At 48.8% G+C, this 118,686-nt stretch overlaps 4 protein-coding genes across 6 annotated transcripts; 3 read left to right on the plus strand and 1 right to left on the minus strand.

Annotated features, from left to right (window-relative positions):
- The first annotated feature begins 361 nt into the window (after positions 1–361).
- On the plus strand, positions 362–12,807 carry FBXO42 (F-box protein 42). Of its 2 annotated transcripts, XM_077260381.1 has the most exons (11): positions 387–523; positions 3,524–3,772; positions 6,302–6,418; positions 6,701–6,835; positions 7,119–7,301; positions 8,785–8,938; positions 9,034–9,144; positions 10,164–10,260; positions 10,334–10,390; positions 10,465–10,581; positions 10,660–12,807. In XM_077260381.1, the coding sequence occupies exons 2-11, from the start codon at positions 3,532–3,534 to the stop codon at positions 11,701–11,703; spliced, it is 2,256 nt and encodes a 751-aa protein (XP_077116496.1). In that variant the 5' UTR covers positions 387–523; positions 3,524–3,531; the 3' UTR covers positions 11,704–12,807. The 2 variants fall into 2 exon arrangements, with proteins under 2 accessions (XP_077116497.1, XP_077116496.1); XM_077260382.1 differs by lacking the exon at positions 7,119–7,301 and having other exon boundaries at positions 362–523.
- Positions 12,808–14,956: 2,149 nt separating this feature from the next.
- CPLANE2 (ciliogenesis and planar polarity effector complex subunit 2) lies at positions 14,957–17,175 on the plus strand. Its single transcript, XM_077260383.1, has 5 exons — positions 14,957–15,324; positions 16,060–16,212; positions 16,453–16,577; positions 16,655–16,791; positions 16,882–17,175. The coding sequence occupies exons 1-5, from the start codon at positions 15,042–15,044 to the stop codon at positions 17,147–17,149; spliced, it is 966 nt and encodes a 321-aa protein (XP_077116498.1). The 5' UTR covers positions 14,957–15,041; the 3' UTR covers positions 17,150–17,175.
- Positions 17,176–27,141: 9,966 nt separating this feature from the next.
- On the minus strand, positions 27,142–30,033 carry LOC143770603 (claudin-8-like). The gene has a single exon (XM_077260384.1). It carries the CDS (start codon positions 28,581–28,583, stop codon positions 27,867–27,869), a length of 717 nt encoding a protein of 238 aa, XP_077116499.1. The 5' UTR covers positions 28,584–30,033; the 3' UTR covers positions 27,142–27,866.
- Positions 30,034–40,749: 10,716 nt separating this feature from the next.
- On the plus strand, positions 40,750–99,323 carry ANO7 (anoctamin 7). 2 transcript variants are annotated; one of them, XM_077260386.1, is made up of 24 exons: positions 40,750–40,927; positions 43,257–43,405; positions 43,494–43,602; positions 52,643–52,818; positions 52,927–53,034; positions 53,278–53,414; positions 60,902–60,959; positions 61,050–61,160; positions 63,136–63,301; positions 63,556–63,646; positions 63,732–63,828; positions 63,904–64,047; positions 64,202–64,339; positions 64,527–64,625; positions 64,809–64,911; positions 80,783–80,894; positions 81,143–81,197; positions 81,417–81,514; positions 93,286–93,422; positions 93,603–93,808; positions 93,882–94,024; positions 94,754–94,844; positions 95,705–95,864; positions 98,397–99,323. In XM_077260386.1, the coding sequence occupies exons 2-24, from the start codon at positions 43,280–43,282 to the stop codon at positions 98,435–98,437; spliced, it is 2,706 nt and encodes a 901-aa protein (XP_077116501.1). In that variant the 5' UTR covers positions 40,750–40,927; positions 43,257–43,279; the 3' UTR covers positions 98,438–99,323. The 2 variants fall into 2 exon arrangements, with proteins under 2 accessions (XP_077116501.1, XP_077116502.1); XM_077260387.1 differs by having other exon boundaries at positions 95,705–95,839.
- The last annotated feature ends 19,363 nt before the right edge of the window (positions 99,324–118,686 follow it).

The raw sequence follows: 118,686 nt of genomic DNA on the forward strand, positions 1-118,686 counted from the left end.
GGGGCACTAGGGCTGTTATTATGGGGGCACTGTGGATATGTTGGGGGCACTGAGGCTGTTATTATGGGGGCACTGTGGATATGTTGGGGGCACTGAGGCTGTTATGGGGGCACTGTGGACATGTTGAGGGCACTGAGGCTGTTATTATGGGGACACTGTGGATATGTTGGGGCACTGAGGCTGTTATTATGGGGGCACTGAGGCTGTTATTATGGGGGCACTGTGGATATGTCGGGGCATGATGTGATCAGTTGTGTTTCTCTTCTTCCTGTTTTTGTTTCTTCCCTTCCCTATATGGCGTCTCGGGTCACGACGGTTGCACTGCGCCTGCGCTTTAACAGAATGACCTTCTCATCATGGCGTCTGGCTTGTGTTGTGCGTGTAGTACGTGCGTGTGATCATCGTCGTATACGTGCGCGCCCCTGACGGCTCGGGCTCTTCCTCTTCTGTCGCTGCTTGTGAAGATGGCGGCTCCGTGACCGGGGAGATCCGGCCGCGCTGTTGGAGAGAGCGGTCTCGCCGGGTGAGAGCTGAGTGTTGTTATGGACGTGTCATCCTCTGCGCCGCCTCACTGCTGTCTCATCCATGCTGACGGTCTTCTCATCACTGTGGCCATTGGTGATGTCCCGTGCTACAGGCCGGGGGTTGTCAGCTCTGCAGTGCAGTTGTCAGATGTCTTTGCTGCGCTCGCTGGTTGTCTCTGGTTTCAGCCTTTAGTTGATTGTTATTGTTACATTACTTATTGTTGCCATAACGGTGCCCCTCAGTGTGTGGTAAGGGGGAGTGGGCCCGGTGCCCCTCAGTGTGTGGTAAGGGGGAGTGGGCCCGGTGCCCCTCAGTGTGTGGTAAGGGGGAGTGGGCCCGGTGCCCCTCAGTGTGTGGTAAGGGGGGAGCGGGCCCGGTGCCCCTCAGTGTGTGGTAAGGGGGGAGCGGGCCCGGTGCCCCTCAGTGTGTGGTAAGGGGGGAGCGGGCCCGGTGCCCCTCAGTGTGTGGTAAGGGGGGAGCGGGCCCGGTGCCCCTCAGTGTGTGGTAAGGGGGGAGCGGGCCGGGTCACCATGGGGGGCCATGCATCATTTCACTGCAATGGGGGGGTACAGGGACTGTGCATCACGTTGCTGCAGCTTGAGGATGGTGAATGAGTGGCCCCAGGATCTCGTCGCGGTATCTGAGCATCCACAATGGCGTCAGTAGAAGGCGCCTGTGATGTGGACGGAGGATCTCAGCAGAGAAGGAAATCTCACAGCTCAGATCTACACAAATGTGAACAATGATGGAGAGAAAACGTCGACGGGCGGTCACCGCCTACCGGCTAAGGGGTCGACGGGCGGTCACCGCCTACCGGCTAAGGGGTCGACGGGCGGTCACCGCCTACCGGCTAAGGGGTCGACGGGCGGTCACCGCCTACCGGCTAAGGGGTCGACGGGCGGTCACCGCCTACCGGCTAAGGGGTCGACGGGCGGTCACCGCCTACCGGCTAAGGGGTCGACGGGCGGTCACCGCCTACCGGCTAAGGGGTCGACGGGCGGTCACCGCCTACCGGCTAAGGGGTCGACGGGCGGTCACCGCCTACCGGCTAAGGGGTTGACGGGCGGTCACCGCCTACCGGCTAAGGGGTCGACGGGCGGTCACCGCCTACCGGCTAAGGGGTCGACGGGCGGTCACCGCCTACCGGCTAAGGGGTCGACGGGCGGTCACCGCCTACCGGCTAAGGGGTCGACGGGCGGTCACCGCCTACCGGCTAAGGGGTCGACGGGCGGTCACCGCCTACCGGCTAAGGGGTCGACGGGCGGTCACCGCCTACCGGCTAAGGGGTCGACGGGCGGTCACCGCCTACCGGCTAAGGGGTCGACGGGCGGTCACCGCCTACCGGCTAAGGGGTCGACGGGCGGTCACCGCCTACCGGCTAAGGGGTCGACGGGCGGTCACCGCCTACCGGCTAAGGGGTCGACGGGCGGTCACCGCCTACCGGCTAAGGGGTCGACGGGCGGTCACCGCCTACCGGCTAAGGGGTCGACGGGCGGTCACCGCCTACCGGCTAAGGGGTCGACGGGCGGTCACCGCCTACCGGCTAAGGGGTCGACGGGCGGTCACCGCCTACCGGCTAAGGGGTCGACGGGCGGTCACCGCCTACCGGCTAAGGGGTCGACGGGCGGTCACCGCCTACCGGCTAAGGGGTCGACGGGCGGTCACCGCCTACCGGCTAAGGGGTCGACGGGCGGTCACCGCCTACCGGCTAAGGGGTCGACGGGCGGTCACCGCCTACCGGCTAAGGGGTCGACGGGCGGTCACCGCCTACCGGCTAAGGGGTCGACGGGCGGTCACCGCCTACCGGCTAAGGGGTCGACGGGCGGTCACCGCCTACCGGCTAAGGGGTCGACGGGCGGTCACCGCCTACCGGCTAAGGGGTCGACGGGCGGTCACCGCCTACCGGCTAAGGGGTCGACGGGCGGTCACCGCCTACCGGCTAAGGGGTCGACGGGCGGTCACCGCCTACCGGCTAAGGGGTCGACGGGCGGTCACCGCCTACCGGCTAAGGGGTCGACGGGCGGTCACCGGCTGTTGATGGAATTTACATTTTTCTTTTCTTCGTTCACCTTGTGTTTTGGGATTGATGAGTGTTACCTTGTTTGAGAATCTTCTTCTTCTCCTCGTTTTGCCGCAGGTTTTTCTTGTCCAGTGAGGTGTATGGGGCGCGGACCCCCGTCTGAGGGGCTTCTCATTGTATTAGATCCCCTGATTCAGTGTTGCAGGGATATTGAGGTGTCAGGACTCCCTGGGGCTTCCTTTGTGCCCCTCTTTCGAGCTTCTGTTTGCTGTGAATGTTGCGACTCTCATTAGCATCAGGGTTAATTATCGTCCTGACCAGCGTCTCGGCCTCCTTTCACACGCCGCTGATTGTCTGCAGCTGTGCAGTGGCTTCACCAAACCAGGGTGATCTTCCACAGCACAACAGGCCTGTGGCTGTTCTGGAAGTGTTCTGTGGTACTGAGCCTCTTTACGTCACACGCGGCCGCTGTCCTGTGACCCTCTCTGCGGCCTGTAGAGATGACCTGCAGAGCATCATGGGATATTGGCTCTGGTGTGCGGCTGTTAGCCATGGCTTCCATTAAAGGGGTTGTCCCACAAACGTGTATCACAGCTTTGGCATAGATGAGCCGAGTGACTTGCTGGGACCTCAGTGTGTGACCATCTGGGCCCCCATGTCCCCTGTGTGACCTCTCTCCATACACTGTAGGTGTGGTGGTCTCCACCGCTCCATACACAGGGGGCTTCCATTCTTGTCCCCCCACTGGTCTGTTTCTCCTCTGTCCTGTGGTGATCGGACGTCCCCTCACAGGAGGCTTTGTGTGGGGCTGCTCTGTGTATGACATGGAGCCTGCAGGATCCCCCGACCTGCGGTCGGCCCCTGGTCTGCTCAGGGGGTTGTGTCCGGAGACCCCTGCACTAGTCTGAGCTGTAGCTTCACCATTTTCTTGCCCCCTGTCACTCTTTCATTAACCCTCTGACGTTTTCTCTGTTGCAGGACGTGCCATGGCCGGCTCCTCTGAGAGTGAAGATGACGCGTTCATGGCCATAGATGGAGAGGACGCAGTAGACGGGACCATGGAGCAAGACGAAGAGGCGCAGGCCACGTCTGGGGGGACCAAGCACAAGCGGTCCATGTGTGAGCTGCCGGAGGAGGTCCTGGAATACATCCTGTCCTTCCTGTCTCCGTACCAGGAGCACAAGACGGCCGCCCTGGTGTGTAAGCAGTGGTACCGGCTCATCAAGGGTAAGGTGCAGCCCTCCACCCTGCAGCCGCCATGTCCTCTGTGCTAGTGATAATGGGGGTCCGGTCTGTGCTTGCCGTGTGTGGACGGACCGCTGGGAGGGGTCCATGCTGGGCTTGTGTGGCCTGTCATTATGGAGACGCAGCTCTGCACGGGCGCTGTAGGCGCTGGACAGGGGCAGCTTTACTTGATCCAGACAGGATATGATGCAAAAGTTTACACACCCCAAACTTCCTGAAATGTGTCTGTTCTGGCGGCGTCTCCCTGATTGCTCCTCGCAGATGGCTGGTTTCCAGGTCCGGCATCTGCCCGCTCATTACCATTAATAGAAATTGAGAAGAACTTTTCTGCTCGTCATCCAGACTCAACGTCTGATACCTGTGATCAGGATTGTGCTCAGTGACTACAGGCAGTGTCAGGTCGGTGCCGTTATACTGATTACACTGATACCTGTGATCAGGATTGTGCTCAGTGACTACAGACAGTGTCACAGGTATCAGTGTAATGGCGCCAACCTGACACTGTAGTCACTGAGCACAATCCTGATCACAGGTATCAGTGTAATCTGTATAACGGCGCCTACCTGCCACTGTCTGTAGTCACTGAGCACAATCCTGATCACAGGTATCAGTGTAATAAGTATAATGGCGCCAACCTGACATTGTCTGTAGTCACTGAGCACAATCCTGCGGACAGGTTCCCTTTAATTTGCATTTTATTGCATAAAACAAGTATTTGATACAATAGAAAAACAGAACTTAATATTTGGTCCAGAAACCTTTGATTGCAATTACAGAGGTGAGATGTTTCTGGTAGTTCCTGACCAGGTTTGCACACACTGCAGCAGGGATCTTGGCCCCCTCCTCCATACAGATCTTCTCCAGATCTTTCAGGTTTCAGGGTTGTCACTGGGCAACATTGAGTTTCAGCTTCCTCCAAAGATTTTTCTATAGGGTTCAGGTCTGGAGACTGGGAGGCCGGTTCAGGTCTGGAGACTGGGAGGCCACTCCAGGACCTTCAAATGCTTTTTTTTCCGGAGCCACTCCTTAGTTGCCCTGGCTGTGTATTTTGGGTGATTGTCATGCTGAGACACCCAGCCCCGACCCATCTTCAATGCTCTTACTGAGAGAAGCAAGTTGTTAGCCAAAATCTTATGATACATGACCACATCCATCCTTCCATCAATATGATGCAGTCATCCTGTCTCCTTTTCAGAAAACAAAGTATGATGTTCCCCCACCATGCTTCACGGTTGGGTCGGTGTTCTTGGGGTTGTACTCATCCTTCTTCCTTAAAGCATGGCAAGTGGAGTTGATACGAAAACGTTCTGTTTTGGTCTCATCTGACCACATGACCTTCTCCCATGCCTCCTCTTGATCATCCAGATGGACAGACATCTGACTGGGATGATTTAGTGAATCCTGCTTTGAGCAGGGGTTGGACCAGATGACCCAGGAGATCCCTTCCAACTCTACCATTCTATGATTCCATGTGCCGGTGTGAGCAGGGGGACCTTGCGTGCCCTGCAGAATTTTAATCCATAATGTCATAGTGTGTTACTAACAGTAATGTTTGAGACTGTGATCCCAGCTCTCTTCAGGTCATTGACCAGGTCCTCCTGTGTAATTCTGGGCTGATTCCTGAACTTTCTCAGAATCATCCTTACACCACGAGGCAAGATTTGGCATGGAGCCCCAGACGGAGGAAGATTGACAGTTATCTTGTTTCTTCCATTCTCTAATAATTGTGCCAACAGTTATTACCTTCTCACCAAGCTGAGTGCCTATTGTTCGTTAGCCCATCCCAGCCTTGTTCAGGTCTATAATTTTATCCCTGGTGTCCTTATCTCTTTGGTCTTGGCCATGGTGGAGAGGTTGGAGTGTGATTGAGTCTGAGGACAGGTGTCTTTTATACAGGTACTGAGGTCAAACAGGGGCAACTAATCCAGGTAATGAGTGTGGAGTAGGAGGCTTCTTACAGAAAACTAACAGGGCTGCAGATTCTGTCTTTCGGTGAAGTGTACTTACGATAAAAATTACCGAGCTTCCATTCTTCGTAGGTGCGAAAACTTGCAGAATCGGCAGCATATCACATACTTATTCTCCCCACTTAAAATGTCACTAGTAGTAAAATGAGTGAGCCTAAATCTTAGTCGGCCCTGTGCGCACTACAGCTTTGTCTTGCAGATTCCCCCTGATGATACGCAGCAGAAGTTCCCCATAAAATGTCCCACTGCAGAGCAGTGTTCACACCGTCCGTCCGACGTCGCGCTCATCCTCCTGGCGGCTTCTGTACGTCACAGCACAGAGGGAAAGATGTCAGCGGCGCCACAAGAATGACGGCAAAGCCCCCTCAGGAGCGAGTGCCGCTGCAATGTACCTAATCTGCCTGTAATGGAGGGGCCGCGGGGATCCATCTCTGTGCACGGGGGGCCGTCTCCATCGCTCCTGAGGGATACACTGGTGCCTGTCGCCGTATATACTGTGTGTGTGCGTGTGTATATACATATATATCCCTTCCTCTTCCTCCAGGAGTCGCTCACCAGTGTTACCATGGATTCATTAAAGCCGTTCATGATGGAAATATCCAGTGGGAAAGCCGCACCTACCCGTACCCCGGGACCCCGATAACTCAGCGCTTCTCTCACAGTGAGTACAGCAGGAACACTACAGGGCTGCGGGGGGGAACTAAAGGGACCCTTCTGTACCACTGTAGTCTGACGAGTGATCAGCCCATATAGCAGTGCCAGCAGTGAGGGTCTCCGGACCCCTGGTCACTGTGTACCATCCACTGCTGTCATCGCTGGTTGTTACGGATGAGACTATTAGTTGGGGTCCTCTGCTCGGCCTCCGTGCTGGATGATGGGAGTATTCCTGCTCTTGCTGTGGATGAATGTCCGGGTGTCACACTTATGAGGCTTTGTCCCCCAGGTTCTTGTTACTACGACCCCAACCAGTCCATGTACGTGTTCGGCGGCTGCACGCAGAGTAGCTGTAACGCCGCCTTCAATGACTTGTGGCGACTGGACCTGAACAGCAAAGAGTGGATCCGTCCTCTGGCGTCAGGTGGGTGCAGCCTGCTTCTGGGGGTCCGTCTATGGAATCTGTAAGATGATGGGAGCTGGGGGATGTAGACGCTGGAGACAACCATCACGTTGTGTCCGTCTACTGATGCAGCAGGGTAGGAGGTGATCCTCCGAGGTCTGACACCCGCGCGCTCCTCTGTTATGGGGGCGTAATCTGTGGGTGACCGGATGGCCCGAATTGTAGGAACAGAGGAACAGACATGGCCTCGTGCACATCCCTGGGATCAGGATGGCAGATTTCAGTATTAACCCTTCCCCTACAGCAGGGAGCTGCAGTCTGGACCGGATTCCCACTGCTCCCTGGGAGTACGCTGCGGAGCAGTATCCCACGGGAGGAGCCACAGTCCCACCCTGCTCCGCGGGCAGCACCCGGCCGGCAGGTTCGCAGGCATCAGCTCATTGTCTCTGGAAAGCTGCCCAGGCGCCGTGTCGCAACTTGTGCCTAGGTGAGGTGCCGTGGGTGGGCTCCGGATTTCCCTTGGACACGATGTGTAGATTTCATTGCCTTCGCTCAGCTGCTCGCGGTGCTGTGATTCTGGCGTCGTTAACCCTTTCCTAACAGAAGATTTTTGTTTTTCTCCACTTATGTTTGTGTTTTCCCATCGATGTGGCCGTATCGGGGCGTGTTTGTTGTCAGACGGATGTCACCATTCATTTCATCAAATATTGTACTGAAAACGGGGGAAAATTCAAGTCCAGTGAAATGGCGAAAAAGAAACCCTCATTCCCTGAGAGTCCGGCCTCTTCTCCGCCGGCTGTGGGCGCGCGGTGCAGGCCGGGCTGCGGATGTTACTGCCGGATCACACACACCCTGAGCGCTGGCGTCACTCGCCGTGTAGGGACCCGACAGGACGATCGCCCAGGATGTGACGGGACCAGGCTTTCTCTGTGACCGGTGGAGCAGCATTGATTGCAGCGCAGCCGTGTGAAGTGTCGGACCTGTAGCCCTGCGATTTCCCAGTGGTTTCTTGTGGTGGCTCCCAGTCACTGGTGAAATCTGCCCGGAGCGACCACGCCGTGAACACTGCGCCTGTCATCGCTCGGTCTGCTGAATGCGTGGTCCCCTCAGATCCCGCACGCCTGGCTGTGCTGTGACCCTGTGATCTCCCCAGTCTTCTGGGTGTCTGTAGATGTGACCCTTCCCCTCGCCCCTTCTCTGCCTAGGATTCCCTCGGGAATTTGGCAGGAATTTTTCCCACCAGTCTCTGGCATCAGAACTGGATTCCTGTCTGGGCGATGGTCACACGGTGCTGGGGAGGGGCGCCTATATTTATACAATATGGGAGCGTATACCGCACCTCCATGCAGAAATCATCCCGCCGATGTCTCAGGGTCTCCATTAACCCATTACTGACAGGACGTACGATGTCTGGTGCAGGTGTGTAGCGGGGGCCGACTGTGACCAGTATGGGCTCCATTCACTGCTGGTAACCCCTTAAATGCCACTAGCAATCATGGAAAGCGGCACTTAAGTGCTGCAGACACAATGGAGGGTTCATTAAGGTGCCCAGCACCCCTCTTTTCCATGACTCGATCGTGCAGTGGTTGCCATCGCTGCTGGGGTCTCTGAATCCCCCCGCTATCCTGGTGCTCCGATGCGGCAGATGGACATTTCTTCCACTTACTGAAGTATTGCGATAGGATGAGTGATCAGATGATCGCAGGTTCAGGTTTCCCCCATGGACGAAGGTTTGTTCCCCTTATTTCAAATCCCCAAAAATGATCACTGAGCAAAAGTCCGGTCCTCCGAGAGAACGTCTGACGCCCGAACGAAATAGAAACCCCAGAATTGTCATAAATTCAAACCCAGGGTTCCCACGACTTCAGGGAGGAAAAAAAAAAAAAACCGTGACACGACGGGGTAAATCCCAGCCACGTTCACCCTCGCGTCGCTGGCCGCACTGAATCTGACTCCTCTCTGGTTCCCAGGTTCCTATCCGTCCCCCAAGGCCGGGGCCACACTGGTCGTGTACAAGGAGCTGCTGGTTCTGTTCGGGGGGTGGACGCGGCCGAGCCCGTACCCCTTACATCAGCCCGAACGCTTCTTTGATGAGATCCATACGTACTCCCCATCTAAGAACTGGTAAGATGTGATTTCCCCCCCCCCCCCCCCCCCCCCCCGTCATGGCCCCCATCTCATCCCGGCTTTTCTGCAGTAACCGCATGTCGTCCTTCCAGGTGGAACTGCATTGTGACCACCCACGGCCCCCCACCGATGGCCGGCCATTCATCCTGTGTGATTGGTGACAAGATGATCGTCTTCGGGGGATCTCTAGGTTCTCGCCAAATGTAAGATGACTTTGTGTTCACCTACGATACCAATGTCGGGGCGCGGCCAACAGCATAGGAAATGGGGCGACACATAAACAAGTCAGGCGCATACAGAAATCCCTCCCCCGGTGGGGTCCGCACACTAAGGATGGACTTGTAGGTGGATAGGGTTTAATGGATAAAACACACACAGTTTGTACCAGATGGCGTCTTCACAGTATAGACCACGGGCACACGAACAATCGCATTTAGAGCCGCCGTGACCGGCCCGGGGCCACGCACCTGCCCAGCGCCACCACGTGACTGACCCAGAGCCGCAGTGACTGCCAAAGCATCACACACCTGCCCAGAGCTGCCACGTCACCGGGCCTCGGATGTGGCGATGCCCATGAGGCCTCCTCCATGGTGTCCTCTACATGTGTTTTTAGGATCTTTTCGCTGCCAGCTTTCAGCTTTGTCTTAATACTGTTGGATTTACATAACCCAATTTGTTGGCCCCTTTGCCCCCTAGACCTCATGGGCCCTGGCTGCATGGGTGGTCTTCGTACCATCAAACATTGATTCGCCCCATTCTCCACCCAGTTGCGCTCTGTTATGTGACCGGAGGCCATAATGTGACGGCTTCTTTGTGGTTTTTATCTTTAAGTTCTTTCCCCTGCGATCCGTCCGCTGCTCTCCAGGGGAGAGGACTCACCGGGGAAGAGCTGCTCTTCGCAGAGGACGGATCGGAGGTGAAAGAGGCGACAGGAAGGCCATGTTCACATTGCAGCAGAGTGCTGGGAATCTCGTCACGGGGCCTTTCACTTAATTCCTGGAGCCTGTGTCCAATACACGTCACCCCCTGCCAGGTCCTATGATGGAGACGTGCGCACTCCTTTCCATCAGTCCTTCTTTACTGGACACAATAGAGAAGTCTGAAGGACACAGATGGAAAGTGGTCGGACGTTCGTCCATTAGACCTTACTGGAGCTCTTCACTAGTGTGAACGTGGCCCAAGATGTCACCCGTAGATGCATAAGAATGATCTTGTCTTCCAGGAGTAGTGATGTCTGGGTGCTCGACATGGAGCAGTGGTCGTGGTCCAAGCCCAACATCTCGGGTCCCTGCCCGCACCCCCGCGGAGGACAGTCCCAGGTACGCTCGGCATCATGTCCTCCCCTCACATTGGGTCACACGGGAAGATAACGTGATTCTGTCCTTCGTACAGATCGTGATTGACAGCGAGACGATCCTGATCCTGGGCGGCTGCGGAGGACCAAATGCGGTGAGTGGCCGTGTCCTGGCCCATGTAACACCCCGTGTCCGTGTCACTGACTGCAGGAACGTTTCCGGTTTCAGCTCTTTAAGGACGCCTGGCTCCTGCACATGAACACGAGCCCCTGGACCTGGCAGCAGCTGAAGGTGGAAAATGAGGAGCACGGAGCCCCGGAGCTGTGGTGCCACCCGGCTTGTAGGGTAAGTGCCCCTGAGGCCTGCAGGACGTCTCGCTCGCTGAGCCCAGAATGGTGACCATGTTTCCTCCGTCCCTCACAGGTCGGACAGTGTGTGGTGGTGTTCAGCCAGGCGCCCAGCGGCCGAGCTCCTCTCAGTCCAAGCTTGAATTCCCGTCCGTCCCCGATCAGTGCGACTCCACCTGCCCTGGCACCGGAGACCAGAGAATACAGATCACACTCCCCGGTGCGAGCGCCTGATGAAGCCCCTTGTGTGAATGGCCGCTGGGGAACTCTCAGGCCCCGGCCACCACGGCAGACTGGAGGTAGTTCCCGCGAGGGCAGCCTCTCCCCCGCCCGGAGCGATGGTCTGTCTCCTGTCCTTAATGGGGGCAGTATATCACCGGCGGCAGCCATGGACAGCCCCTTGCCAGTGACTTCTCCCTCTGCTGCTGACAGCTGTGATCACAAGGCAGCCCCCATTCCTCCTCCTCGCCGGGGGTCTCTGCCGGAGCAGAAGGATTTATGTCTCGGTGCAGAGGATTGCACATGGAAACGGGGGGACTTAGATCTTGACCCTGCAAGTAGAAACCCCCCTGAACTGACCAATGGCGTGCACACGCCCCCGCACATTATGTCCACGCTGTCCGGAGCGGTGTCGCCTGGGGCCCTTCGGCGGGGTCTGGAAGCTGTTCGTGCCCTGGTCACGTCCTCATCCCAGGGGGCCGCTAACCCCGTCAGCCCTCCCACCCTCACTTCCCCAGGATCTCCCAGCAGTGGCTCGGAAGCCGCATCGCCACGGCCTGCCCCGGCCCAGAGTGACGGCCATTCCCTGCCCACCATCGCCCGTCGTCTAGGACATCACCCGCCCCAGTCGCTGAATGTGGGGAAGCCCTTATATCAGAGCATGAACTGCAAACCCATGCAGATGTACGCCTTGGACATTCAGGGGCCTCGCGAACGGGGCCGAGTAAAATGGAAGGTGTTCAGCAATAGCTCTGTGGTGGGGCCCCCCGAGACCAGTCTGCACACGGTCGTGCAAGGCCGAGGGGAACTCATTATTTTCGGGGGTCTCATGGACAAAAAACAGAACATGAAATATTACCCCAAAACCAACGCCTTGTATTTCGTAAGAGCCAAGAGATAATCTGGCCGCCACTTTCCCCGGAGATGTTCCCCCCCCCCCCCCTCTTTACACCATGTGCCCCATAATAACATGAGCGCGACCCCCCGCTCCATCCTGATGTGACCCCCTCTCTGCAATGGTCTGCAACACGCGCAAAGCCCCAATCTATGATGGACCCCACTCTATGGGCCCGGGGTATTCTGGGAGCCATCGGGGCATCGTGCTAAATCCTCCAGTCACCCTCCTAATCGTGGTGCAGACCCCCTAATTCAGCAACTCGTGACCGATTCTAAAACTACGGAGCCCATTGTCCCTAGAGAGGATGGAGGGGCCGGTGCAGGAGCTGGGGCCGAGCAGAGGGGGCACAGCTCGGCCATCATCTCTGTACGGCAGGGCCTGGGTGTTGTAGGGTTAAACCCGGACCACCCTGCCGTGCATTATACAAGCGATTGGGGAAACGAAGGAGGAAGAATTTTGTTTTTAATTTTTTTTTTCATATCTAATCTGAGCCGTGTTTCTCATTGCGTAAAATTGAGGAAAAACAATTTGTTGTATTTCGGTAGCGGTGAAAGCTTCTCGGTGAGGGGGGCCGGAGGTGGCGAGGGGGGTCGGTGGTCCGTGGTCACCTCCTGGATGCCCCTCTGGGGTGTTCTAGGCCCAGGACACGTGGATCGATCAGATGAGACTCCGGCGGGTGATCAGTAAAACATGGAAAAAAGTTGACTCTGGAAGAGCGAAACGTAGGAAAATACCCAGTCCCCCCGCACTCCGGACCCTCTGACCACACCGCAAACCTAAACTATAACACCCCCTCCCAGCGCCGTGCAGCGGGGCGCTTGCGGTGTAGCAGCCTCTAACTGCAGAGAGGAGGTGGTCGGGAGTAGCGGTGGCCGGCGACTCTTGCTGCCGGATCATTGGGGGGAGACGCTTTCCAGCTGCTGATTAAATTATTGCTACGTTCTTTTCTACAATCCGCATGGTCCGCCCCTCACCCACTATCAGGTCTCCGCTCCCCCCAGCGGTCCCTGGCGCAGCTGCCGGCCCTGGATTCGGGGGCGTCTTTATCACACTTGGTATCTGCTCCTGAATTAGGGGATGGATCGCAATAAAGTTCCCTGATTGTCACCTGCGGCCGTCGGTCACTGCTTCATGAGTCTAAGTTACAGCACAAACGCCGACCCTGAATACCATCAGCGGAGGGGAACGGCCGCCCCTAACAGACTAAAGACACCACATCCCATAGTTCTTAGGGGAAGATGAACCAGAGGAGCGGGGGGGGGGGGGACGGTGTGTGGGGCAAGGGGGAGAGTGTAAGGGGGGACGGTGTGGGGTGAGGGGGACGGGGTGTGTGTGTGGCGAGGGGGGCAGGGTGTGTAAAGGGGGAGTGTGCCGGGCAAGGTATGTACAATGAGGGGAGGAGGGATGGTGTGTGTGGGGGGGGGGGGGGGTGCGGGCCGAGGGGTGTGAGTGAGGGAGCGTGTGCAGGGCGAGGGGGGGGGGGGACAGTGTATGCAAGGGGGGAGTGTGTGGGGCGAAGGGGACGGTGGGGGGAGTGTGGGGTGAGGAGGGGACGGGGTGGTACGGTGAGGGGTTAGTGTGTGTGTGAGAGAAGGGAGTGTGTAGGGCGAGGGGGGGGGGGACGGTGTGTGTGTGAGGCGAGGGTGGTGCGGGCCGAGGCGGGGTGAGTGCGGGGTGAGGGGACGGTGTGTGAGAGGGGTGTGTAGGGCAAGGGGGAATGTGTGTGGCGAGGGGGGGGGACTGTGAGCGGGGAGTGTGGGGCGAGGGGGGGAATGTGTGTGTGGCGAGGGGAGACTGCGTGTGAGGGGGGAGTGTGTGTGTGGCGAAGGGAGATTGTGTGGGGTGAGGGGGGACGGTCTGAAAGGAGTGTGTGGAGGGGGTGTTCGGCGTGAGGGGGTGGACGGTGCATGCAAGGGGGGAGTGGGACGGTGGGCGTGAGGGGGGACAGTGGAGGTGGACGGTGTGTGTGGGACGAGGAGGGGACAGTGGGTGTGGGCGAGGGGGGAACGGTGTGGGTGGCGATGGGACGGTGTGGGTGAGGGGAATGTGTGTGTGGGGCGCGAGCAAGGGCCGGTGTATGTGAGGGGGGGGGACGGTGTGGGTGAGGGGAATGTGTGTGTGTGTGTGGGGCGAGCAAGGGCCGGTGTATGCGAGGGGGGGACAGTGTGTGTGCGGGGCGAGGGGGGACGGTGTATGCAGGGAGGAGTGTGGTGAGGGGGTGTGGCTATGGGACGGTGTGGGTGAGGGGAATATGGTTGAGGGGACGGTATGTGTGTAAGGGGAGTGTGAGGGGACTATGGCGAGGGGGGGGGAAGTGCGGGGCAAGGGGGTACGGTGTGTGTGGTTGGAGGGGGCAGTGGCAGCGTATGTGGGGGGCGGGGGCAAAAGAGTGGGGGGTTATGTGCAGGGGTGTGTGTGTGTCATAAGCCTGTGGGGTGACCGGGCAGTAGAATAGGGGGTGGGGCGAGGGGGGGGACGGTGTATGCAAGGGGGGGGGCGCGAGGGGGGGATGGTGTATGCAAGGAGTGGTGTGTGTGGCAAGGAGGGGACTGTGTGAGGGGGGGACGGTGTGGGTCGAGGGGGCGTATGTGTGGCGATGGGGCGGTGAGGGGGGGGGGGGGGAGTGTGTGCAGGCGAGGGGAGTGTGGGGGGCAAGGGGAGACGGTGTGTGTGAGGGGGGAGTGGGGCGAGGAGACGGCATGCGAGGGGGGACTGTGAGGGGCGAAGAAGGGGGTGTGTGAGAGGCAAGGGTGGGACGGTGTGTGGGGGGGACGGTGTGTGTGCGGGGCGAGGAGGGGACGGTGTATGTGAGGGGGGGGACTTTGCATGTGAGGGGAATGTGTGTGTGTGTGGGGCGAGGGGGGACGGTGTGTGGGGGGGTGCGTAGAGATGGGACGGTGTGGGTGAGGGGGGAGTGTGTGTGGCGAGGGGGGACGGTGTGTGTGTCAAAGGGGGGAGGAGTGAGGGGGGAGTGTGTGTGTGTGGGGCGAGGGGGGACGGTGTATGCAAGGGGGTGTGTGGCGAGGGGGGACTGTGTGTGGGGGTGTGTGGCGATGGGACGGTGTGAGTGAGGGGACGGTTTGTGTGTAAGGGGGGACTGTTTGTGTGTGGTGAGGGGGGACGGTGTGTGGTTGGAGGGGGCAAGGTATGTGTGGGGGGCGGGGGCAAAAAAAGTGGGGGGTTATGTGCAGGGGTGTGTGTGTCAGAAGCCTGTGGGGTGACCGGGCAGTAGACTATGGGGGAGGGGCCAGTGGCGTGTGGTCTCCGCCATTATTTCTGCATTATTACTATCGGCTCCCAGTGCGGAGACATTAGGGGACAGCGAGAGCAGAAACGTGCACATGACGCTTGACGTAACGCTCGTTAACGTTAATGGGCGTGGCCGTAATGGTCATCGGCATAATCACGTGACTGGTGCAGCTTATTCACGTGAGTCTTACTGCCAACGTCAATTCCCTGCGACAGCTCTCATTATACAGCAGCGTCCCGGATGTGCGAACAATAAAATGTCCAGGATTCCTGTACGCAAACCCGAGAGTCTGATCACAACGGACTGGCTGCAGTCACCCGAAGGCCGCGACTATCTGACCTGTGTCCTGCGGAAGAGACAGCGAAGAACGTACGGTAACTAAGACACCGCCCTCTGCTGCTCTTTGTGTGATATTACATCTCCTGTATTATCCCCGCACCGCCCTCTGCTGGTCCCTGTGTAACATTACATCTGTATTATCCCCGCACTGCCCTCTGCTGGTCTCTGTGTGACATTACATCTGTATTATCTCCGCACCGCCCTCTGCTGGTCCCTGTCTAACATTACATCTGTATTATCCCCGCACTGCCCTCTGCTGGTCTCTGTGTGACATTACATCTCCTGTATTATCTCCGCACCGCCCTCTGCTGGTCCCTGTGTGACATTACATCTGTATTATCCCTGCACTGCCCTCTGCTGGTCTGTGTGTGACATTACATCCCCTGTATTATCCTCGCACTGCCCTCTGCTGGTCCTGTGTGACATTACATCTCCTGTATTATCTCCGCACCGCCCTCTGCTGGTCCCTGTGTGACATTACATCTGTATTATCCCTGCACTGCCCTCTGCTGGTCTGTGTGTGACATTACATCTCCTGTATTATCCCCGCACTGCCCTCTGCTGGTCCTGTGTGACATTACATCTCCTGTATTATCCCCGCACTGCCCTCTGCTGGTCCCTGTGTGACATTACATCTCCTGTATTATCCCCGCACTGCCCTCTGCTGGTCCCTGTGTAACATTACATCTCCTGTATTATCCCCGCACTGCCCTCTGCTGGTTTGTGTGGTTTCTTTAGGTGACACCGTTGTGATCCTTGTATTTGCACAGGGCTGATAGAGCGGCCGGTTCTTCCCCCGCAGTTTCCTGCTGATGTCGCCAGCTACAAAATCTTCGTCTGTGGTAAAAGTGGTGTTGGGAAGACGTCCCTGGTTGCTAAACTCTGCGGATTGGAGGTGACCCCCATGCACCATGAGACCACAGGTGAGGTCTGGATTGTACAGAAGGTGATGGATCAGGGACGCTGACTATCATTGCTGTCAGAGGGGTCTTGCACTCCCCTGCCCCCATTGATAAAACATGTGAGCTCAGTTGTCTCGAGTGTGCATTTTTGGGCTATTCACCTTCTGCTTTCTCAGAGGTGCTGGTCTGTTCCTCCTCCGTGCTTTACACTGCAGCTTAGCTTGTTCAGATTGATCCTAATCTATTAATGTTTCCTCTCAGGGATCCAGACGTCCTGTGTGTACTGGCCGGTGCGTCCCGCAGACAGCAATCGTCCCATCGTTTTCGCCTTCCACTTCTGGGATTGTGGGGAGTCTGCGCTGAAGAAGTTTGACCACATTCTGCCTGTAGGTGGCGCTGCTGAGCGGATGATGAGGGTTGTGCTCCGCTGTCTCCGACTGATGTTCCAGTTCTGTCTCCTCAGGCCTGTAAGGAGAATGCCGACGCCGTCCTCTTCCTCTTCTCCTTCACCGACCGCTCCTCGTTTGAGGATGTGCCGGCCCTGATCTCCCGGACGCTGAGCCCCGAAGAGAAGGCGGCGCGCGTGGTGATCGGCACCAAGTATCCTTCCACACAGCCGCGAGGAGCAGGCCGTGCACAATTTATCACACCCGGGGGCACAGGTTTATTCCTTAACCCTCCACCCGCCAGACTGGACCAGTTCATGCACACGGACGTGACCGAGCAGGACATCCGTGACTTCCAGCAGACGTGGCAGCTGCCGGTCATGCGGGTGAGAAGCATCCGTGGTGCTCGGGCCGGTGATGGGTGGGCAGAGCTGGCAGACGCTGCCCCGGTGCTGGACGGGTTGGCTGAGGTCCTTTGGCGCAGAGACCAGGTGACGGCGGGACTGGTCGACATTGGGGATTGCAGGATGGCGGCCGGCGGTAGTGATGGCGACCGTGGAGGATGTGACTGATGCTGTAATAGATCCTTCACCTGCGAGATTGTCTGGTGTCCATCATTCTGGGAATGTCCTCTGCTCTGCGCCTCCATGTTTGCGTCATCAGCCGCTCGTGTCGTTCTCCCGTCATAAATCCTGATTGTTACATGACATTGGAGCCCTCCACCAGCTCAGATGGACCCCAGTGCTCTGCTCCCACCCCGAGCCTCCACCAGCTCAGAGGGACCCCCAGTACTCTGCACCCACCCCGAGCCCTCCACGAGCTCGGAGGGACCCCCAGAACTCTGCACCCACCCCGAGCCCTCTACAAGCTCAGATGGACCCCCAGAACTCTGCACCCACCCCTAGCCCTCCACCAGCTCAGAGGGACCCCCAGAACTCTGCACCCACCCCTAGCCCTCCACCAGCTCAGAGGGACCTCCAGAATTCTGCACCCACCCCGAGCCCTCCACCAGCTCAGAGGGATACCCCGTATTCTGCACCCACCCCGAGCCCTCCACCAGCTCAGAGGGGCCCTCCACCAGCTCAGAGGGATACCCCGTATTCTGCACCCACCCCGAGCCCTCCACCAGCTCAGAGGGACCTCCAGAAATCTGCACCCACCCCAAGCCCTCCACCAGCTCAGAGGGATACCCCGTATTCTGCACCCACCCCGAGCCCTCCACCAGCTCAGAGGGACCCCCCGTATTCTGCACCCACCCCGAGCCCTCCACCAGCTCAGAGGGACCTCCAGAATTCTGCACCCACCCCGAGCCCTCCACCAGCTCAGAGGGATCCCCCGTATTCTGCACCCACCCCGAGCCCTCCACCAGCTCAGAGGGACCCCCCGTATTCTGCATCCACCCCGAGCCCTCCACCAGCTCAGAGGGACCCCCCGTATTCTGCACCCACCCTGAGCCCTCCACCGACTCAGAGGGACCCCCAGAATTCTGCTTTCCTTTGAGTGTCTGCCGCCGCCTCCTTCTCAGCTGCTTTGTGTCAGTCTTCACTTTAGTTTTAGCATTTTATTCAGAATTACAGCCACCGATCTGAGGCTTCGGGATCCCGTGACTGAGGCGTCGTTAACCCCCGCTGTGACTCAGGAGTAGTTAACCCCTGCAGTGACTAAGGCGTCATTAACCCCTGCTGTGACCTCCATTCTGTGTATGAAGCTATGCAGCATCCTGGAGGTGAGGACACCGCCTCAATCATCTGCAGATGTGATCACCGCTGCGTTGGCTCCGTGTCTCCTGTAATCCTCTGTGCTGCTGTGATTGTTTTCACGTAAACAGATCATTATCTGCTGGGAACAATGGAGGATATCACGTCTGTGTACACAGGAGCCGCCGTGGGCCCTCAGGTGACTCGGTCATTACAGGCGTGACTCAGAGCCAGAATCTTCTGTATCAGGAGGAACAACATCTAATTATTAGTGGAAAGACGACATTTCTATCAGCTGAGACGTCCGACCGGAATGTGATCCACATAGCGATCTCACTGACCTACATATGTACAGTCAGGAGCGATAGTGTTGGCACCTACATATGTACAGTCAGGAGCGATAGTGTTGGCACCTACATGTGTGCAGTCAGGGAGGACAGTGGTAGCACCTCCATGTGTGCACAGTCAGGGAGGACAGTGGTGGCACCTCCATGTGTGCAGCCGGGGAGGACAGTGTTGGCACCTCCATGTGTGCAGTCAGGGAGGACAGTGGTGGCACCTACATGTGTGTAGTCAGGGGCGACACTGTTGTCACCTACATGTGTGTAGTCAGGGACGACAGTGTTGGCACTAACATGTATGTAGTCAGGGAGGATAGTGTTGGCACCTACATGTGTGTAGTCAGGGGCGACAGCGTTGGCACCTACATGTGTGCAGTCAGGGACGACAGTGTTGGCACCTACATGTGTGTAGTCAAGGGCGACAGTGTTGGCACTAACATGTATGTAGTCAGGGAGGATAGTGTTGGCACCTACATGTGTGCAGTCAGGGAGGATAGTGTTGGCACCTACATGTGTGTAGTCAGGGGCGACAGCGTTGGCACCTACATGTGTGCAGTCAGGGACGACAGTGTTGGCACCTACATGTGTGTAGTCAGGGGCGACACTGTTGGCACCTACATGTGTGTAGTCAGAGGCGGCAGTGTTGGCACCTACATGTGTGCAATCAGGGACGACAGTGTTGGCACCTCCATGTGTGCAGTCAGGGACCATAGTGGTGGCACCTACATGTGTGCAATCAGGGACGACAGTGTTGGCACCTCCATGTGTGCAGTCAGGGACCATAGTGGTGGCACCTACATGTGTGCAGTCAGGGCCGATAGTGTTGGCACCCTTGAAATTCTTCAGGAAAATGACGTGTTTCCTCCAGAACATTCAACCAGTTCCGCACACTTACAATACACAGAAAGGAAAAAAACCTGAGAATAAGTAACAGCACAAACAAAACTGAGAGAAAAGGCAAAATGTAATTTCCCCCCCCCCCAAAAAAAAAAAAAAAAAAATGGTCCAGACAAAATTGTGGCACCCTCAGCGTAATATTTGGCTGCACCCTTTGGAATGAATCCCTGCAATCCACAGGCTTCTTGCGCCTCTCACCTGGAGTTTTGGACTTGTCCGTTTTTTTGTAAGCTGCCCCCGGTCTCTCGTATATGAAGGCGCCTTCTCCCAACAGTAATTGTAAGATCTCTCCACAGGGGATCAATAGGATTTAGATCATTGCTGTCACTTAAGAACTCTCCAGCATTTTGTTTCCATCCATTTCTGGGGGCTTCTTGAAGTATGTTTGGGGTCATTGTCCTGCTGGAACACCCATGACCTAGAACACAAACCCAGCTTTCTGACACTGGACACTACATGGCTACACAAAATTCTTTGGTAATCTTCAGAGTTCATGATGCCTTTCACACAATCAAGACACCAAGTGCCAGAAGCAGCAGAGCCCCAACACATCTCTGACCCTCCACTATGTCTGACTGTAGGTACCGTGTTCTTTTCTTTGTAGGCCTCACTCCGTTTTTGATAAACAGGAGAATGATGTGCTTTACCAAAAAGCTTTATCTTGGTCTCATCTCTCCACAAGATGCTTTCCCAGAAGGACTTTGACTTGCGTACATTTTGGCAAATTTTAGTCTAGCTTTATGTCTCTGTGTCAGCAGTGAGGTCCTCGTGGGTCTCCTCCCATAACTTTTCTTTTATTCACTTGTGGATGGATAGTTTGTGCTGACTCTGATGCACCCTGAGCCTGCAGGAAAGCTGGAATTTCTTGACTGTGGCTGTTTATTCACCATCCGGACGATCCTGTGTTGCAACCTTTCATCAATTATTCTCTGCCGTCACGTCTAGGGAGATTAGCTGAGGCGTCATGGGTTGTAAACATCTGGATTATGTTGTGCACTGGGGACAAAGGAACATCAAGGTCTCTGGAGATTGCTGATATTGTTCAAGACTTTTGGTCCTCGCAGAGTCCTCTTCTCCTGTTTCTGTTCTCCGCGCTTAGCGTGACACACACAATGCAAAGATTGAGGCAACTTCTCCCTTTTTTATCTGGTTTCAGGTGTGATTTTCATATTGCCCACACCTGTTCCTTGCCACAGGAGAGGGTGAACGAGCATCACATGCCTGAAACAAAGTTGAGTACCCACAATTTTGGAAAGGTGCCAACAATTTTGTCTGGCCCTTTTTGGGGATTTTAGGTGAAACTATGTCCAATTTATAATTTTTTTTTTTCTTTTTTTGTGTGTTGTTCCAATACACACAAAGGAAATAAACCTGTGTATAACAAAATATGTAATTCTAAAAATTTTCTTGGGAAAATTTCAAGGGTGCCAATACTTTTGACCATGCCTATATACACTGCACAGTACCACTCCTCCTGTATATACAGTTGTGGCCAAAAGTATTGACAGCCCTGCAATTCTGTCAGATAATACTCCGTTTCTTCCTGAAAATGATTGCAAACGCAAATTCTTTGGTATTATCTTCATTTAATTTGTCTTAAATGAAAAAACACAAAAGAGAAAGAAGCAAAAGGCAAAACATTGATCATTTCACACAAAACTCCAAAAATGGGCCAGACAAAAGTATTGGCACCCTCAGCCTAATACTTGGTTGCACAACCTTTAGCCAAAATAACTGCGACCAACCGCTTCCGGTAACTATCAATGAGTTTCTTACAATGCTCTGCTGGAATTTTAGACCATTCTTCTTTGGCAAACTGCTCCAGGTCCCTGATATTTGAAGGGTGCCTTCTCTAAACTGCCATTTTTAGATCTCTCCACAGGTGTTCTATGGGACTCAGGTCTGGACTCATTGCTGGCCACCTTAGTCCCCAGTGCTTTCTCTCAAACCATTTTCTAGTGCTTTTTGAAGTGTGTTTTGGGTCATTGTCCTGCTGGAAGACCCATGACCTCTGAGGGAAACCCAGCTTTCTCACACTGGGCCCTACATTATGCTGTAAAATTTGTTGGTAGTCTTCTGACTTCATAATGCCATGCACACGGTCAAGCAGTCCAGTGCAAGAGGGAGAAAAACAACCCCAAAACATCAGGGAACTTCCGCCATGTTTGACTGTAGGGACAGTGTTCTTTTCTTTGAATGCCTCTTTTTTTCTCCTGTAAACTCTGTTGATGCCTTTGCCCAAAAAGCTCTACTTTTGTCTCATCTGACCAGAGAACATTCTTCCAAAACGTTTTAGGCTTTTTCAGGTAAGTTTTGGCAAACTCCAGCCTGGCTTTTTTATGTCTCGGGGTAAGAAGTTGGGTCTTCCTGGGTCTCCTCCCATACAGTCCCTTTTCATTCAGACACCGACGGATAGTACGGGTTGACACTGTTGTACCCTCGGAGTGCAGGGCAGCTTGAACTTGTTTGGATGTTAGGCTACTTTCACACTAGCGTTAACTGCAATACGTCGCAAATGCGTCGTTTTTGCGAAACGCCGCATCCAGCAAAAGTTTTTGCTGGATACGTTGTTTCGTCATAGAGTAACATTAGCGACGCATTTGCGACGCATTTGCGACGCATTTCCAAACGGTGAATGCGTTTGGCGGCGTTTGGGCGTATGGTAGCGGTCCGTCGGGAGAAAAAAACGTTACATGTAACGTTTTTTGCTCCCGACGGTCCGCTTTTTCCGACCGCGCATGCGCAGTCGGAACTCCGCCCCCACCTCCCCGCACTTCCCCGCACATCACAATGGGGCAGCGGATGCGTGGGAAATATGCATCCGCTGCCCCCGTTGTGCGGCGGAGACCACACTAGCGTCGGGAACGTCGGCCCGACGCGCAGCGACGGGTTGTTCCCGACGCTAGTGTGAAAGTAGCCTAAGTCGAGGTTCTTTATCCAACATCCGCACAATCTTGCGTTGAAATCTCTTGTCAATTTTTCTTTTCCGTCCACATCTAGGGAGGTTAGCCACAGTGCGATGGGCTTTAAACTTCTTGATGACACTGCGCACGGTAGACACAGGAACATTCAGGTCTTTGGAGATGGACTTGTAGCCTTGAGATTACTCATGCTTCCTCACAATTTGGTTTCTCAAGTCCTCAGACAGTTCTTTGGTCTTCTTTCTTTTCTCCATGCTCAATGTGGTACACACAAGGACACAGGACAGAGGTTGAGTCAACTTTAATCCATGTAAACTGGCTGCAAGTGTGATTTAGTTATTGCCAACTCCTGTTAGGTGCCACAGGTAAGTTACAGGTGCTGTTAATTACACAAATTGGAGAAGCATCACATGATTTTTCCAACAGTGCCAATACTTTTGTCCACCCCCTTTTTTATGTTTGGTGTGGAATTATATCCAATTTGGCTTTAGGACAATTCTTTTAGTGTGTTTTCATTTAACCCTTTAATGACCGCCAATACGTCTTAACTGACTTGAGGTATAAGAGAATAGCATCCCCATACAGGTAATAATCCAGGAGCTGTCGACTGTACACTATAGCTGACAACTTGCTCTATCAGCCACCATCAGTGTTTGCACCATCCAAATCTGTTTAACCCCTTAGATGCTGCTGTCAATAATGACTACATCATATAAATGGTTAACAGAGTGTGGGGGCTTCCTCTTTATCCCAATTGGTGTCCTCAGGTCATGATTGTGTGGTCCTGATGTTTGCTGTGGCAATTCATGACCAAATAGTGGCCTCAGAGTCTGACGGCTGTAGCGGCCTGTTCAGAAGTTAGCGGCATTTAGGTGGTAAAAATACACATTTTCATTTGTGTTATGCCACTTTGCATTAATTCCTGAAAATTACCTGAAGGGATAGTAAACTACCTGACTGCAGTTTTCATTGTCAGGGGGTTCTGTTTTTAAAATGGTATAACTTTTGGGGGTGTCCCAATATATAGGACCCCAAAAGGCACTTCAAACATGGATAGGTCCCTAAAACAATAAATTTTGTAAATTTCCTTGAAAAAATGAAAAATTACTGCTACATTTTGAAACCTAAATTACTAATAAAATAACATTTTACAAATGGTGCTGATGTAAAGCAGACATGTGGGATATGTTATTTATTGATATTTTGCTGTGGTATGACTATCTGGATTAAAGGGATAATCATTCAAAGTTTGAAAATTGCTAATTTTTTGACATTTTTCTCAAAGTTCTGATATTTTTTATAAATAAACGCTAAACATATTGACCTAAATTTACCATTATCATAAAGTATAATGTGTCACGAAAAAACAATGTCAAAATCACTAGGATATGTTGAAGCGTTCCAGATTTAATACCACATAAAGTGACACTGGTCAGATTTTAAAAATTTGGCTCCATCACTAAGGGGTTAAGACAAATTAAATGAAGATAATAATAACAAATAATTTGTGATTGCAATAATATTCAGGAAGAAACTGAGTATTATCTGACAGAATTGCAGGGGTGTCAATACTTTTGGCCACAACTGTATACACTGCACAGTATCACTCCTGTATATATACACTGCACAGTACCGCTCCTCCTGTCCTGTATATACACTGCACAGTACCACTCCTCCTGTATATATATATATACACTCACCGGCCACTTTATTAGGTACACCATGCTAGTAACGGGTTGGACCCCTTTTGCCTTCAGAACTGCCTCAATTCTTCGTGGCATAGATTCAACAAGGTGCTGGAAGCATTCCTCAGAGATTTTGGTCCATATTGACATGATGGCATCACACAGTTGCCGCAGATTTGTCGGCTGCACATCCCAAAGATGCTCCATACAAGGCAGGATGGATCCATGCTTTCATGTTGTTTACGCCAAATTCTGACCCTACCATCCGAATGTCGCAGCAGAAATCGAGACTCATCAGACCAAGCAACGTTTTTCCAATCTTCTACTGTCCAATTTCGATGAGCTTGTACAAATTGTAGCCTCAGTTTCCTGTTCTTAGCTGAAAGGAGTGGTACCCGGTGTGGTCTTCTGCTGCTGTAGCCCATCTGCCTCAAAGTTCGACGCACTGTGCGTTCAGAGATGCTCTTAGGCCTACCTTGGTTGTAACGGGTGGCGATTTGAGTCACTGTTGCCTTTCTATCAGCTCCAACCAGTCTGCCCATTCTCCTCTGACCTCTGGCATCAACAAGGCATTTCCGCCCACAGAACTGCCGCTCACTGGATTTTTTTTCTTTTTCGGACCATTCTCTGTAAACCCTAGAGATGGTTGTGCGTGAAAATCCCAGTAGATCAGCAGTTTCTGAAATACTCAGACCAGCCCTTCTGGCACCAACAACCATGCCACGTTCAAAGGCACTCAAATCACCTTTCTTCCCCATACTGATGCTCGGTTTGAACTGCAGGAGATTGTCTTGACCATGTCTACATGCCTAAATGCACTGAGTTGCCGCCATGTGATTGGCTGATTAGAAATTAAGTGTTAACAAGAAGTTGGACAGGTGTACCTAATAAAGTGGCCAGTGAGTGTATATATATATACACTGTACAGTACCGCTCCTCCTGTCCTGTATATATACACTGCACAGTACCGCTCCTCCTTCCTGTCCTGTATATATACACTGCACAGTACCACTCCTCCTGTCCTGTATATATACACTGCACAGTACCACTCCTCCTGTATATATACACTGCACAGTACCACTCCTCCTGTATATATACACTGCACAGTACCACTCCTCCTGTCCTGTATATATACACTGCACAGCAGCACCACGCCTCCTATCCTGTATATATACACTGCAGTACCGCTCCTCCTGTCCTGTATATATACACTGCACAGTACCGCTCCTCCTGTCCTGTATATATACACTGCACAGTACCGCTCCTCCTGTCCTGTATATATACACTGCACAGTACCGCTCCTCCTGTCCTGTATATATACACTGCACAGTACCGCTCCTCCTGTCCTGTATATATACACTGCACAGTACCACTCCTCCTGTCCTGTGTATATACACTGCACAGTACCGCTCCTCCTGTCCTGTGTATATACACTGCACAGTACCACTCCTCCTGTCCTGTATATATACACTGCACAGTACCGCTCCTCCTGTCCTGTGTATATACACTGCACAGTACCGCTCCTCCTGTCCTGTGTATATACACTGCACAGTACCGCTCCTCCTGTCCTGTGTATATACACTGCACAGTACCGCTCCTCCTGTCCTGTGTATATACTGCACAGTACCGCTCCTCCTGTCCTGTATATATACACTGCACAGTACCCCTCCTCCTGTCCTGTATATATACACTGCACAGTACCGCTCCTCCTGTCCTGTGTATATACACTGCACAGTACCGCTCCTCCTGTCCTGTGTATATACACTGCACAGTACCGCTCCTCCTGTCCTGTGTATATACTGCACAGTACCGCTCCTCCTGTCCTGTGTATATACACTGCACAGTACCCCTCCTCCTGTCCTGTATATATACACTGCACAGTACCGCTCCTCCTGTATATATACACTGCACAGTACCGCTCCTCCTGTCCTGTGTGTGTGTGTGTGTGTGTGTGTGTGTGTGTGTGTGTGTGTGTGTGTGTATATATATATATATATATATATATATATATATATATATACACACACACACACTGGACAGTACCGCTCCTCCTGTCCTGTATATACACACACTGCACAGTACCGCTCCTCCTGTCCTGTATATACACACACTGCACAGTACCGCTCCTCCTGTCCTGTATATACACACACTGCACAGTACCACTCCTTTCTTTGCTGCAGTCTTTGGGGTCTGTCTCTTGCACATCTAGAGGTGACATTTTTGTCCCTTTGCTCCGTGACATTGGATGGAGACGTCTGTGATCAGGAATTTTCACGTCTTGTCTCAGATTCTCTGGGATTTGGGTCTGGACGGTGACTGCGCTGATCACACACAGGAATATGCTCTTATCTACACCCTCCATTGTAGCTCGCCAGGATGTTGAGGGTTGTTGTCCTGCTGGAAAGTGAACCTATACACTAGTATCATGTCTTCTGCAGTCTCTATCAGGTTTTTCTCCAGGATTGTCCTATATTTATCTCCATCCATCCTCCCGTCACCTCTGACCAGCTTCCCTGCCCCTGCTGAAGAAAAGCCTTCCCACAGCAAGATGTTGCACCCATCATGTGTGATGGTGGGGATGGTGTTTTCAGGTTTTTGTGCAGGGTTAGTTTTCCACCATCCATAGCATTTTGGTCTCATCTGACCAGGGCCCCTTCCTCTACATCCTCACTGTGCCCCCCACGTGTGACTTCTTATGGCTTTCTTTCGTCTTGCCGCTCTTCCATGAAGGTCAGATTTGCAGAGTATATGACTAAGGCCACGTTCAGTATTTTACATAATTATTTGTAGCTGAAGCCAGGAATGTGAGATACTACAGGAGTGGTGATGGGTTTCTATTCTACCGGTCCGGATTGTTCTTCTCCTGGTTACAAATACTGATGTAAAAGACTGAACGTGGCCTAAAACGGAGAGTGACTCCCAGTATACGGCGGTGATCAGGGAATATTTTCTGATGTCTTTCTTTAATCATGTAGCTTGTTGGGACATAAGAACAACTCCACCGGACACAGGACTACTTCTCTCATCAACTTTAATGCTATTACATTCCAGTACATAATAACCACAGAAATAAATAAATTGTTACATGATGGGGGGGGGGGCAAGTAATAATGATTAGAAATAACGTCTATTGCTTCCTGTTATCGGCCACTTCCACCGGGCAGTAGTAGACTGGTGGCCGTCAGCTGCTGGCCTTACCATGTGGCTGTACTGAGATGTCGCAGGTATCAGCCAGTCACCTACTTGTTGATGGTTTCCAGGAAGCAGCAGATGTTTTACAGAATAGAGACATGTAGTGATGCGTCGACGCCGCGGCTCCTGGCGGCTGACCCTGGTCACAGTGGGGGTGACGGCCATGAGCGATGCCCCCCTACAGTCCACCATAAGACATAAAATGACGGGTCAGTCCATATAATCACATGATGGTAATACACATTGCGGATCCTGGGCCCCGAGGGGCCACATCTATAGTCCACAGTATTATGGGTGGACAGATGGTAATCGCCGCACAGTTACAGGCACGGTACTGAATACATGACATGTCACAATGGCGGCTGGTCCACAACTGTCTCAGCCGCAGTATGAGGGGATATTCGGAGCTCAGAAGACCCTTGGGCCCAACCACCCGCTGCAGTCCAAATTTGAGTCCAACCCGTGCATTGACTTAGCAGAGCTGCAATCCATTCTGCTCCACCTGTACAGCTGACAGATGACTTCGGTGGGTCCAAGGCTGCGTTTTCTGCTGTCCTTATAGGTACTCCATGCGGGGGCTGCAGCTGACTCGCTCCTCTTTGGCTGCGTACGGCTTGCATGCAGCGGTCCGTTGTTTGTAGGGTTCCCTGGTGCAGCAGGTGCTCATTGCGCAGAAGCAGCAGAGGCAGCTCAGCATTATCCCCCCGCCCAGGAGGAAGATGATATTGGGCCACGCCAGCAGCAGAGCTTGTCCGATCTCGATCCGCACTGCTCCCCGGGTAAATGAAGCATCATAGGCGCGGCGCGAGATGTTAACCGTAGTCCAGATGACGGGGATGAGGACGAGGACAGTGCTGAGGAAGTACAGGAGTCCGGCGGTCAGGGTGAAGCAATTGCGCTCACTGTCTTTGTCGTCGCATCGGCAGCACTGGGTGAGAATGAAGCCGATGATGGAGAATATGAAGGCGAGGACAGACATGGCAACGGCGAAGCTCATGAAGATGCGGGCAGCTTTCAGGTCAGCGGTGAGGGACACCATGGAGCCATAGTTGTCGCATTCCATACTTATCCTGAACTGCTTCAGACACGTGAGCCACAGCCCATCCCAGCGGCTGATCCACTCACCGTCAATCCGGCCGCCATCAATGACCAGGTCGTTGTTCTCGGCCAGGACAACCAGCCTCCAGTAAGGCATGATGGTCACGATCCAGGTGAGGATCATACCGATGGCTCCGCAGAGGAGGCCGATAATGTGGAGCAGGCAGCAGATCATGGCTGTCAGGTAGGAGACTTTCCTTCAGATACGGAGCACGAGCTTCCAGAAGCGACTGAACTGCCCCGTCCAGTGCCACAAACTTATACATCAGGTCACGTGCTGGAGACAATGGGAGGAATGTCGGGATGATGACTACTCTACAGAATGAGGACACCAATTATCTCACACAATAGAGGCCACGGGAGACAGGGTCCATGAGAAGGAGAAGGGGCCAGGACCTAAGCAACTCCCTAAGTTCCCCATCACACGTGCAGAGGCCACAGGGTCTTCACTATTGTTAATCTCTTTGTTTTCAGCTCTAGGAGAATTGATAATTGTCAGGAATTTTCTTCAGGCAATGCAGGGCGGGAACCTCATGAATAATCCCCAGGATCAGCGGGAGGGAAGCAAAATATTAGTAGCTGAAGATTGTAAAGAAGCAGCTCCAAAATCAGCACCACAGCCACAAGTGGTCTCCTAGATCAATGACGCTCAGATCTGGTCTACAGTTCCAGTCCTCAGCTTGAGTATAGTCCTCAGGTCCATGCCACAATTCCAGCCCTCAGATCTCGTCCAGGGGTCCAGTCCTCAGCTTCACTCTAGTCCTCAGGTCCATGCCACAATTCTAGCCCTCAGATCTCGTCCAAGGGTCCAGTCCTCAGCTCCAGTATAATCCACAATTCCAGCCCTCAGATCTCGTCCAGGGATCCAGTCCTCAGCTTCAGTCTACTCCTCGGGTCCATGCCGAAATTCCAGCCCTCAGATCTCGTCCAGGGGTCCAGTCCTCAGCTTCAGTCTAATCCTCAGGTCCATGTCACAATTCCAGCCTCCAGAAATCGTCTAGGGGTCCAGTCCTCAGCTCCAGTCTAGTCCTCAGGTCCATGTCAAAATTCCAGCCCCCAGAAATCGTCTTGGGGTCCAGTCCTCAGCTTCAGTCTAGTCCTCAGGTCCATGCCACAATTCCAGCCCTCAGATCTCATCTAGGGGTCCAGTCCTCAGCTGCAGTCTAGTCTTCTGGTCTATGCCACAATTCCAGCTCTCGGATCTCGGCTATGGGTCCAGTCCTCAGCTCCAGTCTAGTGCTCTGGTCCATGCCAAAATTCCAGCCCTCAGCTCTCGTCTAGGGTTCCAGTCTCATCTCCAGTCTAGTCCTCAGGTCCATGCCGCAATTCCAGTCCTCAGATCTCGTCCAGGGGTCCAGTCCTCAGCTCCAGTATAATCCACAATTCCAGCCCTCAGATCTCGTCCAGGGATCCAGTCCTCAGCTTTAGTCTACTCCTCGGGTCCATGCCGAAATTCCAGCCCTCAGATCTCGTCCAGGGGTCCAGTCCTCAGCTTCAGTCTAATCCTCAGGTCCATGTCACAATTCCAGCCTCCAGAAATCGTCTAGGGGTCCAGTCCTCAGCTCCAGTCTAGTCCTCAGGTCCATGTCACAATTCCAGCCCCCAGAAATCGTCTTGGGGTCCAGTCCTCAGCTTCAGTCTAGTCCTCAGGTCCATGCCACAATTCCAGCCCTCAGATCTCATCTAGGGGTCCAGTCCTCAGCTGCAGTCTAGTCTTCTGGTCTATGCCACAATTCCAGCTCTCGGATCTCGGCTATGGGTCCAGTCCTCAGCTCCAGTCTAGTGCTCTGGTCCATGCCAAAATTCCAGCCCTCAGCTCTCGTCTAGGGTTCCAGTCTCATCTCCAGTCTAGTCCTCAGGTCCATGCCGCAATTCCAGTCCTCAGATCTCGTCTAGGGGTCCAGTCCTCAGCTCCAGCCTAGTCCTCTGGTCCATGCCACAATTCCAGCCCCCAGATCTTGTCTAGGGGTCCAGTCTTCAGTTCCAGTCTACTCCTTGGGTCCATGTCACAATTCCATCTCTTATATCTAGTCTACGGGTCCATTCCTCATCTCCAGTCTAGTTATCGGGTCCATGTCACAATTCCAATCCTCAGATCTCATCTAGGGATCCAGTCCTCGGGTCCATGCTACTATTCCAGCCCTCAGCTCTGCGTCGTCTTCCCACTCCTTGGGTCAGATCCCCAGGTCACAAGTCCTCAGTCTCAGTTCTCCGCTCTGGTACTAGGGTTCAATTTTCAACTATAGGGTTTGAATCCCATTGGGTTTAGTCCAGTTCTCACATCAATTCCTCAGGTCCCTCTCTTAGATCCAGGCAGTGCATTTAGTCCTTGGGTATATTCTTTGGTCCAGTCTTCAGGTCCTAACCCCATCTGCAGTTCTGAGTCCAGTTCTCGGGCTTTGCATAAAATCGTCAGGACAGATTCTGTGGCTCCAGTCATTAGATCCAATCTACAGATCCTAATCTCAGTTTCAGTCCTTGGGCCCAGTCTTCAGGCTACTGCCTAAAGCTTTAGACTTGATCCGAGCACTCGAGTAAAGGACTGAGACCGGTATGCAGAAAATGAATAGTGATAAAGGAATATTACACCAGGAATAGAGAAACGCTTTTTGAATGTTTTTTATTTTTTCCCCCTCATCTCCAAAACCATTATTACCCCACAAGGGGAAGTATAAGGGTAGGTGCACACGGTCAGTAAGCGCTGCGGGTCAGACGCTCTGTACTTGTGCAGCGTCCAACTCGCAGCATCCAGATGTTACAGCACAGTGCATGAGATTTCAAAAAATGTATTGGTGAATCCGCACGAGTCAATGAATACATGCGGAATCACCTGCGTTCAATAGCCGGCAGCAGACATGTGCTGCTAGTTCCGGATCATGGGCACACACCCTACGAACATTTCGGGCCATAACCCTTCATCAGGCTCAGAGTGGGAGATGTGGGGAACGTCCTTCCTGTGTAAGGAGGGATCCAGGGAGCGTGGAAATGACCAGGATGTATGGGAGCGGGGACCAGCGGTGCAGGCAGCAGTGGATGGCGGTCACCCCGTCCTCCGCCGGCCGCCATCTGGGCCGTCTCCCATACACAAGGAAAAGTCAAATCACTGCACTCATCCAATTAAGTTTTGCTGAAGTGGATAGTTTATTAAAGATGAAGACGAAACAACAGGGCAATAATATTAACGTTTCGGCCACACGGTGGCCTTGATCACAATAAAGTGCTGTAACAAAAATAGAGAAAAAGAATTGTATGAACACACAATATATACAGTGCTCAAATATACAATATATACAAAGTTCGCTACAAGAGCTATATACATAATCATGAAAACTATACAGAAAACATGTCATATCTATGAGCAATAGACGAGCAGGTAGAGATTATCACAATCCTGCGACCTATGTTAGATAGTGGGACATAAAACAAGGCATGGTTTACCGAGAGTTGAGTACAAATCTAAGGAGAGACTATAAATCGTATGGTACAGGAGGTAAAGACAGATTCACGTACCCTTTGTGGTTGTTCGTATTCCGTCATGTGATATTAAAGTATTCTACTATATTCATAAGTGGAGAAGGCCCCGTTTTTCGCTGTTCAAAGGTGATAGGAGAACATGAGAAGAAGTATATATGTCGTTATGTTACAGTATACACTCACTGGCCACTTTATTAGGTACACCTGTCCAACTTCTTGTTAACACTTAATTTCTAATCAGCCAATCACATGGCGGCAACTCAGTGCATTTAGGCATGTAGACATGGTCAAGACAATCTCCTGCAGTTCAAACCGAGCATCAGTATGGGGAAGAAAGGTGATTCGAGTGCCTTTGAACGTGGCATGGTTGTTGGTGCCAGAAGGGCTGGTCTGAGTATTTCAGAAACTGCTGATCTACTGGGATTTTCACGCACAACCATCTCTAGGGTTTACAGAGAATGGTCCGAAAAAGAAAAAAAATCCAGTGAGCGGCAGTTCTGTGGGCGGAAATGCCTTGTTGATGCCAGAGGTCAGAGGAGAATGGGCAGACTGGTTCGAGCTGATAGAAAGGCAACAGTGACTCAAATCGCCACCCGTTACAACCAAGGTAGGCCTAAGAGCATCTCTGAACGCACAGTGCGTCGAACTTTGAGGCAGATGGGCTACAGCAGCAGAAGATCACACCGGGTACCACTCCTTTCAGCTAAGAACAGGAAACTGAGGCTACAATTTGTACAAGCTCATCGAAATTGGACAGTAGAAGATTGGAAAAACGTTGCTTGGTCTGATGAGTCTCGATTTCTGCTGCGACATTCGGATGGTAGGGTCAGAATTTGGCGTAAACAACATGAAAGCATGGATCCATCCTGCCTTGTATGGAGCATCTTTGGGATGTGCAGCCGACAAATCTGCGGCAACTGTGTGATGCCATCATGTCAATATGGACCAAAATCTCTGAGGAATGCTTCCAGCACCTTGTTGAATCTATGCCACGAAGAATTGAGGCAGTTCTGAAGGCAAAAGGGGGTCCAACCCGTTACTAGCATGGTGTACCTAATAAAGTGGCCGGTTAGTGTATGTTAATACATTTAATGACCCAAGTACTCTCACCATCTTTCTTTAATGTACGGTACATAGTCTCAAAAAGTCTGTGGGAGTAACGCATTCAGTGGTACATAGGGGTTAGAAATATATATAAAAGAGTATTTACCCAAGCTGTGAAAGCAAGGCCTTTAGTCCAATATACGGTTATCCGGGACGGTGTACATATGGTTCTAAGACATCTGCCATACACTAGGTTGGCTGTAACACAAATACACGTATTGGGTATACATAGCCCCTGGGTACTTGGTAGAATATCAGGGTTTACATGCAGAGAGTAGTTCTACCTTAGTTTGTCCGTACATCGTTTTGACCGTAGGAGCCGGGACAAATGAAGGGGGAGGTTTGGTTTTGGGAGCAAAAAACTCCGCGTTGTGTAAATCCACTAGTATGGAGTGGATGTGTCTGCTTAGATCTGTAAACGAGTACATAGTATATATAACAACTATATGTCTGCATGTTGGACTTATCTGTCATCTATCCGTTGTCTCACATCCAGCGTAGGGGGGAGCGCGATCCGTGAACCTGGAGCCCGCGTTGGTGGTAAGGTGGGAGGCGCCGACACAGACTGATAATCTCTACCTGCTCGTCTATTGCTCATAGATATCTGACATGTTTTCTGTATAGTTTTCATGATTATGTATATAGCTCTTGTAGCGAACTTTGTATATATTGTATATTTGAGCACTGTATATATTGTGTGTTCATACAATTCTTTTTCTCTATTTTTGTTACAGCACTTTATTGTGATCAAGGCCACCGAGTGGCCGAAACGTTAATATTATTGCCCTTTTGTTTCGTCTTCATCTTTAATAAACTATCTACTTCAGCAAAACTTAATAGGATGAGTGCAGTGATTTGACTTTTCCTCAAGTACTAAGGGGTCCTCTGACTCCGTTCACTTGCACCATCGAACTTTACCTATAGTCGAGTGCTAGCTCTTCGTCTCCCATACACAGTCGGCCGAGCTCCTGGGTTCTCTATGAGGAGACTCCGAGACATCGTTGCCGGCAGTTTATCTCCGGGAGAACAAAGCAGCCGGTTATCTGAGTGACCTCTCCCCGCGATCAGTTGGCCGGTGCCCCAGAACCATCCATGATCTGCAGCTTGTCGCCTGATCACATTTTATGAGATTTATTTAGATGTTAGCAGCAATTAGTGGAGGACGACATTCCTGCCGGCAGATTCCTGCATACAACAGCGGGAGGGCAAGAATCCAGCGACGGGCGTAGTCACCCAGAAACGGGAACAATGGAGGTGCCGAGCCACGGGGCGGAGAGGAGGCAACGGGTGTCACTGCAATACCAGTGCCGGAAATCCGACAGCGTCTGCTCCATAACGTCCGATAATCCGGCAACCACTGCTCCATAATGTCCGATAATCCGACAGCCTCTGCTCCATAACGTCCGATAATCCGGCAACCACTGCTCCATAATGTCCGATAATCCGACAGCCTCTGCTCCATAACGTCCGATAATCCGGCAACCACTGCTCCATAACGTCCGATAATCCGACAGCCTCTGCTTCATAACGTCCGATAATCCGACAGCCTCTGCTCCATAACGTCCGATAATCCGGCAACCACTGCTCCATAACATCCGATAATCCAGCAACCACTGCTCCATAACATCCGATAATCCGACAGCCTCTGCTCCATAACGTCCGATAATCCAGCAACCACTGCTCCATAACATCCGATAATCCGACAGCCTCTGCTCCATAATGTCCGATAATCCAGCAACCACTGCTCCATAACGTCCGATAATCTGACAGCCTCTGCTCCATAACGTCCAAAAATCTGACAGCCTCTGCTCCATAACGTCCAATAATCCGGCAACCACTGCTCCATAACATCCGATAATCCGGCAACCACTGCTCCATAACATCCGATAATCCGACAGCCTCTGCTCCATAACGTCCGATAATCCAGCAACCACTGCTCCATAACGTCCGATAATCCGGCAACCACTGCTCCATAATGTCCGATAATCCGACAGCCTCTGCTCCATAACGTCTGATAATCTGGCAACCACTGCTCCATAACGTCCGATAATCCGGCAACCACTGCTCCATAATGTCCGATAATCCGACAGCCTCTGCTCCATAACGTCCGATAATCTGATAGCCTCTGCTCCATAACGTCCGATAATCCGGCAACCACTGCTCCATAACATCCGATAATCCAGCAACCACTGCTCCATAACGTCCGATAATCCGGCATCCACTGCTCCATAACATCCGATAATCCGGCAACCACTGCTCCATAACGTCCGATAATCCGACAGCCTCTGCTTCATAATGTCCGATAATCCGGCATCCACTCCACCATAACGTCCGATAATCCGGCAACCACTGCTCCATAACATCCGATAACACTGGGGAACAATTTGAAAAAAAATTTCTGTTGAGTTAGGCCGCCGTCACACATGCGAGTTTTATGGACGTAAGAGCGCAGAAACTACGTGCGTAAAACTCGCATAACATACGGCACAATGCTTCTCAATGGGTCTCGTCCTATCAGCCGTATATTACGGATCCGTAATATACGGCGTTCTACGGCCGTACAAAATCGCAGCATGCTGCGTTTGTCAGCGTATTGCGCAAATAATACGCCAATGAAAGTCTATGGGGGCGAGAAAAATACGGATTCTACACGGACTAGCAGTGTGACTTGCGAGAAATAGCAGCGGTGTTAGTGAAAAGCCGGTAATTCAATTGCCGGCTTTTCATTTCTCCTGCCTAAACCCGACAGGATATGAGACATGGTTTACATACAGTAAACCATGTCATATCCCCCTTTTTTTTTGCATATTCCACACTACTAATGTTAGTAGTGTGTATGTGCAAAATGTGGGCGCTGTAGCTGCGCAAATAAAGGGTTAAATGGCGGAAAAAATTGGCGTGGGCTCCCGCGCAATTTTCTCCGCCAGAATGGTAAAGCCAGTGACTGAGGGCAGATATTAATAGCCAGGAGAGGGTCCATGGTTATTGGCCCCCCCGTGGCTAAAAACATCTGCCCCCAGCCACCCCAGAAAAGGCACATCTGGAAGATGCGCCTATTCTGGCACTTGGCCTCTCTCTTCCCACTCCCTGTAGCGATGGGATATGGGGTAATGAAGGGTTAATGTCACCTTGCTATTGTAAGGTGACATTAAGCCAGATTAATAATGGAGAGGCGTCAATGATGACACCTATCCATTATTAATCCAATTGTCTGAAAGGGTTAAAAAAACCACACACACACACACACACACACACACACACACACACACACACACACACACACACACACACACACACACACAAACACACATTATTAAAAATTATTTTAATGAAATAAACACACAGGTTGTTTTAGTATTTTATTGCTCTCTCAATCCATCAGAACACCCTCGCTTGGCAAAATAATAAACGCACAAGATACATACCCTCTCTGATGAACTGTCAGGTCCCACGAAGTAATCCATCTGAAGGGGTTAATTATTTGACAGGCAGGAGCTGCGCTAAAGCACTCGCTCATGTCTGTAATCCCCGGGTGATGAAGGAAATCTGAGTGATCTGTACTTACATTGAGTTGCGGTGAGGCGCCCTCTGGTGGATGTTCTCATGAACTGCAGCCTTGCAAAAGTTCCCACGCTCGAGTTCATACGAGTTCATCCACCAGAGGGCGCCTCACCGCAACTCAATGTAAGTACAGATCACTCAGATTTCCTTCATCACCCGGGGATTACAGACACAAGCGAGTGCTTTAGCGCAGCTCCTGCCTGTCAAATAATTAACCCCTTCAGATGGATTACTTCGTGGGACCTGACAGTTCATCAGAAGGTATGTATCTTGTGCGTTTATTATTTTGCCAAGCGAGGGTGTTCTGATGGATTGAGAGAGCAATAAAATACTAAAACAACCTGTGTGTTTATTTCATTAAAATAATTTTTAATAATGTGTGTGTGTGTTTTTTAACCCTTTCAGACAATTGGATTAATAATGGATAGGTGTCATCATTGACGCCTCTCCATTATTAATCTGGCTTAATGTCACCTTACAATAGCAAGGTGGCATTAACCCTTCATTACCCCATATCCCACCGCTACAGGGAGTGGGAAGAGAGTGGCCAAGTGCCAGAATAGGCGCATCTTCCAGATGTGCCTTTTCTGGGGTGGCTGGGGGCAGATGTTTGTAGCCGGGGGGGGGGGGGGCAATAACCATGGACCCTCTCCTGGCTATTAATATCTGCCCTCAGTCACTGGCTTTACCATTCTGGCGGAGAAAATTGCGCGGGAGCCCACGCCAATTTTTTTCCGCCATTTAACCCTTTATTTGCGCACCTACAGCGCCCACATTTTGCACATACACACTACTAACTTTAGTAGTGTGGAATATGCAAAAAAAAAAAAAGGGGATATGAGATGGTTTACTGTATGTAAACCATGTCTCATATCCTGTCGGGTTTGTGCAGGAGAAATGAGAAGCCGGCAATTGAATTACCGGCTTTTCACAGATATCGCGCTGAAGTAAATATAAATACAGAATATATATATATGTGTCTCAATGACATATATATATATATATATATATATATATATATATATATATATATATATATATATATACAGTATATATATATATATACTGTATATATGTTTTCCCGAACATTTGAGCACATAAATCCATTAGATGTCGGTTTTGCAAGCCTGCGCGAAAATCTCGCAGTACGGATGCCATACGGATTACATACGGAGGATGCCATGCGCAAAATACGCTGACACACCCTGCCTACGGATCACTATTTTGGGAACATTTCTCCGTATTACGGCCGTAAAATACGGACCGTATTGTCTTACGCCGAGTGTGACGCCGGCCTTAGGTTTTTGAGCTGATTTATACTAAAATTGTCATGCTGATTCCAAAAATGTAGTCAGTTTTTTTCTAGCACGTCAAGTTTTTCCTCCACAACTTACCTGCCAGAGAAGCACAATTGCACTGATATCTGTAATAAGACTTGTTATCTGATTACAATTCGACTCATATAGAGCTACGTGGCAACTTGTAAGAGTAGTCACAACTGAGACAGTGTGGTGAGAGGTGTGTGCAGCTCCCAATACGTCATAATTATCAGTATCTTTACTCAAAAAATTTATCATAGTAGGAATAAATAGGATTTGTGATAGCTTTTCTCTTTACATTGGGCGCTTAGTTGTAATTTATATATCTTTTATGATTTTTTTCTGTTAGTTTTCAAAGCTTGTAACTTTCCATCTCAGTGTTTTATTTACATACGTACATATTTCCTTTGTTTCAGATCATGTCTGCTCCTTCTTCCTCTCGTCGTAAATGCCTAAACAACCCTGACTCCTTCTGCTATATTTGTGGTGTTTTCACCATTCCAGTTCAAAGGGCAAACATCAGTGCATTTGTCAAACAAGCATATTTTGCATATTTTAAAGTAAAACTCGGTGATCAAGATAAGCCAAAAAGATTTGAAGGTTATGGAAGACCGTTACCAGGGTAGATGGGATGTACATATGATGGCTGACTATTGCTGGAGCATCAAACGTGATTGTCCTCAAGTTAAACACTCCAGAAAAAGCTATAAATGTACATTTTTACCTTAAATACTTGTATGTAAAAAACATGATAGTGTTAAAAAACATATTTGTCATGCCTATTTCTTATATATTTCATTTTTTGTTCATATTTGTACTATTTAAAAAAAAACAAACACTTTTTAGGTACAGTAGTTTACATATTTTTGAGAAGACAAAAATCCTATAGTTCAAAAACTTGACGTGATAGAGAAAAACTGAGATCATTTCTGGATTCAGCATCCAAAAATTAATTAAGAACAGTTGTCTGACCTAACTCTTAAAAAATTGTGTTCCCCAGTGTAATCCGGCATCCACGGCACCATAACGTCCGATAATCCGACAGCCTCTGCTCCATAACAGAACAAAAAAAGGGAAAAATCCAGCTTCCAAAAATGATCAAATTTATTGAAAATAAAATGCAAAGTCCAAGAACATGGTAGACAGGAGAATGAGTAGCAGCAGGCTACGCGTTTCGAACAGTATGTTCTTTTTTGCTCCATAACGTCTGATAATCCGACAGCCCCTGAGGTGATATCAGACTCGGTCAGGAATAGATTTCAAACAGCTGTAATGGAAAATGTTTCTACTAGTTCATGAATATCCGATAATCCAGAATAACCTGTAACCAATCCTGAACCAAAGGAATTTACCGTTTATTTCATTAAATATCAGACAGGATAGGATTAGATACAGCTCAGCAGTCAGTATCACACAGGAGAGGATTAGATACACGGCTCAGCAGTCAGTATCACACAGGAGAGGATGAGATACACGGCTCAGCAGACAGTATCACACAGGAGAGGATTAGATACACGGCTCAACAGTCAGTATCACACAGGATAGGATTAGATACACGGCTCAGCAGTCAGTATCACACAGCATAGGATTAGATACACGGCTCAGCAGACAGTGTCACACAGGAGAGGATTAGGTACAAGGCTCAGCAGTCAGTATCACACAGGAGAGGATTAGATACACGGCTCAGCAGTCAGTATCACACAGGAGAGGATTAGATACACGGCTCAGCAGTCAGTATCACACAGGAGAGGATTAGATACACAGCTCAGCTGTCAGTATCACACAGGATAGGATTACATACACAGCTCAGCAGTCAGTATCACAGAAGAGGATTAGATACACAGCTCAGCAGTCAGTATCACACAGGAGAGGATTAGATACACAGCTCAGCTGTCAGTATCACACAGGATAGGATTACATACACAGCTCAGCAGTCAGTATCACAGAAGAGGATTAGATACACGGCTCAGCAGTCAGTATCATACAGGAGAGGATTAGATACACGGCTCAGCAGTCAGTATCACACAGGATAGGATTAGATACACAGCTCAGCAGTCAGTATCACACAGGATAGGATTAGATACACGGCTCAGCAGACAGTATCACACAGGAGAGGATTAGATACACGACTCAGCAGTCAGTATCACACAGGAGAGGATTAGATACACGGCTCAGCAGTCAGTATCACACAGAAGAGGATAAGATGCACAGCTCAGCAGTCAGTATCACACAGGAGAGGATTAGATACACAGCTCAGCAGTCAGTATCACACAGGATAGGATTAGATACACGGCTCAGCAGACAGTATCACACAGGATAGGATTAGATACACAGCTCAGCAGTCAGTATCACACAGGATAGGATTAGATACACGGCTCAGCAGACAGTATCACACAGGAGAGGATTAGATACACAGCTCGGCAGTCAGTATCACACAGGAGAGGATTAGATACACAGCTCAGCAGTCAGTATCACACAGGAGAGGATTAGATACACGGCTCAGCAGTCAGTATCACACAGGATAGGATTAGATACACGAGTCAGCAGACAGTATCACACAGGAGAGGATTAGATACACGGCTCAGCAGACAGTATCACACAGGAGAGGATTAGATACACAGCTCAGCAGTCAGTATCACACAGGAGAGGATTAGATACACGGCTCAGCAGACAGCATCACACAGGAGAGGATTAGATACACGGCTCAGCAGTCAGTATCACACAGGAGAGGATTAGATACACGGCTCAGCAGTCAGTATCACACAGGAGAGGATTAGATACACGGCTCAGCAGTCAGTATCACACAGGAGAGGATTAGATACACGGCTCAGCAGTCAGTATCACACAGGAGAGGATTAGATACACGGCTCAGCAGATGGAATCACATGATACTAGGCTTGGATACAGTGTGCATATGATGGGGGTGTTACATGTAGCTCAGCATCCTGTGCTGCGGGGAGGAGGTAATGGCCTCCCAGTCTCCGCACTCTTCTCTCCTCCTCCTCATCTTTCCCTGGAGACAGAGTTGCCGCATCTCGCAGCCATCAATGCCGGAGCTCAGGTGAGAGGACGCCGCTCCCATCCTCACCCAGCGCCATTACCAGCAGCACCCGGGGTTCTCCCCATTATACCGCACCGGTCACAGGACCCCTCTATACAGCACCGGTCACAGGACCCCTCTATACAGCACCAGTCACAGGGCCCTCTATACAGCACCGGTCACAGGGCCCCTCTTACAGCACCGGTCACAGGGCCCCTCTATACAGCACCAGGCACAGGGCCCCTCTATACAGCACCGGTCACAGGACCCCTCAATACTGCACCGGTCACAGGGCCCCTCTGTACAGCACCGGTCACAGGACCCCTCTATACAGCACCGGTCACAGGGCCCCTCTATACAGCACCAGTCACAGGGCCCTCTATACAGCACCAGTCACAGGGCCCCTCTATACTGCACCGGTCACAGGGCCCCTCTATACTGCACCAGTCACAGGGCCCTCTATACAGCACCGGTCACAGGGCCCCTCTTACAGCACCGGTCACAGGGCCCCTCTATACAGCACCAGGCACAGGGCCCCTCTATACTGCACCAGTCACAGGGCCCCTCTATACAGCACCGGTCACAGGGCCTCTCTATACAGCACCGGTCACAGGGCCCCTCTATACAGCACCGGTCACAGGGCCCCTCTATACTGCACCAGTCACAGGGCCCCTCTATACTGCACCAGTCACAGGGCCCCTCTATACTGCACCAGTCACAGGGCCCTCTATACAGCACCGGTCACAGGGCCCCTCTTACAGCACCGGTCACAGGGCCCCTCTATACAGCACCAGGCACAGGGCCCCTCTATACAGCACCGGTCACAGGACCCCTCAATACTGCACCGGTCACAGGGCCCCTCTGTACAGCACCGGTCACAGGACCCCTCTATACAGCACCAGGCACAGGGCCCCTCTATACAGCATCAGTCACAGGACCCCTCAATACTGCAACGGTCACAGGGCCCCTCTGTACAGCACCAGGCACAGGGCCCCTCTATACTGCACCAGTCACAGGGCCCCTCTATACAGCACCGGTCACAGGGCCTCTCTATACAGCACCGGTCACAGGGCCCCTCTATACAGCACCGGTCACAGGGCCCCTCTATACTGCACCAGTCACAGGGCCCCTCTATACTGCACCAGTCACAGGGCCCCTCTATACTGCACCAGTCACAGGGCCCTCTATACAGCACCGGTCACAGGGCCCCTCTTACAGCACCGGTCACAGGGCCCCTCTATACAGCACCAGGCACAGGGCCCCTCTATACAGCACCGGTCACAGGACCCCTCAATACTGCACCGGTCACAGGGCCCCTCTGTACAGCACCGGTCACAGGACCCCTCTATACAGCACCAGGCACAGGGCCCCTCTATACAGCATCAGTCACAGGACCCCTCAATACTGCAACGGTCACAGGGCCCCTCTGTACAGCACCGGTCACAGGACCCCTCTATACAGCACCAGGCACAGGGCCCCTCTATACAGCATCAGTCACAGGACCCCTCTATACAGCACCGGTCACAGGGCCCCTCTGTACAGCACCGGTCACAGGGCCCCTCTATACTGCACCAGGCACAGGGCCCCTCTATACTGCACCAGTCACAGGGCCCCTCTATACAGCACCAGGCACAGGGCCCCTCTATACAGCATCGGTCACAGGACCCCTCAATACCGCACCGGTCACAGGACCCCTCAATACTGCACCGGTCACAGGACCCCTCTATACAGTAGCGGTCACAGGGCCCCTCTATACTGCACCGGTCACAGGGCCCCGCTATACTGCACCGGTCACAGGGCCCCTCTATACTGCATCTGTCACAGGGCCCCTCTATACTGCATCGGTCACAGGGCCCCTCAATACTGCACCGGTCACAGGACCCCTCTATACAGTAGCGGTCACAGGGCCCCTCTATACTGCACCTGTCACAGGGCCCCTCTATACTGCACCGGTCACAGGGCCCCTCTATACTGCACCGGTCACAGGGCCCTCTATACTGCACCGGTCACAGGGCCCCTCTATACTGCACCTGTCACAGGGCCCCTCTATACTGCACCGGTCACAGGGCCCCTCTATACTGCATCGGTCACAGGGCCCCTCTATACTGCATCGGTCACAGGGCCCCTCTATACTGCACCGGTCACAGGGCCCCTCTATACTGCACCGGTCACAGGGGGCCCCTCTATACTGCACCGGTCACAGGGCCCCTCTATACTGCACCGGTCACAGGGCCCCTCTATACTGCATCGGTCACAGGGCCCCTCTATACTGACCAGTCACAGGACCCCTCTATACTGCACCAGGCACAGGGCCCCTCCATATTTCGTGCTCCTCCGCTCTTTATATCAGGGGCAGGCAGCAGAGCAGCAGACATGTTTCAGAGGAAGCTTTCGGACTGGTCGGACCTGGACACCAGCTCACTGGTCGATCTGGAGACAGAGGGAGGAGAAATACTCGGCGAGTCCCCAGGACCCGCACATAACGGAGGCGGCGGATATGTAAGTATATATATATATATATATATATACATGTGGTGGGTGAGCGGAAGAGCGTAGAGTAGTATATCACCAATTGTTCTGTGTGCAGTACAGAGAGGAAGATGACGAAGATGAAGATCCAATATATATCCCATGTACGGAGTACTACAGAGCCCAGCACCGCAGAAACTTCTTCAAAGATGGGAAAACAACGATTGGTGAGAGCAATAAGTCAGATATATCAAGAAGAAAGGAAGTGGTACTATGCAGTGTATACAGTATATACAGGATAAGGGGCAGGAGTGTGGAGAATAAGAAGCAGGAGTGTGGAGAATAAAGGGCGGGAGTGTGGAGAATAAGGGGCAGGAGTGTGGAGAATAAGGGGCGGGAGTATGGAGAATAAGGGGCGGGAGTGTGGAGAATAAGGGGCGGGAGTATGGAGAATAAGGGGCGGGAGTGTGGAGAATAAGGGGCGGGAGTGTGGAGAATAAGGGGCAGAAGTGTGGAGAATAAGGGGCGGGAGTGTGGAGAATAAGGGGCGGGAGTGTGGAGAATAAGGGGCGGGAGTGTGGAGAATAAGGGGCGGGAGTGTGGAGAATAAGGGGCGGGAGTCTGGAGAATAAGGGGCAGGAGTGCGGAGAATAAGGGGCGGGAGTGTGGAGAATAAGGGGCAGGAGTGTGGAGAATAAGGGGAAAAAGTCTATGCGGCCTCCTTTACCCAGGACATGCGGTTTGACCACAGCTACTACTGGTATTCCCAGAACGTTGACCAAATTCAAAACACCACTTCTGGCAGTTCAACTCACTTGGCGGTACTCGGAAGTAGAAAACAGGAACACTGTCTCTTTAAGTCTTCAGTTGGTTTATTATATGGTAGCATAAACCAACAATAAGGGGAAAGTAAACACAGCTCTTCAGGCAAAAACAGGAAAATAGCAAAGAAAAAATGCTATAACAGAGTCCATACATTGCGCGTAACATCCCGATCTGGAGCAGTACAGGTTTAGTCTTTCCTCCACAAGACACAAACCACTAGACTCCTCCCTCCGGTCTTGTTGACCAAAGACTGCCTCTTAAGCCCAACTATTTAACCCCTTCACCCCCAAGGGTGGTTTGCACGTTAATGACCGGGCCAATTTTTACAATTCTGACCACTGTCCCTTTATGAGGTTATAACTCTGGAACGCTTCAACGGATCTTGGCGATTCTGACATTGTTTTCTCGTGACATATTGTACTTCATGATAGTGGTAAAATTTCTTCGATATAAGTTGCGTTTATTTGTGAAAAAAACGAATATTTGGCGAAAATTTTGCAATTTTCCAACTTTTAATTTTTATGCCCTTAAATCACAGACATATGTCACGCAAAATACTTAATAAGTAACATTTCCCACATGTCTACTTTACATCAGCACAATTTTGGAACCAAAATTTTTTTTTGTGACGGAGTTATAAGGGTTAAAAGTTGACCAGCAATTTCTCATTTTTACAACACCATTTTTTTTTAGGGACCACATCTCATTTGAAGTCATTTTGAGGGTTCTATATGATAGAAAATACCCAAGTGTGACACCATTCTAAAAACTGCACCCCTCAAGGTACTCAAAACCACTTTCAAGAAGTTTATTAACCCTTCTGGTGCTTCACAGGAATTTTTGGAATGTTTAAATAAAAATGAACATTTAACTTTTTTTCACACAAAATTTATTTCAGATCCAATTTGTTTTATTTTACCAAGGGTAACAGGAGAAAATAGACCCCAAAATTTGTTGTACAATTTGTCCTGAGTATGCTGATACCCCATATGTGGGGGTAATCCACTGTTTGGGCGCATGGCAGAGCTCGGAAGGAAAGGAGCGCCATTTGACTTTTCAATGCAAAATTGACTGGAATTGAGATGGGACGCCATGTTGCATTTGGAGAGCCCCTGATGTGCCTAAACATTGAAACCCCCCACAAGTGACACCATTTTGGAAAGTAGACCCCCTAAGGAACTTATCTAGATGTGTGGTGAGCACTTTGACCCAACAAGTGCTTCACAGAAGTTTATAATGCAGAGCGGTAAAAATAAAAAATCATATTTTTTCACAAAAATGATCTTTTCGCCCCCAATTTTTTATTTTCCCAAGGGTAAGAGAAGAAATTGGACCCCAAAAATTGTTGTGCAATTTGTCCTGAGTACGCTGATACCCCATATGTGGGTGTAAACCATTGTTTGGGCGCAGGGCAGAGCTCGGAAGGGAAGGAGCGCCATTTGACTTTTCAATGCAAAATTGACTGGAATTGAGATGGGACGTCATGTTGCGTTTGGAGAGCTCCTGATGTGCCTAAACATTGAAACCCCCCACAAGTGACACCATTTTGGAAAGTAGACCCCCTAAGGAACTTATCTAGATGTGTGGTGAGCACTTTGACCCAACAAGTGCTTCACAGAAGTTTATAATGCAGAGCCGTAAAAATAAAAAATCATATTTTTTCACAAAAATGATCTTTTCGCCCCCATTTTTTTATTTCCCCAAGGGTAAGAGAAGAAATTAGAGCACAAAAGTTGTTGTGCAATTTGTCCTGAGTACGACGATACCCCATATGTGGGGGTAAACTACTGTTTGGGCGCATAGCAGAGCTCGGAAGGGAAGGAGCGCTATTTTACTTTTCAATGCAAAATTGACTGGAATTAAGATGGGATGCCATGTTGCGTTTGCAGAGCCCCTGATGTGCCTAAACATTAAAAACCCCCACAAGTGACACCATTTTGGAAAGTAGACCCCCTAAGGAACTTATCTAGATGTGTTTTGAGAGCTTTGAACCCCCAAGTGTTTCACTACAGTTTATAACGCAGAGCCGTGAAAATAAAAATTCTTTTTTTTTTCACAAAAAAGATTTTTTAGCCCCCAGTTTTGTATTTTCACAAGGGTAACAGGATAAATTGGACCTCAAAAGTTGTTGTCCAATTTGTCCTGAGTATGCTGATACCCCATATGTGGGGGGGAACCACTGTTTGGGCGCATGACAGCTCGGAAGGGAAGGAGCGCCATTTGGAATGCAGACTTAAATGGATTGGTCTGCAGGCGTCACGTTGCATTTGCAGAGCCCCTGATGTACCCAAACAGTACAAACCCCCCACAAGTGACCCCATATTGGAAACTAGACCCCCCAAGGAACTTATCTAGATGTGTTGTGAGAACTTTGAACCCCCAAGTGTTTCACTACAGTTTATAACGCAGAGCTGTGAAAATAAATTCTTTTTTTTTTTTCACAAAAATGATTTTTTAGCCCCCAGTTTTGTATTTTCACAAGGGTAACAGGATAAATTGGACCCCAAAATTTGTTGTCCAATTTGTCCTGAGTATGCTGATACCCGATATGTGGGGGGGAACCACTGTTTGGGCGCATGACAGAGCTCGGAAGGGAAGGAGCGCCATTTGGAATGCAGACTTAAATGGATTGGTCTGCAGGCGTCACGTTGCATTTGCAGAGCCCCTGATGTACCCAAACAGTACAAACCCCCCACAAGTGACCCCATATTGGAAACTAGACCCCCCAAGGAACTTATCTAGATGTGTTGTGAGAACTTTGAATCCCCAAGTGTTTCACTACAGTTTATAACGCAGAGCCGTGAAAATAAAAATTCTTTTTTTTTCACAAAAATGATTATTTTAGCCCCCAGTTTTGTATTTTCACAAGGGTATCAGGATAAATTGGACCCAAAAAGTTGTTGTCCAATTTGTCCTGAGTATGCTGATACCCCATATGTGGGGGGGAACCACTGTTTGGGCGCATGACAGAGCTCGGAAGGGAAGGAGCGCCATTTGGAATGCAGACTTAAATGGATTGGTCTGCAGGCGTCACGTTGCATTTGCAGAGCCCCTGATGTACGCAAACAGTACAAACCCCCCACAAGTGACCCCATATCGGAAACTAGACCCCCCAAGGAACTTATCTAGATGTGTTGTGAGAACTTTGAACCCCCAAGTGTTTCACTACAGTTTACAACGCAGAGCCGTGAAAATAAAAAATCTTTTTTTTCCCACAAAACTTATTTTTTGGCCCCCAGTTTTGTATTTTCACAAGGGTAGCAGGAGAAATTGGACCCCAAAAGATGATGTCCAATTTGTCCTGAGTACGCTGATACCCCATATGTTGGGGTAAACCCCTGTTTGGGCACACGGGAGAGCTCGGAAGGGAAGGAGCACTGTTTTCTTTTTTCAACGCAGAATTGGCTGGAATTCAGATCGGATGCCATATCCCGTTTGGAAAGCCCCTGATGTGCCCGAACAGTGGAAACCCCCCAATTATAACTGAAACCCTAATCCAAACACACCCCTTACCCTAATCCCAACAGTAACCCTAACCACTCCTCTAACCCAGACACACCCAACCCTATTCCCAACCGTAAATGTAATCCAAACCCTAACCCTATCTTTAGCCCCAACCCTAACTGTAGCCCCAACCCTAGCCCCAACCCTAGCCCTAACCCTAGCAATAACCCTAGCCCTAACTCTAGTCCTAACTCTAGCCCTAACACTAACCCTAATGGGAAAATGGAAATAAATACATTTTTTAATTTTTTTATTTTTCCCTAACTAAGGGGGTGATGAAGGGGGGTTTGATTTACTTTTATAGCGGTTTTTTTAGCGGATTTTTATGATTGGCAGCCGTCACACACTGAAAGACGCTTTTCATTGCAAAAAATATTTTTTGCGTTACCACATTTTGAGAGCTGTAATTTTTCCATATTTGAGTCCACAGAGTCATTTGAGATCTTGTTTTTTGCGGGATGCGTTGACGTTTTTATTGGTAACATTTTCGGACACGTGACATTTTTTGATCGCTTTTTATTCCGATTTTTGTGAGGCAGAGTGATCAAAAACCAGCTATTCATGAATTTCTTTTTGGGGAGGCGTTTATACCGTTCCGCGTTTGGTAAAATTGATAAAGCAGTTTTATTCGTCGGGTCAGTACGATTACAGCGATATCTCATTTATATCATTTTTTTTATGTTTTGGCGCTTTTATACGATAAAAACTATTTTATAGAAAAAATAATTATTTTGGTATCGCTTTATTCTCAGGACTATAACTTTTTTATTTTTTTGCTGATGATGCTGTATGGCGGCTCGTTTTTTGCGGGACAAGATGACGTTTTCAGCGGTACCATGGTTATTTATATCAGTCTTTTTGATCGCGTGTTATTCCACTTTTTGTTCGGCGGTATGATAATAAAGCGTTGTTTTTTGCCTCGTTTTTTTTTTTTTTTTCTTACGGTGTTTACTGAAGGGGTTAACTAGTGGGACAGTTTTATAGGTCGGGTCGTTACGGACGCGGCGATACTAAATATGTGTACTTTTATTGTTTTTTTTATTTTATTTAGATAAAGAAATGTATTTATGGGAATAATATATATATATTTTTTTTCATTATTTTGGAATTTTTTTTTTTTTTTTTTTTTTTTTTTACACATTTGGAAAATTTTTTTTTAACTTTTTTACTTTGCCCCAGGGGGGGACAATACAGATCGGTGATCTGTCAGTTTGCATAGCACTCTGACAGATCACCGATCTGCGAGAAGTGCAGGCTGCTTCACAGTGCCTGCTCTGAGCAGGCTTCTGTGAAGCCACCTCCCTCCCTGCAGGACCCGGATCCGCGGCCATCTTGGATCCGGGTGTGGAGCAGGCAGGGAGGGAGGTAAGACCCTCGCAGCAACGCGATCACATCGCGTTGCTGCGGGGGGCTCAGGGAAGCCCGCAGGGAGCCCCCTCCCTGCGCGATGCTTCCCTGCACCGCCGGCACATCGCGATCATGTTTGATCGCGGTGTGCCGGGGGTTATTGTGCCGGGGGTGGTCCGTGACCGCTCCTGGCACATAGTGCCGGATGTCAGCTGCGATATGCAGCTGACACCCGGCCGCGATCGGCTGTGCTCCCCCCGTGAGCGCCGCCGATCGCGCTGGACGTACTATCCCGTCGGCGGTCATACGGGCCCACCCCACCTCGACGGGATAGTACGTCCGATGTCAGGAAGGGGTTAAGCCCCAGACCATGTGACTCCTCCCCCATGTGACTGAACATCTCACTGTGACATCACACAGGTCCTGTCAGCACACAGTAGTGCCAGCTCTGCAGGTGGAGATAATGTGGACATCCTCTCACCCACTCTATAGATGTCCACATAAAAAAAAACCAAAACAGCCCATTTAGGCACTTAGCTTAATCCACGCAACATTTAGTGTGCTGGAGGAAAATACTCTGGGTTTCACATCACTAACGCCATTAAGCATAGTAACACATATCTCTCCTCCGGTACTTTACCACTGACTTTGTCACATGGGCAATCACATTTTCATACAGGACCCTGTAGGTTTGGATTTCTTTTTCTCTTAATAATAAACTGCATTTTGTGATTACTTGTGTTATCTTTGTCTAATATTTACATTTATTTGGTGATTGGAAACATTTAAGTGTGATAAACATGCAAAAGAATAGGAAATCAGGAAGGGGGCATAGACTTTCTCACGCCACTCTACATTTATCAGCAGTGAAGTTGCAACTCCAAGAAGTAAAGGAGAGGGAATTATGGAAATCACCAGATGGATAGACATGGCAATGATATAATGATATGTACTCGTAAATGTAAACTATATTTTCACAACCTCTGGATTATTCAGTCTGAAGTCTGAGTCTCGTGCAGAAATCCTGGCACCTCTGGCCTCAGCTGCATCACTGAGGTTATTAATGGTCGTCTGAGGACGGTTCTGTGACTGAATCTACGAATCACCAGCTCCTGTGTAATCACCGACCAGTGACCTGCCCGATGTGCTCAATGGAGACAAGTCTGGAGATGCTGCCAGCAACTCCTGTGTAATCACCGACCAGTGACCTCCCTGATGGGCTCAATGGAGACATGTCCGGAGGCGGTGCCTGCAACTGTGTAATCACCGACCAGTAACCTCTCCAGTGGGCTCAGTGGAGACAAGTCTGGAAACGCTGTGTGCAGCTCCTGTGTAATCACCGACCAGTGACCTTACCGATGTGCTTGATGGAGACAAGTCCAGAGAATCTGCCGGCAGCTTCCATGTACTCACCTACCAGTGGCCTCTCCGATGTGCTCGATAAAGACAAGTCCTGAGATGCCGGCAGCTCCTGTGTACTCACCGACCAGTAACCTCTCCAGTGGTCTCAGTGGAGACAAGTCTGGAAACGCTGAGTGCAGCTCCTGTGTAATCACCGACCAGTGACCTCTCCGTTGTGCTTGATGGAGACAAGTCCAGAGAATCTGCCGGCAGCTTCTGTGTACTCACCTACCAGTGACATCGCCGATGTGCCCGATGGAGACAAGTCTGGAAACGCTTTTTACCTATCACCACATAGTCCTAGATTTGCCACAACATAATAATGTTGCTTAGTGCATCCCGGGCTATATAGATTGAAAAGGAGGCCAAATAATAGTCTATACATATATAACGAAATATAGTAAATGTTATTATATATATCAAAATAATGCATAAAATCACATGGACAAGTCAAATACTGTGAGCAAGTACAAAGAAGGCAATCCAAGACAAAACAACAACATCCACCATAGTGGGACTAGCTGGGGGTGCCATTAAGTCAATGGTACTAGAGATGGAACACATGAAAATACCTCAATAAGAGGAAACATAAATATACCTATGGTAAAGTATATAGATTGCTAAGACCAGGGATATCAAATTATATCTACACAAGTGGAGAAACTACCAATATAACATCATTAATATAGCATAAGTCCCTTTCACAATACACAAATAGTGGAACTTGTATGAGCCTATACCTATGTACAGTCACCAACTTGTGAGAGAGTCACAACTGGTCATAGCATCAACAAATATTCATGTAGTACCTGTGGCCATAGCTAAAGCTGGTGTATCTCCCCTGCTGTCACGCTGGTGTACTCCTCGACGCGCGTTTCGCCACTAAGGCTTCGTCAGGAGGTGTCTGGAAATGCGTCTGGAAATGCTGTGTGCAGCTCCTGTGTAGTCACCAACCAGTGACCTCTCCGATGTGCTTGATGGAGAGAAGTCCAGAGAATCTGCCAGCAGGTCCTGTGTACTCACCGACCAGTGACGTCCCGATGGAGACAATTCTGGAAACTCTGTCGGCAGCTCCTGTGTAATCACCAACCAGTGACGCCCCAATGTGCCCGATGGAGACAATTGGACTTGTGTTCATTGAGCACATCAGGAAGGTCACTAGTCGGTGATTATACAGGAGCAGCGGATCAGGTGATTTGTACATTTAGCCGCAGAGCCTTCCTCAGATGACCATTAACAATCTCGGTGATCGAGGCCGGAGGTGCCAGGACTTCTACCCTCATCCACAAAGCACTCCATGGCTCAGCACCACCCTACATCTCCTCTCTGGTCTCAGTCTACCACCCTACCCGTGCCCTCCGCTCCGCTAATGACCTCAGGTTAGCATCCTCAATAATCAGAACCTCCCATTCCTGTCTCCAAGACTTTACACGTGCTGCGCCGATTCTTTGGAATGCACTACCCAGGTTAATACGATTAATCCCCAATCCCCACAGTTTTAAGCGTGCCCTAAAAACGCATTTGTTCAGACTGGCCTACCGCCTCAACGCATTAACCTAACTATGCCCGTGTGGCCTATTAAAAAAAATATATATATATATAATCAGGTTCCTCGCATCATGTTCTCATACACTTTATGCAGTTAATAGCCTCTGTGTCTGTACTGCCTCATACTTAGGCTGTTAACTGGTTCATGCAGCTTTACATGAACACCCGAGCCTTACACTATGGCTGGTCCAAATAATTTAAGCAATTGTTACCATCCACATCTCGTGTCTCCCCTTTTCCTCAGTTTGCAAGCTTGCGAGCAGGGCCCTCATTCCTCCTGGTATCTGTTTTGAACTGTGATTTCTGTTATGCTGTAATGTCTATTGTCTGTACAAGTCCCCTCTATAAGTTGTAAAGCGCTGCGGAATATGTTGGCGCTATATAAATAAAAATTATTATTATTATTCTGCACAAGGTTCAGACTCAAGACTGAATAGTCTGAATGTGAAAATTGTGTTTCCATGTTTCATCATTTGCAGATTAGTGACGTCTCCATCTTGTGATTTCCGTCATTCCCGTCTCCGTCCCGGGGTCACGGTTCCTATGATGAGGAGTGACTGTATACACAGCCCTGTGTTTGCCATTATTATTATTATTGTAGACAGTGGGATTTTGTGCTGCTGTTTTGTCGCCTTTTTGCAGACTTTGTTCTTGTTTGGGAGGAGAAACTTTCTTCCAAGAAGCACAAGACAGAGAAATCCTCAAAAGGACCTGAGCATCGTGGACACGGGGGCAGAGCAAGGGGCAAAGCCACGTACGAAAATCACCGGAGGCGCTTCCACCGCAACCTGCTGAAGGCTGGCCTCCTGTGTGAGAAGGTGAGGCCAGGGACACCTGGAGGGTCCCCTATGTAGCCCTTAGTTCTGTGGCCCCTGATTGTGGCCCTCACATGAGACCTAATTCACCTTGATCATATCCCCGTACAGGAGCAGACTCTGAGCGAGCGAAGATCTCTGCACTATCTGAAGCTTAGCGCCCCCTGGGATGTGCTGGTGTACTACGCTGAGGAGCTGTGCATACGGGCCCCACTACAGGTCAGGCTGCATGATTTCCTATTCAGTGGCCCCATGGAATATCCGCTAATAGGGCCCGATTTGCTGTGAGCACCACAAGTAATTTTTTTGGGGGGTGGTAAAATGTAAAATCACAAACCTTTATGCCCACCATCCAGGGTTGGAGACATCCTCTGCACCTGCCTAAGGGGGGAGGCAATTGACAACTACTTTTAACAATGTTTGACTGAGGGCAGAGGTTGTCACTATTGTGTCCTCCATCAGGCCCAGCCAAATCCAGACAACAACACGTCGGACAGATTCCTCCAGAGGCTGCACCTGCCCAACCCCATGTACCAGCATGTCCCCAACAAGCCACTGGATTATTACACCTGCACATTCCGCAAATCCAAGCTGCAGAGGTGAGACCCGACCGAATAACCAAGTATCACTGACCCGAGAGGGCGGGAATGGCGAGGATCGCCGCATTGTACATCAACTGGAGCAAATCATGACACTGACCCGAAATCCTTACAAAACCGTGCACTTACATTATGTCACAAGGCTCCCGCGACAGTGTGGAGCCAGAAGGCCGCAGTGTCTGATTGCTCCTGCTCCCAACACTGAGAAGAAGCACTTCTTCATTTTAAATGTGTTTCTTCTGGCAGAACAGGGGTTAATCGGCCATGTTGGAAATCCCTGTGCTCACAGCTGAGCTCGGTTAGCCACTCCTTTTCCCTTTATAATCTGGTCTCTGATACAAATCCTTGTCAGAGCTAGCATTTGCTGCATGGCTATAGGTGGGAGAGGAGTGCATAGGATAAGGAGAGTTGGAGGAGTTATTAGTGACTGTTACTTGGTTTGTATGTGTGGTAATTCCTATCCTCTGTTTTGGTTTATTCCCCTACCTCCACACCCTGGTGCATTCCTCTGTTACATGTGCGTGAATGTTTTGTATGCCTGGAGTTTTCTGTTAGCCCTTGTCCGTGTTGCATTGTTTGTCGGGTTGGTGTACTACGGTGCACAGTAACGCAACCTCTTCCCTGGATGGGGGAGGAGAACAGACGGAGGGTTAACTCAGGAGATAAAGCAAGGGCGGAGACCCGGCATGTTCGCCATCTGAAGAATTCAGTGGAGCAGGGCGAGCTAGGGCACCCCCTAGTGTTAGGGACAGGAAAGGAGCCCCTGGTCACCCAACAGATGTGTGATGACACATTATTGATCCTGAGTTATATCCTATATTACACTCCAGAGCTGCACTCACTATTCTGCTGGTGCAGTCACTGTGTACATACATTACATTACTGATCCTGAGTTACCTCCTGTATTATACCCCAGAGCTGCACTCACTATTCTGCTGGTGCAGTCACTGTGTCCATACATTACATTACTGATCCTGAGTTACCTGCTGTATTATCCTCCAGAGCTGCACTCACTATTCTGCTGGTGCCGTCACTGTGTGCATACATTACATTACTGATCCTGAGTTACCTCCTGTATTATTAACCCAGAGCTGCACTCACTATTCTGCTGGTGCAGTCACTGTGTACATACATTACATTACTGATCCTGAGTTACCTCCTGTATTATACTCCAGAGCTGCACTCACTATTCTGTTGGTACAGTCACTGTGTACATACATTACATTACTGATCCTGAGTTACAGCCTGTATTATACTCCAGAGCTGCACTCACTATTCTGCTGGTGCAGTCACTGTGTACATACATTACTGATCCTGAGTTACCTCCTGTATTATACTCCAGAGCTGCACTCACTATTCTGCTGGTGCAGTCACTGTGTACATACATTACATTACTGATCCTGAGATACATCCTGTATTATACCTCAGAGCTGCACTCACTATTCTGCTGGTGTAGTCACTGTGTACATACATTACATTACTGATCCTGAGTTACAGCCTGTATTATACTCCAGAGCTGCACTCACTATTCTGGTGCAGTCACTGTGTACATACATTACATTACTGATCCTGAGTTACCTCCTGTATTATACTCCAGAGCTGCACTCACTATTCTGCTGGTGCAGTCACTGTGTACATACATTACATTACTGATCCTGAGTTACATCCTGTATTATACCCCAGAGCTGCACTCACTATTCTGCTGGTGCAGTCACTGTGTACATACATTACATTACTGATCCTGAGTTACATCCTGTATTATACTCCAGAGCTGCACTCACTATTCTGTTGGTACAGTCACTGTGTACATACATTACATTACTGATCCTGAGTTACAGCCTGTATTATACTCCAGAGCTGCACTCACTATTCTGCTGGTGCAGTCACTGTGTACATACATTACATTACTGATCCTGAGTTATCTCCTGTATTATACTCCAGAGCTGCACTCACTATTCTTCTGGTGCAGTCACTGTGTCCATACATTACATTACTGATCCTGAGTTACCTGCTGTATTATCCTCCAGAGCTGCACTCACTATTCTGCTGGTGCAGTCACTGTGTGCATACATTACATTACTGATCCTGAGTTACCTCCTGTATTATTAACCCAGAGCTGCACTCACTATTCTGCTGGTGCAGTCACTGTGTACATACATTACATTACTGATCCTGAGTTACATCCTGTATGTCACGATCCCTTAGCCGCGGCCAGCAGTTTGTCACAAAATCCCCAGGGATTCCTGACCACTGCCACCAATATGTCACGGATTGGGGTGACTTTAGACCAACAGACGGCTATCACATGTGCAGGGGGGCTTATCTTAGTTATCCCTCCACTGCCACAATGTGATAAAAAAAAAAAACCACACACAAGGCTATTGACCTCTTAGTGTACAGCAGGGGCTTATTCTGGGTATCCCACTGCTCTTCAATACACCATGAACTGCAGGGATTTATGTATCCCGCTTACAGTTCCACTTAACACTTGCAGCTCTCTGGCGCCCCCTTTACCCGCAGGTCAGATTAGGTACTGCACCTAGGGTAATTAGTCGCCAGAAAGGCTGCCTGCTATGTACAGGCTATTGGGCACGCTGCAGCGACGCGACAAACTACTCCCGCTCAGGCAGGAACAATAATTATCAAGCCGCAGTCGCTACAGTGACACCCAAAGGCCTGCACAGTACACGGTATTACTGCCACCAGCTTCGATTAAACGGGTCCGAAGCTAACCCAAAACAGTAGCATAAATTCCCTTCAGGAAGACTTAGGGTACATTTTTAGAGCATGGAGAAAGAACTGGCATGACATAATATACCCCACAAAATGTAGGCAGTGCTTTATCAAAATATTTTACAAAGATGTTACAAATGAGACAATTGCAAATATGTACAAGGTAATTATAAAAAAAAACAGGGAATAACACTTACAGTTGTTCAAAGCATTGCAGGCAACAGGCTAGGGGAACTTTCCATCTATCCCAGTGCATCAGGGCGTGCACTCTGGGCTCTTCAGGTAAAAACTCAAATCTGACCCTCTTGGACGCCGGCCAGCACTTAAAACCTACAGCCTGTGACCTCACAGAAAGGGCTGGCTTTTCCAATCCCTCCTACCTCTTCCTTTTTACTAACAGGGCATGAAATATATCTGATGCCCTTAACTTCGCTACAGAACATGTCATAATCGTATCAAACCCAGCATTCATCTCGGATTAACGTGAGCATTCTAATGAGATCAAATATGTCCTATCTGGGATACATATTTGCAGAGAAATCCCTACTTCTTTATTAGATGGAGTTAGAAGCCCGTGTTTCGAGGGATGGGTAGATCCTCCGAGTGTGATTATGACGATATATTTTTGAGTTCCTATCTCCCATGGTTGGCCTAATATCTTACAAAAATAGAACAAAAGACTTTCATGATTCTGGAAGTTTCTCATCCAGTTATAGCTGGACAAGAGCTTACACGGCAGGAAATGCCGGTCGTAAATACCTTGGCAGGGGCTGAGGCTTGGCAGCTGAAGTCAGGCATTTGCAGCTAGAAGCAATAAAACTTGTACACTCATTGACAAGACAGGCTGAACACAGAGTGAAGGGGGGGTCACTGCCCACCCTATGTGTGCTGGCAGGGAAACTAACTTATATGATATTTCATACCATATCGTGACACTGTATTATACCCCAGAGCTGCACTCACTATTCTGCTGGTGCAGTCACTGTGTTCATACATTACATTACTGATCCTGAGTTACATCCTGAATTATGCTCCAGAGCTGCACTCACTATTCTGCTGGTGCAATCACTGTGTACATACATTACATTACTGATCCTGAGTTACATCCTGTATTATACCCCAGAGCTGCACTCGCTATTCTGCTGGTGCAGTCACTGTGTACATACATTACATTACTGATCCTGAGTTACATCCTGAATTATACCCCAGAGCTGCACTCACTATTCTGCTGGTGCAGTCACTGTGTACATTTTACATTACTGATCCTGAGTTACATCCTGTATTATATTCCAGAGCTGCACTCACTATTCTGCTGGTGCAGTCACTGTGTACATACATTACATTACTGATCCTGAGTTACATCCCGTATTATACTCTAGAGCTGCACTCACTATTCTGCTGGTGCAGTCACTGTGTACATACATTACATTACTGATCCTGAGTTACATCCTGTATTATACCCCAGAGCTGCACTCGCTATTCTGCTGGTGCAGACACTGTGTACATACATTACATTACTGATCCTGAGTTACATCCTGAATTATACCCCAGAGCTGCACTCACTATTCTGCTGGTGCAGTCACTGTGTACATTTTACATTACTGATCCTCAGTTACATCCTGTATTATATTCCAGAGCTGCACTCACTATTCTGCTGGTGCAGTCACTGTGTACATACATTACATTACTGATCCTGAGTTACATCCCGTATTATACTCCAGAGCTGCACTCACTATTCTGCTGGTGCAGTCACTGTGTACATACATTACATTACTGATCCTGAGTTACATCCTGTATTATACCCCAGAGCTGCACTCACTATTCTGCTGGTGCAGTCACTGTGTACACACATTACATTACTGATCCTGAGTTACATCCTGTATTATACTCCGGAGCTGCACTCACTATTCTGCTGGTGCAGTCACTGTGTACATACATTACATTACTGATCCTGAGTTACCTCCTGTATTATTCTCCAGAGCTGCACTCACTATTCTGTTGGTACAGTCACTGTGTACATACATTACATTACTGATCCTGAGTTACAGCCTGTATTATACTCCAGAGCTGCACTCACTATTCTGCTGGTGCAGTCACTGTGTACATACATTACATTACTGATCCTGAGTTACCTCCTGTATTATACTCCAGAGCTGCACTCACTATTCTGCTGGTGCAGTCACTGTGTACATACATTACATTACTGATCCTGAGATACATCCTGTATTATACCTCAGAGCTGCACTCACTATTCTGCTGGTGCAGTCACTTTGTACATACATTACATTACTGACCCTGAGTTACAGCCTGTATTATACTCCAGAGCTGCACTCACTATTCTGGTGCAGTCACTGTGTACATACATTACATTACTGATCCTGAGTTACCTCCTGTATTATACTTCAGAGCTGCACTCACTATTCTGCTGGTGCAGTCACTGTGTACATACATTACATTACTGATCCTGAGTTACATCCTGTATTATACCCCAGAGCTGCACTCACTATTCTGCTGGTGCAGTCACTGTGTACATACATTACATTACTGATCCTGAGTTACATCCTGTATTATACTCCAGAGCTGCACTCACTATTCTGCTGGTGCAGTCACTGTGTACATACATTACATTACTGATCCTGAGTTACCTCCTGTATTATACTCCAGAGCTGCACTCACTATTCTGTTGGTACAGTCACTGTGTACATACATTACATTACTGATCCTGAGTTACAGCCTGTTTTATACTCCAGAGCTGCACTCACTATTCTGCTGGTGCAGTCACTGTGTACATACATTACATTACTGATCATGAGTTACCTCCTGTATTATACTCCAGAGCGGCACTCACTATTCTGCTGGTGCAGTCACTGTGTACATACATTACATTACTGATCCTGAGATACATCCTGTATTATACCTCAGAGCTGCACTCACTATTCTGCTGGTGTAGTCACTGTGTACATACATTACATTACTGATCCTGAGTTACAGCCTGTATTATACTCCAGAGCTGCACTCACTATTCTGGTGCAGTCACTGTGAACATACATTACATTACTGATCCTGAGTTACCTCCTGTATTATACTCCAGAGCGGCACTCACTATTCTGCTGGTGCAGTCACTGTGTACATACATTACATTACTGATCCTGAGATACATCCTGTATTATACCTCAGAGCTGCACTCACTATTCTGCTGGTGTAGTCACTGTGTACATACATTACATTACTGATCCTGAGTTACAGCCTGTATTATACTCCAGAGCTGCACTCACTATTCTGGTGCAGTCACTGTGTACATACATTACATTACTGATCCTGAGTTACCTCCTGTATTATACTCCAGAGCTGCACTCACTATTCTGCTGGTGCAGTCACTGGGTACATACATTACATTACTGATCCTGAGTTACATCATGTATTATACTCCAGAGCTGCACTCACTATTCTGCTGGTGCAATCACTATGTACATACATTACATTACTGATCCTGAGTTACATCCTGTATTATACCCCAGAGCTGCACTCACTATTCTGCTGGTGTAGTCACTGTGTACATACATTACATTACTGGTCCTGAGTTACAGCCTGTATTACACTCCAGAGCTGCACTCACTATTCTGCTGGTGCAGTCACTGTGTACATACTTTACATTACTGATCCTGAGTTACATCCTGTATTATACCCCAGAGCTGCACTCACTATTCTGCTGGTGCAGTCACTGTGTACATACATTACATTACTGATCCTGAGTTACATTCTGTATTATACTCCAGAGCTGCACTCACTATTGTGCTGGTGCAGTCACTGTGTACATACATTACATTACTGATCCTGAGTAACATCCTGTATTATACTCCTGAGCTGCACTCACTATTCTGCTGGTGCAGTCACTGTGTACATACAGTACATTACTGATCCTGAGTAACATCCTGTATTATACTCCAGAGCTGCACTCACTATTCTGCTGGTGCAGTCACTGTGTACATACATTACATTACTGATCCTGAGATACATCCTGTATTATACCTCAGAGCTGCACTCACTGTTCTGCTGGTGCAGTCACTGTGTACATACATTACTGATCCTGAGTTACATCCTGTATTATACCCCAGAGTTGCACTCACTATTCTGCTGGTGCAGTCACTGTGTACATACATTACTGATCCTGAGTTACATCCTGTATTATACTCCAGAGCGGCACTCACTATTCTGCTGGTGCAGTCACTGTGTACATACAGTACATTACTGATCCTGAGTTACATCCTGTATTATACTCCAGAGCTGCGCTCACTATTCTGCTGGTGCAGTCACTGTGTACATACATTACTGATCCTGAGTTACATCCTGTATTATACTCCAGAGCGGCACTCACTATTCTGCTGGTGCAGTCACTGTGTACATACAGTACATTACTGATCCTGAGTTACATCCTGTATTATACTCCAGAGCTGCGCTCACTATTCTGCTGGTGCAGTCACTGTGTACATACATTACTGATCCTGAGTTACATCCTGTATTACACTCCAGAGCTGCACTCACTATTCTGCTGGTGCAGTCACTGTGTACATACAGTACATTACTGATCCTGAGTTACATCCTGTATTATACCCCAGAGCTGCACTCACTATTCTGCTGGTGCAGTCACTGTGTACACACATTACATTACTGATCCTGATTACTGATCCCATTTGTTACATCACAATCATTCTCCCATCTGCAGACTCTGAGTGTCTTCGGTTTTGGGTTGTCAGGTTCCTGGGCAGCGAGTGTCAGGCCTCGTACTTCACTAACACTCAGAGAAGTCGGATTGTGAGTGGATTCTCCTCTGTGCAGACGTTGTCCGGATGGTGTCGGATCCTCCGGTGACTTTCCCATGTCTTCCCCTTTGTTCGGTCGCAGCTTTATGAGATCCTTTCTCGCACTCTTTATGGAAAACGCAAACACGCGGAGGTCGGTGTCGAGCGGATGGTGAAGGAAGGGATTTACACCGCAGCGTTTTCCCTTCATGAGGTGAGCAGCTCCGACACATTCTCAGAGGATAGCAACCAAGAAATGGCATGAAAGGTCACGAGCCAGGAGCAATATATGGTGGATGGGCAGTGATAGGATGACACTTGGCTCGTAGTCTGTAATCATGGAGAAACATAACTCTGCATTGGAGCTGCAGACATAAAACGAGAGGAGTGGGGTGTTTCTTCAGTAAAGACTAATTTCACATTTAGCTGCAGTGAAGGTAGCCAAACTAAGATACAGTTGTGCTCAAAAGTTTACACACCCTGGGAGAATTTTTGCTTTCTTGGCCTTTTTTTGCAGAGAATATGAATGGTAACACCAAAACCTTTTCCTCCACTCATGGTTAATGGTTGGGTGAAGCCATTTATTGTCAAACTACTGTGTTTTCTTTTTTTTTAAATCATAATGACAACCCAAAACGTCCAAATGACCCTGATCAAAAGTTCACATGCCCTGGTGATTTTGGCCGATAACATGCACAGAAGTTGACACAAATGGGTGTGAATGGCTACTAAAGGGAACATCCTCACCTGTGACCTGTTTGCTTGTAATCAGTGTGTGTATAAAAGCTGAGTGAGTTTCTGGGGTCCAGACAGACTCTTGCATCTTTCATCCAGCCACTAACGTTTCTGCATTGTGAGTCATGGGGAAAGCAAAAGAATTGTCAACAGATCTAGGGGAAAAGGTAGTTGAACTGTATAAAACAGGAAAGGGATACAAAAAGATATCCAAGGAGTTGATAATGCCAGTCAGCAGCGTTCACACGGTGATTAACAAATGGAAAATCAGGGGCTCTTTACAAACAAAACCACGGTCATGTAGACCAATAAAAATGTCGTCCACAACAGCCAGGAAAATTGTTCGGGATGCAAAGAAAAACCCACAAATATCATCAGCTGAAATACAGGACTGTCTGAAAACTAGCGGTGTGGCTGCTTCAAGATGCACAATAAGGGGGCACTTGAAGAAAAATGGGCTGCATGGTCGAGTCGCCAGAAGAAAGCCCTTACTGCGCACATGCCACAAAGTATCTCACCTACAATACGCAAAACAGCACAGAGACAAGCCTCAAAACTTATGGAACAAGGTAATTTTGAGTGATGAGACCAAATTTGAACTTGGCCACAACCATAAATGTTACATTTGGAGAGAGGTCAACAAGGCCTATGCTGAAAGGAACACCATTACTAACGTAAAGCACGGAGGTGGATCGCTGATGTTTTGGGGATGTGTGAGCTACAAAGGCACAGGAGTCTTGGTGAAAGTTTAAGGAAAGATGAATGCAGCACGTTATCAGCAAATACTGGAGGGACATTTGCACTCATCAGCCCAGAAGCTGCGTATAAGGCGTACTTGTACGTTCCAACATGACAATGATCCAAAACACAAGGCCAAGTCGACCTGTCATTGGCTACAGCAGAACACAGTGAAGGTTCTGGAGTGGCCATCTCAGTCTCCTAACCTCAATATCATTGAGCCACTCTGGGGAGATCTCAAGCGCAGTTCATGCCCAGGAATTTACAGGAACTGGAGGCTTTTTGCCAAGAAGAGTGGGCAGCTTTACCATCTGAGAAAATAAAGAACCTCATCCACAACTACCACAAAAGACTTCAAGCTGTCATTAATGTTAGAGGGGGCAATACACGGTATTAAGAAATGGGGTATGTAAACTTTTGATCAGGGTCATTTGGATGTTTTGTATTGTCATTATGATTTAAAAAGAGAAAACACAGTAGTTGGACAATAAATGGCTTCACCCAACAACCACTAACCATGAGTGGAGAAAAAGTTTTGGTATTCTAATTGATATTCTCTGAAAAAAGGCCAAGAAAGCAAAAAATCTCCCTGGGTATGTAAACTTGAGCACAACTGTATCCTTCTAGATGCTCCTAACACCAGGACCGGCCAAACTTGTATCTCAGCACATACGACCACTGGACCTTATGATACATCCATTGTTTTCTTCTCACAGGGCCCTTATGAGCTACCGGAGTACGAGGTGGCCCCAGAAAGCCTGAACCAACGACAGATCCTCTACCAGTACTGGTCCCGTTGGTCCCAGTGGTACAAGTATCAGCCCTTGGACCACATTCGGGAGTATTTTGGGGAGAAGGTGGCTATATACTTCGCTTGGCTGGGTACATCTCATGTATTCACTCAATTCTAGAGTTCACATTTCCTTATGAGAGTGTCCACAATCCTAATAGTGCTCACCGGAGGGTGCCATATGCATCGACACTGGATTTAGACACATCATTTGGGGTGATCTCCTCTCTGTTCCTCAGGTTTATCCATAATTCCGGTAGATCCAGAGGTGGACATCACTCACCCCATATTCGTATCCAACATCCAACTTAGGGCGTGTTGTCTCATTGTCCTTCTCACTTTCCAGGGTTCTACACAGCCTGGTTGCTTCCAGCTGCTGTTATTGGGACATGTGTCTTCATCTCTGGCATCCTGACCATGGGTAGTAACACTGCAGCGTGAGTGTGAGGGAACGGACAGTCTCGGGCCCGGTGGGTCACACCAAGGGTAGAGTCATAGAAAGCTGTGTGTTGTGTTCCACAGGCAGGAAATATGTCAGAGTGAGAAGAAGTATCTGATGTGTCCATTATGTGACACCTGTAAGAACTGGTACATCTCCGAAATCTGCCCCATGGCTAAGGTACGAAGTCGCCAATCACTCCTAACAATTACTAGGACTCTTAGTTTCAGAATTACCTATCTGTGCCCTCTTCAGGTCGGGTATCTGTTTGACCACCCTGGGACTGTCTTCTTCAGCATCTTCATGTCCTTTTGGGCAGTAACCTTCTTGGAGTACTGGAAAAGAAAGAACGCCACACTGGCTCATCACTGGGACTGTATGGACTTCCAGGAGGATGAGGTGATAATGGATGGTCCTCTAGTGGGTGGGCATCAGTTAATGATCATTGCAGGCTTACACAACTGCCAGATAGCATGATTCCCATGGATCAGGACCTCCTTATCTCAGTCTTTTTCTTGGAGCTCATGACGTCCTCTCTTCTCTCTTTCACAAGGAACGACCTCGACCAGAGTTTGCTGCGATGGCTCCGCAAATGGAACAGAATCCGGTTACTGGAGTCAAAGAACCATATTTTCCAGAGAGGGACCGACTCTCCAGGATCCTTACTGGTTCCATGGTTATTGTGATCATGGTGAGACTATATGACATAAAGCCTTTCTGACTGTAAGTTATAGGTGATCCAACATCGTCAGCACTAACATAGGTCATCAGTCATTGTTATGAGGGGGCGATTGTTCTCCTAGTCCTGTGGTCAGGACCATGATGAGGTGGACTCGGTTACATTGGGGAGTCACTGGACAATGCTCTTGTATTTGCAGCTGTGTGTGGTCATGATCTTTTTGGTGTCGGTCATCATGTATCGAGGGATCATCAGCATGATGATGTATCACACAGGAAACAGCATCCTCATGACACAGGTAGGACACACGGATGGTCGGGGCACAATGCCAACCAAATCTCTCCTGTAGATGATACCTAGATGGTGTGTACCATCCCATTAATATAAGTAACATGGGATATCGCCCCATTAATACAAGTGGCATTATATGTCGCCCCATTGATGAGGGTGAGTCTCACGTCTTGTGATTTTCGTATTTCAGGCTGGGAACATCGCGAATATCAGCAGCTCGATGGTGAATTTAGTCCTCATCCTCCTAATGAGCCAGGTCTATACCTCCCTGGCTGAGAAGCTGACCCGATGGGGTGAGGAGTGTATATATATATATATCTATAGTATGATCATGTATTATATGATGGGAGGGTAATATAAAAATGAAGGATGATGGGAGAGTAGTATACAAGTAATGGATGATAGGGTTGTAGTATGGCACTAACAGCTGGAGACTTGTCCACACTGAACGCATCAGTTCTGCTTACACTTCCTAAGAAGTCACATCTCCTAACTTGGAAAGTCAGGAAAGAGGCACAAATACTATAAAACTCTTTGCTGCACTTGTTATTTTACGAAGCCCAATAATGTTCCTTTCATGGTCCCCACACACATTATGATGTCTCCACAGTACATTCCCCCCACACAGTATAATGTCCCCACAGTGCATTCCCCCCACACAGTATGATAGTATGATGTCCCCACAGTACATTCCCCCAACACAGTATGATGTCTCCACAGTACATTCCCCCACACAGTATGATGTCTCCACAGTACATTCCTCCACACAGTATGATGTTCCCACAGTACATTCCCCCCACACACAGTATGATGTCCACAGAGTACATTCCCCCACACACAGTTTGATGTCTCCACAGTGCATTCCCCCTACATGGTATGATGTCCCCACAGTACATTCTCACACAGTATGATGTCCCCGCAGTACATTCCCCCTCAAACAGTTTGATGTCCTCACAGTACATTCTCACACACAGTATGATGTCCCCACAGTACATTCCCCCACACACAGTATGATGTCCCCACAGTACATTCCCCAACACAGTATGATGTCTCCACAGTACATTCCCCCACACAGTATGATGTCTCCACAGTACATTCCCCACACACAGTATAATGTCCCCACAGTACATTCCCCCCACACACAGTATGATGTCCCCACAGTACATTCCCCCCACACACAGTATGATGCCCCCACAGTACATTCCCCCACATACAGTATAATGTCCCCATAGTACATTCCCCCACACAGTATGATGTCCCCACAGTACATTCTCACACAGTATGATGTCCCCGCAGTACATTCCCCCTCAAACAGTATGATGTCCTCACAGTACATTCTCACACACAGCAGGATGTCCCCACAGTACATTCCCCCACACACAGTATGATGTCCCCACAGTACATTCTCCCCCACACAGTATGATGTCCCCACAGTACAATCCTCACACACAGTATGATGTCCCCATAGTACATTCTCACACACTGTATGATGTCCCCACAGTACATTCCCCCACACACAGTATGATGTCCCCACAGTACATTCCTCACACACAGTATGATGTCCCCACAATACATTTCCCCCCACACACAGTATGATGTCCCCACAGTACATTCCCCCACACACAGTATGATGTCCCCAGAGTACATTCCCCCCACACAGTATGATGTCCCCACAGTACATTCCCCCACACAGTATGATGTCTCCACAGTACATTCCTCCACACAGTATGATGTTCCCACAGTACATTCCCCCCACACACAGTATGATGTCCCCACAGTACATTCCCCCACACACAGTATGATGTCCCCACAGTACATTCCCCCCACACACAGTATGATGTCCCCAGAGTACATTCCCCCCACACAGTATGATGTCCCCACAGTACATTCCCCCCACACACAGTATGATGTCCCCAGAGTACATTCCCCCACACACAGTATGATGTCCCCACAGTACATTCCCCCCACACACAGTATGATGCCCCCACAGCACATTCCCCCAACACAGTATGATGTCTCCACAGTACATTCCCCCACACAGTATGATGTCTCCACAGTACACTCCTCCACACAGTATGATGTCCCCACAGTAGATTCCTCACACACAGTATGATATCCCCACAGTACCTTCCTCACACACAGTATGATGTCCCCACAATACATTCCCCCCACACACAATATGATGTCCCCACAGTACATTCCCCCCACACACAGTATGATGTCCCCAGAGTACATTCCCCCCACACAGTATGATGTCCCCACAGTACATTCCCCCACACAGTATGATGTCTCCACAGTACATTCCTCCACACAGTGTGATGTTCCCACAGTACATTCCCCCCACACACAGTATGATGTCCCCACAGTACATTCCCCCACACATAGTATGATGTCCCCACAGTACATTCCCTCCACACAGTATGATGTCCCCACAGTACAATTCTTACACACAGTATGATGTCCCAGCAGTACATTCTCACACACGGTATGATGTCCCCACAGTACATTCCCCCACATACAGTATGATGTCCCCACAGTACATTCCCCTCACACAGTATGATGTCTCCACAGTACAATCCTCACACATAGTATGATGTCCCCACAGTACATTCTCACACATGGTATGATGTCCCCACAGTACATTCCCCACACACAGTATGATGTCCCCACAGTACATTCCCCCACACAGTATGATGTCCCCACAGTACATTCCTCACACACAGTATGATATTCCCACAGTACATTCCTCACACACAGTATGATGTCCCCACAATACATTTCCCCCCACACACAGTATGATGTCCCCACAGTACATTCCCCCCACACACAGTATGATGTCCACAGAGTACATTCCCCCCACACAGTATGATGTCCCCACAGTACATTCCCCCACACAGTATGATGTCTCCACAGTACATTCCTCCACACAGTGTGATGTTCCCACAGTACATTCCCCCCACACACAGTATGATGTCCCCACAGTACATTCTCACACACTGTATGATGTCCCCACAGTACATTCCCCAACACACAGTATGATGTCCCCACAGTACATTCCCCCACACAGTATGATGTCCCCACAGTAGATTCCTCACACACAGTATGATATCCCCACAGTACATTACTCACACACAGTATGATATCCCCACAGTACATTCCCCCACACAGTATGAGGTCCCCACAGTACATTCCCCCACACAGTATGATGTCTCCACAGTACATTCCTCCACACAGTATGATGTTCCCACAGTACATTCCCCCCACACACAGTATGATGTCCCCACAGTACATTCCCCCAACACAGTATGATGTCTCCACAGTACATTCCCCCAACACAGTATGATGTCTCCACAGTACATTCCCCCACACAGTATGATGTCTCCACAGTACACTCTTTCACACAGTATGATGTTCCCACAGTACATTCCCCCCACACACAGTATGATGTCCCACACAGTATATTCCCCCCACACACAGTATGATGTCCCCATAGTACATTCCCCCACACAGTATGTTGTCCTCACAGTACATTCTCACACACAGTATGATGTCCCAGCAGTACATTCTCACACACGGTATGATGTCCCCACAGTACATTCCCCCACACACAGTATGATGTCCCCACAGTACATTCCCCCCACACACAGTATGATGTCCCCACAGTACATTCCCCCAACACAGTATGATGTCTCCACAGTACATTCCCCCACACAGTATGATGTCTCCACAGTACACTCCTCCACACAGTATGATGTCCCCACAGTAGATTCCTCACACACAGTATGATATCCCCACAGTACCTTCCTCACACACAGTATGATGTCCCCACAATACATTCCCCCCACACACAATATGATGTCCCCACAGTACATTCCCCCCACACACAGTATGATGTCCCCAGAGTACATTCCCCCCACACAGTATGATGTCCCCACAGTACATTCCCCCACACAGTATGATGTCTCCACAGTACATTCCTCCACACAGTGTGATGTTCCCACAGTACATTCCCCCCACACACAGTATGATGTCCCCACAGTACATTCCCCCACACATAGTATGATGTCCCCACAGTACATTCCCTCCACACAGTATGATGTCCCCAAAGTACAATTCTCACACACAGTATGATGTCCCAGCAGTACATTCTCACACACGGTATGATGTCCCCACAGTACATTCCCCCACATACAGTATGATGTCCCCACAGTACATTCCCCATTCCCCTCACACAGTATGATGTCTCCACAGTACAATCCTCACACACAGTATGATGTCCCCACAGTACATTCTCACACATGGTATGATGTCCCCACAGTACATTCCCCACACACAGTATGATGTCCCCACAGTACATTCCCCCACACAGTATGATGTCCCCACAGTACATTCCTCACACACAGTATGATATTCCCACAGTACATTCCTCACACACATTATGATGTCCCCACAGTACATTCCTCACACACAGTATGATATTCCCACAGTACATTCCTCACACACAGTATGATGTCCCCACAATACATTTCCCCCCACACACAGTATGATGTCCCCACAGTACATTCCCCCCACACACAGTATGATGTCCACAGAGTACATTCCCCCCACACAGTATGATGTCCCCACAGTACATTCCCCCACACAGTATGATGTCTCCACAGTACATTCCTCCACACAGTGTGATGTTCCCACAGAACATTCCCCCCACACACAGTATGATGTCCCCACAGTACATTCTCACACACTGTATGATGTCCCCACAGTACATTCCCCAACACACAGTATGATGTCCCCACAGTACATTCCCCCACACAGTATGATGTCCCCACAGTAGATTCCTCACACACAGTATGATATCCCCACAGTACATTACTCACACACAGTATGATATCCCCACAGTACATTTCCCCACACAGTATGAGGTCCCCACAGTACATTCCCCCACACAGTATGATGTCTCCACAGTACATTCCTCCACACAGTATGATGTTCCCACAGTACATTCCCCCCACACACAGTATGATGTCCCCACAGTACATTCCCCCCACACACAGTATGATGTCCCCACAGTACATTCCCCCAACACAGTATGATGTCTCCACAGTACATTCCCCCACACAGTATGATGTCTCCACAGTACACTCCTTCACACAGTATGATGTTCCCACAGTACATTCCCCCCACACACAGTATGATGTCCCACACAGTACATTCCCCCCACACACAGTATGATGTCCCCATAGTACATTCCCCCACACAGTATGTTGTCCTCACAGTACATTCTCACACACAGTATGATGTCCCAGCAGTACACTCTCACACACGGTATGATGTCCCCACAGTACATTCCCCCACACACAGTATGATGTCCCCACAGTACATTCCCCACACACAGTATGATGTCCCCACAGTACATTCCCCCACACAGTATGATGTCCCCACAGTACATTCCTCACACACAGTATGATATCCCCACAGTACATTCCTCACACACAGTATGATGTCCCCACAATACATTCCCCCCACACAATATGATGTCCCCACAGTACATTCTCACACACAGTATGATGTCCCCACAGTACATTCCCCCAACACAGTATGATGTCTCCACAGTACATTCCCCCACACAGTATGATGTCTCCACAGTACACTCCTTCACACAGTATGATGTTCCGACAGTACATTCCCCCCACACACAGTATGATGTCCCACACAGTATATTCCCCCCACACACAGTATGATGTCCCCATAGTACATTCCCCCACACAGTATGTTGTCCTCACAGTAAATTCTCACACACAGTATGATGTCCCAGCAGTACATTCTCACACACGGTATGATGTCCCCACAGTACATTCCCCCACACACAGTATGATATCCCCACAGTACATTCCCCACACACAGTATGATATCCCCACAGTACATTCCCCCACACAGTATGATGTCCCCACAGTACATTCCTCACACACAGTATGATATCCCCACAGTACATTCCTCACACACAGTATGATGTCTCCACAATACATTTCCCCCACACAATATGATGTCCCCACAGTACATTCTCACACACAGTATGATGTCCCCACAGTACATTCCTCACACACGGTATGTTATCCCCACAATACATTCCCCCACACACAGTATGATGTCTCCACAGTACATTCCCCCACACAGTATGATGTCTCCACAGTACATTCCTCACACACAGTATGATGTCCCTACAGTACATTCTCACACACAGTATGATGTCCCCACAGTACATTCCCCACACACAGTATGATGTTCCTACAGTACATTCGCCCACACACACAGTATGATGTCCTCAAAGTACATTCCCCGACACACACAGTATGATGTTGTCACGGTTCACGGGTAGGATACCTTTATCATCCCCACCAGTCACACTAATTTGTCATAATAAAGAAAACTTGGCACTCAAATTCTAGAATGTTTTGGGATTTTTTCATGCAGTCATCAGTGACGCGGTATCCACCACTGGACAGCTGACCAGCGGTGGATACCTCGTCACTGATGACAGCACGCTGGCACCCCCACCCACCCAGGTACTTATACAGGCTCCATGCCCAGCGCCTTGTGCATGACCAGACACATTTAAAGTGCTTATGGTGTCACTCCTATTATTGCACTGAACGCGATTAACCATTATACTGCAGTCCGTTACTGATGAAGGCCAGTGAGGCCGAAACGTCTATATTATTTTGTGGCTGCATTAAAGAAATCCAAAAATATTCTAGAAGTTGAGTGCCAAGTTTTCTTTATTATACATGTATGGTGTGGGGCCCTGCTTGAGCACCTTCTGAGGTTGTGCATACGGTGTTTTTCCTTTACACCAATTTGTCATGACCCGGGGTTGTTTGGTTGCCCCTGTTTTTTTCTGAAGGGGATTTATCTATATCCCACTTCCCAGTTCCAGTTTGGAACTTGCAGCTTTCTGGCGCCCCCTTTACCCTCAGGTCAGTCAGGGTACTGTACCTAGGATAATTAGTCGCCAGGTTGGTAGAGGAGCACATATGAGAAGGAGAGTTGGAGGAGTTATCAGTGACTGTTGCTTGGTTTGTATGTGTTGTGCTATGGCGACTAGTCATGTGATTAATGGGCGGTATGTATCGCAGAGGTGGGTGGCCCTGTGATGGAAGCCTGGGCATGCCTCAGCAGTAGATCTGCTGAGGGATTTGTTTTACATTGGGAAGGCTTCCAGGTGACTTGGAGAGATAGGTGGGTCCAGTCACCTACATACCCACCCAAAGGGGTGTGTCTGAACACCTAAGATGGTTGTGTGTTTATGGACCTGCGGTGATGTCACGATCACCTGACTAGCCATGTGATAGGTACCTGGGTGTGGTTACAACCATGTAATGGAGGTGTGTTTGGCACATGGGGGTGAGTGTTTGGGAGTCTGCCAGTGTAAACCAGCTCACCCGTGATGCATAAACCAATCCTCGGGAGCACGGACCCGCTGTGTTCAGGCGTGTAGAGTCCAAAAAAGAAAAGAATGTCCAGCTTCACCGAATCCGTAAAAAAGAGTTTTCTGTATTCACATACTATTAAACATAGAGGATACAGACTTCAGCATAAGCCATATGGGTAAGAATCTCAACGCGTTTCTGGAGACTAAGCTCCCTTAATCATGACCAGGTCAGGTCTTTTTTACGGATTCGGTGAAGCTGGACATTCTTTTCTTTTTTGGAGTCTGCCAGTGTGGACATTACAGCGTGGTCTGTGTCAGATAGAGCCTGAGCACTGGACATTGCATACCCTGTGTACCTACAGGCCTGAGAGAGCAGAGCATCTGCTATGGACATTGATACTGTGTCAGCCTGGTGTATAGACTGTTTACCTTTTTGTTGCTGACTTGATGGTTTATGAAGCAAATATGAACGTTGAAGAGAATGGGCCTCCTGTTTCCTCCTACGCACCTGAATGAGTACAATCCTTGCAGTGTGGTAATTCCTTATCCTTCTCTATTTTGTTTATCTATGATGCTGATACGTTGAATGCGCGATGCGGGGTGGGCGCCAGGTCCCTCTTGCGGGCCCCACAGCGGCTGCGTGGTGTGACGCTATTAGCGGCATGCCACTGGCTGTGGGCCCCTTGATAAGTGGAGTCCCTATGCAGCTGCCTGGTCTGCCTGTCCATAATGTACTGTAGGCCCTGCACTGTGGATGTGCAGCGAGGGACAGACCTGTAGGGGGCGGTGTGCGCTGTTGATGTGCAGTGAGGGACAGACCTGTAGGGGGCAGTGTGCGCTGTTGATGTGCAGCGAGGGACAGACCTGTAGGGGGCGGTGTGCGCTGTGGATGTGCAGTGAGGGACAGACCTGTAGGGGGCGGTGTGCGCTGTGGATGTGCAGTGAGGGACAGACCTGTAGGGGGCGGTGTGCGCTGTGGATGTGCAGTGAGGGACAGACCTGTAGGGGGCGGTGTGCGCTGTGGATGTGCAGTGAGGGACAGACCTGTAGGGGGCGGTGTGCGCTGTGGATGTGCAGTGAGGGACAGACCTGTAGGGGGCGGTGTGCGCTGTGGATGTGCAGTGAGGGAACTTGCTTGAGGCTCAGACATAAAACATCATCCAGTAGAAGGAGCAGTGACAGCTGCCGGGAATGTGATGCACTGTGGCCCCTCTTCCTATATTGGCGTGCTCTGGGGGCCCCGGCCTTCACCCCTGCAGCACTTTGGATGCGTCACTGTTAAAACTCCAGGAAATTCTTCACATCTATTACTGTAAAAATAAGTTAGAAAACCGAATGTGTTTGGAGTTAGCGCAATAATGGCGACATTGATGACATAAACGTCTAGCTCCAGCGCCGATCCCAGATGATAAGTCTGAGGACAGTTTGTCATTTTCACTGCTGCTGTCAGATTTGTGCTGCTAATGTGCTCAGCTCATATACAATTGTGTCCTGTGATACATTGTAACAAATCCTCAGGTGTGTGAGACGGACAGGTCTCAGGGATATTGATATGTTGTTATTAGATTGGACGCCGGCCCTTTAATTGTGCAAAATGAGCTGATTGTGAAAAATCACACCGAGGATGCACATTGACAATCTGCAACTTTATTATCACACGGAGGACGCACATTCACAATCTGCAACTTTATTATCATCGCGAGGACGCACATTCACAATCTGCAACTTTATTAGCACACTGAGGACGCATATTGACAATCTGCAACTTTATTATCACACTGAGGATGCACATTCAGTCTGCAACTTTATTATCACACCGAAGACGCACATTCACAATCTGCAACTTTATTATCATCCCGAGGACGCACATTCACAATCTGCAACTTTATTAGCACACTGAGGACGCACATTCAGTCTGCAACTTTATTACCACACCGAGGATGCACATTCACAATCTGCAACTTTATTAGCACACTGAGGACGCACATTCAGTCTGCAACTTTATTATCACACCGAGGACGCACATTCACAGTCTGCAACTTTATTACCACACCGAGGACGCACATTCACAATTTGCAACTTTATTAGCACACTGAGGACGCACATTCAGTCTGCAACTTTATTATCACACCGAGGACGCACATTCACAGTCTGCAACTTTATTACCACACTGAGGACGCACATTCACAATCTGCAACTTTATTAGCACACTGAGGACGCACATTCAGTCTGCAACTTTATTATCACACCGAGGACGCACATTCACAGTCTTTTTGTGAATTCTGCTCTTGGGCTCCCTCCGGTGGTTGTTGGTGGTAGTGCAGTTGTCTTGGGGTTGTAATCCGGGCAGGTGTTTCTGCTGATTGCAGCTCTATTAGGTATTTAGGTGTGCAGGATCCATGAGTCCATGCCAGTTGTCCATTGTACTTGGAGGGATTGCATCTCTCTCTGGCTCCTCATGCCCTGCTGCCAATTCATCTAAGATAAGTGTCTGTTTTTTTTGTCTCTGTGCACACATGCAGTGTGCTTTGCAATTCAGTGCAATTTATTGTGTTTTTGTCCAGCTTAGACTTGGTTTGGATTTTTCAGTCATGCTGGATTCTCAGGAGATGCAGATATACTTTCTATGTCTTTAGTTAGATGTAGAATATTTGTATTATCTGCTGTGGATATTTTTAGGATTTTAATACTGACCGCTTAGAATTCTGTCCTATCCTTTTCTATTTAGCTAGAAGTGCCTCTTTTGCTAAATCCTGTTTTTCTGCCTGCGTGTGTTTTTCCTCTTATACTCACAGTCAATATTTGTGGGGGGCTGCATATCCTTTGGGGTTCTGCTCTGAGGCAAGATAGAATTCCCATTTCCATCTATAGGGGTATTTAGTCCTCCGGCTGTGTCGAGGTGTCTAGGACGTGTTAGGTACATCCCACGGCTACTTCTAGTTGCGGTGTTAGTTTAGGGTTTGCGGTCAGTACAGGTACCACCTACTCCTGAGAAGGTCTTTCATGCGGCTCCAAGGTCACCGGATCATAACAGTACAACTGGCCAACAATGAGTTAAATGCATCTCAGAAGAAGGGAAGAAAGAGCCATTTTTTTCTGTAGCCTGCTTTGTCTTTTCTTCCCTCTTTTCCTCTGGGTGACTGAGGAGTCTTGTGCTAGCATGGATGTTCAGGGATTAGTTTCTCGTATAGACCAGCTTGCTGCTAGGGTACAGGGTATTTCTGATTATATTGTTCAGACTCCGCTTTTAGAACCTAGGATTCCTACTCCTGATTTGTTTTTTGGGGACAGGTCCAAATTTTTGAGTTTTAAAAACAATTGTAAACTGTTTTTTGCTCTGAAGCCTCGTTCCTCTGGTGATCCCATTCAGCAGGTTAAAATTGTAATCTCCCTGCTGCGTGGCGACCCTCAGGATTGGGCATTTTCCCTGGAATCTGGGAATCCGGCCTTGCATAATGTAGATGCCTTTTTTCAGGCTCTAGGATTATTATATGATGAACCAAATTCTGTGGATCAAGCGGAGAAGACCTTGTTGGCCCTGTCTCAGGGTCAAGAAGCGGCAGAATTGTATTGTCAGAAATTTAGAAAATGGTCTGTGCTGACTAAATGGAATGAGGATGCTTTTTGCTGCAATTTTCAGAAAGGGTCTTTCTGAATCTGTTAAAGATGTTATGGTGGGGTTTCCCACGCCTGTTGGTCTGAGTGATTCTATGTCTCTGGCCATTCAGATTGATCGGCGCTTGCGGGAGCGCAGAACTGTGCGCGCTGTGGCGTTGTCCTCAGAGCAGATGCCTGAGCCTATGCAGTGTGATAGGATTCTGTCTAGAACGGAACAACAAGGATTCAGACGTCAGAATAGGTTGTGTTTTTATTGTGGCGATGCTTCTCATGTCATTTCAGTCTGCCCAAAGCGTACAAAGAGAATCGCTAGTTCAGTTACCATCGGAACTGTACAACCTAAAATTCTGTTATCTGTGACCTTGATCTGCTCATTGTCGTCATTTTCTGTCATGGCGTTTGTGGATTCAGGCCGCCGCTTTGAACTTAATGGACTTTGAATTTGCCAGGCGTTGTGGTTTCCCCTTGCAGTCTTTGCAGAACCCTATTCCTTTAAGGGGCATTGATGCTACACCTTTGGCTAAAAATAAACCCCAGTTTTGGACACAGGTGACCATGTGCATGGCGCCAGCCCATCAGGAAGATTGTCGTTTTCTGGTGTTGCATAATTTGCATGATGCTATTGTGCTGGGTTTTCCATGGTTGCAGATACATAATCCTGTGTTGGATTGGAAGTCTATGTCTGTGACTAGTTGGGGTTGTCAGGGGGTTCATAATGACGTTCCTGTGATGTCAATCTCCTCTTCCTCCTCTTCTGAAGTTCCAGAGTTTTTGTCTGATTTTCAGGATGTATTCGATGAGCCCAAGTCCAGTTCCCTTCCACCGCATAGGGACTGTGATTGTGCTATTGACTTGATTCCAGGCTGTAAGTTTCCTAAGGGCCGACTTTTCAACCTGTCTGTGCTGGAACATACCGCCATGCGGAGTTATGTTAAGGAGTCTTTGGAGAAAGGGCATATTCGGCCATCTTCTTCACCGTTGGGAGCGGGATTTTTTTTATGTTGCTAAGAAGGATGGCTCCTTGAGACCCTGTATTGATTATCGCCCCTTGAATAAGATCACGGTCAAGTTTCAATACCCTTTACCTTTGCTTTCCGATTTGTTTGCCAGGATTAAGGGGGCTAGTTGGTTTACTAAAATTGACCTTCGGGGGGCATATAATCTTGTTCGTATTAAGCAGGGTGACGAATGGAAAACTGCGTTTAATACGCCCGAAGGCCATTTTGAATACCTTGTGATGCCATTCGGGCTCTCTAATGCTCCATCTGTTTTTCAGTCCTTCATGCATGATATCTTCCGGAATTATCTTGATAAATTCATGATTGTATATTTGGATGACATCTTAATTTTTTCCGATGATTGGGAGTCTCATGTGAAACAGGTCAGGATGGTATTTCACATCCTTCGTGATAATACATTGTTTGTGAAGGGGTCTAAGTGTCTCTTTGGAGTGCAGAAGGTTTCTTTTTTGGGCTTTATTTTTTCTCCCTCATCTATAGAGATGGATCCGGTTAAGGTTCAGGCCATTCATGATTGGATTCAACCCACATCTGTGAAGAGCCTTCAGAAATTTTTGGGCTTTGCTAATTTTTATCGCTGTTTCATTGCTAACTTCTCCAGTGTGGTTAAACCCCTGACCGATTTGACGAAGAAAGGCGCTGATGTAACGAATTGGTCCCCTGTGGCTGTCTCTGCCTTTCAGGAGCTTAAACGCCGATTTACTTCTGCCCCGGTGTTGCGTCAGCCTGATGTTTCTCTTCCGTTTCAGGTTGAGGTTGACGCTTCTGAGATTGGGGCAGGGGCCGTTTTGTCTCAGAGGAATTCTGATGGTTCCTTGATGAAACCGTGTGCCTTCTTTTCCCGTAAGTTTTCGCCTGCTAAACGCAATTATGATGTCGGCAATCGGGAGTTGTTGGCTATGAAGTGGGCGTTTGAGGAATGGTGACATTGGCTTGAGGGAGCCAAGCACCGTATTGTGGTCTTGACCGATCATAAAAATCTGATTTACCTCGAATCTGCCAAGCGGCTGAATCCTAGACAGGCTCGATGGTCCCTGTTTTTCTCCCGTTTTGATTTCGTGGTCTCGTATCTTCCGGGTTCTAAGAATGTTAAGGCTGATGCCCTCTCTAGGAGTTTTTTGCCTGATTCTCCTGAGGTATTTGAGCCGGTCGGCATTCTGAAGGAAGGGGTGGTCCTTTCTGCCATTTCCCCTGATTTGCGACGGGTTCTGCAGGAATTTCAGGCTGACAAACCTGACCGCTGTCCTGTGGGGAAACTGTTTGTTCCTGATAGATGGACTAGTAGAGTGATTTCTGAGGTTCACTGTTCTGTGTTGGCTGGTCATCCTGGTATTTTTGGTACCAGAGATTTGGTTGGTAGGTTCTTTTTGGTGGCCTTCCTTGTCGCGTGATGTGCGTTCTTTTGTGCAGTCCTGTGGGACTTGTGCGCGGGCCAAGCCTTGTTGTTCCCGTGCTAGTGGGTTGCTTTTGCCTTTGCCGGTCCCTGAGAGGCCCTGGACGCATATTTCTATGGATTTTATTTCAGATCTTCCGGTTTCCCAGAGGATGTTGGTTATCTGGGTGGTTTGTGACCGGTTTTCTAAGATAGTTCATTTGGTGCCTTTGCCTAAATTGCCTTCCTCTTCTGATTTGGTTCCGTTGTTTTTTTCAGCATGTGGTTCGTTTGCATGGTATTCCGGAGAATATTGTGTCCGACAGAGGTTCCCAGTTTGTTTCTAGGTTTTGGCGGGCCTTTTGTGCTAGGCTGGGCATTGATTTGTCTTTTTCTTCCGCATTTCATCCTCAGACAAATGGCCAGACCGAGCGAACTAATCAGACTTTGGAAACTTATTTGAGATGCTTTGTGTCTGCTGATCAGGATGATTGGGTGGCTTTTTTGCCATTGGCCGAGTTTGCCCTTAATATTCGGGCTAGTTCGGCTACCTTGGTTTCGCCCTTCTTTTGTAATTTTGGTTTTCATCCTCGTTTTTCTTCGGGGCAAGTTGAACCTTCTGATTGTCCTGGTGTGGATTCTGTGGTTGACAGGTTGCAGCAGATTTGGGCTCATGTGGTGGACAATTTGGTGTTGTCTCAGGAAGAGGCTCAGCGTTTTGCTAACCGTCGTCGGTGTGTTGGTTCCCGGCTTCGGGTTGGGGATTTGGTCTGGTTGTCTTCCCGTCATGTTCCTATGAAGGTTTCTTCCCCTAAGTTTAAGCCTCGGTTTATTGGTCCTTATAGGATTTCTGAGATTATCAATCCGGTGTCTTTTCGTTTGGCCTTTCCGGCCTCTTTTGCCATCCATAATGTTTTCCATAGATCTTTATTGCGGAAATATGTGGTGCCCGTTGTTCCCTCGGTTGATCCTCCTGCTCCTGTGTTGGTTGATGGGGAGTTGGAGTATGTGGTTGAGAAGATTTTTGGATTCTCGCTTTTCGAGGCGGAGGCTTCAGTACCTTGTCAAATGGAAGGGTTATGGCCAGGAGGATAATTCTTGGGTTTTTGCCTCTGATGTCCATGCTGCTGATTTGGTCCGTGCCTTTCATCTGGCTCGTCCTGATCGGCCTGGGGGCTCTGGTGAGGGTTCGGTCACCCCTCTTCAAGGGGGGGGGTACTGTTGTGAATTCTGCTCTTGGGCTCCCTCCGGTGGTTGTTGGTGGTAGTGCAGTTGTCTTGGGGTTGTAATCCGGGCAGGTGTTTCTGCTGATTGCAGCTCTATTAGGTATTTAGGTGTGCAGGATCCATGAGTCCATGCCAGTTGTCCATTGTACTTGGAGGGATGGCATCTCTCTCTGGCTCCTCATGCCCTGCTGCCAATTCAACTAAGATAAGTGTCTGGTTTTTTGTCTCTTTGCACACATGCAGTGTGCTTTGCAATTCAGCTTAGACTTGGTTTGGATTTTTCAGTCATGCTGGATTCTCAGGAGATGCAGATATACTTTCTATGTCTTTAGTTAGATGTAGAATATTTGTATTATCTGCTGTGGATATTTTTAGGATTTTAATACTGACCGCTTAGAATTCTGTCCTATCCTTTTCTATTTAGCTAGAAGTGCCTCTTTTGCTAAATCCTGTTTTTCTGCCTGCATGTGTTTTTCCTCTTATACTCACAGTCAATATTCGTGGGGGGCTGCCTATCCTTTGGGGTTCTGCTCTGAGGCAAGATAGAATTCCCATTTCCATCTATAGGGGTATTTAGTCCCCCAGCTGTGTCGAGGTGTCTAGGACGTGTTAGGTACATCCCACGGCTACTTCTAGTTGCGGTGTTAGTTTAGGGTTTGCGGTCAGTACAGGTACCACCTACTCCTGAGAAGGTCTTTCACGCGGCTCCAAGGTCACCGGATCATAACACATAAGGTGCTTGACAAAGGTCCTCGGACCGAAACGTTGCCGCAGGAGGCAGAATAAAGTGTGTTATTGCCTGACACTCCCGGATGTGGCGCTGTCCTTTGCTTTTATATTTACTGTGGACTATGACCAGGAGGACCCCCTGGTGTGGACGTGCGCTCTGATGTCCATGAAGACAAAGTCGGTATTGGGTGCGGTCTGACTTACTATTTGGTCGGATCATAACACAGTCTGCAACTTTATTACCACACTGAGGATGCACATTCACAATCTGCAACTTTATTATCACACCGAGGACGCATATTGACAATCTGCAACTTTGTTAGCACAGCGAGGACGCACATTCAGTCTGCAACTTTATTAGCACACCGGACGCACATTCACAATCTGCAACTTTATTATCACACTGAGGACCAATATTGACAATCTGCAACTTTATTATCACACCGAGGACGCATATTGACAATCTGCAACTTTATTAGCACACCGAGGACACACATTGAGAATCTGCAACTTTATTAGCACACCGAGGACGCACATTCACAGTCTGCAACTTTATTACCACACCGAGGGCGCACATTCACAATCTGCAACTTTATTAGCACCGTCATTATGAGCAAAGCCCGGCCCCACGTGGGGGGCATATGTCGGGCCACATAACAGCCCACACCGGGCAAACCTGTTCACCCGCACACAGGAGACCCCCAGATGGGTATACCGGGGCTGCAGCCTGGGCCGCCCTGCGCTTCTGACACGTGTGTTATTCCTCCGCAGAGATGCATCGCACGCAGTCCTTACACGAAGACGCCTTCACCTTCAAGGTTTTCATCTTCCAGTTTGTGAATTTCTACTCTTCCCCTTTCTACGTGGCTTTCTTCAAGGGCAGGTGAGACGATGAAGGGGAATATCCCCTGGAGGGGGCGTCCATCATTGCGGGGTCAGAACACCTGATATCATACCTGAGTCCTCGCACACACAGGAGGATTCTGGGTAATATTGCTGCTGGATGGAGGCTGAGTATTGCGACACTGTAGTAAAGCATCGCCCTGCAGCGTGGACCCTCATATGTGATGGCCGCTCTCGCTTTGTGTGACACGGAGGAGACGTTACGTGGGATCTGTCTGTGTCTTTCAGATTTGTGGGATATCCCGGGGAGTACGGCAAACTGATGGGCATGAGGAACGAAGATGTGAGTAGAGCGGGAAGCAAAGCCGCCATTTCTCCCCTCCCGTATGTAGGTGGTACATTTCCCAGGATATGTGGAGCGGACAAGTCGTTCATTAGGAGGCGATCTGCTTCATGTCCAGAAACAGCTCCTGTCCATGGCTGAGCCCCAGATTCATGGACATAAGGTTAGACACGATGGGTGGAGTAGTCGTGTAATGTGCCGTCTCTCTGTCTGGTGCAGTGCGGTCCTGGCGGATGTCTGATAGAACTCGCTCAGCAGCTCTTCATTATTATGGTGGGGAAACAGATCGTCAGCAACGTGCAGGAATTCCTCGTCCCGTAAGTTTACTCGGTGACATCAAGTGCAGCCAGCATCGGGGGTCTCCATGCTGCTCCAGGGGGGAGGGTCTCCGTGCTGCTCCAGGAGGAGGATCTCTGTGCTGCTGCGGGGGGGAGGGTCTCCGTGCTGCTCCGGGGGGGAGGGTCTCCGTGCTGCTCCTGAGGAGGATATTTGTGCTGCTCCTGGGGGAGGGTCTCCGTGCTGCTCTGTGGGGGTTGGGGGTTTTTTTTTTGAGGGGAGGGTCTTCGTGCTGCTTCACCGTCCTGTGTCGGTAATACATTATATACTGCCCCCTCCATTATATATCTGACAGTAAAGTGACGCCCTGTGTCACGGATCCCACCAATCTGTCACGGTTCACGGGGAAGATTCCTTTATCATCCCCACCACTCACACCAATTTGTCACGAACCGGGGTTGTTTAATTGCCCCTGGTTCCTTCTGAAGGGGATTTATCTATATCCCACTTCCCAGTTCCACTTTGGAACTTGCAGCTCTCTGGCGCCCCCCTTACCTTCAGTCAGGGTACTGTTATGGTTCTCAATGGCAAGAGAACATAGCCCAGCAAACATAAGTACTAGCTCTTGGAAGGATGGAAACTAAACTGACCATGAACTAAACCTGCCGCACAACTAACAGTAGCCGGGTAGCGTTGCCTACGTTTTTTATCCCTAGACGCCCAGCGCCGGCCGGAGGACTAACTAATCCTGGCAGAGGAAAATATAGTCCTGGCTCACCTCTAGAGAAATTTCCCCGATAGGCAGACAGAGGCCCCCACATATATTGGCGGTGATTTTAGATGAAATGACAAACGTAGTATGAAAATAGGTTTAGCAAAATTGAGGTCCGCTTACTAGATAGCAGGAAGACAGAAAGGGCACTTTCATGGTCAGCTGAAAACCCTATCAAAATACCATCCTGAAATTACTTTAAGACTCTAGTATTAACTCATAACATCAGAGTGGCAATTTCAGATCACAAGAGCTTTCCAGACACAGAAACGAAACTACAGCTGTGAACTGGAACAAAATGCAAAAACAAACGAGGACTAAAGTCCAACTTAGCTGGGAGTTGTCTAGCAGCAGGAACATGCACAGAAAGGCTTCTGATTACAATGTTGACCGGCATGGAAGTGACAGAGGAGCAAGGTTAAATAGCGACTCCCACATCCTGATGGAAACAGGTGAACAGAGGGGATGATGCACACCAGTTCAATTCCACCAGTGGCCACCGGGGGAGCCCAAAATCCAATTTCACAACAGTACCCCCCCCTCAAGGAGGGGGCACCGAACCCTCACCAGAACCACCAGGGCGATCAGGATGAGCCCTATGAAAGGCACGGACCAGATCGGAGGCATGAACATCAGAGGCAGTCACCCAAGAATTATCCTCCTGACCGTATCCCTTCCATTTGACCAGATACTGGAGTTTCCGTCTGGAAACACGGGAGTCCAAGATTTTTTCCACAACGTACTCCAACTCGCCCTCAACCAACACCGGAGCAGGAGGCTCAACGGAAGGCACAACCGGTACCTCATACCTGCGCAACAATGACCGATGAAAAACATTATGAATAGAAAAAAATGCAGGGAGGTCCAAACGGAAGGACACAGGGTTAAGAATCTCCAAAATCTTGTACGGGCCGATGAACCGAGGCTTAAACTTAGGAGAAGAAACCCTCATAGGGACAAAACGAGAAGACAACCACACCAAGTCCCCAACACAAAGCCGAGGACCAACCCGACGCCGGCGGTTGGCAAAAAGCTGAGTCTTCTCCTGGGACAACTTCAAATTGTCCACTACCTGCCCCCAAATCTGATGCAACCTCTCCACCACAGCATCCACTCCAGGACAATCCGAAGATTCCACCTGACCAGAAGAAAATCGAGGATGAAACCCCGAATTACAGAAAAAAGGAGACACCAAGGTGGCAGAGCTGGCCCGATTATTGAGGGCAAACTCCGCTAAAGGCAAAAAAGCAACCCAATCATCCTGATCTGCAGACACAAAACACCTCAAATATGTCTCCAAGGTCTGATTCGTCCGCTCGGTCTGGCCATTAGTCTGAGGATGGAAAGCAGACGAGAAAGACAAATCTATGCCCATCCTAGCACAGAATGCTCGCCAAAATCTAGACACGAACTGGGTTCCTCTGTCAGAAACGATATTCTCCGGAATACCATGCAAACGGACCACATTTTGAAAAAACAGAGGAACCAACTCGGAAGAAGAAGGCAACTTAGGCAGGGGAACCAAATGGACCATCTTAGAGAAACGGTCACACACCACCCAGATGACAGACATCTTCTGAGAAACAGGAAGATCCGAAATAAAATCCATCGAGATGTGCGTCCAGGGCCTCTTCGGGATAGGCAAGGGCAACAACAATCCACTAGCCCGAGAACAACAAGGCTTGGCCCGAGCACAAACGTCACAAGACTGCACAAAGCCTCGCACATCTCGAGACAGGGAAGGCCACCAGAAGGACCTTGCCACCAAATCCCTGGTACCAAAGATTCCAGGATGACCTGTCAACGCAGAAGAATGAACCTCAGAAATGACTTTACTGGTCCAATCATCAGGAACAAACAGTCTACCAGGTGGGCAACGATCAGGTCTATCCGCCTGAAACTCCTGCAAGGCCCGCCGCAGGTCTGGAGAAACGGCAGACAATATCACTCCATCCTTAAGGATACCTGTAGGTTCAGAGTTACCAGGGGAGTCAGGCTCAAAACTCCTAGAAAGGGCATCCGCCTTAACATTCTTAGAACCCGGCAGGTAGGACACCACAAAATTAAACCGAGAGAAAAACAACGACCAGCGCGCCTGTCTAGGATTCAGGCGTCTGGCGGACTCAAGATAAATTAGATTTTTGTGGTCAGTCAATACCACCACCTGATGTCTAGCCCCCTCAAGCCAATGACGCCACTCCTCAAAAGCCCACTTCATGGCCAAAAGCTCCCGATTCCCAACATCATAATTCCGCTCGGCGGGCGAAAATTTACGCGAGAAAAAGGCACAAGGTCTCATCACGGAACAATCGGAACTTCTCTGCGACAAAACTGCCCCAGCTCCGATTTCAGAAGCGTCGACCTCAACCTGAAAAGGAAGAGCAACATCAGGCTGACGCAACACAGGGGCGGAAGAAAAGCGGCGCTTAAGCTCCCGAAAGGCCTCCACAGCAGCAGGGGACCAATCAGCAACATCAGCACCCTTTTTAGTCAAATCAGTCAATGGTTTAACAACATCAGAAAAACCAGCAATAAATCGACGATAAAAGTTAGCAAAGCCCAAAAATTTCTGAAGACTCTTAAGAGAAGAGGGTTGCGTCCAATCACAAATAGCCTGAACCTTGACAGGATCCATCTCGATGGAAGAGGGGGAAAAAATATATCCCAAAAAGGAAATCTTTTGAACCCCAAAAACGCACTTAGAACCCTTCACACACAAGGAATTAGACCGCAAAACCTGAAAAACCCTCCTGACCTGCTGGACATGAGAGTCCCAGTCATCCGAAAAAATCAAAATATCATCCAGATACACAATCATAAATTTATCCAAATAATCACGGAAAATGTCATGCATAAAGGACTGAAAGACTGAAGGGGCATTTGAAAGACCAAAAGGCATCACCAAATACTCAAAGTGGCCCTCGGGCGTATTAAATGCGGTCTTCCACTCATCCCCCTGCTTAATTCGCACCAAATTATACGCCCCACGGAGATCTATCTTAGAGAACCACTTGGCCCCCTTTATGCGAGCAAACAAATCAGTCAGCAGTGGCAACGGATATTGATATTTAACCGTGATTTTATTCAAAAGCCGATAATCAATACACGGTCTCAAAGAGCCATCTTTCTTAGCCACAAAGAAAAAACCGGCTCCTAAGGGAGATGACGAAGGACGAATATGTCCCTTTTCCAAGGACTCCTTTATATATTCTCGCATAGCAGCATGTTCAGGCACAGACAGATTAAATAAACGACCCTTAGGGTATTTACTACCCGGAATCAAATCTATGGCACAATCGCACTCCCGGTGCGGAGGTAATGAACCAAGCTTAGGTTCTTCAAAAACGTCACGAAATTCAGTCAAGAATTCAGGAATCTCAGAGGGAATAGATGATGAAATGGAAACCACAGGTACGTCCCCATGCGTCCCCTTACATCCCCAGCTTAACACAGACATAGCTTTCCAGTCAAGGACTGGGTTATGAGATTGCAGCCATGGCAATCCAAGCACCAACACATCATGTAGGTTATACAGCACAAGAAAGCGAATAATCTCCTGATGATCCGGATTAATCCGCATAGTTACTTGTGTCCAGTATTGTGGTTTATTACTAGCCAATGGGGTGGAGTCAATCCCCTTCAGGGGTATAGGAGTTTCAAGAGGCTCCAAATCATACCCACAGCGTTTGGCAAAGGACCAATCCATAAGACTCAAAGCGGCGCCAGAGTCGACATAGGCATCCGCGGTAATGGATGATAAAGAACAAATCAGGGTCACAGATAGAATAAACTTAGACTGTAAAGTGCCAATTGAAACAGACTTATCAAGCTTCTTAGTACGCTTAGAGCATGCTGATATAACATGAGTTGAATCACCGCAATAGAAGCACAACCCATTTTTTCGTCTTAAATTCTGCCGTTCACTTCTGGACAGAATTCTATCACATTGCATATTCTCTGGCGTCTTCTCAGTAGACACCGCCAAATGGTGCACAGGTTTGCGCTCCCGCAGACGCCTATCGATCTGGATAGCCATTGTCATGGACTCATTCAGACCCGCAGGCACAGGGAACCCCACCATAACATCCTTAATGGCATCAGAGAGACCCTCTCTGAAATTCGCCGCCAGGGCGCACTCATTCCACTGAGTAAGCACAGCCCATTTACGGAATTTCTGGCAGTATATTTCAGCTTCGTCTTGCCCCTGAGATAGGGACATCAAGGCCTTTTCCGCCTGAAGCTCTAACTGAGGTTCCTCATAAAGCAACCCCAAGGCCAGAAAAAACGCATCCACATTGAGCAACGCAGGATCCCCTGGAGCCAATGCAAAAGCCCAATCCTGAGGGTCGCCCCGGAGCAAGGAAATCACAATCCTGACCTGCTGAGCAGGATCTCCAGCAGAGCGAGATTTCAGGGACAAAAACAACTTGCAATTATTTTTAAAATTTTGAAAGCAAGATCTATTCCCCGAGAAAAATTCAGGCAAAGGAATTCTGGGTTCAGATATAGGAACATGAACAACAAAATCTTGTAAATTTTGAACTTTCGTGGTGAGATTATTCAAACCTGCAGCTAAACTCTGAATATCCATTTTAAACAGGTGAACACAGAGCCATTCCAGGATTAGAAGGAGAGAGAGAGAGAGAGAGAAAGGCTGCAATATAGGCAGACTTGCAAGAGATTCAATTACAAGCACACTCAGAACTGAAGGGAAGGGGAAAAAAAAAAAAAAAAAAATCTTCAGCAGACTTCTCTTTTCTCTCCTTTCTCTGTCAATTAATTTAACCCTTTAGGGCCGGTCAAACTGTTATGGTTCTCAATGGCAAGAGAACATAGCCCAGCAAACATAAGTACTAGCTCTTGGAAGGATGGAAACTAAACTGACCATGAACTAAACCTGCCGCACAACTAACAGTAGCCGGGTAGCGTTGCCTACGTTTTTTATCCCTAGACGCCCAGCGCCGGCCGGAGGACTAACTAATCCTGGCAGAGGAAAATATAGTCCTGGCTCACCTCTAGAGAAATTTCCCCGATAGGCAGACAGAGGCCCCCACATATATTGGCGGTGATTTTAGATGAAATGACAAACGTAGTATGAAAATAGGTTTAGCAAAATTGAGGTCCGCTTACTAGATAGCAGGAAGACAGAAAGGGCACTTTCATGGTCAGCTGAAAACCCTATCAAAATACCATCCTGAAATTACTTTAAGACTCTAGTATTAACTCATAACATCAGAGTGGCAATTTCAGATCACAAGAGCTTTCCAGACACAGAAACGAAACTACAGCTGTGAACTGGAACAAAATGCAAAAACAAACGAGGACTAAAGTCCAACTTAGCTGGGAGTTGTCTAGCAGCAGGAACATGCACAGAAAGGCTTCTGATTACAATGTTGACCGGCATGGAAGTGACAGAGGAGCAAGGTTAAATAGCGACTCCCACATCCTGATGGAAACAGGTGAACAGAGGGGATGATGCACACCAGTTCAATTCCACCAGTGGCCACCGGGGGAGCCCAAAATCCAATTTCACAACAGGGTACTGCACCTAGGGTAATTAGTCTCCAGAAGGGCTGCCTACTATGTACTGGCTATTGGGTAGCTGCAGCGAGGGCGATATAACTACTCCCACTCAGGCGGGAACAATAATTATAAGGCTAGGTTCCCATTGCGTTAGGGCAATCCGTTTAGCGCTAAGCGCTAGCGGATTGCGCTAACGCAGTTTCTTTTAAGGGGTCGCGTTAAACGTTCCCGCTAGCGCAGATCCCCGATCTGCGAGAGCGGGGAACAGACCTCGGGCGTGCCGTGGACGCTGCAAGCAGCGTCCGTGGCGCGCTACAAAAGAACGGCACATCGCTAGCGCGTGCCGAAAATGACACGCTAGCAATGCGCTTTAACATTGCAGGCAATGGGAGCGCTAACGGACGCGTTGCACGGCGTTAATTTCGCCGTGCAGCGCTGTCCGTTAGCGCTCACCCATTAACGCAATGGGAACCTAGCCTAAACGCCGCCGGTCGCTGCAAAGATTTCCAATCGCACAGAACTAAGTATGCTGGCACCAGCTCTGATTTTCCAAGGATTAACGGGTCCGGAGCCAACCCAAATCAGTAGCTGTCACAAATCGGGGGTGACCTTTGGCCAGCACACGGCTATCACATGTGCAGGGGGCTTATCTTAGTTATCCCACCACTGCTACAATGTGATGAAAACACAAACAAGGCTATTGACCTATCAATTTACCGCAGGGGCTTATTTTAGTTATCCGACTGCTGCTACAGTATAATAAGAACTGCAGCGATTTATGTACATCCCGCTTTCCAGTTCCACTTTGGAACTTGCAGCTCTCCGGCGCCCCCCTTACCCTCAGGTCAGTCAGGGAACTACACCTCGGATAATTAGTCGCCGGATGGGCTGCTTCACTGTGTACTGGCTAGCAGGCACACTACAACGAGGGAATTATAAATGCTCAGGCCGCAGCCAGACAATAGCTTATAAAACCCTGTTCCGTCGCTGCCAGCGGCACCCACCTAGCCCAGAACACACTTCGCTGCCACCAGCTCAGATTTCTCAGAGGGGTTCGAGCCAACCCAAATTAGTAGCGTAATTAACTTCAGAGGACTTAGGGTACGTTTTAAAGCAAGGAAAACGAAGCTAGTAACTAACTTTTACTCCAAATAGATTAGGCAGTGTTTTACAAAAGGTCTATAAAGATTTTACAATATGAGACAAAGTATGTACAAGCAATGGCATAAAAAAAACAGGGATTAAAGAAGAACAACACTCACATGCTGCTTAGATGTTCCTAGCTAACCATGCTGGTGGGGGGGAGCCAGATATCCCAATTCATCAGGGAGTCTTGATGTTGTGATGTCCCAGGCAAGAATAAAGGCTGGGTTGAGTGGCAGTAACTTATACTTGTAGGCTGTGACATCACTAAAGGGGCTGGTTTACCTGCACCCTCCTCTAGCTGCCAGGGTGCACATTTTGGTAAGAAATTTCTAACACTCCTAAATGGGCTCGAGAACCTAGCAGAGTCACAGCACACACATCATTCAGCTTATATTAAAATTAGCTTTCTAATTAATCTAAACTCGGTCTAGCTATTCCACTCTGTTTAGGATAAATCAATTTCTCTGGTTCTCTTGGTGCCAGACCCTAGCAAAAGGCCCCGTTGTGAAGCTATACCAAAGCATGTTCCGAATATGTATCTGGAATATATTATACGCTGGCGGCGCATTATGGCTTATTTAATATCTCCCATACATACAAAGGGAAAAGTAGATGTTTCTTAGACAAAGTCGTCTCTGGGCTAATTAACATTCCTGAAGGAGGGGGGAAAGGAAGGAGTGAGGAGAGAGTGTAGTGTTACAGGAGCCAGGGACTGATATCCCCTAGTGCAGATGCTGCGAGGGGGGCCACATGCAGCGTGTGTGATAACAAGGGAAAATTATATGCCATATTGTACATTAACATAACAGTAGCGTAATTCACTTCAGAGGATGCGACAGTTTGTTTAGAGCATGGAGAGACAAGCTAGTAATTTTATCCATTACTCCAAAAAAAGGTAGGCAGTGTTTACAAAGTATAAAAAGAAATTATAAAGGAGAGAATATCATATGTACAATACAAATTAAAAATAAAATGGGATTCAAATTTAAAAGAACACTTACAGGTCGTTATGTCATTGTATCATCTTGACTGGCTGTGTGCTGGGGGGAAGAGTGAGCATATATCCAGATGCATAGCACCCCTCTGTATAGCAGCTGGATCCCGGACAAAAGACACTGCATGAATGCTGTCTCACTAAGTTATTCCTAGCCCAAAATCCAGGCTCTCCCCCTATGGTGACATCACTTAGAGGCTGACACCTCCCCTTTACTTAGAATATGAATACTATTTTTACGCATATCTCGCTGTATGAACCTCGTATAAGAAAGACACAATGATCAGAATGTGCCCCACATCATGGGGATTCTTTTAAGTGTACACACAGAGTAATTACCTGAACCGCTTACGAAGAAATCCACACTTTGCACTCGTTGCGTTTAGCTGCTAGTGCTTTCAGTGAGTGATAGATCTAGCGATGGTCATCCGGAATATATAATTCTTATATCCCTAGCCCGGATCGGTGCCCATATATATATCACGATAATAGAACAAATGATCTCATGCACTTTCGAAAGGGCTATACCAGTTTGGGCTGGTATTGGTTGGGAGGAGGGAATGAGTAGTTTTAGGGAGATTTGTCTGCTGCAGCTAAAAGCCATAAACTGTTCATACAATGGTATCAAGTCGCACAGAGTGTCTGCCATAGGGCTTTGTCTTTATATGAGCGAATGCAGAGGGGGAGAAAGGGGGGTCAAATCTGCAGCGTGTGTCTGGAAAGCCATGTAACCTTCTGAAACTAAACTCACAATATGACATTTTTACATTATCGCGACACCCTGTGTCAGTGATACATTATATACTGCCCCTCCATTATATATCTGACAGTATAGTGACGTCCTGTGTCGGTGATACATTATTAACCGCCCCCTCCATTATATATCTGACAGTATAGTGACGTCCTGTGTCAGTGATACATTATACACTGCCACCTCCATTATTTTCTGACAGTATAGTGATGTCCTGTGTCGGTGATATATTATATACTGCCCTCTCCATTATATTTCTGATAGTATAGTGACGTCCTGTGTTGGTGATACATTATATACTGCCCCCTCCATTATATATCTGACAGTATAGTGACGTCCTATGTCTGTGATACATTATATACTGCCCCCTCCATTATATATCTGACAGTATAGTGACGTCCTGTGTCTGTGATACATTATATACTGCCCCCTCCATTATATATCTGACAGTATAGTGACGTCCTGTGTCTGTGATACATTATATACCGCCCCCTCCATTATATATCTGACAGTATAGTGACGTCCTGTGTCAGTGATACATTATACACTGCCACCTCCGTTATTTTCTGACAGTACAATGACGTCCTGTGTCGGTGATACATTATATACTGCCCCCTCCATAATATATCTGACAGTATAGTGACGTCCTGTGTCTGTGATACATTATATACTGCCCCCTTCATTATATTTCTGACAGTGCAGTGACGTCCTGTGTTGGTGATACATTATATACTGCCCCCTCCATTATATATCTGACAGTATAGTGACGTCCTGTGTCAGTGATACATTATATACTGCCCCCTCCATTATATATCTGACAGTATAGTGACGTCCTGTGTTGGTGATACATTATATACTGCCCCTCCATTATATATGTGACAGTATACACTCCCTGACAGAAGTTATGTCGCTTATTCATGTTATGTAAATAAAAGCTTATAAGCTGATGTTAAATTCATCCATTGGTTGTATAAATTATTCTTTTGAAAGCTGAAACCCTCCAAAATGTGGTTTAGGTTAAGAAAATAAATTGGCATCAATGCAGAAATATTGATCAGTTAATGGACACAGAATGGTCAGTTTTTGGCAAGGCAAAAGTTTTGTCGCCTGGTCATATAATGCACCCAATCCTAGGTTACATCCTCACCTGTGCTCAGTAAATGATCGGTTAATTAGTGTATGTGTATAAAAAGAATCCCAGCACCCCAGATCTTCACTTGAACTGCAACTTGAGCTCTGACAACATGCCAAAACTCCACCCTGCAACCAAAGCCTGGATTATCAAGAGGCTGAAGACCAGATCCACTGCAGAGGTGGCTGGCACCTTTAATGTGTCTCAGCGTCAAGTACAAAGAATTAAAAAAAGATTTGAAGAGACTGGAGATGTGTTTGACAAGCCAAGGTCTGGCAGACCCCGCAAGACAACTGCTCAGGAGGAACGTTTGTTGGTTAGAAAATCCAAAGCAAACCCCTCTTCCACTGCAGCAGAGCTCCATCAGGCATGGTCACCTCAAGTCCCTGTGTCAACTAGCACAGTTTGTACGATTCTGTCTCGAAATGGCCTCCATGGTCGAATCAGTGCCCAGAAGCCAGCACTAAACAAAAGGCAAATAAAAAAACGTGTGGCATTTGCAAAGTCCCACAGCCTGCTAAACAGATGGACGCTGGAAAAGTGGCAGAAGGTGGATTTCTCTGAGGAATCTTCAGTAGAATTACACCACAGCCGCCGCAAATACTGCAGGAGACCTACTGGACCCCGTATGGATCCAAAATACACCCAGAAAACAGTTACATTTGGTGGTGGAAAGATCATGGTCTGGGGTTACATTCAGTATGGGGGTGTGCGAAACATTTGCAAGGTGGAAGGCAATATCAATAGCCTAAAATATCAAGAAGTATTAGCTACCTCTTGTATTCCAAATCATAAAAGGGGTCAAATTCTGCAGCAGGATGGTGCTCCATCTCATACATCCATCTCTACTACAAAGTTCCTCCAGGCAAAAAAGATCAAGGTGCTCAAGTACTGGCCAGCCCAGTCACCAGACATGGACATCATTGAGCGTGTTTGGGGTAGGATGAAAGAGGAAGCTTGGAAGACAAAACCAAAGAATCTAGATGAACTCTGGGAGGCATGTAAGACGGCATTCTGTGCTATTCCTGTTGACTTCATTAATAAATTGTATGAACCCTTGATGAACCACATGGATGCAGTCCTTCAAGCTCATGGAAGTCACACAAAATATTAAATATGACTAATAGCACCACAACTTCATTCACCAATGTTCTGCAACATATGTTTGTATTTTAAGTTAATTATTTGTTTGAATATCTCATTACTATCTGTGGGCGACAAAACGTTTGTCTTGCCAAAATCTGACCATTCTGTGTCCATTAAATGATCAGTATTTCTGCATTGATGCCAATTTATTTTCTTAACCTAAACCACATTTCGGGGGGTTTCGGCTTTCAAAAGAATAATTTATACAACCAATGGATGAATTTATCGTCAGGTTATAAGCTTTCATTTACATAACATGGATAAGCGACATAACTTCTGTCAGGGAGTGTAGTGACGTCCTGTGTCGGTGATACATTATATACTGCCCCTCCATTATATATCTGACAGTAAGGTGAAGTCCTGGCGGCAGCGGAGGCAGCTGGCTAAGGTGCGAGGTGACCAGATCTTGGAGGAACCGCAGCGCTGGGAAGAGGACTATGAGCTGATTGAATGTGAGGGTCTCTTCGAGGAGTACCTAGAGATGGGTGAGTAGTAGGGTGGCACATTGTGCCAGGTGCGGTAATGTCACCTGCCTGCACTGGTGCGGTTGGCATCTGCCGTGCCCATAAGCAGCCATGTCACATTGCCCCCTCTGACTGTACAGTAGAGACCCCGCTGTGGGTGGGTGCTCTTATGGATTCTCTGACCAGCCGGTTCTGTCTCAGTCATACAGTTTGGCTTCATCACTATCTTTGTGGCTGCCTTCCCCCTGGCTCCTCTATTTGCTCTACTCAATAACTGGGTGGAAATTCGACTTGATGCTCAGAAGTTTGTGTGTGAATACCGGCGCCCAGTGGCGGAGCGGGCGCAGCATATCGGGGTCTGGTTTCTGATTCTGGAGGCGTTGTCTCAGCTTTCAGTTATAGTTAATGTAAGTACCAGTCATGGAGACACGTGATGCAAAGTCCCATCATCCAGACAACGGCCATCTTTCCTCATTCCAGGCTTTCCTCATTGCCTTCACCTCGGACTTCCTCCCACGTCTCCTCTACCAGTACGAGTATGACAGCCACCTGGAGGGATACTTAAATTTCAGCTTGTCCTACTCTCCACACAGCTATGTTTCAGCAAACCATACCATGTGCAGGTGAGGCTGGGGGAGTGCGGGTGAGGCTGGTCTGGGCAGGGGAGGCTGGTGTGGGCAGGTGAGGCTGGTGGAGTGCGGGTGAGCCTGGTGGGGGCAGGGGAGGCTTGAGGGTGCTGGTTGGGGCAGGTGAGGCTGGTGGAGAGCGAGTGGGCCTGGTGGGGACAGTTAAGTAGGGTGGACCTGGTGGAGTGTGGGAGAGCCTGGTGGGGGCTGGTGGAGTGTGGGTGAGGCTGGTGGGGACAGATAAGTAAGGTAGGCGTGGGTGGGCCTGTGGAGTGCGGATGGGCCTGGTGGGGACAGATAAGTAGGGTGGACATGGTGGAGAGCATGGTAGAGTGTGGGTGAGCCTGGTGGGGACAGATAAGATGGACGCGGGTGGGCCTGGTGGAGTGCGGGTGGGCCTGGTGGGGACAGATAAGTAGGGTGGGCCTGGTGGAGTGCGGATGGGCCTGGTGGGGACAGATAAGTAGGGTGGCCCTGGTGGAGTGCGGGTGGGCGTGGTGGGGACAGATAAGTAAGGTGGGCCTGGTGGAGTGCGGGTCGGGACAGATAAGTAGTGTTGGCGCAGGCGGGCCTGGTGGGCGGTGGTGACCGGGTGGGGTGTGGTTGAATCTGGTGGGTGTGTGACCTCCGTGACTGGCAGGTCTCAGAAGCAGCCATGCTTCTCTACGATATGTGGGGCTGTAGACATTTCCCTGTCTCCCCAGTATCCTGCTCTTTATCCTGCAGGTACAAAGCTTTCCGGGATGAGGATGGGAAGTACACGCTCTTCTACTGGAAGCTCCTCGCTGTCCGGCTCGGATTCATTATTGCATTTGAGGTTGGACACTGCCGCTCACTTTATTTCTTACGTGACTTTTCTTTTTTGTCTGTGTTGCTGATTTTTTGCACCAAATTCTTCATGCAGGTTGATGAATTTTGCACAAAATCAAAGATGTCCTTTACTCTTAACTTTATCCTTTTTTGGGGCCTTATTAGAGCTAAAAAGTTGAAAGATTCTTTAACATATCGTATATTAGTGTTCACCTGCAAACAAATGATTAGATGGCTTGTGCTCCAGATGGCAGTGGTGATGAGGCTGAAGCCTCTGGATACCAGACTCCGAGGCCACCTTGTCAGTCAAAAAACAAAAGTGACGGTGACTTTAAAAAGCGCAAATAGTATAACGAATACGACGCAAACATCGGGGCCAGTGATAGAAACACTTTTAGCTCTAGAAAAGAAATCCGCAAAGACAACGATGAATCGGGGGCCTGTGACTACTGTGACCTTGAGGTCTACAGTCATGGACGGATCGGGCACCAGCTGTGGGGATTAGGGTTGAGCGACCTTTAGTTTTTTAGGGTCGAGTCGGGTTTTGTGAAACCCGACTATCTTAAAAGTCGAGTCGAGTGAAATCGGCCGACCACCGTGAAAAGTCGGGTTTCGGCCGGAACACGAAACCCAATGAAGGAATTTTTTTTTTTTTTTAATTCTCTCTCTCTCTCTCTCTCTCTCTCACAGAAAATTTCGTATTGCACATTCCAAATCCCTACTGCGCACAAGCGATAACATGACGATAGGCGTTCACTCCCCTAAGACCTATGTCATCACTATGCCCACGCTCATTCATTGGCTGAAAAAATGGCGCTAAACGCAGCTTCTGGATCTTCTGATTCCATATTGTGTCTCCCCCTCTAGCACGTGGTCTTCTTCAGTCTGCGTTGTATAGACTGGATGGTCCCAGATATTCCAGAGTCGGTGGAGATAAAGGTGAAGAGAGAGCGGTACTTAGCTAAGCAGGCGTTGGCAGATAACCAGGAGGTACTGATGACGGTGAGTCCGTCCTCCAGCTCTCCAGGTCAGTCAGCGGCACCGTGTGTGTCTCAATGTTGTGTGGCAAACCTTGTGGATTGTGGTTGGATCACTCATTGTGGTTGTGTCACATATAGTGGTTGTTTCACACATTGTGGTGGTGTCACGGTGTTATCGTTGTTTCGCACATTGTGGTTGTCACATTATGGTTGTATCACACATTGTGGTGGTGTCACGGTGTTGTGGTTGGATCACACATTGTGGTGGTGTTGTGGTTGTGTCAATGTCATGTAGGACCCTCTTCTCTGCACCTGGAGGGGGTTCTTCCGCCGTCTCCCGGAATCGGCTGAGTCCTGTTGTGGATTTCAGTATTCCCGAGACATAAACGTGCCTAACGTCTTCAGTGTGGACACTGTCACCCACACTTGTGCCCTCTCCAGTAAATTCGGAGACGTGGAATTCACAGAAGTGGACGGTCCGATGTTGTCAGCGTCCATCACGGTAGCTTCACCCCCAGAGAAGATCCATCATCAGGACCCCGGATGATACTTTTGTGTCTCCACTGATATTCTCTGGGATTTTTTTACTGCCATAATGCCACTTTTGTGAATTCTGCGATTTGTGTTTTTTTTTAAAGGGCCGGTCCCTTCTTCTAGAAAGGTTTAGTCAATTTGTAGACGACGGCTCGGCTTTCAGGATCTCTGCTTGCTCACAGTGATTACAAGCGCTGAGGTCTGCATCTAGAGGATAACAAACTCTACAGTAATAGTTCTCGCAGCTGCTGATTTGTTACAATGTGGACGATCCTCTGTGAGCTGCACACGTCCCTCTTCAGTCTCGGACATTAGACTGTCATCTCTAACCTGCACTGACACACAGTACCAGACCCCCAGCCAGCTGTACATTCATGGAAGCAATAAATGATTTCCATTCTTTCCTAGCAAGCAGAGATCTTCAAATTGGTGAGGATTTTTTTTCTTTTTTAAAGTTAAAAATAAAACCATAACGTGGTGCAGTAGACCGGCCCTTTACGCATATGGTGTTTTATGTATTTCATTTTCCACAAATTAAAGGGCACCTCATATACTACATATAGTGAAAAAAAGGGGCAGAAATCTTACAGGGGTCATTATGGAGGGTCGTCCAGAACTTCTGCACTCTGCTCGTCACAGTTTGCCGCTTTCATAGACACTTTTAGGACAAACAGATTACCATAAATTAGATGTGAAGGGACGGATGGACAATGGGGCCGAGCGAGGCAGCGCGGCACGCAGGAATGCTGAGCGCACCATCGGGTGACGGCATTATTCCGCTAATCCTATTCTCTTCAGCTCTAGCGTTTTGCAGGGTCCCGCGCACTCTGAAGACGCATTGTGCGCTCCGCTCATCGCACTCTGACTCCTCTTTTGTTTTTTGAGAATTTAAACATTCACTTTCCATATCCTATAATAGAAGCTCATTCCCCACCCTCGCACATTCCTCATCCGGGTCTGTTCACAGGTGCCCGAATCTGGAGAGATCAGCTGTTGTGGGCCCCAAACATTGTCCCTGAATATGGCCGCATTCACATCTGCACGGTTACACAGCCGCAGCCTCACTAACCACATACTTACCGTATATACCCTCAGGAAGGACCATGGCGACAGCTTCATTGTCAACAGCTGAAAAAAGATTGATTGTTCTCATTGGCAGAAAAAAGAAAATCATCTTATAGTGAATGGCCGACAGATCTTAGTGAGGTCACCCTGCGGCCTGCAGACTGCGGAGGTCTCGTCATCAGGTTGAAGAAAGGAGCTGAACAAACACAAATCTGTATGAAGAGCAGAGAGCTGATATTATATTTGTGTTTCTTCACATACTTTGTTATACTGTACCTGATGACAAGACCTCCGCAGTCTGCAGGCCGCGGGGTGACCTCACTGATATCTGTCGACCATTAGGTCTCTTCACTACAAGATTGTTATTTAGTTTCTGAGAACAATCATTTTTCTTAGTTACGGTATATTAGTTTCAGATTCAGCACATCCTCTGTGCACACGGGGTGCGGTATATGCTGAAGGCACGAGACGAGATACACTGAGGGCACGATGCGGGATACACTGTGGGTACAGGGCGCTATACGCTGTGCGGGATACACTGTGTGTGGACAGAACGATGGGTGACACGATGTGTCCATACCGCTGGCACATTGTTGGCAGCACATCCTGTTTGTATATGGGACAATGTGCTGCCTAGAACAGTTATGTCCTCCTGGCATAGAGGGTTCGATTACCGAGTGAGCACAATTTTTGCTGTTCCGCCACCTGGAGCTTATTGGTGCCATGTTTATGGCGCTTACTTGCTGATTTTTCTCCCGTGTGGATGGGCCTTTAGAAAGCCGGGCTGTAATGGGGGCCACTTTGGCCGCTGGTGAGGAGCTCTGGCTGGACCTTGCTGCAGATGTCGATCTGTGAGCAGAGTGGCCCTTTTATATTGACTCTTGGCTGAATGTATCGGCCCGTTGTCTCAGGAGCTGGTAGGAGTCGTTACGTTTCCTTCACTAGTCTTTTCTTCTTTTTCTTGTTTTCTGTCCTGACAGCAAGTTGCGTTTCACCCTGCCGCCTGAATGACCAGATCTGACTGGCGGTGAGGACGGCTTCCCCCGAGATCATGTAGCATCATAGAGGAGTCATGGCTGCATCCGCAGACGTCTGCACCGCCGATCATCCGGAGTCTTCCAGCCTAAGCACAGGACACTTTCCCCCACTCCCTGAGCTCATCGTCATCACGTCCATGATTAATTTCATGGCGATTCATTATTAGAAAGCACAACGACCTTATAGTAATCATCCGGGCAATCACCGGCCACAGCCGGATGCTTCTACACCGCACTAGTCGCACCCCCAAAGCACAGAGAGACATTACACATTGGCAGTCATCCGCATCATTAGTTCCTGAGGCAGCTGCACAGATTATCTCAAAAGAAAACTATTGGACAGTGCCAATTCCCTGCCCCACCACAACCCAAAAACACATATAAACGCCAACTTATAGTGAGAGCAGGGCATGTCAGGAGATACCAAACAAAACCAAGTAGAAGGCGGTCGCGCTGAGAGGCTCCGCCCACAAGGAGCAACTGAGAGGCTCCGCCCACGAGGAGCAACTGGGAATGAGGGGAGCTGTTCAGCACCCGCTGAACCTCAGAGCTGTGGCTGATCTACTGCTCCATCTGACATATGTACAGTATGTAGTCCCTTGTGGTCAGGGGAAACCTTAACTAATGTTTCCACCTATTTGGGAAGAGGGAATTAATGAATGGATGACCCACAACTATTATGTTCCATTGTCTGTATAGCCTTCTCACATCAATGAGGCAGCGGACCCCAGCGCACGACACGACGTGGTGGCGGAGACCTGTGATATCGGCAGGACCTGCGGAGAATGATCAGTGTGGTATACTAGGTTCTGCTCACTAATGCGCAGTCATTTCATTTATCAACCAAATATAAAATGTAATAAAGTAATTAAAAAAAAAGTGGAAAAAGTGTTTATTTATGCATTTACGCCAGGTTGCCTCTTTCTTTTCTTTTTTTGCTTTAGTCATTGATACAATTTTGGCACAAAACTTACAGAATCGTATTTTCTATCCCAAAAAAGTGCAGAAAAGAAAGTGACACCAAGGTAAGAATCGGAGGTAACGAGCTACGGTAATGGAGATAACCATCTGCAGTAACAGAGGTATCCACCTGCGGTAAACAAGGTAACAGTCTGAGGTAACAGAAGTGACGATCTGCAGTAACAGAGGTAACCGCCTGCGGTAAAGGAGGTAACGGTCTGTGGTAACGGAGGTAACAATCTGCGGTAACAGAAGTAACCACCTGCGGTAAAGAGCTACGGTAACAGAGGTAACCACCTTCAGTAACAGGTAACGATCTGCGGTAACGGAGGTAACGAGCTTACGGTAACAGGTAACCACCTGCGGCAATGATCTACAGTACCGGAGTTAACGAGCTTAGGTAAAGGAGGTAACCACCTGCGGTAATGTGCTACGGTAACAGAGGTAGCCACCTCCAGTAACAGGCAAGATCTGCGGTAACGGAGGTAGCGAGCTACGGTAACAGGTAACAACCTGCGGTAATGATCTACGGTAACGGAGTTAACGAGCTACGGTAAATGAGTTAACCACCTCCGGTAACAGACGTAATGACCTGCAGTAATGGAGGTAACCATCGGCGGTAATGATGTTCAGTAACAATCTGTGTCAGGTTTGTTTTTTTTCTGCAATCACAGTAAAGTTTTTAACCCAGTTTTCGAAAAAACATGACCGCCACCTTAATGATCAGAGGTAATAGTCTGCAGTAACAATCTGGAGTAACGCTCTATTACTGATCTTCGGTAATGACTTGGAGTAGCAGTCGCCATTTCTCTGCTCGTTGTGTGAGCAGTCGCTGCAGCGTTGGCGGACATCCGTACCCTTAGGACCGAGGATTGGTTGGGGTCTCCTTGGGTTGATGGTTGCATTTGCTCATAACTTCTTATGTTTTGTTCTGATATTTTATCTGGATCATTTTTCTGGAATAATCCACTTTCAGGACAATAGAGAGGAATCCACTGTGGGGCCGAGGCGTCAGTACGAGAGCGCCCAGCTGGCCGCGCGGAGTGAGACATCACGGTAAGGCTACTTTCACACTAGCGTTAACTGCAATACGTCGCAAATGCGTCGTTTTGCCGAAAATACGCATCCAGCAAAAGTTCTTGCTGGATACGTTTTTTCGTCATAGACTAACATTAGCGACGCATTAGCGACGCATTGCAAAACGTCGCGTCCGTTTTGCGACGCTTGGGCGTGTGTTAGCGGACCGTCGGGAAAAAAAACGTTACATGTAACGTTTTTTGCTCCCGACGGTCCGCTTTTTCCGACCGCGCGGCCGGAACTCCGCCCCCACCTCCCCGCACTTCCCCGCACATCACAATGGGGCAGCGGATGCGTGGGAAAAATGCATCCGCTGCCCCCGTTGTGCGGCGGGGACAACGCTAGCGTCGGGGACCTCGGCACGGCGACGGGCCGAGCCCGACGCTAGTGTGAAAGTAGCCTAATCCGCTGCTGACACCCTGTCACACATTCAGGGCCAATTTGCTGCTTCTGATCCTGTTGCAGGTTGTAACAGCCCCGCTTCAGTCTCAGAATTATTAATCTCTGATGACGAGCGTCTTTAGTACTTACTACAGCTTCTCTGGCTGTTGTAACCTGCTGCAGACATTATGTATAGCCAGACACCAGCTACTGGCAGCGGTAGTGAGCAATCTTACCCCAGTCCCCATGGGCAATGGCCTCCAGGTTGCTAATGATTTTGGCTCTACTGCAGCCGCCTTTGACGGCTGATCCAAAACTTTACTGGACTTCTGAAACCTACGTGGACAGTGAGGTGCATGGGATGAATGCCCTGTTGGAAGGTCCAATGACACCCGAGCTTCAGCTCCTCATATTTACATTTTCTCCTAGGATTTCCTGATACTTGATTAAATCCATCTTGTCTTTCACAAGTTGCAGGTTTTCAACCTCAGAGCATCACTGAGCCCCTGCTGTACTTCACTGTAGACCTCACCTTGCCCCTACCATTCTTCACTAAAGAAATCACAGAGGACCTGCCATGCTTCATTCTAGACATCACCGTGCTTCACTGTAGGCATCACCGAGCCCCACCATGCTTCACTTCACACATCACTGAGCCCCCACCAAGCTTCACTTCACACATCACTGCGTTCCCGCCATGCTTCACTCTAGACATCACCGAGCCCCACCGTGCTTCACTGTAGGCATCACCGAGCCCCACCATGCTTCACTTCACACATCACTGAGCCCCCACCAAGCTTCACTTCACACATCACTGCGTTCCCGCCATGCTTCACTCTAGACATCACTGCGTTCCCGCCATGCTTCACTGTAGGCATCACTGAGCCCCCACCATACTTCACACAACACCGAGCCCCTGTCATTCTTCACTAAAGACATCACCGAGCCCCACCGTGCTTCACTATAGGCATCACCGAGAACCCACCATACTTCACTTCAGACATCGCAGTGCATCCACTATGCTTCACTGTAGACTTCACCTAGCTATTGCCATTCTTCACCATAGACATCACCGAGCTCCCATCGTGCTTTACTCTAACCATCAAAGAGCCACTACAAGCATCAGTTAGCAGTACCGTGCTTCACTGTAGACATCCTCGAGCCCCCACCATGCTTCACTTCACACATCACTGCGTCCCCACCATGCTTCACTCTAGACATCACCGAGCCCCACCGTGCTTCACTGTAGGCATCACCGAGCCCCCACTATACTTCACACAACACTGAGCCCCCGCCATTCTTCACTCCAGACATCACCGAACCCCACCGTGCTTCACTGTAGGCATCACCGAGAACCCATCATACTTCACTTTAGACACCGCAGTGCCTCCACTATGCTTCATTGTAGACTTCACCTAGCCCTCGCCATTCTTCACCATAGACATCATCAAGCTCCCATCGTGCTTCACTCTTAAATCAAAGCTAACTCAATGCTTCACTGTAGACATAACCGATCCCCTGCCATCCTTCACTGTACACATCACCTAGCACTCGCCATTCTTCACCATAAACATCACTTCCAACGTGCTTTACTCTAACCATCAAAGAGCCACTATAGGCATCACATAGCACTAACATGCTTTAGTTAGACATCACTGAGCCCTGTCCATGACTCGCTGTAGACATTACCGAGCCCCCAACCATGCTTCACTGTAGAAAATTATTGTTCTTGCTTAGATTTAAACCAATAACCTGAGCAATGGAAACCTACAATGCTAACCTGTGGGAATAATGTTTATTACTGCATATATTACAACTACTATGTACTACTGTTTATTGGTGCATGAGTCTCTGTTCCAACAATAGTGTTATATTGTCAATAATACATTCTCTAAAAAAAAAAAAAGATTACCAGGACGTTCCCGCTCACTGTTCACACTGTGTGTAGCTGGAGCACATTCTACTTTCACTTTACAAGCTGGCAGACGAGATGCTAAGATCCCGAGCTGTAAGAAATACCAGTTGTAAGCTGTGTTATCTTTGTTCATGAATAAATCTATCTTCACTGTTGAACAGCTGGACTGTACACAGATTAATCCACTGCCAATATAACCACCCAGCCACCGTGCTCTCCAAGAGCTGTTTACTGGCTAAGTCATGAAAATGACTTGCAACACCTATGAGAACACCTATGAGAAGGTTGTGAAAAGAGACACTAGTTCCCATTGCAGCCTCTCACTTCAATTTTTAAAGTGTGCTTGAGAGGTGGAATCTCAGCATGCTCTGTCTGAGTTGAACCCATGACTTCAACAACATTGCTAACCACTGAGCCACCATGCTGCCCAGGAAATTGTTTATAGTTAGATTATCAATATGACTACCAGCAGCAATGGCAAGATCATGAAAGAGAAAGCTACATCCCCAAGGCATCAAATCAGTTGATTTTAATTTCTGAAGTGTACCTGAGAGGTGGAATCTCATTATTGTTGGTCAGAGTTTAACCAAACACTCCAGTGCTATCCATTGAGCCACTGTACTAGCTGGCAACAGCCACTGTATTACTCGGCAACTGCCACTGTGCTACACTATAAGCATCACCAAGCCACCACCATGCATCACTGTAGGAATCAGTAAGCTCCCACTACGCTTCACTGTAGACATCCCTAAGCCCCCTGCCATGCTTCACTGTAGGCAGGGTGTTCCTTTCAGTGTATGCTTAATTTTCCCTCCAAACAGTACATAATGACACTGATACATGGGTTACAGCATAATGACACTAACACTTTGGGTACAGGGTAATGACACTGATACCTTGAATAGGGACTAATGATGCTGACAGTTACGGAACAGAATAATTACACACTGATTCTTGGGCTGCATGATAATGACAATGAAACATGGGGTTCTTCTCTTTCTGGCTGGATGTTTATCTAGTTCTTATCATCCATTAGTGACAATAACCCTGAGTGAAGAATGAAGCTACATTGTCTCTCATTGTTTGTACCTCCCCATATTGGTTTATGGTGAATCTTCTGATTTTCCTTCTCTGTAGTTTATGCTCATCCTGGAGCCGGTCATGCAGATGATGTGATCTTCTCTTTGCACAATGGTAACAATTATCAACAATCTAAATGTAGACAATTTATTTTTGAGGTGTAATATTTATACGAGGTCGAGATCTATACTGTCCTGCAGTCCAGAAAATTATCTAATATATAATTGCCTAGAATACTACTTCCTGCAATTTGTGCCAACTTCCGTGGCTTTGTCCGGAGATAATGTCCGGAGCTAATGTCCGGAGATAAGTGACGTCACCAGTGTCCTACACCCAGGCAGAGCACAGGGGCTCCAGGCAGCATATGGGGCCCCAGGCAGAGCACAGTGGCCCCAGGCAGAGCACAGGGGCCCCAGGCAGCATATGGGGCCCCAGGCAGAGCACAGTGGTCCCAGGCAGAGCACAGGGGCCCCAGGAAGCCTATGGGGCCCCAGGCAGAGCACAGTGGCCCCAGGCAGAGCACAGGGGCCCCAGGCAGCATATGGGGCCCCAGGCAGAGCACAGGGGCCCCAGGCAGCATATGGGGCCCCAGGCAGAGCACAGTGGCCCCAGGCAGAGCACAGGAGCCCCAGGCAGAACATGGGGCCCCAGGCAGAGCACAGGAGCCCCAGGCAGAGCACAGGGGCCCCAGGCAGCATATGGGGCCCCAGGCAGAGCACAGGGGCCCCAGGCAGAGCACAGGGGCCCCAGGCAGCATATGGGGCCCCAGGCAGAGCACAGGGGCCCCAGGCAGCATATGGGGCCCCAGGCAGAGCACAGTGGCCCCAGGCAGAGCACAGGGGCCCCAGGCAGCATATTGGGCCCCAGGCAGAGCACAGGGGCCCCAGGCAGCATATGGGGCCCTAGGCAGAGCACAGTGGCCCCAGGCAGCATATGGGGCCCCAGGCAGAGCACAGTGGCCCCAGGCAGAGCACAGGGGCCCCAGGCAGCATATGGGGCCCCAGGCAGAGCACAGTGGTCCCAGGCAGCGGACAGGGGCCCCAGGCAGCTTATGGGGCCCCAGGCAGAGCACAGTGGCCCCAGGCAGAACACAGGGGCCCCAGGCAGAGCACAGTGGCCCCAGGCAGAGCACAGGGGCCCCAGGCAGAACATGGGGCCCCAGGCAGAGCACAGGGGCCCCAGGCAGCATATGGGGCCCCAGGCAGAGCACAGGGGCCCCAGGCAGCATATGGGGCCCCAGGCAGAGCACAGGGGCCCCAGGCAGCATATGGGGCCCCAGGCAGAGCACAGTGGTCCCAGGCAGAGCACAGGGGCCCCAGGCAGCCTATGGGGCCCCAGGCAGAGCACAGTGGCCCCAGGCAGAACATGGGGCCCCAGGCAGAGCACAGGGGCCCCAGGCAGAGCACAGTGGTCCCAGGTAGAGCACAGGGGCCCCAGGCAGCCTATGGGGCCCCAGGCAGAGCACAGGGGCCCCAGGCAGCATATGGGGCCCCAGGCAGAGCACAGTGGCCCCAGGCAGAGCACAGGGGCCCCAGGCAGAACATGGGGCCCCAGGCAGAGCACAGGGGCCCCAGGCAGAGCACAGGGGCCCCAGGCAGTATATGGGGCCCCAGGCAGAGCACAGGGGCCCCAGGCAGCATATGGGGCCCCAGGCAGAGCACAGCGATATTTTGGACCACTGTGCGGTGTTTCAGACCCCCTGTGTGATGTCTGGGGCCCTGTTCTTAAGTATATTAAAGATTAAAGTAACGTATATTAAAGTATATTATAGATCAAATTTGACACGTTTATGAGCACCATTGAGTGATATACTCAAGAATGACATAATTTTTCAACATTTTATGGTTTCAAACTGTAAACACTCAGAGTTTTTTTTACTTCAACCAGAAAACCTTAACGGTTCATAAAAAACTTGACTGTTCAGGATATGATAAAAGTCATAGTATTCTGAATCTTTAACTTATAAAGATACCTTTACATGGGGTGATTATTGGTTCCAGAGAGGCTTTCGGCCGATAATCGTACACATGGCTGGTGACAGGACAATACAATATAAACGTTCAAAGGTAAACACTGATAACATTAAAATCTAATATATAATTGCCTAGAATACTACTTCCGGCAATTTGTGCCAACTTCCGTGGCTTTGTCCGGAGATAATGTCCAGAGATAAGTGACGTCACCAGCGTCCTACACCCGCTCAGGGTGGACAAAGATATATGCCTTCGTGGTGCGCGGCACTTTTCTGATTGGTTGCCGCCTGCCGCGAGCGACCAATCAGAAATGTGCCGTACTGTCAAGAATTGTCAAGAGCTGGTGAGTGCAGCCATTTTTTGTTCTTTCTTACTATTATTTATTAATTGTATTATTCTTACATTTGAATAAATAAAGTATATATGGATTCTAGACTCCCGATTCTTTAGAATCGGGCTGCCATCTAGTTACTATAATGATATGTAGTATACAGCTCACATGCAAACCCTGCACTGGAGAATAAAGATATGGGACGGTGGTGAACCTTCCACTGACCCAGTGCGAGGAGGGCCAGCGGGGGTTAATGTCAGTTTCCCTTGCTGGAACTCTGCTGCAACTGCAGAGTTGCTGGGTCAGCTGATGTGGGTGGTGACCAATCCCACCATCCTTTACATAGTCACCTGATGCATCAGCTGACTGTCGGTGATAGAGCATTCTATATTGACCCAGCCTGGAGGAAGGAGCTCTCTGGCTGTTGTGGTGTTGCAGCTGGTTTCGTGGTCGGGGTCCTTTTTTCTGCTGTGCAGCAGAGAAGGCTATTAAGCTAAGTTTTGGTGTTTTTCTCTACGTCTGTCTCCTGTTTGTCACTGTCCCATGTGTCGTTCCATCTGCAGTGATGAGGCTAGCGCCCTTGCCGGCCAGTACACTAGCAAGGCAGTGCTAGGTGACAGTGACGGACAAGGTTCCTGATGGTGGTGGGGGGAAGGACCCACTTAGGGTGTTAGAGGAGTGGAGGGTCAGTCTCAGGTTTGAGCAGGAGGTGTCCATCCCTCATTTCCCTATCACTAGGGTCTTCCTCTCCCCATTTCCATCCCGTTGTGTGCGTGTCGTTCCGTCCACTGAGCTACCCCCTGTGGGGTCGCTACATGTCGTGACCGGTAGCCGCAGTGCACAGCGCTTTGTATATGGCATCATACATATGCATTTGCAGGATTGGATTTCTTGACATAAATATGGCAAAAATGGTAAACTGGTAAGGAATACCCATTTAATCATTATTGTGATATCAAAAGTTCTGTAGCTTTCTTATATAATCTCTGCTTCAATCCTATCTATCCATAATGCTTCCATCACCCATCTACATCATCTATCAGCCATCCATTTTACAGAGTACAGTGCAGCTGTAGAGGACCTGACTGTCATCTCTCGGGGCCCGTTTCGTCCTTCTTTCTCCCATATAAATTTATACCAGTTTCCCTTTGCTTCTCATGGCACCGCTGGGCATGAACACTCCTGATGGAGATTATGTTGTTGAAGCTGCTTCACACCTCTTTCCTATTCATCACATGCGCTGTGTTGTGCACACGCAGATGGCATTGCTGTTTCAATGAAACGGAGAGAGACACTGCTATTAGAAAATGAAATTCTTCTGGCAGCTGTTTATGTGGACCCGAGTCATCGTATATTGCTGGATGATCAACAGCTACTAAAGGAAAAGAAGCTCTGATTGAGGTAGCAGTTAGGATGAGTGGGCTACAGGATGGCCAAGAGCAAGAGGACTTGAGTCCTGCCAGTGCTGCTGCTGCCGTTCCTTCATCCTCATCAGATGAGGAGTTTGATTTCGACAAGAATCTGGACGACATGGAGCAGGCAAAGCGTCGCTGCAGGGAAAAAGATTTCACTCCCATAGAAAACAGATTGACCATATTTCAGCAACATTTTTCACTTGCTCTCAACGAAGTAGAAGCGTTCAATCGTTCCTCAAAACTGACTGTGCACGAGGCAATTCCTTTATTGTTAGCAAGGTCGCTCATATGGTCACTGCTTTGACACCAACCCAAGTTAGTGTAGAGAGGTTGTTCTTCAGCCTTAAAATAATTAGGTCAGATGTGAGGTCATCTATGGAGGAGGATCTGATGGAGGCGATACTATTTCTCCGAACAAATTCATATATTGCACATATGTTATTCAGTACGCTTTTGTTGAAAACTTTTTTCCACTTACTGCAGAGTGTGTAATAAATTGTAATTATGAAAGTTTTTTTGTTCTAAAGTTGTATTCCAATAAATATAGTTCATGTTCTATCTAAATGGCTTGATTATTGTATCATAATAAAGATTAAAGCCTGATGTTACCATTTTAGTGCAGAAAATTTATCACTTAAAGGGAACCTGTCACCCCCAAAATCGCTGGTGAGGTAAGCTCACCGGCATCAGGGGCTTATCTACAGATTTCTGTAATGCTGTAGATAAGCCGCCGATGTTACCTGAAAGAGGAGAAAAAGACGTTAGATTATACTCACCCAGGGGCGGTCCCGCTGCGGTCCGGTCGGATGGGTGTCTCCGGTCCGCTCCGGCGCCTCCCATCTTCGTTCCATGACGTCCTCTTCGGGTCTTTACGCCGCGGCTCCGGCGCAGGCGTACTTTGTCTGCCCTGTTGAGGGCAGAGCAAAGTACTGCAGTGCGCAGGCGCCGGGCCTCTCTGACCTTTCCGGCGCCTGCGCACTGCAGTACTTTGCTCTGCCCTCAACAGGGCAGACAAAGTACGCCTGCGCCGGAGCCGCGGCGTAAATACCCGAAGAGGACGTCATGGAACGAAGATGGGAGGCGCCGGAGCGGACCGGAGACACCCATCCGACCGGACCGCAGCGGGACCGCCCCTGGGTGAGTATAATCTAACGTCTTTTTCTCCTCTTTCAGGTAACATCGGCGGCTTATCTACAGCATTATAGAATGCTGTAGATAAGCCCCTGATGCCGGTGAGCTTACCTCACCAGCGATTTTGGGGGTGACAGGTTCCCTTTAAACATGAGCCATGTATGAGGGAGTCGGAGTCAGCGTCATGGAAATTGAGGAGTCGGAGGTTTGGCTTACCGACTCTACAGCCCTGATTTTGTGTGACTGTGTGGGTTTCCTCCCATATTCTGAAGACAGACCTATAGGAGATATGACCCCTGATGGGTGCAGTGATGTCTGTAAAGTGCTGTACAATCATGCTTATTTATCATGCTTCATAAGAACGGTCTCACTTTACAGACATTATTGCCCCATCAGGACTCGCATCCTATCAGTATGTCTTTGGAAGTGGAGCTGCTCATACTCTGCTCCATTCATTGTTTATGGGACTGTCTGAGAACGCAGAGCTCCGTTATTTCCAGACAGTCCCGTAGACACAATGAATGCAGTGGAGGATAAGCCCACGCACCTCTACTCCATTCAAGAATAGGATGGATCTAGGACACTTGTGCACCGAGCTCTGGAGACCATGTTATGGAGATTATTACGTGATGTTTTTAGTACGTGGATGTGTCAGAAATGTCCCACAGTGAACGGCCACCCGTCGGTCTCTTGTCTGAGAACACAGAGACTAAAAGCTTTTTGTTCCCATCTCATAGATCGGTGCACAGCCTGCTGTTGCTGGTGGTTAAGCACCCATGGGCAGAATGGTAACACTGTTGCTTTTTCTTGCTGCTGTTTTCATTGGTTAAGCTCTGACCAAGAACAATGAGATTCCTCCTCTCAGACACATTATTATTATTATTATACATTTTTATAGCGCCATTTATTCCATGGCGCTTTACATGTGAAAAGGGGCAAATATAGACAAATACAATAATTGTAGATTGTAAGCTCTCACGAGCAGGGGCGTCTTATTGTGCTTTAATTATTGTATTGTTAACGTTTTACTTATGACTGTTGTGTTTGAAACTGTTAAGCTGTAAAGTGCTGCGGAATATGTTGGCGCTATATAAAGATTATTATTATTATTATTATTATTAATAAACATGAGCAAAAAAACAAGGCACTAACAGGTACATAAGGAGGGAGAACCCTGCCCGCGAGGGCTCACAGTCTGCAGGGGATGCGTGAAGATACAGTAGGAGAGGGTAGAGCTGGTTGTGCAGCGGTTCAGTAGGTTGAGGATCACTGCAGGTTGCAGGCTTGTCGGAAGAGGTGAGTCCAGGTTCTTTTTGAAGGTTTCTATGGTAGGCGAGAGTCTGATGTGTTGGGGTAGAGAGTTCCAGAGTATGGGGGAAGCACGGGAGAAGTCTTGGATGCGGTTGTGCAAAGAAGAGATGAAAGGGGAGTAGAGAAGGAGATCTTGTGACGATCGGAGGTTGCGTGTAGGTAAGTACCGGGAGACCATGTCACAGATGTATGGAGGAGACAGGTTGTGGATGGCTTTGTATATCATGGTTAGGGTTTTGAACTGTAGCCTCTGGACGATAGGAAGCCAGTGAAGGGCTTGGCATAGGGGAGAGGATGGGGAATAGCGGGGGGACAGGTAGATTAGTCGAGCAGCAGTTTAGGATGGGAGTGGTGCCAGAGTTCTAGAGGGGAGGCCAAGAGAGTAGGATGTTGCAGTAGTCAAGGCGGGAGATGATAAGGGCGTGCACTAGTGTTTTTGTGGTTTCGTTGTTGAGGAATGCGCGGATCCGGGAAATATTTTTGAGTTTGAGACGGCAGGAGGAGGCAAGTGCTTGGATATGTGGCTTGAAAGAGAGGGCAAAGTCAAGGATCACCCCGAGGCACCGAGCATGCGGGACTGGGGAAAGTGAGCAGCCATTGACCTTGATGGATAGGTCTGGTGGAGGGGTAGAGTGAGATGGGGGAAAGATGATGAATTCTGTTTTGTCCATGTTCAGTTTTAGAAAGCGAGCAGAAAAGAAGGCCGATAGCAGACAGACTGTGGGATTTTGGTGAGTAAGGAGGTGAGGTCAGGTCCGGATTGGTAGATCTGCGTGTCATCGGTGTAGAGATGGTACTGCAAACAATGGGATTCTAAGAGCTGTCCCAGGCCGAAGGTGTAGATGAAGAGTAGGGGTCCTAGAACAGAGCCTTGAACACCGACAGACAATGGGTGAGGTGAGGAGGTGGTGTGGGGGAGGGAGACACTGAATGTTCAGTCTGTTAGATATGACGAGATCTCAGAAAATGAAATCAGTGACCACAAGGGAACCTGCTCTTCCTTTTCATGACCTGTCGGTGGGTACTGATAGGCATATTGATGACCTAGCCATCAGGTAATTCTATGGTGGCTCAGTGGTTAGTTCAATTACCTCTCAATGCTTTGGTCCTTAGTTCAATTCTGGCTAAGGTCGGAGTAATTCTACCTCTCAGTTGTACTTTAGAAATTGCAAATAGACCCGATCTAGTTTTTCATGACCTGTTGGTGGGCACTGATAGACATATTGATGTCCAAACCATCAGGTAGCACAGTGGCTCAGTGGGTAGCTTGAATACCTTTCAATGCCTGGGTCCTTAGTTCAATTCTGACTGAGGTCTGAGAAATTCTACCTCTCAGGTGTACTTTAGAATTTGCAAATGGACCTGCTCTAAGTTTTCCTGATCGTCCCATTGATGCTGCGAGTCATATCAATGATTGTGCCAAAGATTAGCTACTGAGCAGAACAGTGGCCCAGTGGAAATCGCTTGTGCTTTTCAGCATGGGAGTCCAAGGTTCAAATCCTTCCATGGGATATTGCAAATGGAGCTGCTCTAGTTTTTCTTGATCTTCCCATAGGTGCTGGTAGTAATATCAATGAATTTGCTAAGTGTCTTCTCCCGAGCAGCCCAGGGTTCTAATCCCACCATCGATGACATCTGCATGGAGTTTGTATGTTTTCCTGTGCTCAGGTGGGCGGCCACCCATGCTCCAAAGACATACAGGTAGGGACCAGTGATGCAAGTACTGTGGCTAATGGTGTCACCTGTGCAGCATCCAGGAGGGCTGCTTGCCTTTCCTCTTCATTGGGCAAGTATCCTGATTGGATGAATCTTCTGACACATAGCAACAAATTGATTGTTATATATGCAGCTCAGTTGCGAATGAGCTGTGAAAAGTCCTTTTTGGACTTAGTAAGATTTTCACACTTTTCTCCCTCTCATTTCCCTAAATCCTGATGTTCCTCCAACCCTCAGAAACACAGGATAGCAGCTGGTTACCTCCTTGACACAGGTAACACCATGAGCACTGGCCCCTACCTGTATGTCTTTGGAGAATGGGTGGCCGCCCACCTGAGCACGGGGAGAACATACAAAATCCTTGCAGATGTCGTCCATGGTGGGATTAGAGCCCTGGACTCCCATACTGCAACGCACCAGTGCTTTCCACTGGGCCACCGTGCCGCTCGGAAGATACGCTTTGACAAAGTCATTGATAATGACTACCAGCACCTACGGGAATATCAGGAAAAACTAGATCAGCTCCATTTGCAATTTCTAAAGAAGACCTGTGAGGAGGAATTACTCCAACCTCAGTCAGAGTAAAACTAAGGACCCAAGCATTGAAATGTAAGGGAGCTAACCACTGAGCCACCATAGCATTACCTGATGGCTAGGTCATCAAGATGCCTATCAGTGCCCACCGACAGGTCATGAAAAGGAAGAGCAGTTTTCGTTTGAAGTCTCTGATTTCATTTTCTATGATGTTGAACTAAGGACCCAAGAGTAGGATGGCAATTGAGGTAACCACTGAGCCACTGTGCTGTCTGAGAGTTTATTTCTGGCCATCTCATCAATAGGACTCTCAGCATTTGTGGGAAGGTCAGAAAAAACTAGAGAAGGTACTATAACAATCACTGACTACAATTTCTAAAATACACCTGAGAGGAGGAATCTGTCCTGAGTCAGAGTTGAACCCAGGACAACCAGCATTGGTGCTAACCACTGGGCCATCATGCTGCCCGAGTACTAATCTCTGGGTAAGTCATCAATATGACTCCCGGCACCGATGGAAAGGGCAGGAAAAAAAGACATAGCTGCTCAACACATCTAACCAATCTGTTCATTGAGTTCAATTTCTAAAGTGAGGTGGAAATTAGACATCACCATGCCTCGGTTATCCTTCACTGCAGATATCACTGAGCCATCGTCATGCTTTACCATAGACATCACCAAGCTCCCTCTGTGCTTCACTCTTACCATCACAGAGCTAACTCAATGCTTCACTGTAGACATTACCGATCCCCTGCCATCCTTCACTGTAGACATCACCAAGCCACCACCATATGTCACTGTAGATATCATTAAGCCACTGCCATGCTACACTGTAGACATCACCAAGTCCCCGCAATACTTCACTGTAGGCATTATTGAGCCCCTGCCATGCTTCACTGTAGACATCAAGCCCCCACCATGCTTCACTGTAGGCAGGCTGTTCTTTTTAGCTTCTGCTTCATTCTTCCTCCTCCAGACATACCACTGATTAACAGACCCAGAAACTTCCATTTTTTCCATTGCTCCACAGAAGAGAATCTGTTATTTCTAGTGTTTTTAACATATTGCAAGTGACTTATCTTGTACTTTTGGATCAGTAGAGGTGATGCCTTGGAGTTTGGACATTTACTACATGCTTTGCTGTTCAAGGTAAAATCTCTGTGCCTGCTACCATTAAATTTTGCTGCAGGTCTTGTGCAGTAACTTGAGGAGTCTTGAGCACCTGCCTTCTCAGAAATCTGGTGGCAGTTGGTGACAGCCTCCTCTTTCTGCCACGTCCACATCCTGCCGATGCTCCCGTGTGAACTATGCTTCCAGCTGTATAATAATCTTTATTTTTTATATAGCGCTAACATATTCCACAGTGCTTTACATTTTGCACACATTATCATCTCTGTCCCAGATGGGGCTCACAATCTAAATTCCTTATCACATTGTTTTTGCAATGTGGGAGGAAACCAAAGAACCAGGAGGAAACCCACGCAAACACAGGGAGAACATACAAACTCCTTGTGGATGTTGTCCTTGGTGGGATTTGAACCCAGGACCCCAGTGCTAACTACTGAGCCACCATGCTGCCCAGCTGTATCTCTAGGAACATTCAATGCCACTGTATCTTGTATCCTTCTTGGTTGTACAATATCTTTTTGGGCCATTCTAACATTCCAAGAAGTTTAGTGACCTGGAAGCCATTGCTTTTCAAGAATGGGCTAAGACTTCTCAGGAAAGCTTCTAGAAGCTGGTGTCTGGCTAAACATCATGTCTGCAGCAGGTTATAACAGCCAGAGGAACTTCACTAACAAAGGCGCTGGTCATGAAGGGGAGAATAATCCTGAGATTGTAGGAATTAGTAAAGGTACCATTTTGTGGTGAATTTGGAGAAACCACTTGTTTTATTACTTGCGTTCAGATATTTACATTGTACTTGTTTCATTAGTTTACTGCAAACAGCAACAAGTTTCAAACTTTCACTGAACCAGATTTATGATGAGGGGGTACATGTGCTCGGTGACGTTCTGGGTGGTGTGCGACCTCCGCTTCCGTGTGCTGTGCACAGGCACAATGTACAGAGAACAAGTTCCTGCGGAGCCCCCAGGACCAGGTGCTGCTCTGTGCGTCCTCATGTGACCGCCCCGGGCAAATACTTCTAACATCATAATAAAAATATTAACTTGTGCATAGAATCACTGGGTCTGGATCTTCACAGAGTCAGAGACACAAGCCGTCTACCTGGAGGACTGCAGCGCCATTGTGGATCTCTCCAGACATCATTCTAGGCACCACAGTCTCTCGCTGTCCTAAGAGTTTGCTACAATGTACCAGTGTAAAGTTCAGATTGCACAGCTCACACTTTCTAGAATGGAGACAATTGTAGCAAACCCTCCACAGTGAGGTTTTCTGTCTGTAGGGTTCTCTACAATGCTCCCAATTCACTGACAGCAAGGTGAGATAGTTGGGAAGAGACGGGTAATTATCCCAGTCCTCTACTGAATGGGTGTAATGGAAAACAAACATAAATGTGTGGTGAGAAGTCTGCGCCCCAGAGCATACCCCAATCTCTGACCATCCTTGTGATCGCAGCCTTCACATTTCCATTTTTGCCTTTATGTGCAGAAGGGTTTTAGTTCAGATTATTCAGAGGTTTTCAGGAAAGCTCCAGGCTGGAGACTGAGAACCTTCAGTGGTATCTGCCGTGTCCCAATCCCCAGAGAAATCACTGAAGATATCGAGCACACAAATAAAATCCAAATTACAGAACCACACACAGCAGATACGAAGATTCCCATCTACTACTGTCAGCGACCAAGAGAAGAAAGGCTGGAGGGGAAGACACCAACGGGGACAGAGCAGTCACACAAAGACTACAGAGCGTGAGAGTGCAAACAGCCGCCCCTCCACCACTGATCAGCGGAGGCTGGAGCTCAGCTCTGAAGCTTCTAGAAGAGTGAGTGCAGCTCTGTAATGTGTGTGTGTGCACAGTGACTGCACCAGCAGAATAGTGAGTGCAGCTCTGGAGTATAATACAGGATGTAACTCAGGATCAGTAATGTAATGTATGTACACAGTGACTGCACCAGCAGAATAGTGAATGCAGCTCTGGAGTATAGTACAGGATGTAACTCAGGATCAGTAATGTGATGTATGTACACAGTGACTGCACCAGCAGAATAGTGAGTGCAGCTCTTGAGTATAATACAGGAGGTAACTCAGGATCAGTAATGTAAAGTATGTACACAGTGACTGCACCAGCAGAATAGTGAGTGCAGCTCTGGAGTATAATACAGGAGGTAACTCAGGATCAGCAATGTAAAGTATGTACACAGTGTCTGCACCAGCAGAATAGTGAGTGCAGCTCTGGAGTATAATACAGGATGTAACTAAGGATCAGTAATGTATGTACACAGTGACTGCACCAGCAGAATAGTGAGTGCAGCTCTGGTGTATAATACAGGGTGTAACTCAGGATCAGTAATGTATGTACACAGTGACTGAACCAACAGAATAGTGAGTGCAGCTCTGGGGTATAATACAGGATGTAACTCAGGATCAGTAACGTAATGTATGTGCACAGTGACTTCACCAGCAGAATAGTGAGTGCAGCTCTGGAGTATAATACAGGATGTGGATCGCCCCCACGCAAGGGCAATGGGGTACTCGGTACCGAGTCCTTCGGTTTGGGGGGATGTCACGGTGGCTTGACCCGGTACCGTGGCCCTTAGAGGGGCGTCCAATGAAAGGGAGAGTTTGTATAAAGTTTGTGACGCCACCTGTGGTATTCGGTCAGGGTGACCGACGCTGCTTAGGGGTCCGCTGGGGTGATGTGATGGCAGCTAGATGGTATACCTTCCCACAGGTGAAGTGTATCCCCAGGGCTTCCCAGAAGTGTAGATGGTGATGGTGGATGATGTAAAGTGCGGAAAATAACGAGGACACAAGGTTGCAGTCTCTTTACCTTTTACTGGAGGCTTCAGCATCCACAGTCCAGGGTAAAGACCTCAGGGTAGGCAGAGTCCGGCCGGTCCGAAGTCAAATCCAGAGTCCCCTTATCCAGATGGAAACCAGTAGCCTTCCTACTAGCGCCTGTGTGTTGTAGTACCTCCCTGCTGAGCTTCTCGGTAAAGCCTAAAGGTACCTTCACACGAAACGACATCGCTAGCGATCCGTGACGTTGCAGCGTCCTCGCTAGCGATATCGTTTCGTTTGACACGCAGCAGCGATCAGGATCCTGCTGTGATGTCGCTGGTCGCTGAATAAAGTCCAGAACTTTATTTGGTCGTCCGATCGCTGTGTATCGTTGTGTTTGAAAGCAAAAGCAACGATACCCAGCGATGTTTTACACTGGTAACCAGGGTAAACATCGGGTTACCAAGCGCAGGGCCGCGCTTAGTAACCCGATGTTTACCCTGGTTACCAGCGTAAAAGTAAAAAAAACAAACAGTACATGCTCACCTGCGCGTCCCTCAGCGTCTGCTTCCTGACACTTACTGAGCGCCGGCCCTAAAGTGAAAGTGAAAGCACAGCGGTGACGTCACCGCTGTGCTGTTAGGGCCGGAGCTCAGTCAGTGTCAGGAAGCAGACGCTGGGGGACGCGCAGGTGAGCATGTACTGTTTGTTTTTTTTACTTTTACGCTGGTAACCAGGGTAAACATCGGGTTACTAAGCGCGGCCCTGCGCTTAGCAACCCGATGTTTACCCTGGTTACCCGGGGACCTCGGCATCGTTGGTCGCTGGAGAGCGGTCTGTGTGACAGCTCTCCAGCGATCAAACAGCGACGCTGCAGCGATCGGCATCGTTGTCGCTATCGCTGCAGCGTCGCTTTGTGTGAAGGTACCTTTAGTCACACTAAACGACTTACCAACGATCACGACCAGCGATACGACCTGGCCGTGATCGTTGGTAAGTCGTTGTGTGGTCGCTGGGGAGCTGTCACACAGACAGCTCTCTCCAGCGACCAACGATCAGGGGAACGACTTCGGCATCGTTGAAACTGTCTTCAACGATGCCGAAGCCCCCCTGCAGCACCCGGGTAAACATCGGGTTACTAAGTGCAGGGCCGCACTTAGTAACCCGATATTTACCCTGGTTACCATTGTAAAAGTAGAAAAAAAAAACACTACATACTCACATTCTGATGTCTGTCACGTCCCCAGGGTTAAAACTGCTTTCGGCAAGAGCGCTGCTAATGCACGCCGAGAGCTTCCCTGCACTGAATGTGTCAGCGCCGGCCGTAACAGCGGTGACGTCACCGCTGTGCTCTGCTTTACGGCCGGCGCTGACACAGTCAGTGCAGGGAAGCTCTCGGCAGCAGCGCGTGCATTAGCAGCGCTTCTGCCGAAAGCAGTTTTAACCCTGTGGACGCCGGGGGACGTGAAAGACATCAGAATGTGAGTATGTACTGTTTTTTTTTTTTACTTTTACAATGGTAACCAGGGTAAATATCGGGTTACTAAGCGCGGCCCTGCGCTTAGTAACCCGATATTTACCCTGGTTACAAGTGAACACATCGCTGGATCGGCGTCACACACGCCGATCCAGCGATGACAGAGGGTGATCAGCGACCAAAAAATGGTCCTGATCATTCCCATCGACCAACGATCTCCCAGCAGGGGCCTGATCGTTGGTCGCTGTCACACATAACGAGATCGTTAGCGGGATCGTTGCTACGTCACCAAAAGCGTGACGTTGCAACGATATCGTTAACGATATCGTTATGTGTGACTCAGCCTTAAGGTCCTCACAACTGTTGTAGATGTTATCTCTTCCTCTCTGTCCCCCAGATGGTATGGATAGGACAAACCCGTATGACTGATGGCCTGAGGCTTGTTTATAGGGACCCTAGAGACGCCCCTACCCCCACAATTTGCCACTGTGTCTTCTTAGGTATTAAGGTCGGGTAGCCAACTTGGAATTGACTGTCCTGCCGGTCTCTGAAGTAATGCGTAGAGTCAATTACTCCCTCGGTGTTCCGGCCACCGGCTACGAGCCTCAGAAGGAGGCTGCCTATTTCAGGGCAGAACTCCTCCTGGTGTTTTCTCCTCGTGCTGTGACTTCGTGTCTCACCCTCTACAATACAATTCTCTTCGTGTCCTTTCTTAGGATGCTGCCGCATGTGGGGCAGGCGCAGCTCCGTAGCTTTCTGTCCCGCTAGGCCTCTGTCAGGATCCCACCCCTGACAGGGACCCTCTGTCTGCAGCTCCGATGTTCCTCCTTTCCCCCTGTCTGCCTGACAGGTGTTGCCTGGGCAAAGCCCAGCCAGCTTCTCTCTAACTTTCTATCCAGCCCACCAGTTTTACCCTTCTGTGAGGATTGCCCTAGTGCCTAGTAGATAAGAGCAAGGCTCCCCCTGGTGGTCTGGAGTTGAAGTGTAGTGTATGGTTTGTAATACCTGGTAGGAAGATCTCCTTTGTTA

Source organism: Ranitomeya variabilis, chromosome 4 (genome assembly GCF_051348905.1).
Source record: "Ranitomeya variabilis isolate aRanVar5 chromosome 4, aRanVar5.hap1, whole genome shotgun sequence".
Taxonomy (NCBI): domain Eukaryota; kingdom Metazoa; phylum Chordata; class Amphibia; order Anura; family Dendrobatidae; genus Ranitomeya; species Ranitomeya variabilis.

What these genes read in the sequence shown, in the direction of transcription:
- FBXO42 (XM_077260381.1), top strand. Translation starts at nt 3,532, where the DNA reads ATGGCCGGCTCCTCTGAGAGTGAAGATGACGCGTTCATGGCCATAGAT. An exon ending in GATCCGTCCTCTGGCGTCAG is followed by an intron (nt 6,836 to 7,118) that starts GTGGGTGCAGCC and finishes CTTCCCCTACAG; the next exon opens with CAGGGAGCTGCAGTCTGGAC. An exon ending in GGTGCCACCCGGCTTGTAGG is followed by an intron (nt 10,582 to 10,659) that starts GTAAGTGCCCCT and finishes CGTCCCTCACAG; the next exon opens with GTCGGACAGTGTGTGGTGGT.
- LOC143770603 (XM_077260384.1), bottom strand. Translation starts at nt 28,583, where the DNA reads ATGATCTGCTGCCTGCTCCACATTATCGGCCTCCTCTGCGGAGCCATC.
- ANO7 (XM_077260386.1), top strand. Translation starts at nt 43,280, where the DNA reads ATGTTTCAGAGGAAGCTTTCGGACTGGTCGGACCTGGACACCAGCTCA. An exon ending in GTGGCTTTCTTCAAGGGCAG is followed by an intron (nt 80,895 to 81,142) that starts GTGAGACGATGA and finishes TGTGTCTTTCAG; the next exon opens with ATTTGTGGGATATCCCGGGG. An exon ending in TGGGCATGAGGAACGAAGAT is followed by an intron (nt 81,198 to 81,416) that starts GTGAGTAGAGCG and finishes TGTCTGGTGCAG; the next exon opens with TGCGGTCCTGGCGGATGTCT.
- CPLANE2 (XM_077260383.1), top strand. Translation starts at nt 15,042, where the DNA reads ATGACGCTTGACGTAACGCTCGTTAACGTTAATGGGCGTGGCCGTAAT. An exon ending in AGTTTGACCACATTCTGCCT is followed by an intron (nt 16,578 to 16,654) that starts GTAGGTGGCGCT and finishes CTGTCTCCTCAG; the next exon opens with GCCTGTAAGGAGAATGCCGA. An exon ending in CGCGTGGTGATCGGCACCAA is followed by an intron (nt 16,792 to 16,881) that starts GTATCCTTCCAC and finishes TCCACCCGCCAG; the next exon opens with ACTGGACCAGTTCATGCACA.